Source organism: Carettochelys insculpta, chromosome 1 (assembly GCF_033958435.1).
Source record: "Carettochelys insculpta isolate YL-2023 chromosome 1, ASM3395843v1, whole genome shotgun sequence".
Lineage (NCBI taxonomy): Eukaryota > Metazoa > Chordata > Testudines > Carettochelyidae > Carettochelys > Carettochelys insculpta.
In genome coordinates, this window is record NC_134137.1 from 323,530,044 (window position 1) to 323,674,222 (window position 144,179).

Consider the following 144,179-nt stretch of genomic DNA (forward strand, 5'->3'; position numbering starts at 1 on the left):
CACCCTGCCAGTTAGGAACTTTTTCCTAATGTCCAACCTGAACCTCCCCTGCTGCAATTTAAGTCCATTGCCTCCTGTTCTATCCTCAGAGGCAAGGAAGAACAAGTTCCCTCCCTCTGCCTTATGACACCCTTTTAGATACCTGAAAACTGCTATCATGTCCCCCCTCAATCTTCTCTTTTCCAAACTAAACAAGCCCAATTCTTTCAGCCTTTCTTCATAGGTCATGTTCTCTAGACCTTTGATCATTCTCGTTGCTCTCCTCTGGACCCTCTCCAATTTCTCCACATCCTTCCTGAACTGTGGTGCCCAGAACTGGACACAATACTCCAGCTGAGGCCTAACCAACACAGAGTAGAGTGGGAGAATGACTTCTCGTGTCTTGTTCACAACATACCTGTTAATGCATCCTAGAATCATGTTTGCTTTTTTTGCAACAGCATCACACTGTTGACTCATATTTAGCTTGTGGTCCACTATAACCCCCAGATCCCTTTCTGCTGTACTCATTCCTAGGCAGTCCTTTCCCATTCTGTATGTGTGACACTGATTGTTCCTTCCTAAGTGGAGCACTTTGCATTTGTCCTTATTAAACTTCATCCTGTTTACCTCAGCCCATTTCTCCAGTTTAGCCAGATCCTTTTAAATTATGACCCTATCCTCCAAAGAAGTTGCAACCCCTCCCAGCTTGGTATCATCTGCAAACTTAATAAGTGTACTTTCTATGTCAATATCTAAATCATTAATGAAGATATTGAACAGAACTGGTCCTAACACAGACCCCTGTGGAACCCCACTAGTTATACTTTTCCAGCAGGATTGAAAACCATTAATAACTACTCCCTGGGTACGGCTATCCAGCCAGTTGTTCACCCACCTTATAGTAGCCCCATCTAAGTTGTATTTGCGTAGTTTATTGATAAGTATATTATGTGAGACCGCGTCAAATGCTTTACTGAAGTCTCAGTATACCACATCCACCGCTTCTCCCTTATCCACAAGGCTCATTATTCTATCAAAGAAAGCTATTAGATTGGTTTGACATGATCTGTTTTTAACAAAACCATGCTGGCTGTTCCCTGTCACCTTACCACCTTCCAAATGCTTGCAGATGATTTCTTTAATTACCTGCTCCATTATCTTTCCTGGCACAGAAGTTAAGCTGACTGGCCTGTAGTTTCCCAGGTTATTCTTGTTCCCCTTTTTATGAATGGGTACTATATTTGCCCTTTTCCAGTCTTCTGGGATCTCTCCCATCTCCCACGATTTTCCAAAAATGATTGCTAAAGGCTCAGATACCTCTTCTGTCAGCTCCTTGAAGATTCTAGGATGTATTTCATCAGACCCTGGTGATTTGCAGACATCTAATTTTTCTAAGTAAATTTTAATTTGTTCTTTTCTTATTTCAGCTTCTAAACCTACCCTTTTCACTAGCATTCTCTATGTCAGGCATTCCTTCAGATTTGTCAGTGAAGACTGGAACAAAGAAATCATTAAACATCTCTGCCATTTCCAAATTCCCTGTTACTGTTTCTCCCTCCTCACTGACCAATAGCCCTACCCTCTCCTTGGTCTTCCTCTTGTTACCAATGTATTTGTAAAAAGCCTTCTTGTTTCCCTTTATGCTTGTAGCTAGTTTGAGCTCATTTTTTGCCTTAGCCTTTCTAATCTTGCTCCTGCATGCTCGTGTTGTTTGCCTATATTCGTCCTTTGTAATTTGTCCTAGTTTCCATTTCTTATACGATTCCTTTTTTATTTTGAGATCATGCAAGATCTCCTGGTTAAGCCAAGGCAGTCTTTTGCCATGTTTTCTATCTTTCCTACGCAGCGGGATAGCTTGCTTTTGGGCCCTTAATAATGTCCCTTTGAAAAACTGCCAACTCTCCTCAGCTGTTTTTCCCCTCAGTTTAGCTTCCCATGGGACCTTACCTACCAGCTGTCTGAGTTTATCAAAATCTGCCTTCCTGAAATCCATTATCTCTATTGTACTGTTTTCCCTTCTACCCTTCCTTAGAATTGTGAACTCTATGATTTCATGATCACTTTCACCCAAGCATCCTTCCACTTTCAAATTCTCAATAATTTCCTCCCTATTTGTTAAAATTAAATCTAGAACAGCTTCCCCCCGGTAGCTTTTTCAACCTTTTGGAATAAAAAGTTGTCTGCAATGCAATCCAAGAATTTATTGGACAGTCTGTCCCCTGCTGTATTAGTTTCCCAACATATACCTGGATAGTTGAAGTCCCCCATCACCACCAAATTCTGGGCCCTGGATGATTTTGTTAGCTGTTTAAAGAAAGCCTCATCCACTTGTTCCACCTGGCTAGGGGACCTGTAGTAGACTCCTAGTAGGACCTCATCCTTGTTTTTTAACTCCTCTGAGTCTAATCCAGAGATTTTCAACCTGTCCATCTCCTACGTCCATCTCCACCTCTGTCCAAGTGTGTACATTTTTAATACACAAGGCAACACCTCCTCCCTTCTTTCCCTGTCTGTCCTTCCCAAGCAGGCTGTACCCTTCAATACCAACATTCCAATCATGAGTATTATCCCACCAAGTTTCTGTGATGCCAACGATATCATAGTTGTATTCATTAATTAGTACTTCCAATTCTTCTTGTTTATTTCCCATACTTCTTGCATTTGTATATAGGCATCTCAGACATTGATTTGGTCTTGCCTCCCAGTTTTGCCCTGGCCCTCTTTTTACTCTCCCAGTCATTACAGTCAGATGTGTGTCTGGGGGCAAGCTTTTCACAGGACACTGATGGTGAGTAACACCCATCCTGTATGTCATCAGCCAAACCACGAAGAGTGAATATTCTGGGTCAGGGAGGGAGAGAAACAGAGCAGCAGCAGGACACGTGAATGTGCAACAGCAGGGGGTATTTGGCTGGAGAGAGCTAATCTCTAGAGCAGACAGGAAGAGGCATCACAGGGGTGAGTAAACACAGCAACAGGTGTGAACTCGAGAATGTTCTTGTTCTGAAGCTGTGTGAAGCAATAGTAGAAAGATTTCCACCGGAAAATATAAAGTGCAAGCACTTCTCTACCTGGTATATCCCTAGAGGTTGAGAGTATTGTCCTTAGTCTGGATTACCTTTTTTTTTTTCTCTTACAACATTAACTTTTTGTGGGTTCACCCAGCAGCAGTCTGTGATTACCACCTAACTTCACATGGTTACTCACTTTTTGTTCACCCAGTAACTAGCATTCAATCAGCTCCTACTCTTTAATGGGATGCAAACCTGTTCTTTCAAGACTCCTTTAAACCTTTAACTATATGTTCTATGTGTCTCCAATCCATAAAGGTTGCATTCCTGGTCTAGCTATCAGCCCAGATACAAGGATAGATGAGTTCAGAACACTGATGGTGGGATTCGTTTTTATATTGTATAGCAACAAAACTTCATTGTGTTCATATCCTAAGACCACCCCAAAGTAGTGTCAGTATTTCACCTGAACCAATCGTCTTTTTTTTTTCTGAAACCACCAGCATCTGAAGAAAAGAGGAGACTTCATTCCTTCAGGGTGCAATGAGCCTACAAAGGACAAAACAGACTACAAAATGTCCCAGATTGCAGTATGGAAAGAGTTTGAGGTAAAATTATATTCTCTCTGAAGATCACTAAATTAATCTCTGCCTGTACGTTACTGTACTATAAGCTGTCTAATATTCTTCCACTTTGTGGGAGGAGGGCTAATTCTACAAGAGCACAATCATTGTCAATAGCATTGCTTCAAGAAGTACCTCTACTTGCCTTATGCAAAACAGCTACTTGGATTTACAACCATATATTTGGGAGACAATATGGCCATGTGTTAATACAGGACTCTTCTACTGATGCATCCATCCTTCAAATGGCCAGGCCATCTGCATTCTCACAAACCTCTTCCTACTTGGGTATTGCTTATCGCTCATAGGGATAAGCACTCGAAGAAGTGAAAGTCACTTATTCTGTAGTAACTAGAGGCAATTTGAGATGTCTGGTCCTGATCTGCATTCCATTAACCACCTTCCTTCCCCTCTGCTTTGGATTGTCGTGGGTTTGTGGTACAGAAGGGATCCACGAGGCAGTCAGTTCTCTATATGCTAAGCTGGAGGCACGAGGCACGTGAGGACGTATGCGTGGACAAACCAACACTGATTTTAAGAATTCTCTGGCTCTGTGCACAAGGGTTGAAGGTGTATTCCTAGTTTGTCCCAACAGAGACAGGGACCACACATCTCAAGGATCTCCAGTTTCTGTAAGATAAACAACTTTCTCGCACCAGTTGTAGATGTATTCAAGTAGTTTGTCTCAGTGAAACATCTGACACTAGTCAGAAACCCTGCTGAGGACAATTATGGAATAAGTTGCTGTAACATGTTAGCAATGTTTGTCTGATTCATCCTGAAGTGCTGCTGATGTGCTACATGAGTTTCACTGACTCATTGGTGCAGGATTCATTATCCTAACCAGCTATGGCAGAGGTGAAAGCTAATAATCAAAGCACAGGGTGCCAAAGTACGACCTGGATTAGACTTTTCTGAGGGAAGGAACCACAAGAGCTGCCAAGTCTTACGAGAAGGCCTAGACTAGCGTAAAACAATGATAAGAACTGGAAGCTTGAGAAGAGCTTGACTGGATTTTGTCTTGTTTGGATTTGCCTTTTTGCTTATAAACCTGACCCTATTATAGGTGAGCTCTTTAGCTTTATGGAATGTGTGTATTTGTTTGGAGTAGACCAGGGGCACCACACACCTACACCTGCCCTGAAGGAAAACTCCTTCTTACCCTTGTGAATCAATCATTACTTTATGCCCTGAAGAATGAGACCTTTGAATCAATAACCTGTTTCCAAAAAGCTATTGCCTCACTGCAGAATTGTCTGGACTAGACCCATCATTTGTTGACATAGCACATGGCTGAAGTGTTGTCTGTGACCACTTGAGTTACTCATCCCTGAATGCCAAAGAGGATTGGAATTACCACCTCTCAGATATTCTGGAGGCTGCAGACTCAGAGGCCTTGACAGTGAGTGCCCAACGACTGAAGGAGAATGAAACGATTACCAAATGAGCTGGAAGGGTGATTCGCTTTCTTTTAGAAATGGCCAGAGTTTTCTTCGGTGGAGAGAGTGAAACGCTCCTTTGTAGGGTTGCCAGGCACCTGATTTCTTACCAGAATGCCTGGTCAAAAAAGGACCCTGGTGGCTCCAGTGAGCACCACTAAGCAGGTCATTAAAAGTTTAGCTGGCAGTGCTGCTACTTCTGCAAGCTACTTCTACCTGTCCTGGCTCTGTGCTGGGCCCTAAATGCAGCCTGCAGGTCTGGATCCTGGGAATGTGGGGGGAAAGGGAGGCATGGAGGGCTCCATGCACTTGCCTGTGCCCTGAGCATTGGCTTCATGTGCCCATTGGCAGGGAACTGTGACCAATGGGAGCTGCAGGGCAGGGCCTAAGAGTGAAATCAGCATACAGAGCCTCCTGGACCCCCCTCTAGGAGCTGGGTCTACTGGCCGCTTCCAAGGTGCAACATAAGGAGAGGAAGGAAGCCTGTCTTAGGCCCACTGCACCTGTGACTGAGAACTGCTCCAGGGGATCCTGAGCCTCAACTCCATACTCCAACTACCTGCCCCAGCCCTGTGCTCCCTCCTGCATCCCCAGAGGGGAAGAGTTTGCGGTGCTAGCAGACAACAGAGTGCCCATATTCTGTGTGAACAGACAAGGAGAAGCCTGATGGATTCAATTGTGCCAAGAAGCAATACTACTTTGGGGTTTCTGTGTTGCCAGCTCTACCCACCTGACAGCTGCCTACCCTTCATCCAGATCTTGCCAGATCCATTTTCTCCACAAGCAGATCTGTTTCCAACAAGGGCCAACAAAAATGTCATCAGTTTTGTTCTGAAGCAGGTTGCAGTTCAGTTCCTTTGACAGATGCCCTCCTGCTACCCTGGATGAACAGCCTGCTATACACCTTCCTTCCAGTTCCATTCTATCCCAGAGCCCTGCACAAAATCAAACCAAGCCTATGCTCTCCTCATGCTTACAGTCCCAGTGTGACCCCTATAACACTGGCTTTTGGTTTTACTAGCTCTGCTAGGTGGACCTCCACTGTCACTCCTACTGGGCACTCAGATATAATCCCCTGGGACTAGAGGTGCCTCCTGCATCCCAGCCTGCAGGTCCTCCAGCTGATGGCCTGGTTGCTTCACAGTAGGGAGATGTACTAAGGAGCTACAGCTTTTAAATAGTAGACAGGCTCTGATCAGGAGTATTTACCTGGCCAAATAGAAAAGTTTCTCTATTGGGTCCCAACAGAAAGGAGTATTTCCCCCCAGGCTCCCATCCATCATGTACTGGACTATTTCCACTTCCTGAAACAAGTGTTGGCTTTAGGTCCATCAACATCCAACTAACAGCTGTCATGGGTTTGCACACTCCTGTTTTATAAGCTATCTCCCTTTTCCAATCCAAAGTCTATCACCTTTTTTTAAGTAGCTAGGCAAGATGCACCCAAAAGTAGAATAGTCTGTTCCCCAGTGAAATCTGAATACAGTACTTGGAAAGCTCATGGGTTCCCCCTTTGAGCTGCTAGTGATTTGTTAGCTGCTACACCTTTCAGTGCAAGAAGCCTTTTAGATTGCTATTACCTCTGTCAGGAGAATGGGTGACATGATCTCTAGCACCAGAAATTCCCTATAAGGTCTTCATAGAGATGAAGTTTACCTTTGCCCCCTGTGTTCCCTACTAAAGCCTTTACAAGTTTTCACATAAATCAAACAATTAGTTTACCAATGTTCTTCCCCAAACACAATATGATAAATATGAGGAAAAGGTTCACAGACTGGATATTAGAAGAGCTCTGGCTTTTACTTGGATCAGACCAAGTAATTTAGGTCATGGTCGCAGCTGTTCATTTTGCCTGCAAACAAAATGAAGGGCCTTTCAGTACCCTCTCCAAGAATCAATCCCTGGACATCTGCTTATATTAATTTATGCCAATAGTTGGCTAACATGATGCCCTTCAAACAGAATACCAGTTCTCAGGCAGCTTGTGAAGGCTTTCTGGCTCTTGGACATTTAGAAGGAATCAACTTGGTTGTCAGTCCATACTTTTGCCTCTCTCTATGCCATCTTTAGGGCCTTTCATTTTCTGTTTTTATTTTAATTTTTTCCAGGAATTCATCTGGGTTAATTACTACAACAACAAAAATAAGTGATAATTGGTAGAAAAAGAACTATTAATTTTTCTGGATAAATACGGGAATTTATTTTGGTGGTTGGAAGGACAGAGGGGAAAAGGATTTGGTAAATTACTGATCTGAAGAATGGAATTCAATGTGATTTGCTGCAGAACTAAAACAGAACGCAACACAGCGGCACTTCTGAGTACTTCCTTGTGTTCTGATACATATTTTTGTTTCCTTCCCTTATTAGTAGGTCAGATTTTCAAACACTTATCTGATAACGGCTTGAAATGTGTATCTTATGGGCATGAGAGTCATCAGCACTGTCAGATGTGCACACACTTCAGATCCTGCGTGAATACCTGTTTGTTGTGTGTAACCCTTTCCATATGCACACAGAGAAATATAATACATATGTCTTGTGTAATGTATTCGATTTTCCTAATAAAACAAGATATTTTTATACATATGTGATACAGAAGAAGGATGAAAATTGGAAAAAAAACTCTCTGAAGAAAGTAGGATTTTTTGATAAATATTGGTTTAAGCTGAAAATGAAACTGCATACTAGTCATCTCTCAACAATTCATACACAATGGTAGATTGCGGTAGGTGGCCCATCAGTAGACAGACTGAGCACCCTCCTCCACTTCACACTGTGTGTGACCACCAGGAGTGGAATGGACATGTGCAATCCCCTGAAGAGAAAGCACTGGTTACTAACTAGTTTTCCCTGTAAGCTGAGCACTTCAGCAGCCACCCAGGAGAGATTCAGGTGCCACCCAGCTGATTATCAGAGTGACTTCAGTGCCCACAGCCAGCATCATGTTCCCATTGGCTGTGCACATCTGCACATCTCTTGGTGCACACAGCAAATTTCATCTCACCCACAGATGGAAAAAAATAGAGGGAACTCTGTTACTAACCTGTTCCACAACTGCTGTTCTTTGAAATGTGTTACACATGACTATTACACGCCCCACCCGCCTCCTCTTTACTACCAAAGAGATCATAAGGTAAGAAGGATCTGAGCAGAGGCAATGACAGCTCTTGCATTCATACAGTTTGTGCAGTAGTGGGTGCATGTACCTGTGGGTACTGCCAACAAAAAATGTCTGACAACTGTCTGCTGGACATACATAACACCTGTGGTGGAATGGACATGTGCAACACCTGCCAAAGAACAAGAGTCTGCAAAAGATCAGTAACCATTTCTTTTCACAAATTCTGGAATAATTGTTGTCTAAACCCCAGTACTACCTGGTGGTCCAGTTCAGTGTTTTTATTACATCTTTTAAATCAAAACACAAACTTTTGACTCTACGTGAGTATTTAATGATAATTTATCAGCACTATACATTTATTAATTTAGCAACTCTAGGGCCTCCTCATGACCAGGGACCCACTATGAAACCAGAGGGGGAGGGAGAGTGTCATGGTCGCTACATCAGAGAACTCTAAGGTAGATATAGTTTGAGAAACCAAATTAAACTACGGATCTGCATAGAGGAGACTGGTTCCAGCCCTAGGGCAAAGAGCTCTGCAGTGCTGGAAAGAACTTCCTTGGGCCCCTGCTGGTTGCCCCCATTCTCCTTTCCACTGGCCTCTTCTTCTCAGCCCTCCAGCTCCTCTTGACTCACCCTGGACTCCAGACCAGGGCCTCCACAATTATTATAATGAAGAGTGGGCAACGTGGAGGTGTCCCCCAACAAGAGGCACATGCAGCTGTTCGTAACAGTGGCAGGTTTGTGGAGATGACCCGGACCACTGGGTGGCCTCCCATACTCTGTGATAGACCTGCCAGAGTGCTTTCACCTTCACCCAGCATTGTGTAGAGTCCTGGGAGTAACCTCTGGCAATCATCATCTGCAAGATCTTTTCACATATGCTCGCATTTCTCTTCGACACCTGAAGTCTGCTTGCCACTGATTTCTCTTCTTGAACTGCAAGAAGATCCATAATTTCCTGGTGGCTCCATGCTGGAGCTCTCTGGCAAGACTGAGAACTAGTAGGCAGCTCATTACCCTACATGCTCATGATTGCACAAGATGGCTACCGATGTGATGGCTACCAATGCAGTGCGATGCAATGGGTAAAAGAAATTTTTCATTATGGACGCCCTTTATATTTCCAGGCCTGGGTGCTGATGAATTCAAATTCAAATTCACAGGCTTCCTGTGACCTCCTTCCTTCACACCTGCAGAGCAGCGGAAAAGGAAGTGTCCATACCTGACGGGTAACTGCACAGCTTTGTGGGATACATATGGGACACTTCTGGAGGCTAATAAATTTGATTTGAAGACGCGGCGCTGCCACACAGCCTTTATTACAAATTTTAAATTTGAACTTGACACTACACCCAGCTGGTTCCGATGACATTATGATATTGATATTAGTGCTCCCTAATTCGAATTAATGGTATTTTCAGTGAAGACAGTGACATTTTCATATCAAGCTAACTGGCTTAAATTCAAATGTATCTCATATTTTACCAGTAGCCACGTTTCTGACTTCTTTCTCTTTCCCCAGTTCTTCTCCTAATACTTCACTCCCAGATTTGTCTAACTTCCAGCTTCTATTCAGGGACTCTAGGTTTCTAGATTCACCACTGGTTCCATTTTTTGGGAACTGGTCAGGGTGGACGACCCATGTTGCTGAAGCTCCCTCACTGGTCCTGCCTCCTTGCCTTTGACTCTTCCCCCTCCTTCAATGAGCATGCCAAAGGGAACACTAATCAGCCAGAGAAGAAGAAGCAGGCTAAGAAGCAGAAACAATAACACAAGCCAAAGGTAACAAAACAAAAAAGCAGTCAAGTAGCACTTTAAAGACTAACAAAATAATTTATTAGGTGAGCTTTCATGGGACAGCCCCACTTCTTCAGACCATAGCCATACCAGAACAGGCTCAATATTTAAGACACAGAGAACCAAAAACAGTAATCAAGGAGGACAAACCAGAAAAAAAAACCGATCAGTAACCATTTCTTTTCCCATTTCTTTTCTGATTTGTCCTCCTTGATTACATTTTCTTCTGGTTTGTCCTCCTTGATTACTGTTTTTGATTCTCTATGCCTTAAATATTGAGTCTGTTCTGGTATGGCTACGGTCTGAAGAAGTGGGTCTGTCCCACGAAAGCTCACCTAATAAATTATTTTGTAAGTCTTTAAAGTGCTACTTGACTGCTTTTTTGTTTTGATAGAAGATAGACTAACACAGCTCCCTCTCTGTTACAAGCCAAAAGTGGGCTCCATGACAGGACTTGGGCATTGCAATGCTGAGTGTTATGGTGTCTAACTTACAGGAATTAACAGGAACATTCTAGTTCACAAAGCCTGAGTTAGGTGCCTAGGTTCCTAGATAATGAATAAGGAGGAATAAATGCTTTAGATTAGGATCCACAAAGACAACACATTAAGCAGGGAGCTATCTAAGCAGCCAATGGATGATGCTGACAATCCAGGCTGCAAGTAGATGCCCATCTCTGCTTGCAATCCACAAACCAGGAGAAACAAACATTCCTCTGCCTAACTCAAATATAAGGCCACATGAGAAAGCACAGGAAGTCACAGGTTGAGATAGCCTCAAGCTGTGGGACTGTAGAACTGGAAGGATATGCTCGTAACTGGAATCACTAGAAACATGTTTTGACTTGACAACATTAATGGTATAAGATTGCTGCCTATTTAAGGACATTGCTTTCTGGAGGATCACTTCACAGCTTGCTTACATGGGTGGAGTGGAGGCAGGGGGTTTGAAGAGCAAAGCATCCAGACTGATCATAATAGGTCACTGAGCTACAACTATTATGGCTGAGTGCCTCCCACCCACACACACCAACCCACAACATTCTTGAACCCCACAGTCTACCATTCCCAGTGTTGCTCTTACAATTTCATTGAAAGTTTTATGTTTGGTATTATTTTTTCTTAAATACCAGCTCCTGGAATCATCTGATTATGTGGGAATCTATGCTTCTATTTAAATAAAAACAACAACAAAAAACCAACCCTGTTTTTAATTTATTGTTGCAGAGGAAAGCCTGTAACTGAGTGCACCCCAAAGACACAAAAACTGAAAGGCAGAGAAAAGGAAGTAAAAATGTATTTTTTTACAAAATGTCAACCTTTTAAAGCCACTATTATTTCTGGGAGCTTGTTTGAGTTTTGAATGCTTGAGGCTGGCAATATTGGATCACATGATTACGTTATGGCCTTTGCTGGACACTGGAAGCTGTCCTAACCAGACGCAACAAGAGGAAGGAAACCATATGACATTTTATTGAGCTTTCATGGGTAAGACCTACTTCTTCAGATGAACGAAACAGAAAAATAGACTAGTAAGGCCAGTTGATGACGCAAATTAAGTAGGATGTGTCCCATTCCTCCTAACTTAATTTCCTCACCTTTGATATTTGCAGGAATGGGACACATCCTACTTATTTTGCTTCTTCAACTGGTTCCAGTAGTGACAGGTAATTTTTTTCTCATTCTTCTTTCCCTCTCTCTCCTTCCCTGCTATATAAACCCTGGATTCTATTCCATTCATCTGAAATGTGTCCGACCCTCAAAAGCTCATAACCTAATAATTCGTTAGTCTCTACAGTGCTGCAGGACAGCTTGTTATTTGTGAAGCTACAGACTACCTCTCTGGGATAATTTTATTAGATTGTGTTGAAACCTATACACATTTCCAACATGTACCTGGTTGGCATTACTCACTCGATAGTAAGCCACTTCTCATTTCTTATCTTTACTTCTTTCCTCACTTCATATTTTTTGCCTTCTGCCAAATAAGAGTCTGTTTGAGCAAGCCACCTTTTGTAACACTTGACAAACTGAAAAGGCAGGATGAAAGTAATTCCTTAGAGAGAGCAGTGGTTCTCAATTGGGACACACACAAATGGGGGACACACCCTGAACACTCCTGTAGGGCCATCCTTAGGCATATGCAGCCTACACTGCTGCATATACCTAGGATTGGGATGGAAGCAGCCATGGGCTCCTATCCCCCAACCTGCCTATTCCTGTTGGCTCACTGCAAGGGCACCAGAAGACCCCCTACCCCCACCTTCTGTCTGTCCCCTGCCCCAGGACTGCACCCAGCTCCTGCTCACCAGGCAGCCGTGTGTGGCACCGATGTGAGCCAGAGGTTTCAGGAGGCCTTTGCAGGCCATGCAGCTGGCAACCAGAGTGGCCGTTTCCCCTTCAAAGCTCTGCTTCTCCCCAGCTAGCAGCCTGGCTGCTCTCTGCCCCTCCAGCCTGCCCTCTCACTCCCCCCCTGCTGCTCTGAGGCTGCAGCGAGACTTTCTCTCTGCCCTGCTCCAAGATCGTCAACTCTCTGGGGCCTGATAGCCAGGAGGCCATCGCGGCAAAGAGCATCCAGTCCTGGCGAGCTGGTAGCCCCTTGCCCTCCGCAGCTTCTGCCCCCAGGGGCGCATGTGCCAATGCCAGGCTTTACAGGGCACCAGCGCTGGCAGGAACGGCCCTAACCCTTGCGTCTGACTGCCCCCGCCACAGCTCCCTTTCTTCCAGGGCTCTCCTGGCAGAGGTGACTCATGGGTACAATGAGCAGGTGCACCGCCGCCCTACAGCCCCACCAACCTTTCAGTTGCGGAAGGAGGCGTCCCACACGCCTCCTGCGCGTCTCCCCGTGGTCACCCCTACAGCCCTGCGGTGCAGCTCCTCCTCAGGCACAGGCAGCACACGCGGCTGCGTATCCGTCAAGCAAGGGGTGCTGGAGCACCCCGCTTTCCAACCCCCACGCCTCGACCTGCCTGGCGCCACCCTGGGGCACCCCCGCCCCTTACACCCCCCCTCCCCCGTCCCTGGCTCCGCCCCGCCCCGCCCCCTCCGCGAAAGCCTGCCCCTGCCCCCGCCCCCTCGCGGGGGACGTGTCTGCTACCTCTCCGCAGCCTCAGCCACAGCCGGTCTGACCCCGCGCGGGGCTCGCGCCGCCGCCGGGGCAGGATGCGGCGCTACGTGCGCGTGGCGCTGCTGTGCCTGGGCTGCGGCTTGTGCTCGCTGCTGTACGGCTCCAGCCAGCTGGCCCTGCAGCAGGAGCCTGGCGGGGGGAAGCCGCAGGCCCGAGACCCCGCCGGCAGAAAGCGCGCCGGCGGCGCGAGGGCAGAGGCGGGAAGCGCAGGCCGCGCGGAGTCGGCGCCGCCGGACAGGTACGGATCGGCCTTTTCCCCGCCGCCGGGCAGGGGCTGGCGCTGCGCGGAGTTGGCCCGCTCGCTGCAGCGGTGTTAAAGAACCGGTCCGGGGCGCTGGGGGCTCCCGGAGCGGTGCGGCTGCGGCCCCAGCCCCGGCCCGGCGCGCTGCACGGGGAAGTTTTAAAGCACTTTTCAGGCCCGGCCCCCGGGAACGGGAGCTGCAACGATCCGGCCGCGTGGCGGCTCCTCTTGGCCCCTGCGCGCCGCGGGGCGGAGCAGGGGTTCGCCCAGCCTCTGGCGGGACTGGCCCCCGACCCCCCCGCCCCGGCATGGCGACGTTGTCTCCGTAGTGGCAGGTGCCCTGGCCCGCAGCCACTCGGAAGCGGGGGTTGCCCGGCTTTGCCCCCTCTCCTCTCCCAGCCCACTTACAGCCGCGCGGTGGGTTGGGACCCCAGAGTGTGTCCTGGCCCCGCTTCGGCGCGGTCACCCTGAGGTTAATTGCTGGGGCCCCGGGCCAAAGCTGGAACGCAGACCTAGGTCACGTCCCCCTTCCCCCGTGGCCCTGACACGCCCCTCTGCTCCGGGTAGTGGGGCTCAGGCTTTGGCTTGCGTCCCTTCCTCCAGTCGGAGTTGGTGGGGTAGAGGGTCAGGCTTTGACCCCTTCTCCTGCTGCCATGTAATACCTGGATTGCCCGAACAAGGTCAGGGGACAGTGGAGTTTGGGACCCCTTGAGTTACTGTAACCCAGGGCACCAGGGCCCTCTGGGGGACCGTGAGCAGGTTTCAGGTGGTCCTCCAAGCATGGCCGGCATTAGGCTGGTTGAGGCCCTCTGCAGAAAGCTGAAGTACAACTACATGGGGCTGAAGCCTTAGCTCTTGAGCCTTGCGGCCCAGACTGGAAGCTGAAGCAACTTAGCTTCTCAGGGACCTGTTTGGCGTGAGGGCCCAGCTGTGCTTGCTGTCACCTAATGCTGGCTCTGTCTTTTGTACAGAAGAACAGTTGTGGTTGATCTGATAAAGTGGGTCTGTCCCACGAAAGCTCATCACTAAATAAATCATGTTATTAGTCTTTAAAGTGCTACATCTCTCCTGCTTTGTTTAGTTGTGGTACAGGAGAGCTGTGGGCTTTTTAGTAGTATGTTAAGGGGACCTCAGGAAAAAAAATTGAGAACCCTTGTTACCAGGTATAGGGTGAAAGGGATAGAATTACTTTAGCTTGCTGAGGAAAATACATGTGCTTTATTACACAAGCTACAAGGCTGGAAAATAGTATGTCCATAAGATAGGAGGAAGGTGGTGTCTAGTAGAACGAGTTTGCAGATGTTTGTCATGTGGCTAATGAGATGAAAAGGAGGCTTCTGGGTTAAGGGTTCCAGATTGTAGAAGATTGTTTAAAAACTGGTTCTGCAGATGAGGAAAAATAGTTTTTTAGTGTGATGAATGTAGAGTGACCTCTTGCATATCAATGATAAAATACTGGTGGCCTTTGTGAGAAGGTAAAATGTCAGGTGCAGCTAGGTTTAGGCTCCATACATTTAAGATAATTTGAAAGAGTGGGACCCAGATGCCTCCTCCTTTTAGCCAAGGCCCAGAAAGGGGTCATAACCAAACAGACCAAAATTTGTTTTTTGGTTAAGCTAATAATGGTCAATATGACATCACTTGTTTTAGAATCTGATAATACCTCTAAAAAGTCTTACTCTTTTATATAGTTTTTGTTTGGTCATGCTGGAGCAAGGTAGGATGAGAGGATTATCCCTGGGACTGAGCCTTTTGTGAGCATTATGATCAATTGCTTATGAATGTTTGTTACTGTATGAATGTAGTAATCGCTTATTACAGGTATTTAGATATTTAGCGCTTCTCAAATTTCATTGTACTGTGGCCCTCTTCTGATGACAAAAAATACTACACAAACCCAGAAGTTGGGACTGAAGCCTGAGCTCCACTTTCCCAGGATAGGGTGGGGAGTGTAGGGGAACCCAAAGCTCAAGGGCTAACCTAGCTCTGTCACCCAGAGTTGAAGCCCTTGGTCTTCAGCCCTCAGTGGTGGGGGCTGGGCCTTGGCTCTGGCCTCAGCAATGCTAAGCCAGGCCTAGCAAACCCACAGTTTTGAGAACCACTGGGTCAGAGCAATTGTATAAATACTACTTGTCTTTTTGCTATTTTATAAAAGAATTTGTGAAAATTATTGTCTGGTACCCCATGTTAATAACATTAATAATAATTTTGACATGTTGGTGATCCCAGAGGGATAAAATGTTGACATTAGTTTGTTGCTCTAAACGCTGCACCCCCCCACTTCTTTCCCAAAAGAATACTGACCTATGTTCTGGTGCCGCTATAGAGTTCTCTCCTAGAGCAGTTCAGTAACGTAAGGCAAATAAGGATGTATTTTAGGTACCTTTTATAAAAAAAATTCTTGGCAAAACATGGTGCAAATGCATTGAATGCTGTAGGTAAATTGCTGACACAGCATTGTGAATGCCTGTTGAATGCCATTGATATTTTAAATAAATAAGATTGAAATGGTGTCATGGTAATATATATGAACAACATTAATTCTGTCATGTTAGAAGTAGGCAAACTATTTAGCTAGCTAAGTTGATCATGGGCTTGTCTACACTAGCTCCCTGCTTCAAAGGGAGCATGGTAAGTAGGGTGTTAGGAGTGTGCTGTGGTGTGTATGCAGCACTTAATTAAGCAAATTTTTCCCCCCCCCCCTCCCCGTTTTGAGGAGTAAAGGGACTTCGAAGTACCTTGGGCACGTCGAAGTACTGGTGGCTGAGCCGCAGCTAGATGCGAGCTGGCACTTTGAAGTTTAACACTTCGAAGTTGCCACAGGGGGGAATTTGCTTAATGAGGTGCTGCAGAAGCACTGCAGCACGCTCCCAACACCCTACTTACTATGCTCCCTTCGAAGTATGGAGCTAGTGTAGACAAGCCCCATGTTTCTTTAGTACTATATTATTGACAGGTTTGTTGTTATATGAATTTTTACTTAGAACTACATTTTAATGTTACACTTGAATACCGCTTAAATCACTGATGCCAGGGTACATTTTAAGTGTACAGTATTGAAATGTTCTGAAATATCTGATAATTGAACAGAGAGTAGTGTTTGTTTTCATACTTAAGTATAATCAGAATGTGTATTTATTCCAGTAAAGGAATTCATGTGACTGAGGCTATGTCTACACTACAAAATAAAGTCAAATTTCTAGAAGTTGACTTTTTACCTCTAGATTTTATAAAGTTGAAGATGAGTGTCCACAAATGTCCAGAGTGTCGACAGATGTGTCTCCATTCCCTTAGCTAGGTTCAACTGCGTAAGCAATGCATTGCAGGTACCCATCCCATAGTGCCTGCAGGCCTGTGGCATTCTGGGTTTTTGTGCAAGTGTGTTATGTGGAAAAATGCTCTGCAAGTTCTTAGGGGTGTCTGATATCATCATCCCTGAGTGCATGGCTACACTCCCCACCATTGGAAAACAAATGGCCCAAAGACACTCATGCCATTTTTCGGGCCTTTTCCCAAAGCGTACCCCTGGCTCACGCTGCTGCATGGTGCTGGTATAGGTCTTGAACAGCTCAGATCCATTGCACAGTGTGTTATGGCCGCTTTCTGAAGTGTCATGTGGTATTTTATTAGACAAAGCCAGTGGGAGGATGATGTGGATGCAGGTGATTTGGATGATGCTATTGAAGGACTGGAGACCAGGAATGAAGAGCTCCTGTCTGCTCTAGATGCAGTGTAGCACCTGTTCTGGAGACATGAAACCAGCACACACAGGTGGGACCACATCTTTTTGGAGGTCTGGGACGACCAGAAGTGGCTACAGAACTACTCCAAGCACAAGGCCACTTTTATGGAACTTTGTGATTTGCTGTCTCTTGCCCGGAAGCACTGCAGTACCAAAATGAGACCTACTTTGACAGTTCACAAGCAAGTGGCAGTTGCTCTGTGGAAGTTTGCACACCCGACAGCTACCAGTCAGTGGGAAATTAATTCTGGGTAGGCAGATCTGCATTGACAGCTGTAGTGATCCAGGTAGCCAAGGCAATCAGTGCCCGTCTGCTGTGGAAGACTGTGACTCTGCGAAATGAGCAGGGCGTAATAGGCAGCTCTGCTGCCATGGGGTTTCCTAACTGTGGCGGAGTGATAGGTGGAATGCACATCCCCATCCTGGCCCCAGACCACCTGGCCTCAAAGTACATAAACTGCAAGGGTTTCTTATCCATTGTGTTGCAGGCATTGGTTGGTCACAAAGGTTGTTTCACCGACATCTACATAGGATGGTCATGAGGGGTGCATGACGCATGCATCTTTAGAAATTCAGGTCTGTACAGAAAGCTCCAGGATGAGACTTTCTTTCCAGACCAGATAGTCAAGATTGTTGATGTGGAAATGCCCATAGTGATACTGGGTGACCCTGCTTACCCCGCTGCTCCCTTGGTTCATGAATCTACATGTAGGCACCCTGAACTGCAGCAAGGAACATTTCAGCTACAGGCTCAGCAAGTGCAGAATGGTGGTGGAATGTGCCTTTGGCCATTTAAAAGCCATATTCAGGTGCCTTTTGGCCTGTTTGGACCTCTGCAAAGCCATATTTCCCCCTCGCCCCCATGGTTGCAACATGCTGTATTCATACATTTGTGAATAAAAGGGGAAGACTTTCATGCCACCCTGGGTTGTAGGGGCAGATGCTCTGGGCAGTGCTTATGCACAGCTGGATACAAGGACAATCCAGCAATTCATATACAGAAGCAATGAAAATCAGGGAGTCTTTGAAAAATAGCTTTATGAATGAGCAGACAGCCACATGAATCTGCTGCATTTAACTATTGTGATCCCATTTCTACCCCCCACAGTGATGTGTACTTGACCTTTATGAAGGCACCTCCAACTGCACTTGTACTTCAAGTGAACCAATAAATGACACTGTGGTTTTCACAAAAACATTTTTTTTATTTAGGGAGGTGGAGTGAGGGTTAAGGGGGAGGAAAAAGGAGGGAATCTTGGCGTTGTGTGCTGGAATGTGAGCCTTTTACATTGTAGAGAAGTCCTGGGGTTGGACAGCGAGACTGGCTTTTCCCTCTCCTCCCCTCACCCCCGCATTTGAGGACCACGACAAATGGGGTGGTCGGACATCAAGGGGAGGTGAGGAAAGAGGGTGAGGAGGTCTCATAACTGTGAGTGACCACAGGATGTCGATTTGCTTAACAGCTGTCAGGAGCTCTGCCAAGTCCTTGTTTCTGCACTGGAGCATGCTTTGTCGCCACTGCTGGGTCCACTTCAGTCAGCAGCAGCTTGGGCTTATTCCCTCTTTTTAAGTTGCTGCAGGATGAGGTCCTGTTTGTGTCTTTTCCTGCAGTGCATCACAGAAACCTTGTCTCCCCCACACACTGCCTGTTGAAGACAGTCAAGGTCAAAATTTAGATACAATTTTTAAATGTGACACAATCCAGTGTCCCATAGGATGAATGGGTCTCTGGCAGTCACTGCAACTTTTGTTTTCCAATGCCACCTTTGGCTTTCTAAGGACGATAATGAATCAACCTCTGCAGAACAGAAGCTATTAGTTCTCCACAACATTTCATTGCAGACTTGGTAAGATACAGGGAATGAAACAAAGCCCTGTAAAAGTGAAGTGCAGGAAGAAAAAACTTTCCCAATGGCTCATCCGGGTCCTCACAGCCTGGCGGTGTGTGCTGGGGAGGTGGGGTTGAGCCTGCTGTCTGCGTGGCAGGCTGGTGTATGTATCAGGGGCTGGGGGGGGGTTAGTCCTGTAAAATATAAACCCTGAAAAATAAACTTTCTCAGCATTGCTTCCTAAATCCTTTGCAGCAGCATGGTTGCAGAGTGGGGGCTGGGGAATCCGGAGAGCACCCCAGCAGCATGGTGAGAGAGGAGAGGGCCAGGAAAGCACCGCCGCTGCACGGAAGAGAGGGGAGATGAAGAGCCTACCAGTCACACGGTGCAGTAGGGCAGTCCTGGGAAATTTAAATGGACAAGGAGCAGTGTGATAATGTTAAAGGGACACACTTTCATATTCTGTGGGCACAGGTCTGGAATATTTGCATGAATGCTATGTGACACCATAGCTACATCTACACGTGAAGCCTACATCGAAGTAGCTTATTTCGATGTAACGACATCGAAATAGGCTATTTCGATGAATAACGTCTACACGTCCTCCAGGGCTGGCAACGTCGACGTTCAACATCGACGGTGGGCAGCACCACATCGAAATAGGCGCTGCGAGGGAACGTCTACACGCCAAAGTAGCACACATCAAAATAAGGGTGCCAGGCACAACTGCAGACAGGGTCACAGGGCGGACTCAACAGCAAGCCGCTCCCTTAAAGGGCCCCTCCCAGACACAGTTGCACTAAACAACACAAGATCCACAGAGCCGACAACTGGTTGCAGACCCTGTGCATGCAGCATGGATCCCCAGCTGCAGCAGCAGCAGCCAGAAGCCCTGGGCTAAGGGCTGCTGCACACGGTGACCATAGAGCCCCGCAGGGGCTGGAGAAAGAGAGTCTCTCAACCCCTCAGCTGATGGCCACCATGGCGGACCCCGCTATTTCGATGTTGCGGGACGCGGATCGTCTACACATGCCCTACTTCGACGTTCAACTTCGAAGTAGGGCGCTATTCCCATCCCCTCATGGGGTTAGCGGCTTCAACGTCTCACCGCCTAACGTCGATGTTAACATCGAAATAGCGCCCAACACGTGTAGCCGTGACGGGTGCTATTTCGAAGTTAGTGCCGCTACTTCGAAGTAGCGTGCACGTGAAGACACGGCTCATGATGCCAGATTATTTACTCGTGGCGTGGCGTGGCAACGTGTATTATAATGGAAGCTGGAATAAATCAGGCCTTCCCAAAAACCTCATGAGAAAAATAAAAGTACCTGGCTGAGACCTTCATGGAAATCTCCAGAAAGGATAAGTGCTCCATCCCCAGAAATATTAAGAAGCTGTTCTAGGGTCCTGGGGCTGCAGATGCATGGATTTACTTTGCCCCACCTGCAAGCCATTGTGGCAGTTTAAAAAAAGTATACTCACTTGCATTGCTGGACTCTGGAGCATCCTGTGATGAGGCGACTGCCTCCAGGATGGTGAAGAGTTCCTGGCTGGTGGCATGATCAGCTTCTTTGGGCATCTGCTGACTTGCTTGCTGATTGGTGTCGTCTTCTGCATTGACTTCTGTCTCCTCACCCTTGCTGCTCTCACTGGAAAGCTGAGCAGTGTCTCCTGAGGAGACCATGCAATTCTTGGTGACCGTGGATGGGTCCTTCCCCAGAATCGCACTGAGCCACTCGTAAAAGCGTCATGTTTTGGGAGATGACTTAGATCACCCTTTGCCTTTTTCACCTTTGGATAAGTCTGCCTCAGCTTCTTGATTTTTCACCTGGCACTGCTGATCATCCCTGGTGTAACCTTACTCCAGTATGCCCTGGGAAATTTTCCCATAAATGTCCACATTTCTTTTGCTGGGTCACAGTTTAGTTAGCACAGGTTCATTCCCCCTACAGAGAGATGAGATCCTGCATCCCCTGATGGCTCCATGCTGGGGATCTTTTGCGAACCTAAGAGCTATAGCCCCAAGAACTCATGGCTAGATGCAGTCGCTCCTGAGGTCTGCTAGCCACGCTGGCTAGAAAGAAAATCAAATTCAAATTCCTGGGCTTTCTGTTATCTACTTCCTGCACACCTGGAGAGCAGTGGAAGTGAAAGTGGCCAGAAGGGGCACATTTGGGACACTGTGGGATACTCCTGGCAGCAAATGAAGTCGATTTTAAATAATGGTGTTTTCATACTACCATTAATTCAACCTTTTAAATTCAAACTTGTAATTACGCCACCTTAGAAGGGCGTGGCAAGAAGGTCGACCTTCATGCCCCTTAAAATCAACCTAATTGTATTTGTGGCGAAGACAGTCACGTTGTAAAATCAGCCTAAGTGCCTTAAAATGAACTTTATCTTATAATGTAGACAAAGCCTTAGTGTTGCCTTGACATCCTTGAACATTGCCTGTCGTGCCATTTTGCAACCACATTTTTAGGAGTTTGTAACAATAATCTGGGAGGATTGTCCATAACAAACTCCATGATTTGATGCTTCTGAGCCATACCTGTATCCATTCATTGGGTGAGGGTAGCACAGGAGTAGGTATCCAGGCCTGACTCCTGTAATAGTTTGTGTGATGTGTGATATGTGTATTGTGTTAAATCTGGACAGATTTGATCAGTGGGAGGGTTTCCATACCTCTGCCCATGTGTGAAGAACCCTTTGTGGGCCTCAAGCACCATTTATGCCACTTGTCCTGTCATACAGAACCAACACAAAGAATGTATAGGTTATAGCAGACAAATCCATGAAAACAGGACATTTTTGGGGGGTTTTACATACAGGCATCTTTCCTCTTTTAGCAAAGGCAGACACTGTTTTACAACCAGTATAGGCATCAGGGTGAATTGATTTAAATCACCCCCTTAAAAAAAATCATTGATTTAAATCAAGTTACCAAAAAAGCTAAGATTGACATGGCTTAGGGTGCACTTAATTTTGGAGTATGACCCATTTAACTCACTGGCATTTGTTTGTTTGTATGTTTTTTTTGAGAAAACAGATATAGAATGGTGTTCCCTTGGAAAAGTTGAATTATTCTGAAGTAAAACCAAGAATAGATTTATAGCATCATCATTATGGTCTGTGGCCACAATGTTCCAAAATAAGGGGCATGTATTTTGTAACATGAAATGAGAAAAGACAGTGGCATCTGGCAACTCTAGATTTCTCTTGCTGCTGGTTTCTGTTTTATATACTTGAGCGATAGTCTAAACCCAATTAACTAATTAAACAAGCCATAAGGATTAGCTAAACTAAACTTTTTTTGCTGCAACATCCAACACAGCAAACATCTGGGGAATTTACTTGTTAAATCATACTTCTACTAAAAGGCAAGGAGAGAGGTTTTGAAGAATGATGCATTGCACAGTGAATTATTTTAGTTACTAATCACTTGATCCACTCAGCCACTTCTTCATCCACATAACTTTTTCCCAGTAAGCAGTTTTCTTTATGATGTTTCATTCTCATAAGTAAGCCTTCATCTTCTTGCACTGTTTACACTTGACACATTTTCCTTTTTTTTTTTTTTTAAACTCGGGAATGAATTTCTTTAAAATATTCCCGGATAGGGGTCTCTCATACCTGAAGCCAGGGCAGCATTTCTGTGGCGAAAGTGTAGGGAAATAATAGGAAGCTGTGTGTGTGCGCTCTCGTACCTTTTTCTTTCTAGTTTATTCCGCTGCTCCTTTCTGTGCTGCCTTTATCCTTTCTCATATATTGTTTGTCTTTAAGACAGTGTCGTAACTAACTCTTCTGCTGTGCTTGGCCACGTGAGTGCAGAACAAAACCAGTTCTGTCTAGCTTGTGTCTTTCTTTTCAAGTTTGCAGAGAAACCAAAATTGAAAGCCCAGAACTTTCAAGAAGCAAGAGCTAGTAGTTAGGCTGGACAGACAAGAGTTGTTAATTATTGCTATTAGACTATAAGTTATGTAGCAGGTTTGTGATCAGACTTAATTGCAACTTATTTTTAAATGAGAAATACAGTGATTTATCTTTTTAAAAGAGACAAAATTTGATTTATATTGGATAAATCAAATAGTCTCTTTTGGATTTCTTTAAAACAAAAATAATTGATTTTTTTTATCTACCCTGATATGCATGAAAGACTGTTAAAGCCTTTGACTTGCTGGGACCAAGTGAAGAAGCCATGTCACAAGCAGAAACAGATTGTAAGTGCTGGCCAGTCCCAAGTTCAGTTCATAGGTCAAGCATTTGAAGCTTTTTCACATATATAATAGAAAAAAATCACTGTATTTGTCTCACAGAATCACACCAGTACCCCTTCTCATTCCTTTTGCAGATAGGAGTCCTGGTGGTACCCTATATTCATATGAGGAAGTGGGTTTTACCCATGAAAGGTTATGCCCAAATAAATCTCTTAGCGTTTTAGGTGGCAAAGGAATCCTTGTTATATTTGTCAGCTGTGCATATGAAAATTTTAGTACCTCTTTGGTATCTGTATCCTCATGGCTGCAAAGGGAAAATCTTGCCTACCACGTTCAGGGCTACACTGTACATCTTGACCATCTGTGGTGATTACCCCTTTGCATTCTTCTGCCAACTTTGCAAGGAAACAGACATACTCGTTTTTATTTTCATTGATGCTCATAGTTCCTGTTTTAGTGGTAGAGGCATGTAAGACTTGGTTGTCTTGATTCACTTTCCTCTCGTGCTTCTGGATTGGGCCTTGAGACTGGCAAAGTAAGCACTCCACGCTATATCCGCCCTTTTACCACATTGCAGCTGTCTCTTGAAATGTGAAATAAAGGCTTTCATAGCATAGTCATTAACATGTTTGTAAGAATTGCTCCATCTAAAATTATATCAAAGTTACATATCTTGTGATTGAATATAGCCCCCCAAACTAGTCGTCAGGTCATATTTCTTTTGCTGAGTTGCAGTTTTCCCACCTGAGACGACAAAGGGGAGCGTGCCCAATTCTCATGCATAAAGAAATATTGAGGTTGCTGTCATGTTTTTGGCAATGTATAGCAAGAGAGATCATTTACTTTTCAAGGAGGAGAGCTGTAATGTAGTCTCAGATCATATGATCATATCGCCCTTTGTTATTTCAGGTGGGGAAAGCTACCCCTCTGGAAAAAATCTGACCTGATGACTAGTTTGGGGGGTTATATTCAACCACAAGATATATCATTTTGCCACATTTTAGATGAAGCAATTCTTAAGAACATGTTGAAACCTGTCCCTAGCTTAGCTACATGCTTAATATGGTCTTAAGCACATCCCCTGCAAAGAGATCTCCTAACAAAGGGGGTTTATTTTACTTGGTAGGCTTGATTAATGGCTTGATTTTTGTCTTACAGTCTCTGTTATAAACATTGCATACTGCTGCTGTCCAATCTCCTCTGTAATAAGTTTAACTAAGCTTCAGCTCTCTTGGTGAAAAGGGATTACCCATGACCTCATCAGAGGCTTTGCTCAACATGTCATGCAAAAGAATCCTAGACACCTTTCCAGCCCATGGTGCTTTGTGTTTAGATCCTTTTCAGGTTCTTCCTTTCTGTGTTACAGCTTCAAATTCTATCAACCTGAGCACCTCTGGTTCTGCTAAAGGAACTTAGTGATAAAGCAACACTGCCTTTGATTACATTGTCATTTTGCTCTTGAGCTTGGTCAAGTGCAGTTGCAGAGAAAACATGCTGTATCTTGTAAACTTTTAGTAATTTTTTTAGCTGTCTGGATTCACTTTGTGAAGGCCTACCATGTCTCTGATGCGAACAGCCATTCAAGCACTTAAGTGGTGTGGTATTTACCAGAGGTGACTTTTGCCAGGTAAAATAATGGTTTTACCCTCCTGGGAAAAACTAGTTAAAAGATGGACTATTTTAAAAACTACTTCTTTAGCGGACACCACATTACTCTTAGTTTTAGTTACATATTTAAATTGTGATTACATAAAATGATAGATTTGTAGCTTAATTGAGGGTTATACAAATAAAAAGTAAAACTGCAATGGGTATAATACTCTTTGTAACGTAATTATTCATACTGAACATTGGAATATTTGTAGTTTATTTTTTCAAGGAAATTATGCATGTCATGAATCATATTTTTTAAATATTAAATAAACAAAAGTAAAAAAAATCAATTTTATGACAACAGCAGTAATAAAGAATTGTAGGCTTGAAGCATTAAGCAATCAGAAACATGCAGAGTTACAGACTACCAATCCAGGTTCCTTTGGCCACATAGCATTCTACAGCAGATGACCAACTTTCTAGTACCTAGACCAAGCCTATTCCTCAGTTTTAAATGGATGTATTCAAAATTTAGAAAAGACTAGTTCTGTACTTGCTCAATTTGCTGGACACTCAGGCAGTTATTCTCTCCCCACCCCCCATTTTCACATTTAAACTGGGTTTAAATTGGTATTTACCAGTGCCTTGTCCTAAAATATTTTTTTCCTGTGAACTTACTAGTCCAGACTCAATAAGCATAATTAGCATGATTTAAAGCAGAAAATCAGGGGCCTGTATTCCAAGGCATTCGCTATAGAGAACAAAATTTGCCTCTTCGATTGACAGGACATAAAGGGTCACTTTGGTATCTGTTGTTGCTAAATACTGTGGCAGTCATGTCATGAAGCAGCCTTCAAATGCTATGGAGGAGCTGTTTGGCTTTCTCTGCCTGCCTTGTGGGGGCTATCGTGGTCCTTCCCATGCCCCCCAGACCTCCTTTGCAGCATTTTGGGGACCTCAGTAATGAAGGCATTTCTCGAGCTTTGTTTTTGTGCACACTCTTTTTCTTCACATTGATGGTTGTTGCTGTTGTACTGCAACTCTTGTGCTAAATTAAAGGTAGCTGGATGAATGGAAATATATTCTGACTGAGCTCTAATGTTTTTGTACCATCTAATACCTTGGCCATCAGCACCAACCATAACTTGGCATAGTTATTTCTTAGCATCTTGGATCACGTCATCCAGTAAACTGTTGTAATTTTAATCAATGTATATTTGAATATTATTAGCTGTTTAGAACAGGTGAAGTATTTCATTGTCAGTGTTTCTCATGTGCTTTTTGGAGTACATGTCCAGTATTCTGTTTCAAGTCAAGGAATGAGTGACATTGTTGTTTGCCTTCTTGAAGATTTGAAATGTGAAAGACTATTTCAGTGCTGTGAATGTGCCAAGCCAGCGTCATCTCCAGCTCTTCTAGTTTAGCTATGTGGAGAGTCTTTTGAGGTCTGCTAATTTAAATATTGAAGCCATGTCTTTATTCTACTTTGTGTCTTCAGTGTATTGTGCACGGTTTGTTCAGCAAAGGCAAAACCATGCAACATCATCTCCGTTACATTCTGTTACTTTTTCTTCCTGACTTTAGAGAGAGTTACCAAACATAGAATTGTAGAATATTAGAACTGGATGGACCACAAGGCTGTACTGAGATTGCAGAGGACTGCCAAGTACCACCTAGATCATCCCTGACAGATGTGTATATAACCTGCTCTAAAACATCTCCAACAATGTTAAAGGAGGGCTTTAATATGTGAAAGGAGGGCTTTAAACTAGGTTTGCCGGGGACAGGGGAGCAAAGCCCGCAGGTAAGTGGAGAACATGGAAACCTGGTAGATGGGTCGGAAGTAGGAGGGAGCATGGGCAACAATGTCAGAGTAAAAAGAGGGCCAGGTAAAAACTGGGGGGAAAGTTCAAATCAATATCTAAGATGCCTATATACCAATGCAAGAAGTATGGGTAATAAGCAGGAAGAACTGGAAGTGCTAATAAAAAAATATAACTATGATATCATTGGCATCACAGAAACTTGGTGGGATAATACACATGATTGGAATGTTGGTATTGAAGGCAACAGCCTGGTTAGGAAAGATAGACAGGGAAAAAAGAGGGGAGGTGTTGCCTTATATATAAAAAATGTACACACTTGGACTGAGATGGAGATGGACATAGGAGATGGACGTGTTGAGAGTCTGTGGGTTAGTTTAAGAGGGGTAAAAAACAAGGGTGATGTCCTGTTAGGAGTCTACTACAGGCCACCTAACCAGGTGGAAGAGGTGGATGATGCTTTTTTTAAACAACGAACAAAATCATCCAGAGCCCAGGATTTGGTGGTGATGGGGGACTTTAACTATCCAGATATATGCTGGGACACTAATACAGCGGGGCACAGACTATCCAATAAATTCTTAGACTGCATTGGAGACAATTTTTTATTCCAAAAAGTTGAAAAAGCCACCAGGGGAGAAACTGTTCTGGATTTGATTTTAACAAATAAGGAGGACTTGGTTGAGAATATGAAGTGGGAGGCTGCTTGGGTGAAAGTGATCATGAAATCATAGAATTCACAATTCTAAGGACTGGTAGGAGGGAAAACAGCAAAATAGAGATGATGGATTTCAGGAAGGCAGATTTTGGTAAACTCAGAGAGCTGGTAGGTAAGATCCCATGGGAGGAAAAACTGAGGGGAAAAACAACTGAGGAGAGTTGGCAGTTTTTCAAAGAGACATTATTAAGGGCCCAAAAACAAGCTATTCCCCTATGTAGGAAAGATAGTAAATATGGGCAAAGACTGCCTTGGCTTAACAAGGAGATCCTGCATGATCTCAAACTAAAAAAGGAATCCTATAAAAAATGGAAACTAGGATAAATTACAAAGAATGAACATAGGCAAATAACACAGGAATGCAGGAGTAAAATTAGGAAGGCTAAGGCACAAAATGAGCTCCAACTAGCTACAGGCATAAAGGGTAACAAGAAGACCTTTTACAAATATATTAGAAACAAGAGGAAGACCAAGGACAGGGTGGGGCCATTGCTCAGTGAGGAGGGAGAAACAGTAACGGGGAACTTGGAAATGGCAGAGATGCTAAATGACTTCTTTGTTTCGGTCTTCACAGAGAAGTCTGAAGGAATGCCTGACATAGTGAATGCTGGTGGAAAAGGGGTAGAGTTAGTTTTTGAAATAAAAAAAGAACAAGTTAAAAACCATTTGGAAAAAGTAGATGTCTGCAAATCACCAGGGCCTGATGAAATGCATCCTAGAATCCTCAAGGAGCTGATAGAAGAAGTAGCTGAGCCGTTAGCTCTCATTTTTGGAAAGTCATGGGAGACGGGAGAGATTCCAGAAGACTGGAAGAGGGCAAATATAGTGCCCATCTACAAAAAGGGGAACAAGAACAACCCAGGAAATTACAGGTCAGTCAGCTTAACTTGTGTGCCAGGAAAGGTAATGGAGCAGGTAGTTAAGGAAGTCATCTGCAAGCACTTGGAAGGTAGTAAAGTGATAGGGAGCAGCCAGCACGGTTTTGTAAAAAAACAAATCATGTCAAACCAACCTGATAGATAAGGGAGAAGCAGTGGATGTGGTATACCTAGACTTTACTAAAGCATTTGATACGGTCTCGCATAATATTCTTATCGACAAATGAGGCAAGTCCAACTTAAATGGGGCTGCAATAAGGTGGGTGCATAACTGGCTGGCTAATCGTACCCAGAGAGTAGTTGTTAATAATGCTCAATCCTGCTGGAAAAGCATAACAAGTGGGGTTCCGCAGGGGTCTGTTTTGAGACCAGTTCTGTTCAATATCTTCATTAATGATTTGGATATTGGCATAGAAAGTACGCTTATTAAGTTTGCAGATGATACCAAGCAGGGAGGGGTTGCAACTACCTTGGAGGATAGAGTCATAATTCAGAATGATCTAGATAAATTGGAGAAATGGTCTGAAGTAAACAGGATGAAGTTTAATAAAGATAAATGTAAGGTGCTGCACTTAGGAAGGAATAATCTGTTTCACACATACAGAATGGGAAAAGACTGTCTAGGAAGGAGTACAGCAGAAAGGGATCTAGGGGTTCTAGTAGATCACAAGTTAAATATGAGTCAACAGTGTGATGCTGTTGCAAAAAAAGCAAACATGATTCTGGGATGCATTAGTAGGTGTGTTGTGAACAAGACACGAGAAATCATTCTTCCGCTCTACTCTGCGCTGGTTAGGCCTCAGCTGGAATATTGTGTCCAGTTCTGGGCACCCCAATTCAAGAAAGATGTGGAGAAATTAGAGAAGGTCCAGAGAAGAGCAACGAACATAAGAACATAAGAATGGCCATACTGGGTCAGACCAAAGGTCCATCGAGCCCAGCATCCCATCTGCCGACGGTGGCCAATGCCAGGTGCCCCAGAGAAGGAGAACAGAAGACAATGATCAAGTGATTTATCTCCTGCCATCCATCTCCTGCCCTTGTTATGAAGGCTAGGGCACCATACTTTATCCCTGGCTAATAGCCATTTATGGACCTAACCTGCAAAAATTTATCAAGCTCTTTTTTAAACCCTAATAGAGTCCTGGCCTTCACAGCCTCCTCGGGCAAGGAGTTCCACAGGTTGACTGTGCGCTGTGTGAAGAAAAATTTCCTTTTATTAGTTTTGAACCTACTACCCATCAATTTCATTTGGTGTCCCCTAGTTCTTGTATTATGGGAAAAGGTAAATAATTTTTCTATATTCACTTTCTCCACACCATTCATGATTTTATATACCTCTATCATATCGCCCCTCAATCGCCTCTTTTCCAAACTGAAAAGTCCCAGTCTCTCTAGCCTCTCCCCATATGGGACCCTTTCCAAGCCCCTAATCATCTTAGTCGCCCTTTTCTGAACCTTTTCTAATGCCAATATATCTTGTTTGAGGTGAGGAGACCACATCTGCACGCAGTACTCAAGATGTGGGCGTACCATAGTTTTATATAAGGGAAGTATGATATCTTTTGTCTTATTATCGATCCCTTTTTTAATAATTCCTAACATCCTATTTGCCTTACTAACTGCCGCTGCACACTGCATGGATGTCTTCAGAGAACTATCCACTATAACTCCAAGATCCCTTTCCTGATCTGTCGTAGCTAGAATGATAAACTAGAATGATAAAAGGTCTGGAGAACATGACTTATGAAGAAAGGCTGAAAGAATTGGGCTTGTTTAGCTTGGAAAAAAGAAGATTGAGGGGGGACATGATTGCGGTTTTCAGATATCTTAAAGGGTGTCATAAGGAGGAGGGAGAAAACTTGTTGTTCTTGGCCTCTGAGGAGAGAACAAGAGGCAATGGACTTAAGCTGCAGCAAGGGAAGTTTAGGTTGGACATTAGGAAAAAGTTCCTAACTGTCAGGGTGGTCAAGTACTAGAATAAGTTGCCAGGGGAGGTTGTGGAATCTCCTTCGCTGGAGATATTTAAGAACAGATTAGATAGATGTCTATCAGGGATGGTGTAGATAGTGGTCGGTCCTGCCGTTGGGGCAGGGGACTGGACTCGATGGCCTCTCGAGGCCCCTTCCGGTCCTAGTGTTCTGTGATTCTATGATTCTATATTATAAATATCTTTAACCTGTGTCGTATGGGCGAAACACACACTTGCCAGTCAGTAGACAGAATGGGTTTTCTTGGTGGTTGAAATTCGCTCTTGAACAAGCTTGTATTTTTCTTTTTAAAAATTTGGAGCTCTTATAATAACCATTAGTAATCTAATCTTTTGATATGATTAGCAATTGTTATTACTCAATCACCAAGCAGTTTTCACACAACCGAAGTAACATCTAAAAGAAAACAAGAGCAAGGTGATTAACTTCTATATAGACCACATTGTAATGAAAAGTAATACAAAACGTGTCCTTGCACCAATTATAAGGTCACAATGAAACAAAGCCAAGAATTCACTCCTTGTATGTCCAGTTCTGTAACAACATTGTTTGCAAGTTAGGACAGTTTTTTGTTAAAATGGTTGCCACAGTCAACATGGCATGAATTGGCAGTGGCACCATATCTGAAAAGCTTTTTTAGGTCATGCTCCATGACTTTTGCAAATGTCATGTTTTTATCATAAAACCAACATGTATATTTGTGGGTGGGTGGGTGGGGGGTTGGCAGACATTTCACTAGTAGTACAGAGCAGACTGCTGGGTAGTTGGGTGAAATCTTGGAAATTACTTGACTAAGGAACTGTTTGTTTTTAGGACTACAGAAACCAGAAGAGGATGAGTGGGAACTAGAAAGCATATGTCTTAAAACCTGATCTGAACAGTTTTAGGGATTACCTTCTTTAGGTTTTAGGTGGAGACTGAGATACTGAGGCACTAAATTGGGTCAGGTGTTCTTCTATCTACAGTTCAACCAGGTTCGTAGAGAAACGATGAACATTGACAGTTATTGTTTTATATAATAGATAAAGGAGTAATGTATTGCTAAAGTTTAAAAAAAAACTTGAATCCTTCTGATTCTAAAGAGGCAAAAGCTTTTTATGAACTAAGGTAATTTTACTCGCTTATAGGTTTACTGGGGGGAGGAAAGAAATAGTACTCTGAGAAGTCTTTGAAAGGTACGGGAAGTCTGAATGCTCATCAGTCAGAACTACTGAAACTATAAAATGGGGGGGGTGGGCGGAAAAACCCTACCTGGTTCCAAAGAACTGGAGGAAAGGCTTACTGTCAAATGGTCCAAAGTAGTTGAAACCAACAGCAGCAAGGACATCTTGGGTAGCATTTTCTTGAAAGTCAGCTATTGCTAACATTCTGTTGCTATTCAGCTCCTCTGAAGATACTAAATTGTATTGCCTTACAAATAAAGAAGAGACTGAATAAACCATTTGCCAAGTTCTACATGTTGAATAAAAGTAGGGCCAATCTTAACACTTCTTAAAAATCAGACATACACAGTGCTTTCCTAACCATGCTCTTTCACTGTTACTATCATGCAGGTCAAATGACACTGTGGGTTAAGGGGCATAAACAGTTTCAGGGTTTCTGAATGGGTTAGATAATGGAAATTGAGGTGGGTACTTTTTATAGGGTCTTCCTGTTTGGTTTTTCAAGAAATCATTCTTTTTGTTTCAGCACTGAGGACAGCCGTTGGAAAGTTAGATTCATTCCGACTAGCTCCAAAAAGTAAGGATGTGAGAACATGTCAACACAAAGGGTCACATCTCCCTCTCTGCATGAGCACTCACTTGTACAGAAAATAGGATGTTGTCCAATAGGGTATCCAGGATATGTAAAAGCTACTAGGACTCAGGAGGTGGCATTCAGCTGCAGAGGCACCCTTGCCAGGAAGAGCAGCTTCATACCATCTGCTACAAGCCCAGGCCTTTATCTGCTGGAATGGACAATGCCCTTTCCACCTCCAAATTATATCCTTGGACTCTGGCCAGTGGTGTTAAACCCAATCCCATGAGGAGACGGGCCTGATGCTGCTGGGCTCAATCCTCCACTGCCCCATTTTTGTACCGCATCAGCCCTGCATCCTGGGCAGCTGCTGTTCTCACTCCAACCTAGTTGTGGCCCTGGAAAAGTAGGACATAGGAGGTCACTTCAGAGTATATTTGCACTTTGGGATCTTTAAATTCATCATTTTTAAATGTGTGCTTAAGCAAAATTTGAAGATTGGTTTGCTCACATAGGCTACTTCTACACATGCCCCAAACTTCGAAATGGCCATGCAAATGACCATTTCGAAGTTTACTAATGAAGCGCTGAAATGCATATTCAGCGCTTCATTAGCATGCGGGCGGCCGCGGCACTTCGAAGTAGGCGGCGTCCTTTCAAAAAGGAGCCCCGTCTGGACGAGACGCGCGGCAGCGAGGCGCGTCAATTTCGAAGTCCCCTTATTCCCATGAGCTGAATGGGAATAAGGGGACTTTGAAGTAGGCAGTGTCCTTTCAAAAAGGAGCCCCATCTGGACGAGACGCACGGCGGCAAGGCGTGTCAATTTCGAAGTGCTGCGGCCGCCCGCATGCTAATGAAGCGCTGAATATGCATTTCAGCGCTTCGTTAGTAAACTTCGAAATGGCCATTTGCGCGTGGCCATTTCGAAGTTTGGGGCATGTGTAGACACGGCCATAGACATTTGAACATGCATTTAAAAAGCTTTTTCTAATCACTCTTTGGGTGTTTTACAAAAGTGGGTGGGACATCAGTAGAAATCTGCTATTTCCGTTGTCTAGTAGAGGTCAGATCATTATATTTGTCATTAATATGAAGGAGGAAATCTTGCCAAACACGGTTATGATACTGCACAAAGCAGTAAAGTTCTTCCATTTCATATCTTAGCGTTGTCCATAAACATAACTTTGTGCAAACTTGTTATATTATTGTATTCAAATGAAGGTTTTTGTGTGGATGGGGCTGACATTTAAAGACACAATATTTTTAAAAAGGTTACCTTTAAAAAGCTGTTCTAATGTTGGACTGATATAGGCCTGTCTAGAGGAGGAAGAAGCCTTGGTGGAAGAATTAGCATATGCTGTGATAAAATAGTGAAGGCCCCATCTACACTAGGGCTTACAAGCCTGTTAGTTTAAAACATTTTAATGACCAGGGTTTTTTGTATAGAAAGCATTTATTTTGCTAGATGAGGCAAAGTCTTAAAAGAAAAAAAAATCCTCACTATACTTAAATGGAAGTTCATATTGGTTGTTGTGGCGCATGGGAGCCAGTATTTTGTAAGGTACCTTTTGATTCTAAGAAAAATGTCCCTGTCATATATACAGATAGTGGTTTGCCACTTTCCCATGGCAAATTGAAACTTTCTGCTTTGGACTATAAAGGGACTTAACACCATCAATTTCTGCAACACTTTAAAATTTCAGTTAAAAAACTCTAGTCCTTGGGGTTGCAAAAACTTCTAAACCTGTGTGTCGTAGTCCTGATTTACCCATAGCAAGCAGGTCTGCTGCTTACAACTGGAGTAAACAGAATGAAATTAAACTTGACAGTTTCACTACTGCTACTGAAAACTGGGCAGCAGTGAAAATATCCAGTTTCATGTTTCTGTTGCTTTCTAAAGGACTAAGGAACAGTAGAAGCAAACACTGGAAAGAGTCACCGGGGAGAAAAATCCAGAAAATAGTATGTGCATGTGGAGAGGAGATACACAGTTTGCAGAAATTCTCAACCCTGCCGTTTATACTTCCTTCTCCTGTGAAAGCAAAAAGTCAGAAAGCTTCTCTTCCTCAGTCCTTAGATGTGAAGCATTTCAAAGGAATGACGCCCATTAACTAAAGGCTAATATCAAAGAGAAGCACAAGAAGAGTCTAGGGCAGAAGTATGATAAATATCCCAGTCTCCTTTCTTTCCCCTGCATCTGCTGGTAATATGGGAGTGGGGGGAAGGGAAAGCAAGCGTGGGAGACTGGGCATTGCTTATGATGCCCAGTATTCTTTTATAGATCTACCTCTAGCTCAGAGTTCCCCAGTCTGTGGGGAACATTCCCTGTTAGGGAGGCACCAGGGAATGTTTGGGGTATGTGTCCAGGACCTGGGCCATCTTCCATGGGGGAAGGTGCAGGGAAGGAGTGCCACTCTGCTCCACTCTTGGCGCTGGCCACTTTTCCTCCACCCCAGGGGACCCAGCTGCAGCCCTGAAGCTGGGGTTCTGCTTCTGGCCTCAGATGCTGGCCTGTGTCTGGGGTCCTGAATGCCAGCCCTGCACTGAGTCTCAGCTGCTGATCTCTAGCTGTGGCCCCAGCCATGTCCCTCTTATCCTGTCCATGCTTGGGCAGAGGTAAGCAGGGGTGAGATAAAGTTAGAGACGGCTGTTCCAACTAGTATGTTTAGTGTTTGGGGTAATAGGTATCAGGTTTATTATCTAAACCCTGATACAGTATAAACTAGTTATCTTTATGGAGCTACTATGCCACAGAATAACTGTTCTGATGTTTGGGGTGAAAATAATCCATTTCATTTTGGTATAAAATGAGTAATGTTCTTATAGGATTATTATTTCTGTCTTATCCTGTTAGGTGTAAGAATTTGTCTGTATCTTACTGGAATTCCTATTGGATGCTGCCCTCTGATGTTTGTGGAATGAACTGCTTTTGGGAAGCTGCTTTTAGGTAGGCTCTAATATTAAATAGAAACATATTACTCAGTTACAGACATGCAGCTAGTATCATTGCTTATGTGACAAACTGGAAAGTTAAAGACTTTAACATTACTTCGAATGCATACTTTTGTGCTGATAGTTCAATTGTCTTCATAAATGGGACGATGTGTTTCCCCTTTAATGACAGTGTGTTATCAAATATCATAAGAAATTAAATATGAAGGAGAAATACAGACCATGTTTAACAATTTTTCTATATTGTATTATTTCTTTTCTTTTTATTACTACTTATTTAGGAATTATTAATGAGCTTACAAATCCTTACCATGTAACTATTAAAACCAAAAGAATAATTGTTGTATCAGTGAGCTTCCATTTCAAGGAACATGTTGAAATATAGTCATTAGAACTCTATTTAACAAGGTGTTACTATATTATAGAGTTAGCCTCATTACAACATTGTCATGTCTAGTGATTTTGTTAAATTGAGTGAAATCTCTGTTTACTCATATTTAACAGACCAGGCATGTCTATCAGATGTTCATTTTCAACATCTTTTGTGCCTAAAACATTGACCTCAAGTGGGAAAAATTTTTCTAGAATAACAGCATGAAAAATAGTTTGTACGTCACCATTTTAACAAACTGATATTTGTTGCAGTGAGCTGTAAACCTGTGGATTAATCCAGTATAGCTAGAACAGCTATATATTTTGCAATTGCTCATTTCCACTGCTCAGATTTATTATTTGAGACAGGGAGTTCCTCATTAACATTTTGTCTGGGATTTCATGACTAGCTGAGATCACTAGCCAAACCATCAGACCTTCATCTGTTCTCTTTCAGCTGTCTTTGACTTAAGAGGGAGCTCCTAGCAGTGTGAGGTTTGATAGCATTTAAAATAATTTAGAGTAGTCTTTGGTACTTTAGATAGGCTAACTTATCTATTTCTTCCTATGTATTTTCTATGTAGTCCATTTGAATACTCCCTAGCTTAATGTTCACCATTAGGACTGAAGTGGTATAATGTGAGCTATGCCCAGCTCACTGGGCTTCAAGTGCTGCCTTTCCTGCTGAGAGGTTTATCCTGGTCTCTGACAGGCACTCTTTGTGCCCAGTGTTTAGGGGACATAAAAGTTCTTCAAAAGTGCTCTAACTGTACCCACCGAAAGGATAGAGACCTGTGTGTCAAACGTCTGTTAATGGAGAGATTTGTGTCTGGCATCCAGTCCCGATCCAAAGACCCAGTCTCGAAAATGGTCTCCGGTGACTTCGCTGGCTTCGCAGCAAAAGGGTTCATGCCTCCAAAGGGCAGTGAGGAAACCAGCTTTGCCTTCTCTCCAGGAGGCACCAAAAAAGCAGTCTTCATCTCATTTCTCATTGTCAGGATCAGCTGCGCTGTGGTTGACCACTTTTGAGGCACTGGGATCCTATGGGACCATGTATTGTGGAAACCAGCAATCCTATGTGTTCGGGCTTGGCATTCAGGAGCAAATAGAAATCATCCTCCTCTGTTATGGTACCGACAGAGCAACCTAAAGATCTGGCACTGAGAGGTTATGATGCCACCTCCTGTCCCAGTAGTGCAGAGTGTTCTGATGCTGACACTAACAGCCACCAACCTCTACAGTACGGAAACCATCAGCACCTTATATTTCCCTGCATCATGTGGACCTTCGTGTCTCAACAAAATCACGTCTCTTTGACATCAGTTTTTCTACAACATGCACAGCACTAAGTCAGTCCACTTCACCTCTGGCACCTCCCAATTTTTAGTGAGGAAGAAGAAATTGAAGGGGAAGGTGCATTCTCATCTTACCATTTCTCTCCCATTTAACCTACTGAAGCGTTCGGTCCATCTGTGCAGTTGTGACACTGAGACCTGGTGTAGCCTCCCGTGGGTGCCACCAGCTACACCATTCTCCATTGCGTCCCTACTGGGACCCTTGAGGAGCGCACAGGAGACAATACCCCAAAAGTCATATAGCAAAAGATATAGATTTCCCCCACTGTTCTCAGTTATTGCATCATGAGAGCCCTGTGGAAAGAACAGAAGGCAGCCCCAGAACAGTGTGTGACACCAACAGCAAACATTCTTCCTTGTCTCAGACAAAGTCATAATGCCACTGCCACCCATAGCAGCAGATGATTTTAAACATTTTCAGGCACTCTTTAGAAGTTTGCTCATCCCTGCTCTAGGGCATTAGCCAAACTTCTTAGGTCAAGCCCTCTTTTTCAGCCCTGCAGTTAGCTGCCCCCCAAACCTGTGGGAGGACCACAAGAAGGGATGGGGGGGGGGATTATAAAGGGGATGGGACACTTGGGAGCCTCCAGGGAGTGCCCTGAATGGTGAGGGATGCTGGGTGGGGAAGACTCTAGGGGGGTACCTCATCATGCTGGAAAGTTGCCAGCTGCCCCACCACTTTGTCTCAGGGCCTCTGTGCTCTCTGACCCCAGAGGGCGGGGGCTCATTGTCTTGGTGACGCAGCAGCAGAGGCCACGGAGGAGAAAGCAGGCATAATGGAAGCTGCCAGGGTGGGGTAGGGGAGCCGGTCATGCTGTGCCCCTCTTACAGAGTGACCATTCCAATTATTCTGAACTGGAAGAATTTATTGACATCATACTGGAAGACGAGAGACCAGGTTCACATCCATCAGTTTTGAGGGCTAACTCCTTTCTCGAACCACCTCACAGTCACCTTTAGATGCAGCTGGCTGAGCAGAAGTGTTATGGCCTTGTTGCTTGAGCCCCAGCTGGTGCAAGGTTGTCAATTTCACCCTTGCAGTTGCTCTGCAAAGAGGGGAAATTTGATGAAATTTCATGGCACACTTGGGCAGTTCTCACAGCACAGCAGTGTGTCCTGTGACTGGTCGAAAACCACTGAACTAGTAGCATCTATTACTGTCTGCCTCTTCCCTTCAGCACGACCTTCCTCTGGCAGGACCTCATTACAGCAATCCGCCTGGGGCACAGGACTTTGCTCATACCCTGATAACATAATGTCTAAGTGTTTCTAGAGCAACTCTAAATCCTCCTTCCTCAAAGCTTGCTGTCTTGAAGAGTGTAGAACTGGAACAAGGTTTTTATTTGTACATTAAGGTCTCAGAGTACGCAAATCCAGAGTACGCATTGACCCCTGATTCATACAGTAACTCTCTCTTTACGCGGCTTCACGATCACGCAACACAAAGCTGCTGGGCTCTCAGCCTGCCCAGCTTCCTGCAGGTGCAGGCAGTTATGCAGGCTAAGAGCCCCTTCCCCTACTTCCCAGAGCGGCTCTAGGCACCACTCTGGGAAGGCAGGGGGATGGCTTTTAGCTTGCCTAGCTGCCTGTCCCTGCGGACAGCCAGGAGGGCTAAAGCCCCTTTCCCCCTGCTTCCCAAAGCAGCACTGCTTGACAGCCACGCCGGTTCACCCCCGTTTAAACCCCTGCTGGCTCAGCCCTGCCCCCCCCCCCAGCTCCCCTTCCCCTGTGGCCCCACCTCATCTCCCCCAGCAGGGGGCTCCAGCCGCATGCCTAGAGCTCCCCTCCAACAGTTGCAGACTTGCCTCCAATCCCCATGTCACAACCTGCATGGACCCAGACCCAACCCTCCCAACCCCTGTGTGGCCCCAGATTACCCCCCACTGCACAGCAGGCTCAGCATGCACAGGGCTCCAACCTGCCCCCAACTCAAGCACCCTGCCCTAGTGCAACCCTGTTCAACCCTTCCCCAGCCTGGCTCAACTCCCCTGCAGCCCCAGCTGACCCCCCCCATGCATGGGCTCCAACTTCAGTCCATGCCTGCTGCTTCAGCTTCCAGTCCCTTGCAGGGCTCCAACCCCCTTCTACTCAACCACCCCATCCTGGTGCACCCCCTGTTCCACCCCCCTGCCCGGCTCAACTCCTCCCCCCCCGCGCTTGGGGCTCTGGCTGTCAGCCGCCACTGGCGTGCGCAGGGGCTCTATCCCCCCTGCCAGGTCAACCCACCCCCACTCTGGTTCACCCCGTTCTATCCCCCCTCCGCCTGGCTCAACCCGCCCCTGTCCCCAGCACGTGTGGGGCTCCAGCTGTCAGCTGCTGCAGCCACGTGAGGCTCTACCCCCCACCAGCTAACTCCCCCACCCTGGTTCATGCTGTTCAACCCCCTCCCCCAATCCCCCACAGCCCCAGCTCACACTCACTGGCATGCCGGGCTCCGGCTTCAACCTATGCCTGGGGCTCCCAACCCCTGGCATGCAGGGCTCCAGCTCCAACCCACCTACCCTACCCACCACCCCCACAGTCCTGGCTCCAATTGCCTGGTCGGGCTTAACCCCTCCCCCAACCCCTTGCAAGCCCCAGATCAACTGAACCCTCCCACCACCCCTTTGTCCCAAACCTCTCTGCCCCCTCCCATGGCCCCAACCCATCCCCCGCAAGCCCTCCCTGACTTATGCGAAATTCAGGGTACGTGAGGTCTGCATGGAACGCAGCCCTCACATACCTTGAGGGATTACTGTATTTGGTTGAAAAAATCCTCCCCTCACCACCACCACCACAAGCCAGGGAGAGCAGTTAGACCCAAAAGATAAGAGGGGGAGGGAAAGGAGAGGAAATGTGGGGTTAGGCGGGGGGAAAAAGAGGGAAGCATATCTTCTGTCTGTTGGGAATTAATCAAAGGTTTCTGAAAAGTTAAATCTTTACAAGCTTGTCTGTGGTTTCTTCTATGAAACATGACCTGTTCTTTAGCTGCTGAGTTAAGTGAGTTGCTGCGCCAGTCTTCTGTCACTGGAGGCAGTGTTCTCTTTCATCTCAGCAAACTGGTTATAAGCAGTGCTATAGACTAGAGCAGGGGTGAGCAAAGTGAGGATGGGCCCCTTGGAGCAAGTGAAATTTCATTACGTTCAGCTTCTGGGTCTTAGTCTCATCCATCTCACTAAAATTGTTGAAATATGTTACTGTTTTTATGTGCGTGCATTTTTATTAATCAGTATATAAATATGTTTTTACATTCTACCTATTTTCTTACATGTGCCAAGTGTGGGGTTTTTTTTGTTTAAAATATAAACATAACCAAAATTTTTGTCTATTTGGATTACATTAGACAGGATGTGGGAGACCCTGCTAATTGCCGGGACAAAAAATGGGCCAGGCTTTTTGGGATCTGGAGTGTTTCCAGGATTATATCCTAAAATGCAGGTCTGCAAAGTTATTTTTAATCCATCTACTTCTAGTCAAAAGGTTTGTCTTGGGATAGTCCCATAATTTGATTTGGTATAGCTTGTTCCAAGTTTTGTAGCTGATCAAATATACGTACATAGGCACTGGGCCACTCCAGTAGTCTCTTATTAAAAAACATAATAGTGAAACCATACTTTAATTGATCAGAACTTATAACCATAGATAGACTCCCTATCTCTGAATTGCAAATATTTTGCAAATATGTAAAACCTCCATACTGCTCAGATTCCTGATTTGTTTTCACATAGGCTGTGGCTACACTACAGCGCGATTTCAAAATGCTAACTTTCAAAAGGCAGCATTTTGAAAGCGTGTGTCCACACAGCAAAAAACAGAACAAGATCGTGAGCTGTGCTTTCAAAAGACTGGTCCCCATCTTTCAAAAGGGAGTGTCCACACTGCCCACGGCACCCTTTCAGAATAAAGGGCCTGGAAGTGATGCAGATGGGGTCGCATGGTGGTCAAGCCCTTCCTCGGGCTGCAGCCCACCGCTCCCTTAAAGGGCCCCTCCATGCCTCCGTATGCCTGCACATGCCAGGGTGTGGCTTGCCACCCAGAGCACTGCAGACCCCAAGCAAGTGGAGGAGGCACTTTGGGGCACACTGTGAATCCTGATCAGTGCCCTGATGACAAGCCTGCTCCAGGGGGCCACCCTGATGGCTGCCCCAGTACAGGTGGCCCTCAGGGGGTGATGCTGGCCCCCCTGCACCAGATCTTCTGGTGCCTGTGGGGCTAACCCGTCAGCAGCGAGGGGTGGGACCGGCTGGTGGTGGAGGATTGGGATGATGACCAGTGGCTCTGGAACTTCTGAATGAGCAAGAGGATGTTCCTGGAGCTGTGTCACTGGCTTGCCCCAGCCCTCCAGCACCACCGCTCACAGAAGTGGCCCACACTGCCCGTGGAAAAGAGAGTTGCCTTCGCAATATGGAAGTTGGCCACCCCCAGACAGCCACCGGTCAGTCAGCCACCAGTTCGAGGTAGGCATGGCCACAGAGAGGGGGGACCCATGGGTACCCGGGCGTAGGGGGAACCCTGGGGATGGGGCCCTGGGGACAAGGTGGCAGGGAAAAGGACGAGGTCCAATGTGTAGGGGAGAGGATGGGGTCCTGTGCAGCACCCCACCACACACTAAAGGACCCGTTGTCTTTCCACCCCATAGAAGTTGTCCGGGTGATCAACCACATCCTACTTTGCTGGGTCATCAGTGTGGGGGAGTCTGCCCTCGCAGGGTTCCAGGAACTGGGCTTCCCCAGCTGTTTGGGGGTCTGGATGGGCTCCATGTCACCATCTGGGCCCCAGACCACAGTGTAGGCACCTTCATAAACCACAAAGGGTACCATTCCGTGGTGCTATAGGCCCTCGTAGATGCCAAGGGACAGTTCTTGGACATGTGCAGGGGCTGGCCTGGGTGAGCTCATGACACCTGCCTCTTTTGGAACTCCTGGCTTGGCTGCAGTGTGCAGGAGGGGATGTACACCCCCTCCCCCCCACGAGAGCTCCAGATTGGGGCCACCACCATGTCCCCCTGCATCGTGGCTGCTGCTGCATACCCCCTGCACCTGTGGCTCATGCGGACCTACCCGGGACATGCCAAGCCCACCCAGGACATTTTAACAAGCACCTCAGCCGGTCTTGCAACACGGTCAAGTGGGAATTTGGCTGTCTCAGAGGGCATTTTTGCTACCTCCTCACGAGGCTGGAGGTTGTCTCTGCATGGGCTGGCGTTGGTGGGAGGGTGGTGCACCCTCTGCAATATTGTGAAGGCGAAGCATGAGCCCTGCATACAGGGCTAGACTGCTGAGGCTGGGCAGGACTTCAAGCAGCAGGCTACTGCCCCATGCACCCAGGCATAGCAGGATGGGGTGCGGGTTAAAGAGGCCCTGCAGGAGGCCTTCACCTGGGAGGCCCCTGTGACACCCTCCTCATGTACCCACAACTACATCCCTCCTTCTGCATACCTGCTACTCACTGCTCCTCTGCCACAAACCCCCTCCTGTACCCCCGTACCCTACTGCCCCCTCACCAGGGACACGGTAGTGGTGGCAAATAAACTATTTATTGAACTGTTCTCAAACAATTACAAATTGAGAGAGGATGGGTTTTGTAGCTATTTACAAGGAGGACTTGGGTGGGAGATTATATACAACAGGGTCCTGGCATAGTGGGTGGGGACAATGTAACTTGGAAGTGGTCCAGGGGGTGCGGAGTCATACTACTTCAGCAGGGTCGAGGGCTGGGACCTGCACCAGCAGCAGGAGCCCCTAGTGCCCCAGGTCCGGGTTCCTCTCAGGGCTGGGACAGGGCCAGGAGTAGGGGGAGATAAGGGTGCAGGATGGGTCCTGCGGGCTCAGACTTATGGGGAGCCATGGGGAGAGAGGGAGGGCTGGGAGGAGAAGCGGGGGCTGGCTCACCCTGAGTGGCACTGACTGTGAACAACTGGGCTAGTGCTAGCTGGGAGGCTGGGGTGAGATTGGCCAGAAGCAGGGCTGCAAAGCCTTGGACTGCAGGGGGGACTTCAGAGGGAACTGGAGGGAGGGAGGCTATGGGACTGGCTACTGAGGGACTAGGAGCCTGGGCAGTCAGGCGGTCACAGCCTGGGTGAGCGTGTCCAGGCTGGCTGCCACCTGATCCCAGGCCACATGCTCTATCACCACCACTCCTGTGTGACAGTGGTCATGTCCCATAAGGCAGCAGTGTGGACAGCATTGGCAGCATCCTCCCGCTCCTCACAGTAAGGTTGCTGTACTGCCCAGTGGTGGCCCACGTAGGTGGTGGCTGGGGTGTAGTTCCAGCCCCCTTGCCTCCTGGTGAGGGTTCCATGGCCTCAAACAGTGGAGCTAAGGAGACAGAGGGACAGGCTATAAGTACTATGCCCTGGCCCCAGGGGCTGAGCCCCCCTTTACCCCTCAACTCCACCTGTTGGTTGCCATGGGGGCCCTGTGGGATCCAGGGTACTAGGGGTCCTCATGGGCATGGGGCACACGCAGGCAGCAGTCGCCCCGCCTGCCCCCCAGGGTGCATGGCCTGTCCACAGGGGCAGGTGCTAAGTGCCGTGCATGGCCCCTGCTGGGGCCTGTGGAGTGCAGCTGTTTGGGGAGTGTCCCGACTAGAGCTGCTGTCCATGTGAATTGCCTGCTGCCAGCTGTGGAAGAGGTGGGTGCCCTCTCCCCACATACTATGGCGCCCAAAACACATGGAACCTACCCACATGTCCCTCTTGGAGCTCGGGGGAGGCCTGTATGGAGGGGGTCCGGCTGGATGGCTTGGAGGGGAGCATGATGATGAGGGTCCCATCACTTGAGAACCCATTGTCCTTCTGGGCCTCGGGTTTTGTGCCTGTCTGGTGGGGGTGGGCGCAGGGTCCTCTGCCTGCAGTGGTTCCTGGCACCTCCTGAGGCTCACTCTTGGGCTCCAGCTCTGGACCTGCAATATCCAGCAGGTGGGTAGGTGGGGCCGCCTCCTTGGGCCCACGAGGCGAAGGCGCTTTTGTTAGTGGGGCCAGGTGGTGGCCCCTGTCCCCGAGTAGCAGGATGCATCACAAGCCTAGCAGTAGGCCAGGGTCCTTTCAAAAAGGAGCCCCGTCTGGATAAGCCGCGGGGCGGTGAGCTGTGTCAATTTTGAATGTCCATTTTGAAGTTTTGGGCTAGTGTAGACACAGCCTAAATATATTTCAAAAGTAAGTGCTAGTGTAGACAGGGCCCTGGATCCTTATACTGTAAAGCACCTATAGGACGCTATTCCCTCTTATGGGAGAAGGTAGGATGCTGGAGAAAAGAATATGGACTTGGAGGAGCAATACAGTTTTTGATATGTGAAACACTGTTTGTAGAATGTATTTATTGATTAAAAGTGTATCCAAGTGCTTGCAGCCTTGTAGTTCGTTATTAAGAATGTTTGATGCATTAGGCACACTGTGTATTAATATATGTGGTGTGACTAATACATATTGATGTATACAGTATCCCAGCATATATTGGTCATCGTTGTTCGTGGAACAAAGTATTCATGCACCTTAAACAAATTTCTTATTCTGTAGTGCCAACACTGACTTCAACTTTGCGCAGAGTTGGGGGATGCCAGATATGGATGAGCAGAGTTGTGGAAAGAGCATATGTATTCAATGTACATGACTTCCTAACACCCCCATATATAATGTATACTAATGTGGTGAATACTATGCCTAACTTGTTTAATAAGATACCATGTTCTGAAAGGGTGAATTATTTTGTCAGGCTGAAGGTACAGGTATGTATTGGAATAAACCAGAAATTTAGAAAAAATGACGCAGACAAAGTTGGCAGCATTATCTAATGGGCCATCTCGGTATGTCTAGGAGAGGGCTGGGCAAAATACAACCCATCAAGCCACTGGATCTGGCCCTTGGATGCAGTGGGGAGCATCAGGCAGGCGACCTGCCTGCCCTGCCCCCACACACTGCTGAGAAAAGCAGCTTCAGAGGGCTGTTTGTCTTTGAACAGTTGGGAGCCCAGGAGAAGGGGAAAAAGGCTTCACTTGCTGCCCCCGCCCCCAGCAGTCTCATTGGCTGCTTTCTGGCCCGTAGGTGCTGCCTTTTTTTTTTGACACAGGCAGCATACACCTGACCCTTCCTTCTCCTCTCAGGCTTGGAGCTATTCAGAGGCTCATGGCCAGGCCGGGAGCCTGACTGAGAAATCATCTGGGCTGCTAGCTCGGTGACTCCCAGCCAGCAAAGTCTCCTGACCAGAGCCTGCCTTTGGCACCTGAGTCCCTCCCTGCCTGCAACCTTCTACCCCCCAGTCTGCATCTCAGATCTGGCACCTCCTTTATTAATATCATGTGAGAGTGTGGCCTTTGATCACTTTCCAAATTCTTGGAGTGGCCACTTCATCAAAAATTAATGCCCGCCCTTGGTCTAGGACATACACTACACCCATTATTTTGTGAAAATGCCTGCTAGCCATCTTGTTACTGCAGTGGACACCCTCCATATTATGACACATCTATGGAGCTAGTTACAATGGGTAATGTCTAGTGGAGAGAAATAGTTTAAAATACTTGATTCAAAAATAAAGTTTGGAACATCCTTACGATAACTATTGTCTGAACAAAACAGGTTTCCTTATATGTTGGATAGGACATTCCTTTTAAAAAAAGAAAACTCCAGAAACAAATTGGTGTGAAACCAATGCACTTAAAACTTAATGCTTGTGTTTGCAAGCTTAAATGACATATGGGATAAATTTGTCTGGATTTTCACAAGTTCATTAAAGCCTATATAAACTTTGTTAATTTTGTCCCATTGAAAAGTGAACACTTTGAGGAAGTCTCTCAAATTTATTTTCAGGAGAGCTTAGGACTTTATGGCTGTGTCTACACTACCCCCCTACTTCGAAGGGAGGATGGTAAGTAGGGTGTTGGGAGTTTATTAATGAAGTGCTGCGGTGCATATGCAGCACTTCATTAAGCAAATTTCCCCCTGTGGCAGCTTTGAAGAGCTGGCTCACGTCTAGCCACAGCTCACCCGCCGGTACTTCAAAGTGCTTGGTCAACTTCACAGGCCCTTTACTCTCCCCTCCCATCTTGTACTACCCTGCCACGTTCAGCTTTCAAACTTATGTGAATTCTTAATGGTTGAGTGTTGTATAGGATCATGATGAAGAGCAAGGATTTGGATTGAGGGAACAACATTGAGGCTCATGGATTTAATTTGGAGGCAAGGTGGGGAGAGGAGTGGAAGTGGGTAAGTGAGTGGGCTACAGAAGCAATTCAGTAAAATGTGGAGTGCCAGGTGGCAGTGGGGAGAGCTAAAGATGGAATAGGTCTGGTTGAAAAGATCTGTGCGCTGAACTGCTTGCGGTCATTCAGTCTCTCTGATTCCCTCACTTCTCTCCTGCAAGATTACTTGAGTTCACATACCTTCCCCCCTGTTAGTCTGCTTCCCTTGCATTTCAGCTCACTCTGCTCTGTCGGTTCACTTTCAAGCTATAAAATCTTTAGCAACGCAAATGCCCTTTTCTTTCTTATAAAAATACTATCTTTAGACATTTTCTAAATCAAGGTTACCAAGTTAGGAAATGCCAATGTTAATTCTATCCACTTGTATATATGCATTATGTTATAGTTTATTCTGTGTGTGTTTTTCCGTTAGACACTTGTTTAATGCAGCAAACTGAATGAGGCAGTTGTGCAACATTTAATTGAAAGTAATGTACTAGAGCAGAAAAAAATGTGTACCCAGTATAATTACTTATATCATCCAGCAATTTTCCTTTGTGGAACATGAATGTTTTTAAACATTTATAAACATTTGCCCTCATTCAGTCTTTGGAACCCTGCCTCATTTACTGCATGTTATCCAGCCTCTGCATTGAATTAGGCAGGATCCAGTGAGAGAGGATTATAATGAGCCTATAACTAAGAGCATTATTGTAGAACAAATGCACAAGATTAAGATTATGCTCTTAAGGTTAATTGTGGCATTTTTGACTTCATGATACTTGCAATTCTGTAATTGTATTCTCTTCATGTAACTATTTTGATGGAATCCTTCAGTAGGTGAATTTACAGTGGGATAATGCATTTGAGTGTAAAGTTTCCAATAATGTGGATATTTCCTTTTGTGTGTGTTGCTAACATTTTGTATCTGCATGACTGTGAAAGTTTGTGAATATCAAGCTAGATCAAGCTAAGCTATAATCTAAACAAAACCATAACTCAGTCAATACTATTTTCTTTCCTGTTTTAAGTTACCTTTTGTTAAACAAAATCCCATTTTTACTTCAGTTTAGAGGAAGGCTCTTTTGTTCATGACATTATCCACATAAAATGGCATAATTTTTTTATACTTGTTCTTGGAAAATGACTGGGTGTGTTTTTACTATTTTCCATTAGATATGGTTTTATGAAAACTCATCTTGCCGAGAAGATGCATCTAGCAGTGGTTGCCTGTGGGGAAAGGGTAGAGGAGACTGTTACAATGTTGAAATCAGCCATTATTTTCAGCATCCGACCTTTACAATTTCATATTTTTGCAGAGGAACAACTGCACAACAGCTTCGCAGCCATAGTAAGTATCCAAGTCATGCACTGAATCAATTTGTAGCTTAGTGAAGGTATGTGTGACTTTCTCTTAGATATCTACTTCTTGGTGTTGTACTGTTCGTTTGAGGATGGGTGGTATGTGCAACACTTCAGGCCCCACTTCACTGCTTCATTATTGAGTACACTTAGTTACTTTTCCCTTTTTTCAGCTGCAAAGTGCGTCTCCTGCCCACTTCACGGTGGGTGGGAAAGTCAGCATGGGTGGCGTTCCAGAGCCTGATATTCTTGGATGTGGGATTTAGGGAATCCTCCTTGCCAAGCAGTAATTCATCCAGATGTGTCTTTAGCACTGGGGAAGGAAATTCTGTAAAACTGTCCTGCTTTGTTGTTGTCTGACAGACATCTTTTTTTTAGTGTTTCTCAGCAACTTTGCACAGAAACAGTAAAACTTCTTTTGGGGTTTGTCTACACTAGCACCCCCCTTCAAAGGGGGCATGTCAATGAGCCAGATCGGAGAATAGCAATGGGGTGCTGTGCTGCATATGCAGGACCTCACTAGCATAATTCTCACTGCCCGAACTTCAAAGTTGCGAACTTTGAAGTGGCGGCAAGCAGTGTAGCCACAAGTGCTTCGAAGTACCTGTGTGCCATTTTAGCAGTAAGGGAACATTTTGGGAGTAAGGGAACTTTGAAGTTGCGCGGGTACTTCGAAGCCCCTGCGGCTATGCTGCACTTCAAAGTTCGCACAGCGCGAATTATGCTAATGAGGTGCTGCATATGTAGCTCAGCACCTCATTGCTATTCTCCAGTCGGGCTGATTTGCATGCTCCCTTCGAAGGAGGGGGCTCATGGAGATGAGCCCTTCCTGTGTCTATTCCCTCTTCCTTTTGTAGGGCTACTGAAGGATGGCCATCAAAGATTATGTAAAAGTGAGTAGAATGAGTAAGAAGTGTCCTCACAGTGGGACAGGATTCACAACTGCATTGTGGCAGGCTGTTTCTTTGCAACAGTGCTTCATCTTCTACCTCAGGCCAAGGGTTACGCTCTTTGTTTTGTTCGGGTTGCTTAACTCTTCTGTAATCCCTATCATTATTGTGGTTCCCAGATCAAGTTTAATTCACCTTTGAACTATTGGTTTCTTGTTCAGTCTTTGGTTCCCTCTCCCTCAGAGAAATTTTCAACTGTTTTGGACTCAAAGTCCAGTTCCCCTCTGGGACCCACACTTTTTCCCCATATGGAGGCATTTCTGCAGGTCTTCTATCAGGTGTGTTTGTTCTTTTAACTTAATCTGTTTTCATAGCAATCCAGACCCTCTTTTTAAGATGTCTGTGCTACAGAATTACTGATCGTTCTTGGACACCTATTCCCCAATTCCTTCCAAGTTTATTTCCCTTAAATCCTCCATGTCCGCAGCTGCCAGATCTTTTTTTTTTTTTTTTTTTGCCTTTTGACAGTGTTGACATATCTTTAGAGCCACATCAACTTCTGCATCCTGGTTACAGAGATTCTCGGGGGAGAAGAAAGCTACAAAAAGGTAGAGAGGTCTAACTCTCATAACAGAGCCCCTTCGAATAGAAACTGGTCACTTCAGAGACAGGCCGTTCTAGAGAATTCCATTCCTGGGGGAGTCCTTGTGAGGTGCCAAGCTTCTCTATTTGCAGTATTTTAAGACTTTTGTTCTTAAAAACATGCCACAGTGTCAGAGAGACCTTGGTGCTGAAAGTGACCAAGGTATTACCTGAGTAGGATTGCTCTAGTAGAGACCCCAAACAGTGGCCTTCAGAAAGGTCAGTGCTACATACTGATTCTTGAGTGTTTGGTAACCAGACTGATGTACCAGAAGTGGGTGTCCCCAATACCAGTGTCATCCAAGAGATGTATGCCACTGAAGCAGTCAGCGTCTTCTAAAATGAGATCACTGAAGCAGTGAGGTCTCTCATTACCATTGTCGATCACAGCAGAGTTTCAGTTCACGTACACCTGATACCACAGGAATTCAGCTTCTCTAGGGATTCTTTAACACAATCCAGTGTCTACTTTATTAATGAGTATGAAATTATGATCAACATCAAAATATCTTGGGTCAGCAAAGCCTTATCTTTCTCTTACATTTCCTAGGTTTCTGGAACTGATCAGGTTGGGCAGACAGCTGTTTTCACCTTCTCTGTCCACCTTGCCACTAGACTGTGTTCAAAGATGATTCTTCAGTTTTCACATCTTTGTGCAGGGATCTTCTTTTTGCTATGAATGGGACATCTCCCCAGCCACCTTCCTTCAGAAAGAAGTTCCAAGGAAAAACTATTTTGTTCCCTTGTACTGACATAACCAGTGCTCGATGTGCTCCCTGTATAGCCCACATCAATCACCCATGAGTCCCAAGCTCAAGGCCTCCTAGCTCTTCCTCAGGAGAGCATGAATGGGACATTCACCTGCTCCTTTGCTGCCTCTTCAACAGCCCAAAACTTAGGAGGAGTCTGTGGAGGAGAGAGAAGCTGCAGTGGATAAACCAATATTATACCACAAACTAGTATTTCATTATCATCATATGATGTTGTAATGCCTCCTTCTGATAATTTTCAGAGTTTCTGGAACAGATTAAATGAATTGCTGATTCATTACAGATTCTGTTAGAGGAGGTCCAGAAGTTGCAAGATAAACTTGCAGACATATTACAGCCTCTGAGTAGCTCTACCAATTAATAAAACCTTACTGGATTCTTCCACCAAATTGCTTACATGCAAATTGCCTAATAAGAAGTACCTCCTGTTGAAAAAACCTGAGTTATTTTTCTGCCACCCATCACCAAATTCTTTAGTTGTGAGGCTATCAAAGAATGTGAAAGACATCATTTGAAGTCTACATTCTACAATTAAGACCAAGCTGTTATTTCACAACCCTGCATTTTTAGAAAGTAAATTATTAAGACCTAAGGGCAAAATACAACTACATCAGTGAAGATACATTTCATAATTTTACTGAACACATTCCCAAAGAATATCATAAACAGTCCACGGCAGTCATAATGGAGCTATGCTCTTAACGAGGACCCTCACTGCAAGCCTCCTTAGATGCAGTCAAACCATTCCATCTCTACTTCTGTTTGTCATGCATTGAACCTAATTACAGCTCTCTAGTTTACCTAGGGAGAACCAAAATGCTGTTAAAGACCTCCTTTTTGATGACTTAAACTTTTCATCACATTCATGCTTGAATTTCTCTTATTTTGAAAGATTCCAGGGCCACGGTCAAGTCCCTTGACAGATACATACCTGAAAATATTGATCTGTTGAAAGTTTTTAAGTCAGTCTTTCTATGTGTTCCATTTGGATTTGCTTGGCAGTCATCACAGCCTTTTATTCACCTGTAGAGGTATTCTGAATGTTTACCCGCTCTACAACAGCAAGGTTCATCAAGGGGTCGATGAATCTTTTTCCACAGATTTGACAGCCCAGACGTCTGCTAAGTTAAATCTCATCTTGTGTCCACCTTTTTGAACATCTGTGTGTTCTCTACTTCACCTGTCTGTGAATATGGCTTTCTTGGAGGCTATCATCTCTGTGTGAAGTGTCAGATAAATGGGGGCTTCAGTAGCAGATCTTACTTTTGTTATTTTTTTAGGGAAAAATGGATTTCAACTACCATAAATTCTGCGTCAAGTATCTTCTCAATTCACATGGTTATTCATATTCTCTCTCTCTCTTTTTCCCTCCCAAAGCCACACCAGAACAGGGAGAAGGTTGCATTACGTACCTTAGATATCTGGAGAGTGCTGTCCTCTCTGTACAGAACCAAACTATTAGTCTCCCATGCTTTTTTATTTGAATACAGGTTGAAAGGATAAATCGTCTACATTTGAAGACTCTCTGTAGGTGGATCTCTGAGTGTATTGTCTCTTCTTTATAAGGTTGCCAACGTTCAAAGTCCTTCTAGCATACCACCCCATTATACAAAGTTCCAATCTGCTTAGGGGTGGTATTAGTGAAAAATATTTCCAGTTGTTGGAATTTGCAAAGCTGCATTCTTGGTCCTCAGTACATATTTCTTCAAACGGTATGGCCATGTCTACACTAGCCAAAAACTTCAAAATGGCTATAAGCAGATAGGAATAAGGAGACTTCGAAGTTGCCGGGGTCCTTTCGAAAAGGAGCCCCGTCTGGACGAGCTGCGCAGTGGCAAGCCATGTCAATTTCGAAGTGCCTCAGCTGCCAGCATTCTAATGAGGCACTGAATATGTATTTCAGTGCTTCATTAGTAAAATTCGAAATGGCCATTTGCATGGCCATTTCAAAGTTTTTGGCTAGTGTAGACGTAGCCCATGTGTTGGTTCACACTTCCTAATCAGATGATGAAGTTGAAAATACCATTCTGTCTTCAGTATTTAATTGTATTCTGAAGATCCCTCCTTCCTCTGGATATGCTGTTTGGAAATCATCTGAAGTGAAGCACCCATAGCAGCTCTACTTAAAGAAGAGGTTATGCACTCTGTGCATAACTGGAGTTTTTCAAGATGTATTCACCTTTGGGTGCTCCACTACCTCGCTTCCTGCTACTCTGCTTTGAGTTCCGTCTCATGGAAGTTTGGGTAGAGAAAGGAGCCCATGCAGTCCTTTATATCCTCAGTACAGAGCATGATGGTGTCTGGAGCTCACGCACAGGCCAAATGGGTACTGATACCATAAATCTTCAATTGTAGCTCTATGTGCATATGCAGTGGCACACCCATGGGGGAGGGGTCACATGTCTCTTCCCATTTCTGCACACAGTGGCTACGTCTACACTAGCCCCAAACTTCGAAATGGCCACTTTGAAGTTTACTAATGAAGCACTGACATGCATATTCAGTGCTTCATTAGCATATTCAGCGCTTGATTAGCATGCGGGCGGCCGCGGCGCTTCGAAATTGACGTGGTTCGTCCCTACGGGGCTCCTTTTCGAAAGGACCCCGCCTACTTCGAAGTCCCCTTATTCCCATGAGCAGATGGGAATAAGGAGACTTCGAAGTAGGCGAGGTCCTTTCAAAAAGGAGCCCCGTCAATTTCAAAGCGCTGCGGCCGCCCGCATGCGAATGAAGCGCTGAATGTGCATTTCAGCACTTCCTTCGTAAACTTCGAAATGGCCATTTGCGTGGCCATTTCGAAGTTTGGGGCGAGTGTAGGCACGGCCAGTGAGTAACCACCTCTTCACTGTATAAACTGTAGCGATCCTGTTCTGCCAGCATGAGTTTATTTTAAATCAAAACAAGCTTTCTTCTCAGTTTACCATCCAGCTGTGTGCTTTCAAAACAGCTAAGGAACAGCTTGTCTTCAGCAGAAAATCTGAAGCAGTTCTTTTTGACCTGGCACTCCCATCAGCTCTCAGCATGGCATTGTCTTTGCAGATTGGAATAATGGCAGTGGTGAAAATAATCAGTTGAATTATGTCCCTTCTTGGCAAGTGCCAGCTGCTGAATAGAAAATAGAAACATACCGATAATCCGAGGAAGGAATTGTGTTAATTGATGCACAGTTATGGTGGGTTTGGTTATTTTTGCATTAAAAGTGGTTACTTTAAATTACATAAGATTGTTTGATGGTAAACCATTGTGACTCTGTTTATGTACCAGTTTTGATTTTAGTGGTTCCCCTGTAAAATCAGCAGTTTGCTTAACACGTTGGCTGTCTACTTTTGTATTATTCCATCTTTGATTTGCTCTCATTTTAAAGAATTTTGGTGACATTAAACACATACGAACAATATTATACCTTTTTGTTTATAGTTTAAAATACAATTTGGGAGGGGAAGGAGAAAATTAGTGAAATCAGTTTTAGATCAATACATATTTCTGCAATATCTTCAATGACAATATTAGTCCAAATGGTCAGTTCTTCCTATAATGCATTATTCTCTTATAAAATTAAGCTTAAACAGTTTTGTGTCCTTTCTTTATCTAGCTCAATGCTTTGCCATATCAAAGAAAATTTAATTATACCATATACCCAATAACATTTCCGACTGAGAGTGCAGCAGAATGGAAGAAACTGTTTAAACCTTGTGCTTCACAAAGACTATTCTTGCCAGTAAGTTAATTTAATAATAGTACCTTTTTTAACAGGTTTTTTTCATGATTTCTTCATGGTTTGTCTTTGTATTTACCTAAACTTTTGGCTGAACTGTTTCAGCCAAAAGTCATTTTTGTCACATTTTACAAACCAATCACATATTTTCCTTAACAGCAATCTTTAAAAAAAATTTCAGTTGCAAACTGTTCTGAATCAAGTTTCAACTTCTTTTTGTTCTTATTATAGATGAGAATTTGCGCATTTGTAAACTGTCTTAAGTGAATTCATTGGCTCATAAAAAATAAACTAAATTACTCAAAGGCAGGGGGTGAGCGATAGTGAATATTTTCCAAATAACTTACTACCTTTTTTTGGCACAGTAAGCTTAAATAAGCAAAATAACTTAATGGATCACCTGCAGTGTGGTTTTAACTTCTTTCTTTCACAGTTAATCCTCAAAGACGTGGATTCATTACTATATGTTGATACTGACATCCTGTTTTTGAGACCTGTTGACGATATTTGGTCTTTTCTGAAAAAATTTAATTCCACACAAATTGCTGCAATGGCACCAGAACACGAGGAACCTCGTATTGGCTGGTATAATCGCTTTGCTAGACACCCATATTATGGAGTAACTGGAATAAATTCTGGAGTAATGCTAATGAATATGACACGGATAAGAAGAAAGTATTTCAAGGTACGTATGCTGCTTTGGTTGATTTGTCAGCATTCATCTTTTTCGTTCAAATTGTTCTGAGAAATAGTTTCAGACAGTGAACATCAATTTTGAAAAGTAATGCTCTTTTCCAGTGTACTTCTCCCTGTTTCTTGGATTAAAATATTGTATGCAAATAAATTTTGTTTAAGAAGTTGATGTGTTCATATTTAGTTGCCAGGGCCATTTTTAAAATTTATTGAATTTGTGAGTTTTACCTAAAAACATGTTTGCTCGGTTTCCTGACTTCTGGAAAAATGTTTACGTGTTAGTAATTCCCGTGCTTGTCAAAAAGATGCATTTGTCAGCAGACATTTTTTTAACTGTATTTCTCAATATATTTGTCTTGTTGAGTAAATGCATATGAGTTGTACAGTTTTTGTTGTATTTGGCAAAATTAACGGCAAGTGGAATATTTTGAGCCTTTCGGTGAGTATACATGATACTATGACCAGGAGGTGGTGCTACGAGATTACTTACTAAAGCATGGTGACAAAGAGATAGCCGTGTTAGTCTGTATTCTGTCAAAACAAAAAAGTAGTCACATAGCACTTTAAAGGCTAACGGAACAATTTATTTGGTGATGAATTTTTGTGGGACAGACCTGCTTCTTCAGATCTGTCCCATGAAAGCTCATCACCTAATAAATTATTTTGTTAGTCTTTAAAGTGCTGCATGACTGCTTTTTTCTTTAACAAAGCATTGTGACTCCTTTAGTGACACATGCTACATTGTTCTTTCATTTTCATCTTTATTTTCAAAAGATAACTTGGTAAATTAAGTAACACTTCATTTGTTTCAACAACATCTAAATAATTAAAATGACTTATTTGTTTTTTCAGCTTGGCTTTTGTATTGTAGCCGGTTGTACCAGTACAGAAATTGACAGTTACAGTTGTGGAGCGCATTTGCACTGAAAACAACTGCTTTCAAAAATTAAGACTTCAGCCCAATTGTTAGTTTCTTGTGGACATTGTTTGTGCCAGAATTTTGTTTCTCCTGTTTTTAAAAGAGGGTTGATGGGTTAATGGATGAGTCCATTTTGCTAGCACAGTGGAAGTAGTGGGAATTTAATTTTTTTTAATGTTTTCCAAGGTATTTTATTGCCCATGGAATAGAACTTGGGGCTGGGTGTCAGGAAGATCAAGTTATGTCATTAAAGTGCAGTGTTACCACGGATTAGTCGCTTTACCTTTCTGTCCCTAAACTACCCACCTTGTCTGATGGTAATCACAAAGAGAGGATTCTGATCCACCTTTACAAAAATCTTTAAATCCTTCAGATTAAAAGTGCTATATCAAGTGCCACAAATAAAAGAATATTCTATTTTCAGTGTTCTCCTTGTTAAGTAGGAACAGAAAGCCAAATCTTGTCTCCTTATTGAGTCAAAAACTCTCATTGACTTGAACATTTGACTTAATGTACACATAAATCATCTGTATTAAACATCTACATTTCTTGAGCACTGATATTTTGTATACTCATCCCTCGTTTAATGAGTACTTATGAGTACTTGCTAAAATGAGGGACACATATACTTACCATTGTTCCTTATGCGCGTGAACTTCCCCCGCTTATACAAGGGGAGACCTGCAGCCCTGTGGCTGTCTCAGCTCCAGCCGTGGGGTCCCTGGCCAGGGAGCAGGGAGACCTGCAGCCCTGTGGCTGGAGCTGAGCTGGCTGCAGGGCCCCTGGCCAGGGGGCAAGGACACCCACAGCCCCATGGCTGACTCAGCTGCTGCCACGGGGTCCCTGGCCAGGGGGTCGGAGAGACCCACAGGGTCTGCTCCCAACACTCCCCCTGTGGCAACTCTCTGCACACCCCACCTGCCCAGTCCCAACATTCCCCATGCCCACAGCTCCCCGCCCAACCCCCCCAGCCCTCTCCCAACACCCACCCCATCCCGTTCCAAACCCTCCAGCTCCCCCACACCTGCCCATGTACCTCTGCTGCAGCCAGGAGGACCAAGCCACCACCTCCTCCACCTGAGCCACCTGCAGGTTTTAACCCTCCCTCCTGCTCATGGCCCCAAACTGCCCCCAGCCTCTAACCCCCTCCCAACCCTAGGTTCACTTATCTTTCAAAAGCAGCACCACCTGCTGCCACTCCAAGCACTTGGAACAAATCAGAGGCTTTTACATGTATTTTAATGGGAATTTAGTGTCCCTGTTACAAGTTTTCATCTACGAGCAAAAAGTTAGGAACCAATTGTGCTTGTACAGCAAGGGATGAGTGTACCTTTGTCTATGAAGGACAGCTAAATGCATTAAAATACTCAAACTCTGACCTTTCTTCGGTAGTTACCAAAAAGTTAGTCAGTCTATTTTACTGGAGTTCAGGGACTGTTTTAAACTGCAATCTTAAAGTTGATTTGCATATTCACTGTTGGCCATTTGTCACATCTTTCTATAAAACATCTACCTGTTTAATTAAGGGAAATACTGAGGGTATATCTTCTATTAAATGACCATAGTACATTTGTAAAGCTATCAGATACAATGTATGGGGCAAAGGAAAGACGTAGCAGTTGGAATACTAACTGTGAGGAGGAGTGAAGACTCCTGAGAGGAAAAAAAAGATGGAGGAGAGTATGAGGAGGCTATTTCTGGTTAGCTGGTATTAGCCAAGTTGATGGCCAAGACAAATATTGTCAAAATAATCAATGAGAATTCTGTTACTGTAAGACTTCAGGATCTAGAAGTATAGTTATCCTTATACAATATTACATTACAAATCTAAGTGTCATGGGCTGTCATGATCCTCACTCAAGGTTTGGTCAAGGCTGCAATGTGAGATTGTCAGGGGTCCTCCCACTCCCCTGGGCTCCAATCTAGGGCCCTTTGCACTACCAATAATCTGGCAACCAAGGCTCTTCCTGAGTCACTTCCTTTTGTTTCTTCCTCCTGCCAGACCTCCACCCTGGGTCAGCTTAGTCCAAAGTTTTCCCCTGGTGGGAGAAGTCCAAATCAAATAAGTAAGAGTGGGTTAATGAAGTCCAGGGTCCACAGGTGCTGGAGAAGGAGAAAATTCCCTCTGTTCTCTTTGAGCAACTGTGTCAAAGATTTTAGGTTTCCCTCTGCTCTGCATTTCTGGAATTGTGGACTTCAGGTCTGCTCACTTCCAGCTCTGCCACCCATATGAGCTGTTTCTTTCTTTTTAATTCTTCCACTAGGTGGAGTGTTTGCTTGCAGGTGTGGCAGGGTGGGATTAGCGGGGACCCCAAATCCCTTAACCTCTTGTTCCCTGATGTCAGGTTTGTATGTCTCATCACACGTGGGGGGAGGGAATGATAAGTTATGGTAATTAGGGAGGAAATAGTAATGAATTGACCTTGGAGGACACAATAACATTTGGAGGCTTAGCTAAGTTTTAGTCGCTCCATATAGTCAATGCAATAAACTGCTCTGAAAGAGAGTTTGCATAGAGCAGCATTAGGTGGGTAATGACAAAGTTAAGGGTGCCACCCCAACTTTGCCTGTGTTTGCTTGCTTTCTTTTCTGCAAGTTTCCAGCTAATTTGCGCAAACAGTGTCTAGAGCTCAGTGAAGGAGGCAGTATTTACTTACCTTCATCATTCATTGTGTGGTCCCATGCCCCAAATTGTATACCAATCAAACCTGCACTCTCTAAGAAAGAGGCTCTGCAGGAAAAAAATAGGATATGACTATGTAATTGGAAGCTGAGTGGCAGGGTGGATAGATTTAAATTAAGGCAATTTAAACCACCAAAAATCAATAAATAATTAATTTAAATCAGGGTATCAAAAAAGATAGGTCTGACTGTACTTTTGGAGCAAGTCCTTTTGAACTCACTGACACTTCTGTTCTTTGAGAAAACAACAAGGCTATGTTTACCCTACAGCAGTCTTTCAAAAGTTCTTCTGGAAGATCTCTTCCAAAAAATTATTTCGAAAGGGCATGTCCACACACAAAAAAACAGATCAAAAGATTGATCCTCTTTCACTAGAGGGCATTCACATAACCCCTGCTCTTTCAAAAGTATGGGGCAGAGATCAAGAAAGTTGGCGCCATGAGGTCTGCTCTTTTGAAAAAGTGCCCGTGAAGTGTCTACACACGCTTTTTTTTAATCCCCAAAAGAAGCTTTCAAAAGGAGGTGCTCTTCCTGATCTGGGAGCAGAAGAGGGCTTCTGGAAGAAGAGCCACATTCTTTCAGTTTTAGATCAAAGGAGTGCATTTTGTGTGTAGACGATCCACATGTTCTTTCAAAAAAGGGCTGAGTTTTCCAAAGATCTTGCTAGCGTAGACACAAGTTTGTGGGTTCCATTGGGGAAGGTGAGCCATGATAAGGTAAAATAGGGAATAGACTTATGCCATCACTGTTATGGTCTGTGGCCATGATGTTCGTAATAATGGAAATGTGTTATGTACTATAAAACAAGAAAATACCACTCGATGGCAACTGGCAGCTCTAGATTTCTCTTATTGCAATTTTTTTATTGTATACGTGAGTGATAGATTCTAAATCTCGTTAGCTAATTAAACAAGTCATAAGTATTAGCTAAGCTAAATTTATTTTTACTAGCATATCTGTGTACTGAAACCACCAATGCAGCATGAAAAAACTAAAAGTTGTGTGTCCCTTTTTTGCTTTCCTGGGTGGAGGTGAGCCAATTTTTAGTACGACCCTATTTGTTCTGAAACACTTTAACAATACAACAACTTGGTTAAATCCAACAAAATTTACAACCATTGCCCACCTTCCGGAACCAAGCTTTCTACGTTGGTAAAACAGCCTGTTTTATTTACTGGTAAGTGAAGACCAACTATATAGCCATTAGTGTCTCCCAAATAACTCTCTTGGTAGTCACTCATTAACGAGTAAGACATCTTCATGTCACCTTCCTATTTGTGCATCTGTTGGTGGCTGATTAGCTCTGTTCTGGAGCCATGGGTCTTAGAAGAGAAGAGGCAGCTGTTGGTAGCTGTTGGAGTGGCGCAGGGCAGCTTTTGCTGTTCTTTTTTCTCCACCTCTCCTCGTTTGCATTGCAGTGGGACCTGTCAAATTGTGCCACTCCCACAGATTATCACTGCCCACTGGGGACAGTCCTGGGCAAGGTTCTCACCAGTGTTGACACAGATGCTGCATTTCTTCATGTGTGACTTCAGCATGTCCTTATATCGCTTCCGCTGGCCCCCAACGCTCCTCTGTCCTTCCTTCAACTCAGAAAAGAGAATTTGTTTTGGGAGACGCTAATCAGACATCTGAACCAGGTGACCTGTCCAATGAAGTTGTTGGTAAATGATAATAGCTTCTGTGCTGATCATGTTTGACTCTTCCAGGATGCTAGTGTTTGTGCAGCTGTGCTCCCAAGAGATATTTTGAATTCTTCTGAGGCAGCATTGATGATATTGGTGGAGTGCCTTCAAATGATGCTTGTATATTGTCCAGGTTTCCCATGTGTGCACTAGCTTTGGAATAACCACTGTACAGTATACAAGGAGCTTTTTCTTGGCACAGATGACCCTTTGTCTCAGGCAGGCACAGATCAGACAGTGCTGGATTGCCAACTTCAGTTAAAAGATAACTTCCAAGATATGGGAAATGCTCCACATTTTCCAGCAGCTCTCCACTGACTTCAGTAGATGGTGCATGAGATCGCCTTGTTGGCGAGGGTTGGTGGAGCACCTTCATCTTTTTGACGTTCAGTGTGAGGGCAAGATATCTCGTATGCTTTTAAGATGGTCTGAAGGGGGTCAGGAGAGAGAATAGCAACCATGTTGTCATCTGTGTATTGCAGCTCCGTAATGGAGGTCTTGCTTTTAGCTTTCAGTCTCCTGAGTTTGAAAAGCTTCCCATTCTTTCTGTGGACAATCTTCATGCCAACTGGAAGCTTGCAATCAATATGGACAAAGAAAAACTAGAACTTGTGTGTCGTTTTACCTATCTAGGGAATGAGATGTGCAATGATGGCAATACCATGTTGTATGGCAATAACAAAAGCAGCAACTAACTTTGTAAAGGTTTGGAAAAGGATCATAATTGTACTTTAATCTCAGTGCCACTTTTTTTAAACTAATATATTATGTATGCCCTCTTCTGTGGAGCAGTTTCATGGAAATTTGCATCAGCAATTGCCTCAGAGACAGGAAGCAGTATTTTCTTATAGGTCCCACAACTAGGAGTAAAATTTGTGCCCTGAAACTAACAACTTCCATTTTTAAAAAAATCCCAATGGTCATAATTTGAACTCGGGGGGTCTGTATTTGCTCTGCAAGGCCCGTCATCCTGTTAGATGACACTTAGGCTGATAGCTGCTATGGGCTCCATTCCATGAGTGTATAGTCTGACAAATCTCCATTTGGGTGGGTCTACACTACAGGTTGGTGCGAGCTACCTTGTGTTGATTTAGCTGTGGAATTGTCTTCAGAAATTGAAAGCCCAGAACATCCAAGAAGAAAGAGTTAGTAATTAGACTGGACAGACTAGAGCCATTAATTCATTTGTATTAGTCTATAAGTGTATGTGTAGCATGTTTGTGATGAGGTTTAATTGTAATATTTTGATTTTTTTTTTTTTTAATCTGATTTAAATTTAAAAAATCAGATTTTTTTTTTAAAGTATCAATTTTTATCCATCATGGTTCCCACCCATTCCTCTGGTATACAAGGTACTCCTCCAGGTTTGGAGGGAATGGATTTCAGTGATATTAATAATTGCAGCCTGGTCCTGCCAACGCTGGTATGCATTGCTTCTGGAAATATTTATGGAGTCTCCAGTCACCATGAAGCTCTTCCTTTACCTGTCAGTTCAGGATAATGGCCACTTCCAGCACCCATACCTCAAATCACTGTACCTCACATCATAGAAGCTTAATGATTTGATCTGATGGAGCTTTCCTGCTCAAGCCAAGTGGGGCAAGTCTTCCATGGCAGTAGGAGACCCTTCACCAGAGCTGCTACTTTACCAAGAGAGATCTTTTCTATTCTGGTTGGCACAACATCATTCCTCCATGATGCTCACCACTATTCTGTTTATATAGAACTATCTTCTCCCAGCTCGAGCAGGAGGAGCTGCCCACATCATCGGTAATGGTTTGCTGGGCTGACATTTTTGCCCTCCATGCAGGCACAGAGGACCTCTTGATCTTTGCTAATTCTTTGCTCAGCCATTTTCTGAAAGGTTTCAAGTTCAATAACCTCAGGTAAGAGCATGTCTGAGCTCAAAGCCCTAACATTGGGGCCCCCTTTTAAGCAGTTCAGTAAGGAAAAGGTACAGCGTGGGCTGCATGCAGCTTTTTTTCCCAAAGTTTGTCTCCCAGTTCCACATCAGCTAGGACATCTTCCTTGCTGTATTCTGTCTGAAGTCGTACTCAAGCTGTTGTACGCGAATGCAAACATAATTCTTAATTTATTGTCCACTGTCATCCAAGGGTATTTTCTCAATGTAGTGTTTGCTGTGTTTCTCCCTTTTTGAGTATGTTTGAAATTACTTTTCTGGATAGAATCTTAATTTTTCCTGCCCTTGTGTCTCTAGGTAGCTTTCCATTTCTCTGTCTTATGGATGTTGGCAAGATCTTTCAATTAGTAAAATTTGGGTAAACATGCTGTCTGTTTGCCTTTTTATTGACAATTTAAAAGTTAAGTTCCTATAGATCCCTTTCCACCCTATTTCTCTGTGCAGATTGGTACAGGTTAAACCTCTCATGTGGAATTCTCTTGACTGGCAACATCTGTCCTCTGGCATGATTTTTAGCTAGTCAGACGACCATTTATTATGGGTGTGGCCACGTTTCCTGTAGTCCTATAAAGTTTGTTTTCAGCTACCAGTCCTGGCTCTGTTTTTTTGTTTTTTTTTTTCTGTTATTTTGCTGTAATGTACTCCCAAATGTCTTCTAAGAGCCCAGTAAGCAGCGGAAGTGTTGATAATGCTGCTAAACAATATTGACCTACCATAGTCTGACAAATTCTCTCATTCAGCACTGGTCAGGTCCCAAGCGTCCTGGATTAGAGAGGTTGAACCCATATACAGTAAACTCTTTCCATATCTGGCAGCCCCTGGACCAGGAGATTGCTGGATATTCAGATATTCTGGAAATAGAGAAGTATACCTAGCAATGCATAACACTAAGGAAAAACAAGATTAGATATTAAGAAACAAACAAAAATGTATGCAGAGTACTTTATTTACCAACAACAGTAGTATATTGTACACTGTAAACTTACAGGCTGTCTTTTCCTGTGCCACTTCTTCTGGAAGTGGCATGGTAGTGAGTGGTCTGGAATATGCTAATGAGGCATGGATGTAAATTTCCCATGCTTCATTAGCATATGTGCACATGAGCCAGAGATTGGAAGAAGCTCTTCTGGACTCCAAAATACACTTGCAGACGCACAGCCTGCAGGGATCTTCCAGAAGGAAACCCTTATTTTGAGGACGAAGGGGCTTCCAGATGACTCATTACCATTCCCCTTTTTCCGGAAGAAGCGGCACATGAAGATGCAGACATTTTGTATTTGCTGTATTTATTTGTATTTACTTTCACTATACTGTACTTATGGAAAACGTAACTAAAATGTACTTATAGTTAAAATGCTGGTTATTTGAGTTCAGATAATAGAATGCTGGATATGAAAGAGTTTACTTTATTTTTGTTCTTTGTATAGAATGCTATCTGTTTTTATAGTGCTCATGCCCAAAATAGCTTAATCTCCTGACAGCTAGTTCTCCTCCTTTTTTTTGGTTAAATTTCTTTTCCTTTATTAATCCTCCCAGTTCCTCTGACCTCTCAATGTTTATCCCCATATACCATTTTCACAGACTGAAACAACTGAAACTACACTAAAAATATACAATCTGTAATAATTTTGCATTGGTGAGAGGGTGAATTAGAGACTGAAAAAAATCTCTTTACATTCTGAATGTCTTATGGGTTTTTTTCCTACCACTTCTTGTGTATACATTCTTTTTTGCCTTTTTGAGACCTGGTGTCATAATATGTCCATCATTCAGTCAACTATCTGTCCAGAAATGGTCTGTTCCACCTTTTTCGGTCTCAGCTATTTAAGAAAAGGATATGTTCCTGCACAAACATAGGGTTTTCTCATGTACCAACTTTTTACACCATACCTTTAGATAGCCTGTCTGCAACTTTTTGTTTTTTAATTGTTTAAGAATGTAGTAGGTTTTGAGTTTGTTTTTAAGTTTGTTTCACAGTTTTTTAAACATAGGTCCCTGAACATTTTTTGCTGAGCTGGGATGCCTGTTTTACCAGTATGATCAAAGATCCAAGGTCTTGGAGTTTTGCAGGAATGCTCAATGTCATATTTAGAGAACAAGAACCCTCTACTATAGGCAAAAAGGTTGTAGATAGGTATATCTTAAGTTGGAGGCTGGGCCATTGTGTGCCTGGGGAAAGGGATAGGACTAATACTCATTGCAAGTGTGCTCATAAGGATGCAGCTTACTCCTTGAAAGTCACCAGCTTTGTTCTTGCTCTGGTTCGGTACTGTGTGAGCATCTTAAAAGTACTCAGACTCAGTGTGCAGGCAATCTGTATTCAAAGTTTCTCTTCTCTTCTCTGCACCCATGTCCATCAACTCATATGGGGGGCAGCATCAGTGAGCGAGCTACCCTCAGCATCATACAATGTTCTGATGAGTAGGGCTTCAGGTTAGAGTAACAGAGCTGCTGAGAGTGAGCGGGGAAGGAAAAAAATCAGCAAAATAAATGGAAGCGCTCCAGAAACAATGGGAGTTGAGGGAAATAAAAATACATGGGGAAAAATAAACAGACCCAATGGAAGACTAAGAGTAAATGAACAGTAAAGGAAAAAAAAGGACTGTGATAACTGCATGAGGACATGGTGTTATCTATCCCCAATGAGTGGCTGAAACAGAAAAATTTGGAAACTCCTGCAGTAGCTAATTACTGAGTACGTTTGGTACTGTCCATCATTTGATTGAATATTCGTATGCGTGATATTACATTTGGTAGTCATATTCTTATGCTGAAATTTAACTGGCAGGAATTTGACTATATCTTTCTCCCCATTTAAATTCAGTTCTTGGTGTGTAATCAAAGATTACTTCAAACTTGAAATCAGTGTGTCATTAGAAAGGCTGTTGTAACTGAGCCATATACAGTAAACTCTTTCATATCTGGCAGCCTCAGGACTGGTTCAAAACCTGGTTTCTGATCTATGTCTGCTGCATTTATGTCAAAGAAGGCTGCAGCCTCAATTTAATACTAAGTTTTGAGGAGAGCCTTGTGCAGAATTTCTTGCTAGAATACATTTCATATGAGAGTCCACTAATCCATAGCAAAGAATATTTTTTGTTTCTTGGCATTGTTAGTGTGTAAGGCACTTTCTAGGGGAAATAATTCATGGTCACAAATAGAAAAAAATATTATTTCATGTGGTAATTCTGAAAAGCCGATGAACAAATTTTCAGTTGAACAACGATATTTTCAACAGAAATAAGACAATCTAAGAAATGTCAAGTGTGAATATAATTTGATTTTACTGGGATTCTTTGATTTCTCTTTTTATATTTTTCTGTTTTTCTTAATTTTTTTTTAAAAATAGAATGACATGACAACTGCTCAGCTACAATGGGGAGAAATTCTTATGCCACTGCTTAAAAAATATAAATTAAACATAACATGGGGTGATCAAGATCTATTGAATATTATGTTTTTTCATAACCCAGGTATGTCTCTCTTCTCCTTAACTTTGATACTGCTTTGCACTACTACTGTAAATCTTAATCTTGTGTTGAGATTCTAAATCCAGAAAATTTATTCTTTTCAGAATTTTCACGGGATATGTGCCAGATAACATTTTGTTTATTGCTTTTAAAAATGTTCTTTGTGTTGGTTTTGAGAGACTGTTTGGTACAAAATAGTTTTCAGTTGTATTGATGTCACCTAATTATTGCAAATATAATTTTATATAAATACTTGAACACTGTCTCTGAAAGATGTTATTTTACCACTAAAACTACGGATAAATTCTTCTCTCCCAAAGAGTTTTGCTGTGAACTATGTACTGTGTATTTTTCTGAACAGAGAGTCTTTTTGTGTTTCCCTGCCAATGGAATTACCGACCTGACCACTGCATTTATGGAAGCAATTGTAAGGAAGCTGAAGAAGAAGGAATATTTATTCTTCATGGAAACAGAGGTGTTTACCATGATGATAAACAACCAACTTTTAGGGCTATATATGAATCAATAAAGAGAGTAAGTAACAGTATATACTATAGTCATCCGTATGTTGTGTACAATAATTTGTAAAATGTTTCATCTGTTAACACTTAAAGATGATTAGGACATTGGCACTTTTCTTTTTATTATTATGATGTCTCACCTTTATCAATACCACGTAATTAACGCAGTAACACCCTTTAAACAGTTTGCATTTCATCTGGACTTCAGATTTCGTTTTATGACAAAATATAAACAGAATTGTTCATTCTATTTTGAAGCTAACATTTTAGGTTTTATTCTGAAACTGCGGTATGCCTTTTAAAGGATCTCGTCATGGGTCTTGAAACAGTTAAGCACAATATGGAAAAAATATTATTTTATCATACTGTGATCTGTTTTGTATGTTCAGTACATTCATATGGTTCTTTGAGTACTTGCTCATGTCCATCCCAGTTTATGCTCACATATCATGTGCACCATCCCTGGAAAACTTTCTCTTAGTGGTATCCATCGATTCAGCTCTGGTGCCCCTTGGAGTGTAGCACCTGTGTGGGACAGCATATAGGCACCTGTTCACCGGCCCCCTACTCAGCATCTTTTTTCTGTCCCTGGTTATGGTTGGAATACTTCTATCCCTTACTTAGCAAGTCGTTTCCAGAATAGTGTTCTTCCTGTAAATAGATTTTAGATTAGTGTAAATAGTTTCTTAGCATAGGTACAGTGATAATAGATAAAAGTTGGTAAACACCCATCCTGTGAGGCTCTCCCACTCCGGTCGTGGGGCGTGCCTCAGTTCCAGGCTTTCAGACAGTGGGTGGCATGCTGCAAGCTCATGTCGGTTAGGTACACTTGTGAGAACTGTTTAAAGTGCTTTGAAGAGGCTCAGATTCAAGGTAAGTACCAAATCTGTAGGAACTTCAGACCAGGGACAAAAAGAGAGAGAGCTAATTGACTGAAGTTCCCAGTTACGAAGGTAGCATTCCATCCTTCTGCAGAGCAGCAACTAGACCTAGTATCAAGCATCTCCTCTACTGGGAGTGTGCCAGTATCTATTCAGAACACACAGCATGGCTTGGGTTTCCCAGCATGATTCTCCAATGCCCAAGAAGGTGGCTCTGACTACCTGGCACTGTCAGAGAAGTCTGATCAGGGACATTCCCTCTTGAGAGAGACTATTGAGAGAGTATCGGAGGGGTAGCCATGTTAGTCTGGGTCTGTAACAGCAACAAAGGGTCCTGTGGCACCTTATGGACTAACAGAAAAGTTTTGAGCATGAGCTTTCATGAGCACAGACTCACTTCATCAGATGAGTGAGTCTGTGCTCATGAAAGCTCATGCTCAAAACTTTTCTGTTAGTCTATAAGGTGCCACAGGACCCTTTGTTGCTATTGAAAGAGTGTGATCTGTGGTGGACCATTCTTAATCAAAGACAAATCAACTGGCATGGTTGACTCTGGCCTGCCAGGGGATGGTTGAGTCTACCACTAAGAGTCTTCTCACTTAGGATGCAAGCTAAGAAGGGGACGTGATTCTGGCAGCACCAATGATACCACGGTCGTTGAGCCAAGCCCTGTAGGGATTAAACCAGGCATGGCAGGTTCTGGCCTCAAGAGGGCAGGCCTGCAATGATGGTAAAGACCGAACTCCATCTTGTGAATCACTGGGAGACTCAGCACCCATAGCACACTCACCACAGTGACATGCAGCCTGCATCCATGCAGGTCTTTCTTCAGGATCCAGTCCCAGTTTCCTTGCCATTCCCTGCCATGGCATCACTCCTGATCTCAGCACTGCTGTCCATCACAGCAATGCTCCCCATGGGAGCACTGTTATTTGCTGCAGCGCTGCTCTCCTTAGAGACACCATTGCCCATGAAGACAAGGCCGCTCGGCATCACAGGGCATAGTGCTGTGCTAGAAGCATAGAAATGCCTCCCCTGGCTTGGAATCACAGGTGGAGTCATGTGCGCCCCAAGGAGCCCGATCCAGCGTAGATCATAGACATTCCATGAATGAGACCAGGAGCTTGTTCCGTAAAGGCGGAGTTCTGGCTAATGGCAGGGAGCCTCCTCAGTGGCCACTGAGGACCTGACAGCTGCAAGTGGTAAAGGGCTTCCATGGGGAGACTCTCTTTTGACACCCTTGGGAGATGAGCATGTCCCCTTCAGAAAGAGGCTGAATTTGTGGGGCAGAGGTCACAGACTGTCACACCACACCGGTAGAGGGACCCTGGAAGTCTGGAGGAAGTCAAGGCAGCAGCAAGGGTCCAGGCCATTTCATCATCCTCCCCAGACGAAGCAGTGGTGGGTATGGCTGTAGCCACAACAGGGGATGACTACGGAGCCCACCAAGAGCTCCCATGTTGGGTGGCTCAGAACCGTAATCTCTAGAAAGAAATTTCAGAGTCAATCCCAGCATTGGTGGACATTCTGATTGATTTGGAGAAAGCAAGAACTGCTTTGCCCCTGAATGAGGCCATTCAATAGCACATAAAAGCAGTGTGTCAGACCCGGCCTCTCTTCAGGACACTGCCATGCAGGCAGAGAGGAATTATTTAGTTCCCCCAAAAGGATACAAATTCCTTCATAGTCATTCTCCATCAGGTTTCTTAATTGTTGCAGTGGCCAGTAAGAATAACGGTAAGAACAGCAGGTTCCATCATGCAAGGACAGAGCGGCAAAAAAGCTGGACATCATGGGGAAGAAAGTCTACTGTATAGGGAACCCTCAGCTTAGAATTTCTAATTACTAGACTCTGTTTAGCTATTGTGACTTTAATTTTTAGTCAGCAGTCCAGAATTTCAAATACCTCCTGCCATCTGACTGAAGCACACAACTGAGGGCAAGGAATTTGGCTAAAGAGGGCAGAACAATAGCCAGTATCTCTCTCCAGGTGATAGTGGACGTGATGTCCCAAACAATGGCCACAGGAATGGTAATGAGGAGGACCTGCTGGTTGCAGTCATTTGAATTATCATCTCGTCTAGCCAGGGTGATGTGGCATGCTAGCAGGTGTAGTAAGTTGAGGGTGAATCCACCGTGCAGTGTTGGATCTATGTAGTGCAACATGCATGTCTTGATCTCTACCCTATGGAGCTGAAAGCGGTGTCAGTGTACATATCAGGGCATTTTTCACAAGAGAGAGTGGTTACTTTTCCCCAAGTGATAATTCAGTGCCCTTTAGTGATGCCTGTATCAAGATATGATGGCATTTCCTTTACAAGGTCCTTAAGATAGGTGGAGCTGGTCATGAATGTCTTTGGTGCAGTGGTCTTCCAGTTCTTGTCACACAGGAATTCTGCCACCACCACCTGAGTGTTTTCTTAGGGGTCACATATATTGGAATAGACATGACCAATACCTTTAAGTGAGAAAAAAACCTTTCTGTAACTGTTTTTCTTTGAGATCCGTTGCTCATATCTACACCACACCACATTATCCTACCTCTGTCAGAGTTGACAGCAGGAAAGAACTTAGGAGGGTTTGGTTTGGAAGGTGACTATATACTGTCCCATACGCTGCTCCAGAGCTGACCTGACAAGTACCAGTAAGGGCAGAAGTCTTCTGGTGACTGCATGCAACACATGCACACCTATATTGAAATGGCCATGAGCCACACACCTCTAACACTTACGGAAAGGTTAGTAACTGTTTTCATCACTTTAAATACATACAAGTGTTTTCTTCTAAGTACAATGGATTCTTTTTATTTTGCAGTGAGGCTTCCAATAAAGTGTTCATCACTATATCAGTATATTCACTGAAGAATTGTAAAAAGTAGCATTGATACACATTTTAATGTAGCAGACTATCTTTCATATGACCGTCAAAAATAGTAGTATATTTTAATGGTACTTTATTAGAGGTTGTCATATGGATATAAAAATGAAGAAAAGTACTTTTGGGGATCACTACAAAGAAAGCAAATGTGTTCCTATAAAAGTAAGATTCTTTGTGTCCTTTGAGTAGTGTTAAAAAAATATTTCCTCCTTTTAATTTATGATCCCATTTGGTTTATGAATATTCTGCAAAAAGTATATAAAACAATACTGATCTGAGGGGTTCAAGGTTAGCAAAATTATTCTACCTAGAAATGTTGATTTTGCAAATAGTTTGTTTCAGATCTTTTATAAAAATATAACACTGAATTAATTCTTGTGTTTTTTCTTACTGTCATGTTTAACACAATATATGCTTGACTTTTATTCAATTTAATGAAGTTGTTCCATCTTTATTGGTACCATAGATTACCCATTGCACCATTGATTCACTGTAACTCAATAAGGATTGTAATGTTTTTTTCTAAAGAAGTGCATTTAGACTGGGATGATTACACATTTTTCAAGCCTCAGCTCAGATGCAATGTGCTATAGTGTGAACAACTCACAAATTACGTTGGATCTTAAAAGCTTGTTCTTAATTTGCTTGTATGGCTTGGTATTTTGATTTTCTACTTTGGCTAAGCAATATTTGAGGGATTACTTTTCCATGTGGTCATCAAAAGAAGCTGAGAAGTTTTTACTAGTCTTAGTACATGAAATAACCGTATTTATGGAGTTATTTTTGTGTTTCATAATAATGATAGAAGAGACTTTCAGAAAACTTTTTGCTGCTTTGAAAAAGGGAATATTGCTCTTATACGTGATCTTCATACCATTTTTCATTTTCTTCCCCTCTAGTATTCCTTTGGCGATGACTTAGTTAATTTCCTGTTACAGCCCCTAGAACTGGAACTACAGAAGACAACGCATACATATTGTGGAAGAATATACAAAGTGTTCATAAAGCAGCTAACAAAAAGCATAAGATATATTTATGATACAAGATCAAAGGGAAGTTGATTTTTACTACAAACTCACAAAACTATTGAATTCAAATGAAGACAGAATATATAAAATGTATGAAGGAAGTTCATCTAAGAATAATAATATTCTTGTATCAGCTATTCATAGTGTGCCCAGGTAAATGTTTGCCAGTGTAGATAAAATGAAGAAGCTGTTTGTCTTATGAAGAATACAAATACTTTCCTGTAAAGATATTTTCAGCCTTTGATCACTGGTAAATTTCTTTCCGGTACTAGTGAGTACTAGAGTTACTGGCTGTTCTAGTCAGTTTTTTATTCTACTTACTTCAGTTGTCCATCATACTGAAATGAGAAAAACACAAATGAAGATTGATCTATTGATAGAGTGTACCTCATACATTATCTATAATTCTGCTAAACTGTGAATGTAGCAATAATGAGTCAGCACTAACCTCACTTTAGAAGTGTGAGAATAAAATTGTTTACAAGAGCAGAAGCTATTCTGTTTTCAGAGAAATGTGATGCAACCGTTGACAATCAGTGTGTGCCTTTATATATGTTCATCTCCTACATGTCAAAATATTGTTTTGACAATCGTTTTCTATTTTAGATGTGAGTTGCACATAATAATCAAGGTTTTCAAAGCAATTAATGATTAGCGTAAAGAGGAATTAGTTTTCCCTGTCTGTAGTTACTGTTATTTTGTTGAGATACAAACCTCATCACAGATGTGGTATTCAGCCATCTTGCCGAAACACTCCAGTTGTATTTTTTATGAAGAGACAATATGAGCTTTTTACTTTTTATCATGTTTAATGACTTTTGCAACTTCACTGAGCTTTCTGAAAGCAGAAATACATAATGGAGTGTTGCCTCTCCTATTTAATTAGTAAGAATGATTACGTGATACAGTAGAACTAAAAAGCAGTCATACAGCACTTTAAAGACAAACAGAATAATATATTAGGCAATGAGCTTTCATGGGACAGACCAACTTCTTCAGATCTGTAGCCTGACCAGAACAGATGCAATATAAGTAATCTGGTCAGGCTATAGATCTGAAGAAGTGGGTCTGTCCCATGAAAACTCATCACTTAATAAATTATTTTGTTAGTCTTTAATGTGCTACATGACTGCTTTTTTGTTTTGATAGCTGTGTGTAGTGTGCATTCTATCTCTCTGTCACTATGATACAGTAGAAAACTGTGGGTGAGGCTCTTAATGGTTCACCAAAGTGCACATAGGACATGTTTCCTGTGAAAACTATTAATCATGAGGATATATTACATACTACCTGACCTCCCACCCCAAAAATGTTGCATATGTGTTTACACGGTTCCATTGATTCCAGTGGAGCTACACGGATTACAAGTACAGTAAACCCTTGAGATACATGCAATCAGGTTGCATGTGTCTTGGGTTAACAAAACTGCTGCCCTGACAAGAAACCACTCTTATCAAGAGCATCAGCCGCAAATCAGACTGCTGCTCATGGCAGGAGCGGATTTCCAGTCTCTGGAGTGGTGGGGAGCTGAGAGCTAGGCAGCAGCCTAGCTACCAGCTCATCTCTGCTTGCACTGCTGGGTAACTGAGCAGGGCAACAGTCCTGCTGCCCCTGGTTCCTGGCTTCTGTCCACTGGCTGGAGCCAGGAAACTGAACGAGGCTGCTGCCCTACTCAGTTGCTCCTCCCTGCAAGTGGAGGGGAGCTGGGCGCTAGGGTGCTGCCTGATTTCCAGCTCCCTACCACTTGCAGGACCCAGGAACCTGACCAGCTGGTCAGTTTCCCAGGTCTCACAAGAGGCAAGCAGTGGGGAGACAGGAACCAGGCTGCCCACTGGTTCCTGTCTCTCTGCCGCTCAGGGAGCCAGGAGACTGACCAGTCCTGCTGGGCTGTTCAGTTTCCCAGCTCCTGCAAGCCCGGGGTCCGCCCTCAATTTACATGAAAATTTGAGTTATGCAGTGGGTTGCAGAAATGCAGCTCCCATGTAACTCGAGGGTTTACTGTATTAGGTCCTTATATGTTTTTGTTAATAGGAAACCTGTTCTGTTGCTTTCAGGAGATAAACTATTTCCTTTTGGGGGAAAAAAAAGCAAGAAAAAAATCGATTGGTTACAATATTTTATTGCTATTAGACCTTAATAGCATGAAATGCTGTTAAGTAATACTTGAGCTGAATTTAGAAAATACTTCTAATTGAGCTGAAGTAGTTATATGATGACTTTTTCTGGGAGCTCCTCTTTCTTGTCATCCCTACCTTTCAAGAGGCCCCATATAATCTCATCTTTTTGTCTGGGGATGACTGGATCTAACAAGTTGCCTAGCAATACAAAAGCATACTCTATTGTTTCACTTCCAGCCCCTGCTGGCCCAGGGAGCAAGAGAGGGGCTAGGAAGGAGAAACCAAAATCTCTTGCACATAGGGCAGTGCACAACCACTAGTCTTATTAGGCAAATGTGGAGCTGTTTTTAATTAGGAGCTTTGATTATATTAATTAATTACATTCAGATGCCAGAAGCTAAACCACCCTGGGTTTATTCACAGAGCATCTTTTATACATACATGTGTTGCATATGAAAGAAAAGTGTTACTGAGCCAGACAAATCATGTTAATTCTGCTTAACCATCTATTGTAAGATCAACAAATGGTTACCATACCATATATTTTTATTTTTAGAATAATGTGGAAATAAAATAAAATAATTCTTTATGCATTTACTTATATTTTGCATAGTAAAATACCATAAAAATTCTCTCTACAATTGAAATTAGTTCATACACATGGTATCCATGTTCTATGACATAAAAAGATGGTTTTTTCTTATGAACACTTTCTAAATTTTAAATCTATATGACAGAGAATACAATTGTAAAGTTGAGCAACTTGAAGCGTGCAATGCATTATTTTTTTACATAAACTTTGTTTTGCATCAGTCTCTGTCTTCAGTTTTTATTTCAGCTCATCATACTGTGTGATTATCTTTACAAACACTTTCATTTGTAACATTTTGCTTTTGCACATTCATAACTTGTTGAAATATTTACTCTTGTGACCTTTGTTTCCATGCTTAATCTCTATACAAATGTTAGACGTTTTGTTTTTTTGAGAGTTTGGGTGAATCCTTTGAGCCATTTTTAAACAAATTGATGAAGAGTGCAGAAAGCACAAGTAACTTTATCATTTAAAAAATTCCTTTCATTCTTTCTGAACAGAATGGAAACAAAGATGTCTGAATTTGGAAGTTAAAGCTTGTCATAGAATAGACAGCCTCAAGAGCATTGTTTTAATTAAAAGGATTTTGCTTTAACATTTTTGAAAATTGCATTCTGTGCGATAGTCTTTAACAGTGTATGAAGTGAAGACTACCTGAATGAACCCCTGGGCTTCGTGTAAAATGTGACTTTTTCAAAAGTAGCTAAAAGGGAGCATGTGCTGCTTGTGAACCCTCCTATTTCCTCCAAAAAAAAAAAAAAAAAAAAAAAATTGGAGGGGGGGCAGCAGAAATGTAGCACTTTAAAGACTAACAAAATGCTTTATTTGGTGATGAGCTTTCGTGGGACTCCTACTTCCTGATTACCTTCCTGTATACTTGTTTGTCTCCTACATTGTTTGGGACTTTTTCAGTTTCAGCTCTAAGGTCTATGAATTATAAAAGGTTCTGCTTGCAAAACCAAACCATAACATAACCAAAACATGCATTGTGGGGATACTAAGAATGAACGGCTATTCATGTGAGGTGAGGATCTTATGCTTCCTTAAGAATTTCTCAGACTGCATGTTGGTAAGGTTGCATGCATAGGAGTATAGCAATAAGTATTTAATCTGCGACTTGACTTGTGCCTTCCAATTTAAGAAGTGTGTTGTTTACTGATGATATTAACAGGTGCTGTTTGGCTGATTGCCTGTAGGAAATAAATATAGATTTCCCTTTTATTCTATTTAAAAAGAAGTCTAAGAAATTAAATGAAACAGATCTCTAAGTGATTATCATAGAATCATAGAATACTAGGACTGGAAGGGACCTTGCGAGATCGAGTCCAGCCGCCTACCCCCATGGCAGGACCAAGTGCTGTCTAGACCATCCCTGATAGACATTTATCTAACCTGTTCTTAAATATCTCCAGAGATGGAGATTCCGCAACCTCCCTAGGCAATTTATTCCAGTGTTTGACACCATGACAGATAGGAACTCTTTCCTAACGTCCAGCCTAAATCGCCCTTGCTGCAGTTTAAGCCCATTTCTTCTTGCTCTATCCTCAGAGGCCAAGGAGAACAAGTTTTCTCCCTCCTCCTTATGACACCCTTCTAAATACCTGAAAACCGCTATCATGTCCTCTCTCAATCTTCTTCTTTTTTCCAAACTAAACAAGCCCAATTCTCTCAGCCTTTCTTCATAGGTCATGTTCTCTAGACCTTTGATCATTCTTGTTGCTCTTTTTTGGACCCTTTCCAATTTCTCCACAACTCTCTTGAAATGTGGTGCCCAGAACTGGACACAATACTCCAACTGAGGCCTAACCGGCACCAGGTAGAGCAGAAGAATGACTTCTCATGTCTCATTCACAGCACACCTGCTAATGCGTCCCAGAATCATGTTTGCTTTTTTTGCAGCAGCATAACAGTGTTGACTCATACTTAACTAGTGGTCCACTATAACCCCTAGATCCGTTTCTGCCATACTCCTTCCTTGACAGTCGCTTTGGGTGTTGGAACAAATTCTGGACACCACATGTGAAGCAAGCAGGAGTTTATTACACACAGTGCTGGTGGAGTGCCACTTCACCCTTCAGGACTCAATGAAGCACTGCCAGACAATAGATTACAATTGATTATATAAATTATTGATTGGTGGGGGGAAACTATGACATAAGTGTCACCCACGCCTGGATAAGTCCTAGCAGAAAGATAAAATGAGCACAATAAGCCAATAATCTAAAATGTTTATATAGTATCCCCACCCATAACTTATAGAACATCTTATCTCTAGTACAGGTGGTTTCCTCTACATGTTAAACAAAACAGGTATACAATGACCAGTTCATGTCAAGATAGGATAGAGGATGTAGTGATACCTCCAACACGGGTGCATCTGGGGGTGTTTTATCTAAAAGATTTAAAGCAAAAGACGTTAATAGCATACAGCACTAACTGGTTTCCACATGCAGGACCGCTTCTTGGAATGTAGTTCATAAGGCACCTATTCCTCCCTTCAGACTCCAAGGCCCTTTCTGCCGAACTGGGATGTCGTTCTCTGGGTCTTATGAGAGAGGTAAGGGAGACAGGGCACAGCAAGATATCCTTCCATTCATGCTAACTGAGTTTCTATATTATAGGCCTACTCCATACTTTAAGAATTGAATAGGGTGTCTTAGAACAAACCATGGCCTGCCTCAAGAATTTTTACCCTACAATGTGTGTTCTACTGCAGTGGGCCTGGAGATGGGTGGAGGAATGGTGCAGGCTGCTGGGTTGCTCCAGCTTCCACTGCCATGGTGAGTGTGAGGGGCATGATCCCTGCTGCCACTCAGTGCCAGGTTCCCTTCCTGGTAATCCTCCACAACACCTGGGGCCCTGCAGCTACCAGCTGGATGATTCTACTAAAAGAGAATTCTCTATTTCCTTTAGCAGGTCAGGCTCTGACTCAGCAGGAATCTTTGTTCGCTGCAGTCCCCTCCGCCAGCACAGAGAAATCTAGGCAGCCTCACCTCTTTCTACTCACCTTTCCAGTTGTCAGTCTCCTAGTTGCAGGCCTACCTTTCTTCAGGGACACCTGCTCCATGCAGGTCAACTCAGCTCCCTTTGTGCTGTAGAGTAAGTTCTCCAGAAAGTGTACGGATGCCACACACCCTGAAAACACTTTTTTAATCTTTCGTTTTTTCTGTGATGGTCCTGCTGGGATAGAAACAAAGTCCAGGATGAGGCAGTCACAGGCTGCAGCTACACAACAGTAGGAAGTTTTTTTTTTGGTTTGGTTTTTTTTTTTTTTACTGCATTTCCATAAATACTTCTTTTCATAGTAAAGATTCAGCTTGAAATGTCTCGGCTAATAAGTAAGATACTATGGGACACCAGCAGAAGAAGGCAGAGTGAGAGATCACATTGTCATGGCTGCTACTGTGCCTATTTAACTGCACATGACTCCTCCACCAGCACTGAATCGGGGAAGTACTGGATGTGCCTAGAAATGGTTCATACAGAGATTTCAAACATGTTATGAAAGTCAAAAGGGCAAATGAGCTCAATGGTGAGCAAAAGATTGCTCTGCTCTAACAGTGGTATGCATAGAAGCCCTTGATACACAGAAATGCATTCCATACACATAGTGATGGGGAAAATGAGTAATAGGAATAAAGAAATAATGAAAAGGTTTGAGGATTGCTACACGTCCAGAAAAAAAAAAAGTTATATGAGCGAGGGCCAGGATGACAGCACCGAATGAAGGGAAACAATAGAGGTGTTAGTCGCATACTTAAAACTAGTAAGTCACTCCTGTCATGGCATATAAAAGACTTAAGGACCAGAAAGTAAGAAGGCATGTGAATGCAAGAGAAAAGTTAATTAAAACTAAATTAGCCAGGGATAGAAAATGGAAAGCAGGAAACAATGTCAGTGATGTGGCAACTAGCATGAATATAGGGAATTAAAATAGGAAGAAACTTCATTAGGCCCAAACATTATGCTAAAATGTGCAAAGAACAGGAAAGTGCATGTATTGAGTGCAAAAATCAATTTTTGAATGACAAGGAATTCTTGAGCACAATAATGAAGTTTAAGAACTCAAAGGATTGGCTAATTAAAATATGCATAAATTACACACAGTGAGGCACCAGTAAATGTAATAGATAAGTAAAGAAAAGAAATGAGTATGTGAAAGTGAATGACTCAAAAGTGTCTGTGAAAGGCTATAATATAAGAAGAATTCTAGTATTGGGACAGTGCACACTACCAAAGAGAAAATTATTTTAAAGAAGTGTTTGTGGTAGTACTTGTAATCAAGCAACCAATTTTCGGCTTATACATGTGAGAAGTGTTTGGTCTTATTAAGAGGATGTTTGCCACAGAGAGAAAGAAAGACGACATAGACTCAAAAGTGAAAGTATTAATAGCCTCAAATGAAGATATATTCACAGGCGATGAGTGCCTCCCAGTAACACAGAATATGCAGAATTTCTGGTATGTGCTACATGAGAAGTTCCATAAGTCTAAAGAAAGACAGCAAATGGTGTCATTTGGAGAATGGAAGAACTAACTGGTTCTTCTCCGAGTGGTCCCTGTGGGTGCTCCACCGTAGGTGTCGGGCTCGCCCCGGCACCGCAGATCAGAAACTTCTAGCAGTGTCCATCGGGTCGCGCATGCACCGATGTGCGCCGCTCCTCCGCGCATGCTCGGCCACGTGCGCGATCCGGTCCCCGCCAGTTCCTTCTCGATCGCCAGCGGCTGCAGATGGAATTTGCTCCGGCTCCAACGCCTGAGACCAAAAAAAAAAAAAGGAGAAACTGTGGTTATTGTTTTTGATAGTTATTAGTTGTTAGTAGTTAGTCATGTTCTCACTGTTCAAACCGTTGTGCTAAAAAAAAAAAAGAAGAAGAAGAAGAAGGGAGGAACAAAGGGGAGAAGAGCGGACGCAGGCGGCTGCCTTTGGCGGTCCGCTACCCCTGGAGGCCGTGAACGTTATTTGGGTAAAGACTTCATTAGCCGATAAGTACTCTATTAACATTTAAAGACTTACAGGCCGCGGCAGAGATGTTTTCGCAGGGCTTTAAGAGGTGTGCATCATGCCGTGAGACCATGCCTGCCTCAGACGGGCATAGCGAGTGCATTCATTGTCTTGGAGAGGCTCACGTTACTCAGAAGTGCTCTCATTGCACTAGGCTTACAGCCAGGGCCAGGAAAGACAGGGAAATGAGACTAAAAATTATCCTGCTTAATAAGGCCCTCCAGCCTGAACCACCGGAGAAGCCCCAGAAAGAGGGGCCCTCGGGAGTGCACAAGAGGAAGGCAGCCTCCCTAACCTCCTCGGTGCAAAAGAAAAAGAAGCTGTCTCCAGCTCGATCCTTGCCGGTAACACCAGCGAGCAGGATGAGTGAAACACAGGGCCCTGACCCCCTGGCTGCTCATAGCGGGGGTACAGCAGCGCATAGGAGCGTGCTTGGGCCTCCGACTGATCAGCAGTCAGCACCGAGGACACCACAGGCGCCAACGCAGCAAGCACCGGAGCCAGCGGCGCAGACTCACGTGGCACCGCCCCTTGCGGCACCGATGGCACGGGAGGAGGGGCACGCGGAACGGGGCCAAAGAGTGACGGAGGAACCTATCCGCGTGGCACCACATGCAGCAGCACCAAGCGCGGCACCGACAGCGGCGCCGAGGTCCCTGGCACCAGAGGGAGCGTCGCCTGCTCCGCGGAGGGGGGGGGAAGGCAAAGACAAAAACCCGGCACAGCCGTCCGGCTCCGGACGTCATTGCGCTGCCGTTATCGCCCAGCACTGCCCCCCCACCCCAAGGTACACACGCCGCGCCAGGCAGCCACTACAATGGCCTGTTTCAGACCTCCCTACCTGTTCCTTCAGCCACCATCACCATGGCTCAGACAGCCGTCACCATTTTCCAGCGTGGGCCCCTACAAATACTATCACAGATCATCTCCTCCATTTTCAATGTCGTCACGGAAATCACGCTCTTCCAGACACCATATGTACACATCCCGATTGTGGTCCAGATCTCCGTCTCTGGGCCCTTGCCCATGTTGCCATGGCTGCCCTTATCATACTGAACACCGGCATCAGGGGTCCAGGTCCAGGGGCAGATCCCCACCCACACCCCGCCGACACCCCCTCATACAGTCCCACTCCGTGGGAGGAACACAGCTTCCCCAGACAGACACTGGTCCAGAGTCCAGGGACCTTCCTTCACAACCCGCAAAAGAGCGGGTATACCAACAAACTCAAGGGTCAGAAGAATTAGAGGAGGTATACCGCAGCGGCGCCTCCTCGTCCTCTCCAGATGAGGCGGGTGTCCCCAGGGACATCTCTTCTTTGGACGACCTTAAGCAATTTCAGGAGCTGTTCAAGAGAGTAGCATTCACACAGGACATTCGAATAGCGGAGGTGCAGGAGAAATATCATAAACTCCTGAAAAATCTGAGACCCCCGGCTCCATTCAAAATAGCCATTCTGCTAGACGAAGCCATTATGGAATCAGCCACCAACATATGGCAGATCCCAGCCTCCATCCCGCCTACAAATAAAAGGGTGGATAAGAAATACTTTGTTCCAGCCAAAGGAATGGAATTCCTGTTTAGTCACCCACAACCAAATTCTTTGGTGGTCGAATCATCACAGCATAAGTCTAAGACACCCCAATATAAATCAGGAGGATTGGACAAGGATGCGAGGAGATTAGACCTGTTTGGCAAAAAGGTCTACTCCTCCTCTACCTTATTACTAAGAACGGCGAACTATGCGGCGCACCTGTCCAACCACAATTTCGACAGTTACTCCAGACTGACCCCTCTTATGGACTTCCTCCCAAAGGATAAGAAACCAGTGCTGAAGGCAATTGTTCAGGAGGGCTATGCAGCCTCGTGAGCAGGAGTTCAAATCGCCCTGGACGTGGTGGACACAGCGGCATGCTCAACGGCCACAGCAGTAGTCATGTGCAGGGAATCCTGGCTCCAGACGTCCAGCATTCCCAGTGATCTACAAACAAAAATTGTGGACCTTCCATTTGATAAGCAAAAACTATTTGCAGAATCAACCAATTCGGTCCTACACTCCAGCAGGGACTCGAGGGCCACACTTAGGACCATGGGTATATATACCTCCCCATACAGGAGGAAAAAGTTCTATGCCCAGCAAAGGCGCTACACCTATCAACCACAGCGTGCACAATATCAACGAAGCTACAACCATGGGCGCCACCATCAGCAGCAGCAGTATAGGGCCCCCAGGCGACGTCCTCAACAAAGTCGCACAACCTTGGGGCAAGCCCCAAGACAGCAAGTTTGACAGCTATGTCGAGGACTGCAATATCAAGACCATCTCCCAATGCCACTCTCAACACATGTTCCATCATCGCCTCAAACCATTTTATTCCCAATGGCAAAACATCACGACAGACAAATGGGTACTGGAAATCATAGCCACGGGTTATGCGATCTCCTTCCAATCACTCCCGCCACTGAAACCTCCCACCCAGTCCTCTCTCATGAACCTTTCCCACGAGACCAGGCTAAAACAGGAGGTGAATCATCTCATGTTCATAGGGGCGGTAGAGAGAGCACCGGAACAATTCCAAGGGAAGGGATTCTACTCATGATACTTCCTAACAGAGAAGAAAACAGGAAGCTGGAGGCCAATTTTGGACTTACGGGCCCTCAACCGGTATTTGCGCAAACAGCGCTTTCGGATGACTACAATTGCCTCCATAGTTACAGCACTGGACGATGGAGATTGGTTTGCAGCCCTCGACTTACAGGACGCCTATTTTCATATAACGATCCACCTGGCACACAGACGTTTCCTTCGTTTCAAGGTTGGCGAAGAGCATTTTCAATACAGAGTCCTTCCGTTCGGTCTTTCTTCAGCGCCCAGAGTTTTTACCAAAACCCTGGCAGTGGTATCAGCGTACCTGCACAGGCAGGGTGTGTTCATTTTTCCATATCTGGATGACTGCCTACTAAAAGGGGTCTCGAAAGCAGAGGTCCTACGCATGATACACGTCACCGCGAGCACATTCACCTCGTTGGGCCTGGTTATCAACCTCGGAAAATGAAAGACCGAGCCCACGGAAGATATAGAATTCATAGGGGCACGCATAGATTCTATTACAGCAAGAGTATACCTACCCGATGCCCGTTTCCACACGATCCAGTCCCTGGTACAAGTTATGATGTACAGCCCCACGGTGCCAATCCTAACATGTCTGCAACTGTTGGGGCACATGGCGGCAGCCATGTTCATGGTACAGAATGCCAGGCTACACATGCGAAGCCTGCAGCACTGGTTGGCGAGCGTTTACAGTCCGTTAGTCCATACCACACACAGGGTAGTATGGCCCCTGATGGAGGTGCGAAAATCGCTGGCATGGTGGGCAGATCCCAAGAACATGCTAGTAGGGATGCCCTTCTACCAGCCACAAATCACAATTTTTCTTACAACAGACGCCTTCCACATAGGACGGGGAGCACACATTGGCAGCAAAGTAACCCAAGGGCTGTGGTCTCCCATGGAACAGACACTGCACATCAACGTACTAGTACTCAGAGCAGTGTTCAATGCGTGCAGACGCTTTCAGAAGTACCTGCACGGCAAAGTAGTCGGGATCAATACTGACAACACCTCCACCATGTTTTACATCAGTCCACAAGGAGGGGCCCGATCCCGAGCACTATGCGCAGAAGCAGTCCGGTTGTGGAACTGGTGCATTGCCAACAAGATAACGCTAAAAGCTTCATACTTACCCGGTGTCCACAATGTGAAGGAGGACCAACTAAGCAGGCACTTTACGTTCACGCACGAGTGGCAGATCTGCTCCAACCTGCTCCAGCACGTATTCCACAAATGGGGGTTTCCCCAAGTCAATTTGTTTGCCACCCAACACAACAAGAAATGCCCTCAGTACTGCTCCAGAGCAGGCATAGGACGGGGGTCCTTGGGGCACGCCTTCATGATCTTATGGAAGGGCCCTCTACTCTATGCATTCCCTCCCATGACTCTCATCCACAAGGTTCTAGAGAAAGCCAGAAGGGAGAGAGCACGCATGATACTCATAGTCCCAACCTGGGACCGACAACAATGGTTTCCCCTGCTTCTGCGCATGTCATGCTGCCCACCACTCCCCCTGCCGATAGTGCCGGACCTACTCACGCAGGCTCAAGGGGCCATAGTGCAACCATATCCTCAGGGGCTCCGCCTACAGGCATGGCTAGTCCATGGCTAAGCGCCTTAGAGAGCACATGTTCAGAGGGAGTGAAACAAGTCTTGGAATGCAGTAGAAGGACCTCCACCAGAAAGACTTACGAGCAGAAGTGGATGCGATTTATCGCCTGGTGCTCTTCCAAACAGCTAGCTCCTCTGGACGTCCCTATAACTGTGATTCTAGACTACCTGCTGGAGCTGAAACGAGACGGACTGTCCTTATCCTCGCGAAAGGTCCATCTCGCAGCTATATCAGTGTTCCGACACACAGAGGAAGGGCCTACCATATTCGCCCATTCTGTCGTCACGAGATTCCTAAAGGGGCTGGTAAATTTGTACCCCCCACGGAAACCGTTACCACCGTCATGGAGTTTGGACTTGGTACTCCACACGCTATTGGGACCGCCCTTCGAACCATTGGCTACAGTACCCCTCTAACTGCTTACCATGAAAACAACCTTCCTCCTCGCGATTATGTCAGCCCGCAGGGTGAGCGAACTCACAGCAGTAATGGCAACGCCACCCTGCACAGTATTCTCAAAGGAAGCGGTGAGCTTACGGTTACACCCAGCCTTCGTTCCAAAAGTTTCCTCGGAGTTCCACATTAACGAATCAATAGTATTACTCTCATTTTATCCGAAGCCTCACAGCTCCAGCAAGGAGGCGCGACTGCACCTGCTAGACGTGAGGAGGGTGTTGGCCTTTTACATAGACAGAACTAAGTCCTTCCGGAAAACGGACAGGCTCCTGGTGCCTGTCGCACCCAAGTTGAAAGGGGAAGGCCTATCGTCCCAGAGGATTTCGAATCACATTGTAGCCTGCATAAGACTGTGTTACACACTCCGTAAGACCCTTCTGCTAGCTCTGCCCAAGGCTCACTCCGCCAGAGCGATGGCGGTGTCGACGGCCTTCTTCAGAGGAATCCCTTTGAAAGATATTTGCAGAGTGGCGACTTGGTCCTCTTACAACACCTTCGCCAAGCATTATGCCATGCACCGGGTGTTCAAGGAGGATACATGTCTGTCAACAGCAGCCCTCTCAAGGGGGAGCTGCACATGACTCAATTACCCACCTCCTTACTTGGGGTCACTGCTGGGTAGTCACGGTGGAGCACCCACGGGGACCACTCGAAGAAGAAAGAGAAGTTACTCACTTGTGTAGTAACGATGGTTCTTCGAGATGTGTCCCTGTGGGTGCTCCACTACCTGCCCATCCTCCCCGCTTCGGATCTCTGTCTGTTGTTTTTCAGGAGCATCCGGGGCGGTTGGTCAAGGAACTGGCGGGCACCGGATCGCGCACGTGGCCGAGAGCGCGTGGGGGAGCGGCGTGCATCGGTGCATGTGCGACCCAACGGACACTGCTAGAAGTTTCCGATCTGCGGCGCCGGGGCGAGCCCGACACCTATGGTGGAGCACCCACAGGGACACATCTTGAAGAACCATCATTAGTACACAAGTGAGTAACTTCTCTTTTTAACTGCAAAGAAAAAGGGAGTGGGGACTAGAGCTGAGCCTAAGGAGCAGAACAAATACATAAAAAGACAACACTGTTCCCTAAGAAGCCAGTTATTTCATAGGGCAGGACTCGCATTCTTCAAGGAAATTAGATTAATCAGCAGTATTTTGGCAGACCCCCTTGAACACAGAGCCCCCGAAATCTACCAGTTGGTAGATACTGTTCCCTAAGAGTATGAATATGTGCAGCTTCAGAAGTATTTTGCCATACCATGGGCCAGATGCATTTCGTGATATACGGTTGCACTGCCATTGAGCATCAGGAATGACCAAGGAGTTCCAGTTCCTAATCTTGAGGCCATTCTGCTTGTCAGAAGCATAGCCCTCCCAGGCTCCTCTGAGGGAAAGCTAATACCTGATCTTTTCAGGTCAGGCCCTATTGGATTCAGCCCTTTTGACTGCCTCCTCCATGCGTGACGCATCTGACAAGGGTAACAGCAAGGGACTGTTTGAGCCCACAGGCACTTATTAATGCTCTCTTGTCTAATATTAGAGATTGGTGCACCTGGTCGTTGTGGGTTTTTTTAAAAATAAATAAATAAATAAAGTGGGTGTTAGGCAGCAAGAAACCTGTAGCAATGACTTCCTTTTTCAGGAAGCCTTTCTTTATAATGGTACTGGCGTCATTCCTCGTAGGCAAGAGGGAGCATAGGCTCCTGCTACATGTCAGAAAGTCTGGGAACATGACTTGTTCCCTGCCTGGAAATATCACCCTGACTTCTCTGATACCTCAGCAGAAAGTAACTTGGAGTCATAAATGCTGGCGATTACTGTAATGCCTTGTCTAGGGTCTGAAAATGAATGTGATCTCAGTCCTCTTCAGCTTGATGCTGGTTTAGCTGTTAAATCCTATCTCATGCTTTGACTGCAGTGTGGTTGGTTCTAGGAACTTAATCTGCTTTTATCACCTTCTGTTAGACATTGGACCCACCAGAGGTACTGTTTTAACACACACTTTTTCAAAATGAATCTTACAATATTTTCTGTCACATTTTGAATCTCCCTAATATGCCTTGTAGTGTTCCCTCTCCTTGTTAGGATTTACCATGTTTCAATTTAGCATTCTCTGCAGCTTCCCCTATCTGCTGTTAATGCCCTCTTTTAGAAGATACTTAAGTACTTGATGGGAGTTGAAATTCAGTGCCAGTGGAATGGGAAAAGCATGGCCCACTCCGTCACTGTGTTTTAAGTGGAGCAGTGACACACATGTAAATGGTACACACACAACTCTGAAAAATACTAGTCTGGGTCCCAGATATAGTGCTACTAGTCAAATATCAGAGAGGTAGCTGTGTTAGTCTGTACCTTCAAAAACAAGTCCTGTGGCACCTTATGGACTACCAGATTTTTGGAGCATAAGCTTTAATAAACAAAGACCCACTTTGTCTCATTTTTACTAGTCAAATGTTTTACAATTTTGTGTTCCATACTTAACGTGCACTGTTTGAATCCCAAATAATGCATTGGCAATCTTCTTTAAAATATTAGCTGCCTGACAAATGTTTTGTAATGCTACTAGAATCATAGGGTTGGAAGAGACCTTTGGAGGTCAGTTGAGTCCATCGCACTGCTGAAACCTGGACCAAACCCAACTAAATTATCCCAGCCAGGCCCTTGTAAAGCTGGGACTTGAAGACCTCTAGGGAAGGAGATTCTACCACCTTTCTAGGTGACCCACTCCAGAGTTTCACCACTTGCCTGGTGAAATGGTTTTTTCTAATATCCAACCTAAACCCTCCCATACTGCAACTTTAGACCATTGCTCTGTGTTCTGTCATCTGTCACCACTGAGAATAGCCTCTCTTCATCCTCTCTGGAACCCACCTTCAGGTAGTTGGAGGCTATCTAATTACTGATATACAATATTTACTTACCTTTTAAAGGAAGAATTGATTTGCAGAATTAATAATTTAGAGGTGTTTACTTCAGAAAGCCAAGAGAAATCCGATTTTAAAACAAATTTTGAAAATTTTTCTTGAAACTGCTTACTTGGAGCTACATAAAAACAACTTGTCCTCTAAGATGATGATAAAAGTTAAATTTCATAGTACTCTGATGCTGTCTAAAGTTTACATGAGCCTATAAAATGTTCAAGGTTCTTGAAGGGTATTCAATATCAGCAGTTTTCTTAGAGGAATTTGCAAAGTCGTGTATCTTCAGTTTTACTGACAGTTTATACACCACAGCACTAGCTCCATTGGAGAATTACTATCAAAAGCTATTTTGACGTGCAGCCTCCAGACTTGTACATGTCTTTCCCTCTGTTTTTTAAGCAAATTGTACACTTAATATTCCAGATCATCTCCTGCAGAAACCTCTAAAGAAAAATCTGTGAAAGATCCTCGCTGATTTCTTCTGCTTGCAGACACACCTTCCCTACCACACCCTCCCAAAAAATTGTTCTTTCAGGTATGGTTAAGGTTTGCCCTTCTGTGGGAAAGGCAGAACAGCATGTCACTACCTCGGGAGATACCATGGGATGAATAGGAAACCAACTCCTTGAGACTGCCTCTAATGGTGAGTCCCCAGCAGAGTTCCCTAGTTCCTTGGAAAATTTACGCCAGTTAACTGAAGTACCAACATCTATAGATGCATGGGCTACACAGAATATCCAAAATTAGTTGTCTTGGGGTAGGGCTGGAATCATGGTCATCTCTTCAAACCCTTCAGCTGTCACAGGGCCCAGATTATGTGCACAAATCTGCATGTGGATCACAGGGGTGGAGACGATAGATGCTGAATTTGTGTCTGAGACATTATTCTGTGCAGAAAGGACAACATTCCTGTTCTGAGGGCCTTCTCTGTTTGCTGACCTAAGGACCATCCTGTCTTACTATGTTTAAGTAAAATCACTTTCATCATTATATTAAATGGAAGAAAAATACTTGAAGAAGTGGGGAGAGTTTTTGCCATGTTTTGAGGTTTTTGTGGTTTTGGTTTCTTTTCTTTTTTGTTTCAGATCCATACCAAGGATCATCAAGTCTTCAGAAATGTTTTGTAATGAAGAAGCTCCATTTTGTTTTTTAGCTCAGTACAGGACTTTTAATTTCTTAACAAAACTTCAAACTTGGGGTCATTCCAAAAATATTTTTGAACAGCATTTTTACATCCTTTATCATCAAGGTTGGTTTAGACCCTCATTCCTTCCTCCTCAGGCTTAAAGTCTCAAATTAGGAACAGTGATATATTCCAGTTTCTTCACACTAGGTTCTTTCTCCCAGGTGCCTTAACTAACAGACAACCCCAGAGGCATCTATAGCTTTATAATTTGTAAGTATAGGAAATCAAGCTTCAACTTGTAAGGATAAACTGTTATTATCTGAAGGCTTTTCGATCATCCTGAAAGCCAGGAAAAGAAACAGAGAAGGGAATCAAATCTATATATACATGTTTTAGGGAGTGCATCTGTCTGTCTGTGAGGCCATCCATCTGTTTAATATCTAAGTCCATTTGTTCAAGAACTCTTCCTAAATTGTAAGAGCTAGGACCACCAAATCTGGTATGAAGCTTACTCCTTTCCTAACTTAAAGCAAGGTCACAGTTTGGTTATGCCAGGAGAATGGGATATGCATGGAATGGGATTGTTTTCCAAACATAGAAAGTGTGGGGGCTAATAGGAGGGACAGTTATACTGTGAAGTGACCACTGGAGTCAGCAAGCACAAGGGAGAGCTATATTGTACAGCTCTCCATTTGTCAAAGTGGTCCCAGCCCTGGACAGGTACTAGGAGGACTTCGGTAAATTGACTGGCTAGTCAGTTGGTCTGGTCCAGCATGTACCGGTTCTTTGCATCTCACAAGCACAGGTGAGGCAGGCAGTCTGTCTCTGTTCAGTTGCCCCTCTGAAGACCTATACTGAAAAGGGGACTAAGTTTACAGGAACCTAGATAGCTACTGTGAGTGAATGTCCACATGGATACCACTCTTAGTGCACATATGACAGAGACTGTTTGTTAGGGCCAGGTCTGAGCCCATTCTGAGACATGAATCAGTACACCAGTTTTGCTTATTCTTAAAAGCCTTTTTTCTTCTTCGAGTGGTCCCCGTGGGTGCTCCACAATAGGTGTCGGGCTCGCCCAGCACCGCAGATCAGAAATCTTCTAGCAGTTTCTCCTGGCTCGCGCATGCGCTGGCGTGCACCGCCCCCCTGCACGCCTCCGGCCGCGTGCACGATCCAGTCCCCGCCAGTTCCTTCTCAACCGCCATCGGCTGCAGACAGAATCCACTCAGGCTAAGGCCAGAGTCAGATTACTTAGTGGTTTTTTTCCACGTGTGATTTGTTGTTTTTCGGTTATTTAAAAAAAAAAAAAAGGAGAGAAAGCAAAGACAAAGAGAATACCAGCAAAAAAAAAAAACAACCCACCTTCTCCGTTCCTCCAACCAATGTCACCATGGCTTGGGCCACCTTCACCATTTTCTGGGATTGGATCCCCGGAGTGCTATCACAAGCCAGTTTCACCTCTATCGGTGTCGTCGCGGAGGTCTCGCTCTCCCAGACATTGGGGGTACACACCCCGTGAGTGGTCCACGTCTCCATTCCCAGACCCTTGCCCATGCTGCTATGGTCGTCCTATCATGCTGGACGCAGACAAACCACAGGCCTGCACCCAGGGGCAGGTCCCCCACCCCGGCCGCTCAATACCCCCGTGGGCGCTCCCGATCGGGGACGGAAACACAGTTGTCTCAAGGGGAGTTAATTTTAGAACCCCAAGACTTTCCTTCACAATCCTCCAGCGAGCAAGTGTGTCATCGCCCACGGGAACCCGAGGGTTCGAGGGAGGTTTACCTTAGGGGTTCCTCCTCATCCTCCCCAGACGAGGCCATGGCCCCTGGGGATGTCTCTCCCCTGCATGACCTTAAACAGTTTCAGGAGCTGTTTTAAAGGGTGGCTTTCACACATGACATTCAAACAGCAGAGGTGCAGGAGAAACATCACAAACTCCTGAAAAATTTGAGACCCCCGGCTTCATCCAAAATTGCTATTCCGCTGGACGAAGCCATTCTGGAGTCAGCCATTACTATATGGCAGACTCCGGCCTCTGTTCCACCTACAAACGAGAGAGCGGATAAGAAATACTTCGTCCTGGCAAAGGGCATGGAGTTCCTGTTCAGTCACCCACAACCAAATTCTTTGGTGGTCGGGTCGTCCCAGCAGAGGTCAAAGGCTTCTCAGTACAAATCGGGGGATCGGACAAGGATGCTAAGAAACTAGAGCTGTTTGGCAGGAAGGTATACTCCTCTCCTATCCTACGATTGAGAGTGGCAAATTATGGGCACACGTAGCAAACCATAATTTTGATAATTACTCCGGGCTTACTCCCCTCATGGATTTACTTCTGGAAGACAAAAAGCCGGTGTTAAAGGCGATTGCTCAAGAGGGCTATGCAGCATCGTGGACGGGAGCCCAGATTGCCCTGGACGTGGCGGACACGGCGGCACATTCAATGGCTACAGCAGTGGTCATGCGTAGAGAATCCTGGCCCCAGACGTCGGGTATCTCGAGGGACCTACAGGCAAAGATCGTGGACCTTCCCTTTGATACACAAAAGCTGTTCGCAGACTCAACGGACTCGGTCCCTCACTCCAGTAAGGACTCGAGAGCTACACTTAGAACCTCGGACATTTATACTCTCCCATACAGGAGGGGAAAAATTTTATCCTCAGCAAAGACACTACGCTTACAACTACAGCGTGCTCAATATCAACGGGGCTACAGCCAAGGGCACTATCAATAGCGGCAACAGTACAGAACTCCTAGGTGACGTTCTTAACAAAGCCGTACGCCCTCAGGTCAGGCCTCAAAGGCAACAAGTTTGATGGGTGTGTTGGGGGCTGCACTATCAATACCCTCACTCAATGCCACTCTCATCTCATGTTCCATCATCGCCTCAGACCGTTCCACTCCCAATGGCAAAAGATCACCACAGACATATGGGTGCTGGAGATCATAGCCACGGGTTACGCGATCCCCTCCCAGTCGCTTCCACCGACGAAGCCTCCCACCAGGCCTCACCTCAGGGACGCTGCCACGAGGCAAGGCTCAAGCAGAAGGTGACTCGCCTTCTGTTCATAAGGGTGGTGGAAAGAGTGCCGGAATAATTCCAGGGGAAGGTTTTTATTCACGCTACTTCCTACCAGAGAAGAAAACAGGACACTGGAGGCCCATCTTAGATCTTCGGGGCCTCAACAGTTACTTGCGCAAGCAACGGTTATGGATGATCACAGTTGCTTTGATACTCGCGGTACTGGACGATGGAGACTGGGTTGCAGCACTCGATTTACGAGATGCTTACTTTCATATAACAATCCACCCGGCACACAGATGCTTCCTCCGCTTCACGGTCGGCCAGGAGTGCTTCCAGCACAGGGTTCTTCTGTTTGGCCTCTCCTCGGCCCCCAGAGTCTTCACCAAAACCCTGGCAGTGGTGTCAGCCTACCTGCACAGACAGGGGGTGTTTATTTTTCCCAGATCTGGGCGACTGCCTGCTGAAAGGGGACCTCGAAGGCAGAGGTCTCACGCATGATACGCGTCACAGCGGACACGTTTCTTCGCTGGGTCTAGTCATCAACCTCGCAAAGTCAAAGTCCGAACCCACACAACATATAGAGTTTATAGGGGCACGCAGAAACTCTATCACAGCAGGGGTGTACCTACCCAACGCTCGCTTCCACGCAATCAGTTTGCTGGTGAAAGTCATTACATACAGCCCCACGGTGCCGGTCTTAACGTGCCTACAGCTGCTGGGCCATATGGCGGCAGCGATGTTTGCGGTACAGAATGCCAGGTTGCACGTGTCAAGCCTGTAGCATTGGCTGGTGAGCGTTTACAAACCGGCATCCCACACTGTTCATAGGGTGGTGTCACCCACAACAGGGGTGCGCAGATCCCTGGCGTGGTGGGAAAACCCCGAGAATCTGCTAGTGGGGGTGCCTTTTCACCAACCACAAATTTCTATTTTTCTTACCACCGACGCCTCCCACATGGGATGGGGAGCGCACATCGGCGACAAGGTAACGCAAGGGCTATGGTCCCCTGCGAAACAGGCACTGCACATATCCATACTGGAGCTCAGAGCAGCGTTCAACGCCTGCAAACATTTTCAAGATTACCTACCTGGCAAAGTAGTCGGGATTCAATACCGACAATACCTCCATTATGTTCTACATCAATAGACAAGGAGGAGCACGATCCCGTGCCCTATGTGTGGAAGCACTCCGGTCGTGGAATCGGTGCATCGCCAACAACATAACATTGAAAGCCTCGCACTTGCCGGGCACTCACAACGTGAATGCAGATCAGCCGAGCAGGCGCTGCGCAATCACGCACAAATGGCAGATCTGCTCTGATCTGCTACAGCACATTTTCGTACATGGGGGTTTTCCCCAGATCGATTTGTTTGCCACCCAGTACAAAAAAAAAAAAAAAAGTGCCCCCAGTACTGCTCCAGGCCAGGAGTGGGGCGGGGGTCCCTGGGGGACTCATTCATGTTTTGATGGAAGGGCTCCCTACTTTACATGTTTCCCCCGCAGCGCTTATCCGCAAGGTCTTGCACATAGCCAGAAGGGAGAGAGCTCGCATGATACTCATAGTCCCGCTTGGGATTGGCAGCAATGTTTTCCCTTGCTTCTGCGCATGTCGGACTGCCCACCGCTCCCTCTACCGGTGGCGCCGGACTTACTCACGCGGGCTCAAGGGTCCATAGTGCACCCCCACCCTCAGGGTCTGCACCTACAAGCATGGCTACTCCATGGCTCAGCTCCTTAAAGAGCACATGTACGGAGGGAGCACAAGTAGTCCTGGAATGTAGCCGAAGGACCTCCACCAGGAGGACTTGCAAGCAGAAATGGACTTGATTCACAGCCTGGTGTTCCGGCAAGCAGTTAGCTCCCCTTGACGTTCCTATATCTGTAATACTAGAATACTTATTGGACCTCAAGAGAGGCGGGTTTTTTCTCTATCCTCGCTAAAGGTCCACCTCGCCGCTATATCAACCTTTCGGTGTACAGAGGGAGGGCCCACGGTATTTGCCCATCCTATCATTACCAGGTCCTTGAAGGGGCTAGTAAACCTGCACCCCCACTCGGAAACCACTTCCACCATTGTGGAATTTGGACTTGGTGGTCAGCACGCTATCGGGTCCACCTTTTGCACCATTAGCCACAGTTCCCCTACGTCTCCTTACGATAAAAACAACCTTCCTCCTTGCAACTACGTCAGCCCGCAAGGTGAGTGAGCTCGCGGCAGTGATGACAACGCCGCACTGCACAGTATTCTCAAAGGAGGGGGTAACCTTAAGGCTGCACCCAGCCTTTGTTCCAAAAGTCTCTTCGGAGTCCAATCTTAACGAGCCAATAGTTTTACCCTCGTTTTACCCGAAGCCTCACAGCTCCGGCAAGGAGGCACGCTTGCATCTCCTAAATATGAGGAGGGCGTTGGCCTTCTACACAGACAGAACTAAGTCCTTCCGGAAAACGGACAGGCTTCTAGTCTCTCTCGCTCCTGGGTCAAAGGGAGAAGGTCTCTCTTCATGGAGAATCTCAAAGCACATTGTGTCCTGTATAAAAATGTGCTTCGAACTTCGAAAGACTCCTTTGCTGGCCCCGCCCAGGGCTCTCTCCACCAGGGCGGTGGCGGCATCAACAGCCTTCTTCAAGGGCATCGCGTTAACAGACATCTGTAGAGCGGCGACCTGGTCATCCTATGACACCTTCGCCAAGCATTATGCCCTGCCTCGGGTATTCCAAGAGGATACCCGTCTGTCGACAGCAGTCCTCTCGGGGGCAAGCTGCACATAAACCGATTACCCACCTCCTTACTTGGGTTACTGCTGGGTAGTCACTTATTGTGGAGCACCCACGGGGACCACTCGAAGAAGAAAGAGAAGTTACTCACCTGTAGTAACGATGGTTCTTCGAGACGTGTCCCCGTGGGTGCTCCACCACCTGCCCATCCTCCCCGCTTCGGATCTCTGTCTAGTGTTTTTCAGGAGCATCCGAGGCGGTTGGTCAAGGAACTGGTGGGGACCGCATCGTGCACGCGGCCGGAGGCACGCAGGGGGGCAGCGCGCACCGGTGCATGTGTGATCCAGGAGAAACTGCTAGAAGATTTCCGATCTGTGGCGCCGGGTGAGCCCGACACCTATTGTGGAGCACCCATGGGGACACATCTCGAAGAACCATCGTTACTACAGGTGAGTAACTTTTCTTTAGTTAGCTATGTATTAATAAAATTACTAAACCAGCTGAGATGAACAATTCATTAGGATGGCCTAACACATTTTTTCACTGCCCTCATATTCTATTAGATCAATTTGTTTCACACTCTTCCTTTCGGTCATTTAACATCATATCCTCACTCACGTAATCACAGACTGGAAACAATAGATTCATTTTTTTTCTTTTATGTTCTATTCTTAAGAATCGTAATGTTCAGCCAGTCATTTATATACACATTTTATCAGTTCAATTAACATTAAATCAGTTTAAAAATATAAAATGTGGATGTCGATTTTTTTTTTCCTAAATTACAAAACCATATGGTTGAATTCACAGATATTTATGAAATATTTAAGATTTCAAAAATGGAAGTCTTCTGATCAGTTTTTATTTTTCATTTGGGAATGTAGGAAATTTTAATTAAGGTGGATGTTTTAGCATTGTAATGCTAACCTATTGTGTCTCACTGAACACCTGGTGCCTTGAGATTCTCTACTTGTCTGTTGTAGATATTTCAAAAGCATTATCTAGTGTAGATTCTGGTTCTCTGCCTTCACATTTCTTTTGCATTTTTTAATAATATGCTCCCTCTGCACTTTTTTCCCTTTTCATTCCAAGGTTAACATTATACTGGAAGAGCTATGATTACAGATCTGAAAATCAAGAAGTTAAAATAGCTGTGTTCATATTGATCACAGAATTTGGTATATGTTTATGGACATTTCAGTGTCAGAAAGTGGTTCTTATTTACTAAACTAAAAGATCATGAAGTAGTGATAATTTGCAACACATCACATTAAAAAAAGATGGTGTAATATCTGTTTCCTTTCTTCCACCTGCATTGCTCATGTGTGATCTTTGTGGCCTATTCATGACTACTTTCTTTTTCCACTACTCCCCAGTTATGAGTTTTTGCTAACCCTATCACCCATCCTTTCCATCAAGCATTATGTCACTCTATGTGCATTATGTGACTACTCCTGTATGATTTCCTCTCCATCTGATCCTGCTAGTTGGTAAACATACCAGATAACTCCCCTTGGCTGCTCCTTACCAGACGGCAGTTTGAAGATCAGATCTGTGGTGGCATTAGGGGAACTTTGTGCCACTGCAATCCATAGCAACCCCAAAACTTGGGGCAATCAGTCACAAGAGAATGCACTATGCATAGGCAGATTCTCAATAGCACCATAAAAGCTTCCGATCCACCTCCTACTTTTTGTTAGTGCAAGGCACATGGGCTTTCCTAGAACCCAGGTGATTGTTATCAGGAAGTCTACAGCTGACCCATAGCTATCCCAAAGCTGTGCAAGGTTGAAGTTCTAGTGATAAGATCTATTGTTTTCTCTGTATGCAGGAGCTATATTCTTTTAAAATCAGCTGATGCAAGATCAAAATAAAAATAAATCACTGATGGGTAAATCTGGTTGGGTCATATATCAAGGAAGTAGCTGGGTTAGTGGACCATTTAACAGGGATTTCCTGAACCATTCTGTTTGCTTAAGGCAGAGCTGGGTTCACAGAGTCTGGGAGCCCATTAGCTAAGCAGAGATCCTTACAAGCACTCCAAAAAGCATCATGGACTAAGGGTGACTCCATTAACCAAGCTACCTGAAATACAATGGAGTGCTTGGTTGCTGTGGCTTCACTGGTGTGCAGGGGCTTATGGGAGGAAACAACCTGCATTCTTTTCCTCTTCCCAATACCTTGGCACGTACATCAGGGAATTCAGAATTTCAGTTCTGTCTATAAAAAGCATGATTTTAATGGATTGTAGAACAGACAGAAGGGAGTGTGCTGGGCATATAAAAATAGCTCTTGCTGAAAGCATCACAAGAGGCCTGCTGTGCTGCATACAGCTCTCAGGAGTACATGAGTTCTTTTCTATTCAATGAAAACAGTAAAGTTGAGAAGGATGCATAATGGCAAGATATTACTAAAATGTGGATCAATATCTTGCCTCAGTGATATTGTATTGCTCTACTTTGCTTTTTCCGTGGGCAGATAAACAAGATCTAATTGTGGGATGTTTCTTGAAGTTTTACTGTGGATCACAATGTTTTTTGTAGCTTTATTGGTCCAAAAATAGAATAAATGTCTAATGTGTATGGCTGCTCTATGTTAGTATTCATGTATCCTGGGATGCATTGAGAAGAACCTGCATTGAAATGCTGTGATAGTCTTTCATTACTAAAATGAGAAACTGCTGAATTATAATAGTTTGCAAACCACATACAATTCCTGATACTGATAGTAGCATATTCTAAAGCATATCAACACAGTTTTACCAGTAAGTAATATAAAACAAAAATACCCTGGAAAATACCCTAGAGAGTGAATAGAATGGGGTTGCAATCAGATAGGATTTTGATGGGATTGCAGATATCTGAAGTTATTTTTCTTTAAAATATGGCGTTGGATAGGAGCCTTTATTTTCTCCAACTATATTCAACAGGGGCCCTGGTTAGGGGCGGTCTAGATCATGGGCGTCCAACCTTTTGGCTTGCCTGGGCTGCATTGAGTGAAGAGGAATTGTCTTGGGCTGCATATAAAATATATAATATAGTTAATGTATATAAATCACATAATAATGTTAAAAGTTTACTATCTTGTGGGGCCACATTACTAGCTGTCCAGGGCCACATGTGGCCTGCGGGCCGCCGATTGCACATGCCTGGTCTAGATGATCCTTAGTCCTGCCAAGAGGGGATTGGATCTGATGATCTCTAGAGGTTCTTTCCAGTTCTGTGATTCTTCCCGTACTCAGACATGCACAATCCAAGGTATTTGTAGACAGTATTCCTGCATCAGTCTCAACACTGCATATACAGAGGTAAACATCACTTTCAGGCTCCTATTCACTACTCACCTTTTTTATGTATTCAAGGATCACATTAGCCATTTTCCCCCTCAACGCTGAAGTGGGAGCTCTTGTTGAGTTCTTTGTCCACTGTGACCCCTAAATCCTTGTCAGAGTAAACGTTTTCCAGCCTACAGTTTCCCAGTCAGTAGCTATGGCTGGTGTTCCTTGTACCTTGACTATATTAAAAACAGATTTTGTTTAAATGAGCCCACCTTATTACATAATCCAGATGGCTCTGTGTGGTTACCCTGTTTTCGTCATTTACCACTCCATTAGTCTTTGCATCATCCACAAATTTATTAGCAGGTTTTTTTTAACTTCCTGATCATTGATGAAGAAGTTGAACAACATTGGACCTAAAACCAATCCCTGTGGAACCCCATTAAAAATATCTACTTATAGCAACGTTTCCCCGCTGACAGATGCTTGTGAGATTTGTCACTTAGTTAGTTCTTAATCCATTTACTATATGCTTTATCAATATTGTATAGTGCTAATTTTTAATCAGGATATAATGAAATATAAAGTAAAATGCCTCCAAAATTCTATTTATTAATGGTTACATTTACTCAACCGTGTATCTTAAAAATGAAATCAGGTTGTTGATAAAACGTTTACCACAAAGCCATGTTGACTGACATAAATTTATACTCATATCCTTTACTTCTTTTTAAAACTGAATCCTGTTACAACTTTACCACTACTTTGCCTATGATTTCTGTCATGCTGACCCTTCCCCAGCTAGCTGTTGCCCTTTTTGAACATTAGCACTCTTCCAATCTTATGGAATTTTTTGCAAATTCCAAGATTTATTAAAAGTGAACATCAGGCCAGAGATCTTCTCAGCCAACTCTTTGAGTTCCTAGTTTCCATTGCATATGAAGGCCTGCAAAACTCCCATTGACTTCATTGGGGCCAGGATTTCCGTCATCTATATTCTCTTAAAATAGTGTGAAAATGAGTTCTGGTTGTGTTTTTCTTCTAAATCTGTATGGAGTAAATATTACAGAAAGAACTAGATAAGCTATTTTCAATTACTGAAGGAATCACAGCTAAACTAGCTATAATGGTTTTAATTTTACTTATGGATTGATTTAGTGGGATTTATTAATAGAATTTATGTTCTCTAAGGGCTATGGGGGTTATAAATAATACCCCCAAATCTTTCTACTATCCCAGAGCATCCGAGGAAACAATGGGCCTACAAGTGCGTATTGAAGGTCCAACGATACAGATTATCTTGGCCTAAGGAGCAGAATACAGAGGGCTTGCATTCTCAGTCCTGGAAGCCTCCCCTGGAATGAAGCTAGGCATATAATTCTTCCATCAGATGCAGTCATGTGCAATGCTGCACTCGTTCAGATGTATGCTGTAAATGAGACTCCACATAGGCATGAGAAGCTGCCCACACTGGTCTGTTTTGAGGATTGGGACTTACACATTACTTGTTTTACTACAACTACCGATGAGCGTGTGTTTACTTGTGATTTGACAGACATTTAAGTTTGTTTTAAAAACCTGATTGGAAATCTTAGATTACTAATGAAAATACAAACAACCGATCATAGCTAAGAAGTTTCTTTAAAAAAAAAAAAGACTTTTAGCTTAATTTTAAATGTATGATTCCATATTGCAAATTCCTCAGATTTTCCAGGATTTTTGCTGGGCACCATCTAGTGGTTAAACAGGGGGCAATGGAGATGATGGTCTATAGTAGTTAGATATTTATAGCCATATTCTGCATGAAAAGAAAACAAACCGTCCTGCTAGATTTTTGTTCTCTCAAGTATGAATTGAATATTCATTGCTAATTTTAATTGATGCTGCAATTAATCTGACCGTTGTATTTTTAATCGTAAAACAGGTCTTTTGTATTCAAGTTTGTGCCTCTTGCTGCTCTGAAGCACAGTAACTTCTATGAATAAAACTATGCCTGGCTCCTGATTGACACAAAGGAGAGGAAAAACTGACGTAACGTGGCTAGTATAAGCCAGTTTAGGGGGCCTTCTGGGTGGGGATAGATGTGACTTGAGTGTGCTGTGCTCTGAAGGTCTTCAAACAGTACATCTCCTCCCAGGAGACTGTTACAAACCAGTATAAGTTCACAGAAGCCTTAAAGCTACTACATCTTATGTGGAGGTGGAGCCAGCCCTTGTCAGGTCACACGACTGTGAGAATACAAAGATTGCCTTTGGCTATGTCCACACTAGAGCGCTTTTGAAGTAGTTTATTTCTAAGTAGCAACATAGAAATGTTACTTTGGTGCATAGCGTCTACACGCCCGCCGGGCCCGGCGCTGTCGATGTTCAGCGTCAAAGCAGCAATGTGGTACATCAAAAGGGGCCAAACCAGACACGTAAAGCTTGGTTGCTTTCCTAGGTATCCTGTACAAAATACAATTCGTTAGAACTTGCAGATGTCAGCCAAATATTCTCAGGCTGATTCTCCATCGCCTTGAACTTTGTGCACCCAGGAGTTTTAAATAATTCAGTAATGTTTCTGTAAGGTTTGTCCATGGTATTATAGGACATTGTCAGTCTGTCACAGTGTCAGCTAGCTTACATCCAAGCCTTTGGGTGCCATGACCATGGGCCTGGCTGCAGTAACTAACTTTACTCCAGAGATACTGGGTCCGGGAAAGTCTGGAGGTGAATGCGGGGTGGAAGTGCTGCCTGAACATCTACAAACAGTCTAACAGCCAAAACACAAATATGGGGGTGTGGGGAGGGGGAATAGTGAGTTGAGAAGCAAATATCTTTAACACTGTTGCCTCTTTACACAAGACATGGACAGCAGAAACCAAATGCAAGAAGCGAATACAACATAAAGCAGCTCTTGGAACATCTGCAGTAAGTACTAATTTTTCAGAGTACAAATAAGTACAATAAACCCTCAATTTACAGACCCCAATTTAGCAGACTTCGAGAACAATAGACTCAGTTGGTCCTGAAATCTTCTTAATCATGGCTGTAGGAGTCCGGAGCTAGGGCAGTGCCTGTAGCTCCGGAGGGGACCGCAGCCACGCCGGCGGTCCTGGGAGGCCCAGCCCTTGGCTCAGGGCAGCACAGCAACAAAAAGGGTTGCAACACAGGCCCAGCCCTTCCTTCAGGGCGGCACAGCAACAAAAAGGGTTACAAGACAGGCCCAGCCCTTCCTTCAGGGCGGGCAGCAGTTCACAGTTTAGAGTACAAGCCCAGCCCAGCCCTCAGTTTGGGGGGGGAGGGGGGGGCAGCGGAGCACAAGGGTTTGGAGCACAAGCCCAGCAAGAGCTTACCCTGTGAAGGAGGGGGGTAGGGGGTTGCAGGCCCTCCCACTCCACTGCGACCCGGCCTGGGGCCCTGTGGGTCGCTTACACGCGACCACGGCGGTGGGGATCCAGGGCGCAACACACCGCCATGGGTTCGTTCTGGTGCAGTGTTCCCCAGGCCACTTCCTACCTCCACCTCCGTTGAGGAAAGGTCCCAGTCCATGCGGTCAGGGGGTCCTGGGGGGTCGGCTTCCTCCAAATCGTCTACCTCTGAGGGCTCCGGCCAGTCGGTCATGTCCACATCATTGGGGTAGTCCAGCGGCAGTAGCATGGTGGGCCCAAGGCGATCCTGGGCCTGGGGGCTGCAGGGGCCTGCCGGAGCTCCGAGGCAGGCCACTCCTGGGGCCTCGTGGTCGCTAGCCCTCATCGGACTGGAAGGGCCCGGGGTTTCCTCCAAGGCAGGGGGTCTCCACCGGCACGAGGTTCCTGGCAGGTCTGGGAAGTCTGGGTAGTCCCCCTGGTGCATCTGCATCCGTGGTTGCTCTGGGCCGCTGGGGGCTTGCTCCTCCGGACCGGCCAGGCGGCAGCGGGCCCTCTGTCCTTGGCACTGGGGAGCTCACACAGGCGCTCCCTCCCTGCCTGGAGGCCCAGGCTTTAATGGGTCCCAAGCCCCGCCCCTGGCCCTTCTGGCTCTAGGCCCTGCCCTCTGAGGGGCCGGCCAGTGGTGTTCTGGCTCCAGGCCCGCCCACCAGGGCTTCTGCGCAGCCTCCTCTGCCTCTGAGTCAGCGGAAGGCCACAGTGGCTCACTACAATGGCCCATAAAATCCTAAATCACCTCCCCCCACAAAAGTATGTCAGAGATTTACCGCTTCCAGTCCCTGTGGCCTGGAGGAGCTGCCGCCCATTCTACCGGAGCAACAATGCTTTCCTCCCACCACAGAAGTGTTGCATACACAGGCAGGCAGCACTCGCGTTTGCTCCCCACCCATGGTGGGAGGAGCACGTGGCGGCTCTTGTGGCAGCGGTGGCTCTTCCAGGCCGTGGCAGGGCTCCTTCTGCTGTGTGTGGACAAGGCCCCCGGCTGTGGCGGAGTCTCCAAACGCTGCAGGGCCCCCAGCTGCTTCGGCAGTTCCTGGCGGCTCCTCCAGCAGCCATGTTTCCAGCGGTGAGTATCAGGAATATTTTTGTGGAGAAGGTGGGATGGGGGTTTAGGGGAGCCTGGCAGGGGTAGGTGGGCAGTGTAAACCCTCCAATTTAACAGACACCCCTCCCTACCGTTAGTCTGTTAAATCAAGGATTTACTGTACAAGCACTTCAAACTCTCCTGGAAACTCAATTACCCTTCCGCTTCTTTCAGAAAACTGCTTAGTTCAGCGGTTTTCAACCTGCGGGCTGCAGACTGCTCAGGGTCTTCAGATTACGCCTATGATTTCCAATCAGCACTGCATGTCCATGGGAAATTTTAGTGGGGGAGGGGTCCATAAATTAAAAAAGTTGAAAACTATTAGCTCACTTTAGGTGGCTGTATTAATATTTTCGTAAGGGGAGACTTCTGCTACTCCTGCCTACTGCCTGCTTTGGAGCAGAGTTTGCTTCTTTCAGCTTATTTTCCACTTAAAGTTAACAGTCCAATTGTGTTATCATAGCTAGTTACTGTGGAATAACTGATATACAGCATGATGTCATGGGGAGTAAACAGATGTTAACTCTGAATAAACACAGATTGTGTTTGTGAAAATATTCCTAGTGCAGGCACAGGCACAGGCACAGGCACAGTTTTTTCTAAAGCAGCAATTGTCAAAGTTTTGTGCGTGAAACATTTACTAATGAACAGCAGAGAGCTGGCTGGTCAAATGGTATTTGCTTCTCCTTTCTAGCTGTGAATTTGCTAGAAAATAAGAGTAAATACTTTACTATTCCTGTTGCAGAAACATTTCCTACTCATATATATATAGTAGCATATTTATCCAGTGTTAAGTACTTAAGAAGGGGCTTGGCAGAGGACAGGATGCTGGAGGCTGGCGGGAGGTGCTGGAGTCAGGGTGCAATAGTGGGTGTGGGGAGGCTCGGGGCAGGAGGTGGTGAGTGCTAGAGACAGGGTAGGGGTTGGATGTGGGGGTGCTAAGGGCAAGGGGTGCTAGAGTCAGGCAGGAGGTTGGGGTGGTCAGGGGAGGTGCAGGAGAGAAGACACCCATCAGGAACTGTGTGGAAAGGTGGCAGGGAAGGAGGAAGGAAGGTGTAGGCCTTTGGCAAGAGATGTGCACAGTGGGAGGGGCGGTGGGTAGGCCCAGGCCTCTGGCGGGAGTTGTGCATGAGTGGGAAGTGGAGATGAGGAGTGGGGAAGACTGGGCCCAGTGGATTTAGCTAAACCAAAATGTAGGACGTTTTAATTCTGATTAACACAGTCAGTGGAGATTTAATCAGGTTTATCTAATCAACTTCAAATTCACACCTTTAGGTAATTTGGATTCATTTTCTTGGGTGTCCCTGTATAGAAGAATACTAAAGGCTTGGAATGAGGGTTTGAAATTGTATTTGCAGCAAAATCCAATTTTTTCTGTTACTCGTTCAAAATTTACAATGTTTTGAAGACCTTTCCTGCTGATAACCTTGTTTCTGGAATCTATGTACAAAGGAAATCTAATGGGGTCTAAACACCATCATTTAAAAATTTAACTGAATAATGGGAGATAATGTTAGCAGCAGTATTTTGTGTGCTGTATTGGAACAGAGGCAAGCCAGGAGCTGAGACACAGAATAAAAGTAGCATAATCAATCTTTTCTCACTGGTCAGTCTCTCATGTAGGTAATACGTAACCACTACTGGAGTTTCATACACACGCAACTTTTAGAATCTGAATAGGGCCCTTTGTCTGTAATTTCAGTAAGGAATGGGTTTCAGTCTGACACATTTGATTAAGGCTATTCCACTGAATAGTTACTAGACAAGTTGCTTTTAGACTCCTCTCTGTGTGATCATTAAAAGGCTTTCTGCCAGGTTTTTCATTTAGAGCCTTTTCAGAATGCCGGAAACTAGCTGTGCACCACCTGCCTGTCTATCGATCTAAGGCACCTGTCGTTTTGACATCTAAGCCCAGAATGGAAACCCATATCAAAAGGGTTGAGAGAGACATTTTTTGTCCTTTTCTTTCTTCTTCTTTTTTTTTTTTTCTCCAAGTGGTAAGAGACAGGCAACATCAAGGCAACATAATAGGTTTATTGAGTGAGTCATAGGCACAAATTAAAAAAAACAACTCAGTTAGCAACTTCAAGACATCCCTGTCCTGAAAAATCCCTGCTGATACAAAGATCAATAAAAATGACCCCAGCTTGCTCATTCGTCACACGCTTCTGTTTAATGAGTAATTCAAAGTTAAAGAATGGCTTCTGATGACAGGAACAGAGACATAAAAAGAATTATCAAAGTTCAGTTGAAATCCCACATAGGTCACGCATCCTGCTGTGTAGAAATTAAAGAAGTACCCCAGATAGCAGGGTAGCAAGTTGCTTCTCTGGAGATGGCATGTTCCTTGAGAACAAGAACATGCATAGTTTGGCCTGTGTACTTTCCTTGCTGTGCATGGGCATGTGGGAGGAATGGCTCGTGCCACTAAGATCAGCAGAACTGTTTCACACAGGGCTCCTCCTATTCCATGGTTGGAGGCCAATTCTGCGAATGTTAAAGGGGGATGCATGGCAATCTGATCAGATAGAGATCTCTGAAGACAATGCCTTCCTCCTAGATGCTGGATTCTGATACTTGCAGAGAGATATGCTGTCTAGTAAATGAATACTGGCAGAATACCAGACAAAGCTGACACAAACTAAACAAATAGTAGATATGTGTCCCAGGCAAGTAAAATGTAGTAACGGAAGGTGTATGTGAATGATCAATATTATGACAAAATTGCTTTTTGAACAGTATATTTTTGGCACAACAATTTAATTATCCTCTTAGAATAATTTAAATATAGAAGGATAAATGATTCTTGCTCAGTTTGATTCTTTTGTTATATAGAAGGTTGCTAATTAAATGCACAGAGTACTGAAGTTTTAAAATCTCTGTTCTCAAAGCTGTAATTCTGTTATCAAAAAAGTAGCCGTAGTCAAATAATGAATCTGACTGAAATATTGAATAATTTGAGTATGTGATAGCTTCCAACTACACTATACAAAATGAAAGTATAGGATAAGTTCAGTCCATCCCATCTTAAGAAAAAAATGAACCCCTACTCCCTGAATGTGGCAAAGGATTATAGATAGATCCGAAACAAACATCTGGATCTGAGCACCCATGAACACTGAGACTGTGAATTCTGAACTCACATCTGGAACTGAATTTTGCAAACAGTTCTTCTTTTTAGGAATATTCAAAATCCAGGTGTGAGGTTTTCTACTTTGGAGCACTTCTTTCCCACAAATACCTTGAAATCACCCTGCTGCCTTTTGTGCATGCACCATCCCTTGGAAGAGCACTATCAAGGAAAATGAAGAAAAGGTCATTATGTTTCCATTTGTATCTGCAAGTATGCCTCCCACATCTGGGGTACTTTAGCTAATTCAGAAGGGAAGTTAACAGGTATTTTTAGTTTCTTACAATGGACTGAAAGCCTGGTTCCTGTTTAGATGCCTATGAATTGCATTATTTCAACAATTGAGCTCTTTTAATGTAGCATGTCTATACTAGCTCTCTACTTCTAAGGGAGCATGGTAAGTATGGTGTCAGGAGATTATTAATGAAGTGCTGCAGAGGAGTAAAAGGACTTTGAAGTTGCCCAGGCACTTTGAGGTATTGGTGGTGAGACACGGCTATACGCAAGCTGACACTTTGAAATTTAACACTTTGAAGTTGCCGCGGGGGAAAATTAGCTTAATGAAGTGCTGCATATGCAGGCAGCCCTTCATTAATAATCTCCCGACTCCCTACTTACTATGCTCCCTTCAAAGTAGGAGCTAGCATAGACACAGACTATGTTATGTTAAGATGGTTTGTGTAATAACAATTTGATCGCCTATTGAACTTATTTTATAATGGGTTGATATGATCCGTGGAAGTTTAAACAGGGGAATATCAAGTTTGTTACCTCCTGTGTTTGGCTCTGGTGTGATTCCTCCAGAAATATTGTGTACAGTTCAAAACATGCCTCAAAGAAAGAAATTTAAGAAGCATAATCTATTTATTTTAACAAAGGTAAAGGAATGATGTATTTACAGTTTATAAGTACATACACGGGGAACAAAAGTTCTTCATCGAGTGTCCCCGTGGGTGCTCCACAATAGGTGTTGGGCTCGCCCGGCGCCGCAGATCGGAAATTTTCCAGCAGTTTCTCCTGGATCGCGCATGCGCCGGCGCACGCCGCTCCCTTGCGCGTCCCCAGCCACATGCGCGATCCGGTCCCCGCCAGTTCCTTCTCAGCCGCCATCGGCTGCAGACAGAATCCGCTCAGGCTATGGCCAGAGTCAGCTTAGTTAGAGTTTTTTCGTGTAAATTGTTGGGTTTTTTCTTGCAAAAAAAAAAAAAAGAAGAAAGGACAAAAAAAAATATATAGTAAAAAGAGAGAGAGGAGCGGAGAAGACGCAGGGACATGAAGGCCAGTAGGCCTGCTGCCGTGGCGGGCTGGGGTCCGCGAAGGGGGAACAGGCATGAATCTAGTGCTAAGTACCCTATTAACAGCTCAAAAGACTCACCGCGTTGTCCTCTTCAGGATTCAAAAAGTGTGAGTCCTGCCGCGAATGTCCGATGGACATAGTCAATGCATTAGGTGCCTGGGGGAATCACACGTTACCCAGAAGTGTTCCCATTGTGCTAAGCTCACAGCCAGGGCCAGGAAAGACAGAGAAATGCAGCTGAAAATGCTGTTGTTTGATAAGGCTCTCCAGCTCGACGTGCCGGAGAGGCCTCAACCAGAGGGACCCCCTGGGCTCTATAAAAGGAAGGCGGCTTCCCTCACCCCCTCGGTGCAGAAACGGAGGAAGCTGTCTCCAGCCCGATCCCTGCCGGCGGTCACAGCAAGCAGGATGGGCGTAGCACACAGCCCCCAGCCGCATACCCAAACAAGCGGCAGCGCAGCAGCGCACGTGGCAGAGGCTGAGCCTCCGATTACTAAACAGCCGGCACGCACAGCACTCAGAGCGGCGGCCAGGCAAGCACCGGAACCGGCGGCACCGCCACAGAAGGCACCGACCCCTGCGGCGCCAGCGGTGCAGGGCCAACAGGCACGCAGCCTGCAGGCACCGGAGGACGTTATCTGTGCGGCACCACAGCAGAGCGTGCCAAGCACGGCGCCGACAGCGGGGCCGAGTTCCCTGGCACGGGAGGGGGCAGTGCCAGCCCCGCAGGGGAGGGGAAAGGCGAGAGCAAAAACCCGGCACCGCAGCCCCTCTCCAGACAGGGCTGCAATGCTACTGTCAACAAGCCCTCCCCTGATGCTGCGCATGCCACCCAGAAGATCAGGGTCTCTTCCAGCCTATCCAGAGCCTCCTTCTCTGTTCCTCCAACCAGCGTCACCATGGCTTGGGCCACCTTCGCCCTTTCTGGGATTGGATCCCTTGGAGTACTATCACAAACCAGTTTCACCACTGTCTGAATCATCGCGGAGATCTCGCTCTTCCAGACATCGGGGGTACGCACCCCAAGAGTGGTCCAGGTCTCCATCCCCGGACCTGTGCCCGTGCTGCCATGGTCGCTCTTACCATGCTGCACACAGACACCACAGGCATACACCTAGGGGCAGGTCCCCCCCGGCCGTCCAATACCCCCGTGGACACTCCCGGCTGGGGACGGAAACACAGCTGTCTCAAGGGGAGTTAATTTTGGAACCCCGAGACTTTCCTTCGCAAGCCTCTAGTGAGCGGGTGTACCATCGACCGCAGGAACCTGAGAGTTTGAGGGAGGCTTACCCTAGTGGTTCTTCCTTGTCCTCCCCCGACGAGGCTACGGCCCCCGGGGACGTTGCTCCCCTGGACGACCTCAAACAGTTTCAGGAGCTGTTTAAAAGGGTGGCTTTCACGCAAGGCATCCAAACAGCAGAGGTACAGGAGAAGCATCACAAACTCCTGAAAAATCTGAGACCCCCGGCTTCATCCAAAATCGCTATCCCGCTCGACGAAGCCATCATGGAGTCAGCCACCACCATATGGCAGACCCCGGCTTCCACTCCACCTATAAACAAGAGAGCGGATAAGAAATACTTTGTCCCGGCGAAGGGCATGGAGTTCCTCTTTAGTCACCCACAACCAAATTCATTGGTGGTAGAATCGTCTCAGCAGAGATCAAAGACTTCTCAGTACAAATCGGGGGATTCAGACAAAGATGCCAAGAAGCTAGAGCTGTTTGGCAGAAAGGTATATTCCTCCTCCACCCTGCTGTTGAGAATGGCAAATTATGCAGCACATCTAGCGAACCATAATTTTGACAATTACTCCAGGCTTACTTCTCTCATGGATTCGCTTCCGGAAGATAAGAAGCCGGTGTTGAAGGCGATTGTGCAAGAGGGCTACGCGGCTTCGAGGACAGGAGTCCAGATTGCCCTGGACGTGGCGGACATGGTGGCACGCTCAACAGCTACAGCAGTGGTCATGCGCAGAGAATCCTGGCTTCAGACATTGGGTATCCCGAGGGATCTGCAGGCGAAGATTGTTGATCTCCCCTTTGACACGCAGAAATTGTTTGCAGATTCAACCGATTCGGTCCTTCACTCCAGTAAGGACTCCAGAGCTACACTTAGAACCCTGGGCATTTATACCCCTCCATATAGGAAGAAAAAGTATTACCCTCAGCAAAGACGATACCCGTACCAACCACAGCGTGCTCAGTACCAATGGGGCTACGACCAAGGGCAACATCAACAGCAGCAACAGTATAGAACTCCCAGGCAATGTTCACAACAAAGCCGTGCATCCTCGGGGCAGGCCCAAAGGCAACAAGTTTGATGGGCAGGTCGAGGGCTGCACTATCACTACCATCGCTCAATGCCATCCCCAGCTAATGTTCCATTATCGCCTCCGACTGTTTCACCCCCAATGGCAAAAGATCACCGCAGACAAATGGGTACTGGAGATCATAGCCACAGGTTACGCGATCCCCTTCCAGTCGCTCCCACCGCTGAAACCTCCGCCCAGGCCCCACCTTAGGGATGCTTCCCACGAGGCGAGACTCAAACAGGAGGTGGACCATCTTATGTTCATAGGGACGCTGGAAAGAGTGCCGGAGTGATTCCAGGGGAAAGGTTTTTATTCATGCTACTTCCTTACAGAGAAGAAAACAGGAGGCTGGAGGCCCATCTTAGATCTTCGGGGCCTCAACCGGTACTTGCACAAACAGCGTTTTCGGATGATCACAGTCGCCTCTATACTCACAGCACTGGACGATGGAGATTGGTTTGCAGCCCTCGACTTACAAGATGCGTATTTTCATATAACGATCCACCCGGCACACAGACACTTCCTCCGTTTTATGGTCAGCAAGGAGCATTTCCAGTACAAGGTTCTTCTGTTCGGCCTCTCCTTGGCCCCCAGAGTCTTTACCAAGACCCTGGCTGTGGTGTCAGCCTACCTGCACAGACAGGGGGCCTATTGAAAGGGGCCTCGAAGGCAGAGGCACTACGCATGATATGCGTAACAGCAGACACGTTTTCTTTGCTGGGCCTGGTCATCAACCTCGCGAAGTCAAAGACCGACCCCACACAAGACATAGAGTTTATAGGGGCAAGTATAAACTCTATTACAGCAAGGGTCTATCTACCCGACACCCGCTTTCGCACCATCAGTTCGCTGGCGCAAGTCATTACATACAGCCCCACGGTGCCGGTCTTAACGTGCTTGCAGCTGCTATGCCACATGGCGGCGGCAAAGTTTGTGGTGCAGAACCCCAGATTGCATATGCACAGCCTACAACATTGGCTGGCTAGCGTCTACAAGCCGGCATCCCACACAGTCCGCAGGGTGGTGTCGCCCACGACAGAGGTGCACAGATCCCTGCAGTGGTGGGTAAACCCCAAGAACATGCTAACAGGGGTACCCCTTCACCACCCACAAATCTCTATTTTTCTTACTACCGATGCTTCCCACATAGGATGGGGAGCACACATCGGCGACAAGGTGACGCAAGGACTATGGTCCCCTATGGAACAGTCACTGCACATAAATATACTGGAGCTCAGAGCAGTGTTCAATGCCTGCAAACACTTTCGAGACCACATACAAGGCAAAGTAGTCGGGATCAATACAGACAATACCTCCACCATGTTTTATATAAATCGACAAGGAGGAGCTCGATCCCATGCCCTATGTGTGGAAGCAGTCCAGCTGTGGAACTGGTGCATCACCAACAATATAACGTAGAAAGCCTCGTATTTGCCGGGCGCTCACAATGTGAAAGCAGACCAGCTGAGCAGGCGCTTTGCACTCACGCATGAATGGCAGATCCGCTCCAATCTGCTATGGCCGATTTTTCACACTTGTGGGTTTCCTCAGATAGATCTGTTTGCCACTCAGCACAACAAGAAATGCCCCCAGTACTGCTCCAGGGCAGGATTGGGGCGGGGGTCCCTGGGGGACGCATTCGCGATTTCATGGACGGGTCCCCTACTTTACACGTTTCCCCCCACAGTGCTCATCCACAAGGTCTTGCAGAAAGCCAGAAGGGAGAGAGCCCACATGATTCTAGTAGTCCCAACGTGGGATCGACAGCAATGGTTCCCCTTGCTTCTGCGCATGTCGGACCGCCCACCGCTCCCCCTTCCGGTGGCACCGGACCTACTCACGCAGGCCCAGGGGTCCATAGTGCACCCACACCCTCAAGGCCTGCGCCTACAAGCATGGCTAATCCATGGCTCAGCTCCCTAGAAAGCACATGTACGGAGGGAGTACAACAAGTCCTGGAGAGTAGCCGAAGGATCTCTACCAGGAAGACCTACAAGCAGAAATGGACTCGATTCACTGCATGGTGTTCTGCCAAGCAGCTAGCTCCCCTTGACGTTCCTATACCTGTAATACTAGAATACTTATTGGACCTCAAGAGGGGCGGGCTTTCCCTATCCTCGCTAAAGGTCCACCTCGCTGCTATATCTGCTTTTTGACATGAAGAAGAGGGGCCCACGGTATTTGCCCATCCTATTGTTACCAGGTTCCTGAAGGGGCTGGTAAACCTGTACCCACCTCGGAAACCTCTTCCACCATCGTGGAACTTGGACCTGGTGCTCAGCGTGCTAACGGGCCAACCATTTGAACCCTTAGCCACAGTTCCCCTACGTCTCCTTACAATAAAAACAACCTTCCTCCTTGCAATTACATCAGCTCGCAGGGTGAGTGAGCTCGCAGCAGTTATGGCAATGCCGCCCTGCACAGTATTCTCAAAGGAGGCGGTAACTTTACGGCTGCACCCAGCCTTTGTTCTGACAGTTTCTTCAGAGTTCCACCTTTACGAACCCATAGTTTTACCCTCGTTTTACCCAAAGCCTCACAGCTCCAGCAAGGAGGCATGCCTACATCTCCTGGACGTGAGGAGGGCGTTGGCCTTCTACATAGACAGAACTAAGTCCTTCCGGAAAACGGACAGACTTCCAGTCTCTCTCGCTCCCAGGTCAAAAGGAGAGGGTATATCTTCACAGAGAATCTCGAAGCACATTGTGTCCTGTATAAAAATGTGCTATGAACTTGAAAAGACTCCTTTGCTGGCCCCGCCTAGGGCTCACTCCACCAGGGCGGTGGCGGCATCAACAGCCTTTTTCAAGGGCATCGCGTTAAAAGACATCTGTAGAGCGGTGATCTGGTCATCCTATGACACCTTCACCAAGCATTATGCCCTACATCGGGTATTCCAAGAGGATACCCGCCTCTCGACAGCGGTCCTTTCGGGGGCAAGCTGCACATAAACCGATTACCCACCTCCTTACTTGGGTTACTGCTGGGTAGTCACTTATTGTGGAGCACCCACAGGGACACTCAATGAAGAAAGAGAAGTTACTCACTGTAGTAACGATGGTTCTTTGAGATGTGTCCCCGTGGGTGCTCCACCACCCGCCCATCCTCCCCGCTTCGGATCTTTGTCTAGTGTTTTTCAGGAGCATCCGAGGTGCTTGGTCAAGGAACTGGTGGGGACCGGATTGCGCACGTGGCTGGGGATGCGAAAGGGAGCAGCGCGCGCCGGCTCACGCGCGATCCAGGAGAAACTGCTGGAAAGTTTCCAATCTGCGGCACCGGGCGAGCCCGACACCTATTGTGGAGCACCCACAGGGACACATCTCGAAGAACCATCGTTACTACAGTGAGTAACTTCTCTTTTAGCTATATATGCTCTTTAATCTATCAGACAAAGGTATAACAAGATCCAATGGCTAGAAGTCAAAGCTAGACAAATTCAGACTAGCAGTAAGTCAGAAATTTTCAGTGGTTACAAAAATTCACTACTGGTACATCTTACCAAGGGTTGTGCTAGATTCTCCATCATTGATTATTTTAAAAGCAAGACCAGATCTTTTAGAAAAACATCTGTTCTAGTTCAAACAGGAATTAAGCCAGGGAGATCCTACAACCTATCTGTCAGACTAGATGATCAGTGATGCCTTCTGGTTTCATAATCTGTGAATCTCTGTGGGTTCCTATCACTGCTGTGCCCTTCTAGAAAAGTGTTTAGTGTGGTACATGACAAAAGATGTAAGGTGGCTCTTTAGCTGAATGAAACTTGATGCTTGCTCTCTTGGTTTGTCTTGTGACCATCTGGTTCCCTCTGGATTCTCAAGGGTGTAGTTTGAGACTCAATGATAATGGTAAATCTACATAGGAAGCAACCTGGTCCCTTCTCTGACTGGGGAAAACTCATGCCCAAAATGTGTGACTTTTTGGCCTTTATTTTCTCAAAGTATCCATCTTTTCTTTTTTTTTTTTTTTTTTCCCAACATTACTTACCTAACTGCTTAGTCCACCTCTGTGATATAATTTATCAATATGACGGCACATTATCGGATGTTTTCAGCATCAGAAGCGGTGTCAAACAAGGATGCGTCCTTGCTCCAATATTGTTCGGGGTCTTCTTCACACTCCTCCTGAAGCACACCTTTGGATCTTGAACAGAGGGCGTCTTTTTGCACACAAGATCTGATGGGAAACTGTTTAATCTTTCAAGGCTGAAAGCTAAATCTAAGGTGTGGGAAGTCCTTATCAGAGATATGCTGTTTGCAGATGATACTGCTCTAGTGTCACACAGAAGACCAGCTTCAGAAACTGCTGGATCAGTTCTCCAAAGCATGCAAGGATTTCGGGCTTTCCATCAGCCTAAAGAAGACAAACATACTTGGTCAGGACATTGCTGAACCTCCATCAATCAGCACTGACAACTATATGTTAGAGGTCATCCACAAGTTCATTTACCTCGGGTCCACCATGACTGACACGCCATCCTTGGAGACTGAGCTAAATAGGAGGATTGGAAAAGCAGCCACAACTCTGTCCAGACTCAGCAAGAGAGTGTGGAATAACGTCAAGTTGTACACTCACACCAAAATGCAAGTCTACAGAGCCTGCATCCTCAGCACCCTCCTTTACGGCAGCGAGTCTTGGACCATGTACGCCCTCCAGGAAAAGAGGCTGAACGTCTTCCACTTGTGCTGCCTCAGCCGCATCCTTGGAATATCATGGAAGGACAGAATGTCCAACACTGTTGTCTTTGAGCAGGCTGGAATCCCAACCATGCACACCCTCCTCAGGCAGCAGCGGCTCCACTGGCTTGGCCACATCCACAGGATGAATGATGGAAGGATCCCAAAAGACATCCTGTATGGCGAGCTAGCCTCTGGCAAAAGACCTCCCGGATGCCTCCAGTTGCACTACAAAGATGTTTGCAGGAGGGACCTCAGGGAGGTAGACATTGAGCTGGACAACTGGGAGGAGCTGACAGACGATCGCAGCAGATGGAGGCAGGAACTACACAAGGCCCTTCAGAAGGGTGAGATGAGGATCAGACAGCTAGCAGAGGAGAAGCGAGCCCACAGTAAGGACATGCCAGACACCCATTACACATGCAACAGATGCAGCAAGGACTGTCACTCTCGTATGGGCCTTCACAGTCACAGTCGACACTGCAAATGATGATCCCAAATGGAACTATGAAGGGCGCGATCCATAGTCTACATAGACTGAAGGATGCCTACTACTACTACTACTCATGATTCTCTCTTGGCCCACACTATTATCAGTGTTTATACTCTCTCACATGCCAATTCCTTGCAGTCTTCTTGCAATCTTTCCCAACTAACCCCTGGAACATCTGGAATACCTCCACTCCTGTTGTGTCACAAAGTAACACCAGTCTTCATTTGTCTCCACCACTTATCCCCAAAAGAACAATGTTGTCTTATCTGGCAACAGGGAGGGTGTGGATGTGGTATGTCCTCCATGCAATGGGCCAACAATAGGCAAATTCATTATTTTAGATGCACTGAAGCCCTCTGCTTGAGGATGGATTTCCTGAAAAAGACATTCTTGCTCCACAGTGGTATTCTTTTGAAGGGCAGCTGAAATCTAAGTGTTTTCATGACATAATAGGATGCCTAAATTATGAGTGTAAACAAAGCTACATTAACTACAAGCTGATAATGGATCCCTGTAGAAAAGGATGACTCAGCAACCCAGTCTATTTCAGCTGCTGCTTCATTTTTTCCCCTCACTGTGATTCTGGAGCTGTATGGTGTCATTGTTGCAGCCCTGAGCTGGGTGGAATAATGCTGCAGCATCCCAGGAGGAGTCATTTCTGGAGCTCTCAGATGCACTGGAGTGGCACAGTTGCTCTGCCACTTAATACAAGGGCATACGGTCTGTCTCCCTTCTTGTCAGCCCTGCTGCCTACAATGGAGTGGGAGATAGTCAAGCCTAGGAGGGGCTGGCACATCTCGTGGCACTAGCTTGCTATTCCTGGTGCTTGGGGAGGACGGTCATTGCTAGGGATGCCAACTCTGTCATCACACAAAACCACACGCCTTTGACAGGCCCTGCCACACCCCTTCTCTGAGGCCCCACCTCTACTCACTCCATTCCCCACCCCCCTCACCACTTACTCTCCCAACCCCTCACTTACATGCAATTTTCACTCAGCTAAAGCAATGGGTTGGGATGCAGGAGTGGATAAAGGCTCCAGCTGTGGGTGGGGGCTTGAGTCAGGCCAGAAATGTGGGATTTTGGGTTGGGTCAGGCTCTGGGGTGCAGGAAGTGGGTGCAGGGTGAGGTCTCCAGCTGGGGGGTGCAAGCTCTGGGTTGGGGCCAGGGATGATGGGTTTGGGGATCAGGAGAGTACTGCAGGCTGGGAACAAGGAGTTCAGATTGCAGGAGGTGGTTCCGAGGTAGGGTTGGGGGGCAGGAGGAGGTTTGATGTGTGGGGTCCATGGAAGCATTTGAGTGCAAGAGGGGGATCAGGGCTGGGCAAGAGGGGTGGGGTTCAGGCAGCACTTACCTCAGATGTCTCCTCAGAAGTGGTGACATGCCCCTTAGCTCTTAGGTGCGGGGGAAGCCAGGCAGCTCTCTGCTCAGGTACTGTCCCTGCAGCTCCCATTGGCTGCTGTTCCTGGCTAGTGGGAGCTGTGCTTTTCATAGGCTGATCAGATGTCCAGTTTCTAAAGGGATAGTCCCATATTTAAGTCCTCCTGCAGATGTCCTGACATTTTTTAAAAAATGGGCAATTGTCCTGTATTTACTACTTTTCCTCTTCCAACAGTATTGGTGTGTCCTGTTGGGGACCAGCTCCTTTATCACCAGCTGCCCACCCACAAGTAGGATGTGGCTAATGGGGTTGGAAGTGCAAGGCTGGTGGTTTGGAACAGCTGCAGCATACAGGGCAGCCTGCTCCCCCTGCTTGTCCATCAGTGCAGTTCCTCCTGCAGTGCCTCCTCTTGGCCAGCAGGTTCCCTTCACCCCATCCCATTTCCAGCCAACAGTGGCTGCTTGCTGCAGGGGTTGGTGAGTGGGTGCTGGTGGTGCCACCTCTGAAGTGGGGATGCACCCTCAGCTTTCATGTAAAAAGTGTTCCAAGGTCCCAGGTTTGGAGAGGACAGGCTGAAAACATGACCTGAGTGTGTCCTTAAGGCTCTGAGAGCAAAGACGAGTAAAAAGAACCAAAATGAATTGTTTCTCTTTCATCTCATTATTTTAAGTGAGTCTCATGTTCTTTATTTGGCTCCTCAGCTTGGTCCGCTGGAGGTTGGCCGTGCTCCCAGGACCAAGAATTTTGCATTGACATAGCATCTCTTGCAGCATAACCTTAAATTTTGCTATTTCAGGGAATTAAGGAGGAGGGAGTAGGAGGCAGGAGACAGTGAACGGTTGTATAAATTTTGACTGAAACAAGTAGAGCGTGGACACACTATTTTTGTTGTTGGGTAAGCAACTGGTTTCTTTGTACAAAGTAGCATGCCACTTAATACAAGGTGTGCTGACGTTTGACAGGCACACTATGCATCTTGGCTCCACCACCACTAGCAGCAGTGCAGAAAGAAATGTGGCAATGATATACCATGCCACCCTTCCTTCTGCACTGCTGCTGGCGGCAGGGTTGACTTCCGAGCTGGGTGTTCTTCCATTAAGTGCCACTCTCCATTCTGTAAATGTGGAAAGCAGCCCTACCCCCAGAAGTGGCACAGAAGAGTAGCAGTAGCAGACCATGCTGCCTTCCTTCTGCACAGCTGCTGATGGTGGGGTTATCATCTTGGCTGGGTGCCTGACCAGTTGTCAATGATTCCCAACTATCCCTCTTAGAAACCCAATGCTGTCATTAGCAGTGACAAGAAGGACAGGCGGCAATACCACATCAGGCCACTCTTCCTTCTGTAACCCCTTTCGCTCCTCCTTGGATTACTTGGGAGCAGACAGCACTCAGTTGTGTGTCAGTGCGCCTGATAGGTTCAATATTAAAGGGGATCCTGAGTGTCCCAGTGGTGATATTGGATAGTTGGAATTCCGCTTTCCACCCCTCATTTCTAAAGCTCTGTAAAATGGTGGTGCCTTCACCTGGTTGGCCCCTGGACGCACTTAGAATCATAGGGCTAGAAGGTCATCTAGTCCAGCCCCCTGCTTCAAGCAAGATCAACCCCAACCAAATCTTCCCAGCCAGGACCCTATTAAGCTGGGACTCACAAACTTCTAGGGACGGAGATTCCACCACTTCTGTAGACAATGCATTCCAATGCTTCAGCACCACCCTCCTGGTGAAGCAGCTTTTCCTGATATCCAGCCTTCTCCTCTCCTTCTGTAACTTCAGACTATTACTCCTTGTTCTGCCATCTCTCACCACTAAGAACAGTTTCTCTCCATCCTCTTTGGAACACCCCTTCAGGAAGTTAAAGGCTGCTATTAAATCACCCCTCAGTCTTCTCTTCTGTAAACTAAATAAGCCAAAATCCCTCAGCCTATCCTCATAAGTCTTGTTCTCCAGTCCCTTAATCATTTTTGTTGCCCTTTGCTGAACCTGCTCTAGCACATCCACATCCCTTTTATACTGGGGGGCCCAAAACTGGACACAACATTCCAGATGTGGCCTCACCAGTGCCAAAGAGAAGGGAACAACCACTTCTCTAGATCTGCTTGCAGTGCTCCTCCCAAGGCACCCTAATATGCCGTTAGCCTTCTTGGCTACAAGGGCACACTGTTTACTCATATCCAGCCTTTCATCCACCGTAACCCCTAGATCCCTTTCCACTGTACTGCTGCTTAGCCAGTCATTCCCTAGCCTATAACCATGTTTGGGATTCATCTGTCCCAAGTCCAGGACTCTACACTTCTCCTTGTTGAACCACATCAGATTTATTTTGGCCCAATCCTCCCATTTATCCAGGTCACTCTGGAGCCTACCTCTACCTTTGAACTCATCTGCCTCTCCCCCTAACTTAGTGTCATCTGCAAACTTGCTGAGGCTGCAATCCAGTCCCTCATCCAGGTCATGAATAAAGATGGTGAACAACACCCAGAACTGAGCCTTGGGGCATTCCACTTGAAACCAACTACCATCCAGATATTGAGCCATTGACTGCTACACGTTGGGCCTGACTGTCAAGCCAGCTTTCTATCCATTTTATAGTCCATGGATCCAATACGTACTTCCTCAACTTATGGGTAAGAATGTTGTGGGAGAATGTATCAAAAGCTTTGCTGAAGTCAAGGTATGTCACATCCACTGACTTCCCCATGTCCACAGAGCCTGTTACCTTGCTATAGAAGTTAATCAGATTGGTCAGTCATGACTTGCCTTGGTGAATCCATGTTGACTACTCTTGATCACTTTCTCCTCTTCCAAGTGCTCCAGAATGGATTCCTTGAGGCTCCCCCTCCATTATTTTTCCCAGGGATTGAGGTAAGGCTGACTGGTCTTTAGTTCCTTGGATTGTCCTTCTTTCCTTTTTAAAGATGGATGCTACATTTGCCTTTTTCCAGTCATCCGGGATCTCTCCCAATCTCCAAGAGTCTTCAAAGATAATGGCCAAAAGCTCAGCAATGACATCTGCCAATTGCCTCAGTACCCTTGAGTGCATTAAATCCAGACCCATGGATTTGTGTACATCTAGTTTTTCTAGGTAGCTCTTAACTTGTTCCTTCCCCACCGATGGCTGCACTCCACCTTCCCATACTGCATTGTGTAGCACTGTGGTGTAGGAGCTGTCCTTGTCCATGAAGACTGAGGCAAAAAAGCATTGAGTACTTCAGCTTTTCTTATATCATCTATCACGAGGTTACCTCTCTCATCCAGTAACAGCCCCACACCTTCTCTGATGACCCCCTTGTTGTTAACATGCCTGTAAAAACCCTTCTTGTTACCCTTCACATCTCTTGCCAGCTGCAGTTCCAATTGTGCTTTCGCTTTCCTGATTACTGTCCAGCATTCTCCAGACATATATTTATATTCCTCCTTAGTCAACTGTCCACATTTCCATTTCTTATACACATCCTTTTTTAGCTTAAGCTGACCAAGGATTTCCCTGTTAAGTCAAGCTTGTTGCCTACCATATCTGCATTTCTTACTATGCAGTAGGATGGTTTGTTCCTGTGCCTTCAGTAAGACTTCTTTAAAATACTTCATTCAAAAAAAAATCTGCCCAGAGGAAGATTTGAGAACCAAAAAAGGTCATGGCTGGGAATACTTGGACAGATAGTGACCCTGCTCACAACCCTTCTACTCTATCCATTTGGCTTGGGAGCCCAAGCTGAAGAAAGACTGCACTTCAGGGTTCCCCAATTACCCTAAGGTCCTACATAGAAAAATGTTTCTCCCAAAGGTTTCTGGCAGACTGTTTCCCACAACTTCCACTGAATAGGTCATAGAAAGGGCCCTACAAAATTCATCATGCAGTCTTACCAATTTCAGAGCCAGAAGTTTTCCAAGTTGGCCAGTTTCTCAATTTCAGGTGTTTATATTTGAAATTCCATGGAGTTGTAACCAGGCAGGTCCAGATCCAAATTCCGATTGTGTGGTGGTGGTAGCGGTGGTGATGGTGAGTTTGCAAAGTTACTATGGGACAGGGGGGTCCCAGGAATGCCACCTATCATTTTGTGCTGCCTTCCACCCTCTTTTCTGCACAGCCTCTCAAGGTGGCCACATAGCAGAAGGACAACTCTTGCCCCTCTTCATCCTGGTCAGACAAGCAGCTGGGTGCCCCAGGCTCCTAGCAGCATGGGGAGATCAGATTTCACTATTCAGGGCAGATTTCATAGTCCATGACACATTTTTCATGTCTGTGAAACTGATAGGGCCCTAGTCAGATTGTCACGGACCTTTTCCCCTGCACTGTATGGTAGACTCCATTGGAGTGTTCTGGCAATGCTATGAACACAAAGGGGAGGTCTTCAATTCATTGTATTTTCTGTTTCTTTTCTTTCCAGCATCATGGATTAAGAACACTGGTAGCCTGCACTCAGGTTCTGATGGAAAAAGGCAGGATGAGGAGACCCTCTTGGTCTTTTTAAGTCTTCAGTAAGTTCGTGTGCTACAGCCTCTGTCTTGCTTGTATTCCCTCTATGGGGAAGTTTATCATCAACTGCCCTTGCCCTGTGAATAACTGCCACTTGGCCAGCAGTTTTCATTCAAGGTTGGCAGCAACAACAAACCTTGTCCTGGTTTAAATTTTCACATTTGGGCCCATTGTTGTCCCCCGTTGCTGGTTCTGAGATTTCAGCAAATTCTCCTACAACAAAACTGCCGGGGCTTCAACTTTTCCCTCTGACAGAACACAGATTGTACCGTGTTGATTTTCCCAGGGCCTGGCTCTTCCCATGCCAGGTGGAGAAGATCGAGGATTGTGGCGGGGGGTGGGGGCAGCCTCCCCTATAGCAGCTCCAGTGGGGATAAGGAGAGGCATGGGATCAAACAGGCTGGGTGACAGGGATCTGAGACCTTAGCACTCTGGCTGGTTCACCGTTTGAGTTCCAATTGACAGAATGCAACAAAATGTACAGTCCAACATCCCCACAGAAGAAAGGGCATCATGTCTCTGCCCTTTCCAGTAGAGGAAAAAGGGATCTGGGTTCCCTCCATGAAAGGGGTCTCCACTGCATGGTAGACTTCATTGGAGTGTTCTGGAAATGCTATGAACAAGGAGGGGAAGGCTTCAATTCATTGTATTTTCCTTTGCTTTTATTCAAGCATTTTGGATTAAGGATGCTGGTAGCCCAAGCTCAGGTTCTGTTGGAAAATGGCATGATGAGGAGGCCCTCTTGGCAGAAAGGCTGGTACTGGTAGAATCTCTTCTGCTGCACCTTATTCAGCATCCCTCCAGTCAGTCTCTTGTTCTCTGTTGTCTCTCTCCCTTTGGAGCTGTCTGGCTGGAGGAGGTGGTATGTCAGTTTGGAGGTGCATCCTCTGGACAAAGCTGGGGAGGATGTGGCTATTGCTTGCTCAGCTCAGTGGGACTGTCAATTCCACTCCTTGTATGTACTTGGGAAATTCACTCTGTGCTCATGCCCATCAGGGGTTTGGTCTTTTGGCCTCTTAGCCCCTGGCCAGGGGCTGTTCCTGGCTGGTGTCCAGCAGTCTGCTGACCTGAGTTCCTTTCTCCTGCCTGCACACTCCTCTTCAGCAGGTCTGCTTCTGAGCCCTCCAATCTTCCCAGCTGCCATTACCCTGCCAGTCAACTGTGGCTGGCAGTGCCTGGATTAACCTTTTGGTTTTTCAGCTAGTGTGTGGGCACATACACCCCATGACAGGCTCCCTTTGAAACTCTTCCTCCAGCTGGAGAAGGTTCTACAGGTCCGATAGGGTGGGATCCCAGCAGACCAGGCTTGATTTCCAACCCCTCCTGGTCCAGTGTGGAGCTCTACATCTCATCGGATGTGCAGGCCATACGGAGCCTAGGGCACCTGGTCACAGCATCAAATGGAGTGGAGCTGCTGCATTACCATGGCCATGATGTCATCCTCTCTGAAGAGAACAAAGGCATGTCAGAGACTTAGATGCCCCGAGGAATCAGGGAGGAGTAATGGCAACTGGTTCCCTGGGATGGACTCTCCTTTCCCTCTAATGGCCTCCACTACCAGCTCCCCATCCACAACCCCACTGTAGGAGCTCCTGCCTCCGTTCCCTCTGTCTACCTGTGCTAGATGCCCCTTAGCAGCTTCTCATTGTCAGATTGCTCTGTGCAGCTTTGGTGTGGGTATTCTTTCATTCCCATTGGGATGCATCTCTGGTCCCACAGAATAGCAGGCCCTACAGGGAGTGGATTATGCTTTGTGCCTGGTTGATCCTGACTGGAGTAGGGGAGAAGGAGAGAGAGACTCATCCTCCAGTTAGGGCCAATCTCAGAGGATCTGGTGGGTTTCAGCAGGGGTCCTTTTATCCCAAGTGGGGCAGTCTTAGCTGGTAGGTGGCTCATTTCTTCAGGGCTCCTTGCCTGGCTTCTGTCAGTGTCACTTTTCTATTGGGTTCCATTTCCCAGCTGAGTTTTCTTACCTCTCGCTCAGCAGCAGTTTATAGAGATGGTAAACCCCCTTCCCAGCCAGCTGGCCACTGTTCTTGGGTTAGTCACTGATGGACAGTTGCAGCTAAGCCACCAAGTTCCCTCATTTGGGGAACTGAGATGGGTCCTAATGCAAAGGAGGGAGAGGGGGATCCATCAGCATCTTCCTGTCAGCTCCCAGTCTCCCATGGGACAGGCGTCTGTCTCCCAAGTCTCGCTTCTGGAGACACTGAGGGACATGTGGTAGAACTAGGCCCTGAGCTCCTTTTGCCCCCAAGGAATCCTGAAGGTAAGGGATAGGGCTGGGCACTCCATGAGGATTTGTACTCCCAGCTGCTCCAGAAGGAGAAGAAGGGACCCAAGGGTAGACATGAACGTGGCTCCAGCAGGGATTGGAACATAGTCCTCTTAAAGTCCCAGGATCTCCATTGAACCAGGAGAAGGTGAACTTGACTCAAGTTTATTTTGTTCCCTGCTCTGACTCTGCCTTCCCAAGGGGAACGCTCCCCCGACACAGCCCAGACAATGGTGAATCAGAATGGGGCTCTGCTGCTCCTTACAGTCTTTGCTTTCTGCTAGGCCTCTCTGGATCTGACACGTAAGTTGACACACTGTGGGGGAAGGAGGCAAATCAGGATCAATAGACTGATGTGCATGTGCTCTGGTGGAATATCTGATTACTTGGTCATGGCACTTGAGAAGGGGTTGTCACAGTTTGTCTTTGTCTCTCTGGACTGGGACAATGTTCAGTATCTGTGGATGTGCTATACCTTGACTTCAGCAAGGCTTTTGATACAGTCTCCCACAACATTCTTGCCCATAAGTTAAGGAAATATGGATTGGATCCTTGGACTATAAGATGGATAGAAAGCTGGCTTGATGGTCGGGCCCAACGGGTAGTGGTCAGTGGCTCAATATCTGGATGGCGGTCTGTTTCAAGCAGAGTGCTGCAAGGCTCGGTTCTAGGGCCGGGGTTATTCAACATCTTTATTAGTGACCTGGATGAGGGACTGGGTTGCACCCTCAGCAAGTTTGTGGATGACACAAAACTAGGGGGAGAGGTAGATACATTGAAGGGTAGAGAGAGAATCCAGAGTAACTTGGATAAATTGGAGGACTGGGCCAAAAGAAATCTGATGTGGTTCAATAAGGAGAAGAGTAGAGTCCTGCACCTGGGGCGGAAGAATCCCAAATATTGTTACAGGCTGGGGACCGGCTGGCTCAGCAGCAGTACGATGGAAAGGGACCTAGGTGTTATGGTGGATGAAAGGCTGGATATGAGTAAACAGTGTGCCTTTGTAGCCAAGAAAGCTAACAGCATACTGGGGTGCATTAGGAGGAGCATTTTGAGCAGATCTAGAGAAGTAGTTATTCCTCTTTGATCGGCACTGGTGAGGCCACATCTGGAATATTGTGTTCAGTTTTGGGCCCACCCAGTATAAAAAGGATGTGGATTTGCTGGAGCAGGTTCAGCGAAGGGCAACAAAAATGATTAAGGGGCTGGAGCACAAGACCTATGAGGATAGGCTGAGGGATGGGCTTGTTTAGTTTACAGAAGAGAAGACTTCGGGGTGATTTAATAGCAGCCTTCAACTTCCTGAAGGGGAGCTCTAAAAAGGAGGGTGAGAAACTGTTCTTAGTGGTGTCAGATGGCAGAACAAGGACTAATGGTCAGAAGTTGAAGAGGGAAAGATGTCAGTTAGATATTAGGAAAAACTACTTCACCAGGTGGGTGGTGAAGCATTGGAATACGTTGCCTGGAGAGGTGGTGGATTCTCCACCCCTTGCGGTTTTTAAGTCCCGGCTGGACAAGGTCCTGCCTTGGATGACTTAGTAGGGGTTGATCCTGCTTGAAGCAGGGGGCTGGACTAGATGACCTCCAGAGGTCCCTTCCAGTCCTGTGATTCTGTGATTTGGCTGGTCCCATCCTTTCTGAACTCCTGATTCATGAACAGCTCCTCAGGATGGAGACGGACTCCATGCCTCTTGCTGGCTCAGAAGCCATTGGTCAGAGAAAGGGAATTACTGTGAAGACAATTTCCACACACATCCCAGTGCCGGGAGGAGAGAGGAGCTGATTTCCTTCAGGCCCACCTGCTTCACTGGGAGGGAGTCTGTGACTCTTAAGTGAGAAACCTCTTCTGGCTCTGATGGCAGGGGCAGGCGAGGTTGGACAGGGGATCTGAGGAGCTCACAGCCAGCCAGGACCCTGACTTGAAGTTCCATCTCCTTCCCCTGAAGGAGGAAGGGCCCAAAATAGTGTAATTGCCCACAGGCAGACTCAGACCTGGGACCTGGACCTTGGCTTCTGGGCCTCCACAGTTTGAGCTAAAAGCCAGCTGGCTCTCAGCTAAGGCCATGGATGAGATTCATTCATTCTTTCTCTGTGTAACTAGTCTAGGTGCCACTACATGGGACAGTGAACCACACCCAGTAAGGGTGTGGTTTCCAATAGCAGTGCCCTAACCAAGTATGGCCCATGGGGGTGCAGGCTACGATGAAGGACAGGAAAATGGATTTCCAGGCTCTCCTTTCCAGTTCTCCCCAGTGATAAAATAAATCCATCCCCTACCCCTCCTAATCAGGCTCACCTCCAAGGTAGGTTTTCCCCAGCTTGGTATGCCTGAGATCAGACCAGTCCTTGTGCAGATCCTGCAAAGGAAGGGTCAGTCAAGGGTCGCAGGTGAGAAATTTGGAAAATTTCTCCTTGTCAATTGCCCCCCTGCTGAGCCAATCACCACTGAGACTCTGGGACGTGGGACCTGAGAGGTCTCAGCAGGTCTCCCAAAAGATGGTGCAGGTCACCACCAGAGGGGATCAATCTCAAAGCAATTCCAGCCCCACCTCTTTGGGACGGCCTCCCACAAAGCCACAATGGGGGGTTTTCTGAGGTTGCCCCTGCCTTGCACCTCTGTCCTGCCCTGCAATGTCAGGGTCTCTGTGAGGTCACCACCACTCACCCACCATCGGCCAATAGGCTGAGATCCTGCAACAGGCCTTTGTGATATTATTGCACACCCACCCCTACCTTCAAGGTTGAAGTCCTATACGTAGCCAGCCACTTGGGAGACACTGACTGATCACAATAAAGTTCTCTCACATGAGTTTCAGATCAATGATTGTTCATTGTTATTGAGCAAGCATTAGAGAAGAACTGAAATATCAGAAAAAATCAGGATCTTCACAGACATGATAATTGCAGAGAAGCAGCACCATCAATGAAATGCATGATTGATGGTGACCTATTTAGTCTCCAAAATGAACAAAGGACCCGAGTCTTCCCAGGCAATTGCCACCTCCTTGGACATTCAGCACAGAGACTCTGAGAGCCAAGGAGCAGAGGGTTCTCAGCAGAAGTCTAAAAGGATGGCTCAGGTCACCACCAGAGGGGTCAGTGTCTGAGCACTTCTCCCACCCAATCTCTTTCAGAGTGCCCTCACAATGACAACAAACCCCTGACACACAAGTCTCTCCCTGTTGGAGGCAGGGAGGAATGGAAAAGGGGAGAAAGAAGGAAGAGAAGAAGAGAAAGAGGGAGTGAAGGAGGAAAAGGGAAACCTAAAAGGATAAACTTCCAGTGCCCCCAGGAGTTCATCAAAGTCCTTGGTAGGAAATCAAATCACCCTAACCTAATACTTTCTGTGCCTAGAATTCAGTTGGGACCAAATGGATCAGACTGTTCAGGTTCTAAACTTCTCTGAGGCTCTCAGAAACCACAAAATCAGTAGTTAGAGAATAGGAAAACTCCAGCAAGGTTCCTCATCATGCTCATGTACGTTAATCCTAATTCTCTCTCAGTCCCCAAGGAGAGACCCCGAGAAAGAGTCTTGCTGCTGCAAAGCCACAGGAGTCTCAGAGGTTGTCCCTACCTTTCCCCTCTGTCTTACCTGGCTGATGTCAGGGTCTCTTTGTGAGGTCACCGCCTCCCCACCACTGTCTTCAATAGTCTGAGGTCCTGCAACAGGCCTTTGTGATGTCACTGCCACACTCACCCCTCCCTTGTAAGGCTGATGTCCTGACCCTGGCCAGCCTCTTTGGAGGTTTGAGTGGCTTCCCCTGGATCATCCCTTTTAATGACAGCTGAATGTGGGGATCAAGTTGTTTGCACAGTAAAGTTCCAGAGGATGCTCCGTAGGCCACATTCAATTTTTCATTAAGTAGTAGAGTTTAAGGTTGGAAGGGATCATTAGAGCATTCAATCTCACCCCGAATATCTCAGCCCTCCAGTATATCACAGTAATTGTTTTGATTCAAGCACACACCAGAAAGGCATCTAGTCTTCATTAGAAGACATCAAGAAATGGAGAATCTTTCACTCGCTGTGCTAGTTTGTTCCAATGGTCAATCATCCTCACTGTGGGATTTCTCCTTTTTCACCTTCTTGCCGCTGGGCTTGTTCTACCTTTCTCTGCAACATTCAACAGCCCTTTCAGTGCCTGACCTGTTCTCTCCAGGAAGGCACTTAGACACTTCAACGAAGTCACCTCTCAGCTTTCTTTTGTAGAAGCTAAACAGATTGGGCTCCTTTCAGTAACTCACATGAAGGCATTTTTCTTGAGCCCTCAAAACATTGGACTCTCTTCAACATCATTTTAAAATGTGTCCCCCGAAACAGGCTGCAGTATACGATCTCAGTCTCCTTGATGCTGTGTCACCTTCCTGCCCTACTTTCTCCCCTGCTCATGTGTCAAATGATGAAGAGCACTGGGATGGTCTGGGTCATGTCAGTAAGTCACCCCCAACCTTGTATGAGAGAGGTGTAGGGGAGTGTGTTTGTGGCACCTCTCCCTGCGCAAACCTTAAAGATAAGTAGGTAAATAAAAGACTCCAGCTGTGCAGTATTCCTTTTTAACTTCATAGCTCTGATTGATTGCCACTGAACTCGGCTGAGTACGAGTAGTGTTACCAGGTGTCCTGTATTCAGCACAGGGAAATATGGTCATCCTAGCTTTTCAAGATCTTTCCTCTACAGCTTTCATGCCAAACCACAGCTCTTAACCATGGACCAGATCCTGTGAGGTTGTGGGTGCCTTCTGCTTCCACTGACTTCAATAGGAGTCAGGATGGCTAGCAACATCTGGCACTATGCTGTTTATTTACCTTGTCCACCCTATGATTAAAGAGGCCCTGTTACAGCTCACAAACCTGCACAGTCTGTGCCCTTTCCACTTCCATCAAGAGATGTATGGTAAACTACTGTGCATTGTCTTACACAACACAGCACTTACATTCTGATTACCTTACGGGAAAACATTACCAGAAATGCTGAGTTGGATTCTTTTCTCAGGGTCTATTATGTATGAGCAGAATTTCCTTTATAATGGTTTCTGGCTCAGTGTCTTGCAGCTTTGAGTAAAAGGATTTATCTAGTCTGTGTTTGTCAATAAAGAAGTAGTTGAAAGTCACCTTTAGTACTTCCCTTAAAAGTAACTAATCTTTTGATACCCCAGGGCCTTGAATCAATGTTTCCAAGTCAATATTTTCTATATACAGTTATTGTTTCTTTTCACCCAACACTCTACAGACTAAAAATCAATGGGGGTACATTTGTGAATTTTACAGAACATTGGATAGGCTGAGAATTAAACATTACACTCTTTAGGAAATGCACAGAGGAAATGAGGTGGCACTGCTGAGAGCAAGCAGTGAAGTAGTTACTCAAGGCTATCAGACTGTATTGTTTTTAAACAGCTTTATCATTCTGTCTGGAAAGAAAGAGTCCCCTTTACTTTCTAGTAATGAAGGGCAAATGCTGGAACATCAATTAAAATATGAAACATCAGGACAGTACAGGAAGGGTTTACCAACTGCTCTCCCATTCTTGCACACTGGACTTCATTTTAAGAGATTCTTATTATTTAGCAGTCTAAAAGACGCCCAGATTCAGCAGGATCACAGGGGAAATAGACAGCGTGTGCATGTTGTCTTTGTCAGTTTAGCAGAAACAGCTGTGTTTGGCTTGTTGTTGTTTTTAAATCCCACATAATAGTTATAAGTAGCTCTAAAAGCAATAGTGATTGGATTCCATGAGAGGTTTTTAAAAGAAGTCTGAGCTGAAACTGATTTCCAGAAAGTACTTGTCAGCAGTTTTGCAGGGGGTTAGCTATACTGTGTGTGTCATGAAATAAACACATTTCTGTGGTTTGAGGCAAAACATGGCACTTTTTTGAAGCCCAAAGCACTGTTTGCCAGATGGAAATTGTAGACTCTGCCTTAGTGACCTGAAAACGAAGCCACAGGAGACCTCTGAGCTTCCAGGGCTTCAGCAAGCAACACCTTTGCCAAAACAATAATTAAAATGCTTAGGTTTGTCACAATGATACCCTGATGCCATATAAGAAAGCCTGCTGGCTCATAATGATCAGAGTGCTGCGAACACTGGCAAATCCTTTGCCATTTAATTTCAGACAATTTAGTGTCTTTAAAACTCTTTTTTCCCATAACAGACATAAATGTGAAAAGCCACTTTTGGCAGAATATTTTTTGCCTCTAATGCTTGAAGCAGAAGCTAAAAAGGTCTTGCTTTGGGTTTTTTAAATGGAAATTCTGCAAAATTAAATTAACGAAATATGCAGATCAGGCTACATGGATAGAATCCATCATCACACAATGCTGCTGAACCCAGAGCCAGAGGAGCAAATCCAAGATGGGGGAAAGAGAAGAACTGTCCAGCCTAGATGCATCTGTCACTTCCATCAACATTATGAGAACATCAAAATGCCCATGGTAGGTCAGACCAATGGTTTCGCTAGCCCAGTATCCTGTCTTCCAACAGTGGCCAATGCCAGATGCATCAAAGGGAAGAACAAAGCAGCTAATTATCAACTGATCCTTCACCCATTACCCACTCCCAGCTTCTGGCAAACAGAGCCCAGGGATACTATGGAGCTTGGTTTTGCTTCTCTGCCCGCATTAGCTCACAGCCATTGCTGGCCCTATCTTCCATGAACTTATCTAGTTCTTTTTTGAACCCTGTCATAGACTTGGCTGTCACAACACCCTGTCCCAAGGAGTTCCACAGAGGTGACTTGCACGGTATGAAGTAGCAGCTCCCTTGGCTTGAATTAAACCTGCTTAATGTCATTTGGTGACCCTTAGTTCTTGCGTTATAAGAAGTATTACACCCCTCTTTATTTACTTTTTTCACACAGATCATGATTTTACAGACCTCTATCCTACCCTCTCTTAGTAATCTCCTTTCCTAGCTGAGGAGTCGAAATCATATTACTTTCTCCTCATATGGCAGCTAGTCCATACTCCTAATTTTTGTTGTCCGTTTCTGTACCGGTAGAACAGATTACACGTAACTGTGCAGAAGTGAATCAGGAAGGAATGTTTTGAGTTGGTTCCATACACTGAAAGGAAACTTTTCAGTATTTCCAAACAAAATGTTTCGAAATGTTTCATTTGCTTTTATCCTGAACTGGGATGAAAAAAATCAAAATGACATTTTCTGTGTGATGGGCATTCTAATTTCCGTTCCACTTGACTGAATTTGCAGTCTTCTGTATAAGCCCTGCTTTATAGCTGGCCACGAGAAAGGTCTTTGATAGCATGTGACCACCCATTCCATTGGTTGTTACAAGGCTGGGCTGTAGCCCTAGCTCTTTTTGTTTTTCTGTTCATGAAAATCCCTTGTTATTGTAACTGCACCCTTAACCTCAAAACTAACTCTGCCCACAACTGCCTCTTGGCTGCTGCCTATTCCCTATACTGGCCCTACAAAAGCTGAGCTGGGCCAAGTGGGCCCAGTTAGGCTGAAATCTGGGAGAATTAGGCCTGGGAGGAAAGCCCTCTCCAGGGAAGCTCATCTGTGTGGAAACAGGAAAGACATGTAAAGACAGCTAATCAGAAGCAGAACAGGCTGTAAGGCAGGTAGTCTACAATCACTTCTTGGGAGAAGGAAGATGTGTTTGAGGGCAATAAAGACAAGTAGCCCACAGTTACTCCCTGGGAAGGGGCTGAGAGTCTGTCAAACCTAGAGGAGAAGGCAGGCCATGCAGTAAGGGACCGGCAGCAGGAAACCACATGTTGGCTGCTGTTTAGAGGTTCTGAGAGCTGGACCCCAGGGTAGAGGGTGTCTACCTACAGCCTGCTGATAAAATACCTTTCTTAGAGAAATGCCTTTAAAAAAAATCATGGGATCTGCTGAAGTGTCGAACCTTCTTTCTTCTGTGAGAAATTCTTGCAATGCCAAAAGAGAAGACCACTTTCACAGGGAGCACCGTTTCCCTTTAAACGTCAGAACTAATGAAAGGTATGACATTTATTTAGAATCCCAAATACCGGAAAAGAAACCAATTTGCAGGCTGTTGAAATGAGGAGAATCAAATACGCCAGTAGTTTAGAGGAGTGCTGGCTTCAGTGAACCAAGGCACGGCTGCAGAGAAATGACCTGTTTTTAACTGAGCAGGAGATTTAATTTCAGTAAGTTAAGGCCATCCCATTTAGGCATGAGGTTTTGGATACTAAACCATTTCAGGTTAATTATATGTTGTGTAAATAGTATTTCCCCTTTTATCAGTTTTAAATTCACTGTTGTGTTCAGCTAACATGACTTATATGACTGAGGATCTCAAATATTAGAAAAAATAACAGAACCAGTAGTTATCTCCTAACTGGTTTACAGGTGAATAGTTTGCATTTGTTTCTATCTGATCCTGAGCCTGAAATGGCTTGTCAGGCTGGTCAACACTGTATGCTGTCCAGTGGGCTGAACCTAGTACCCATGGAAATTTGTAAGTCTTTCCATTGACTTAGGTGGGGATTGGTCAGTCCCTCTGGCAGAAATGTTGAAGCCAATGGAACTACATGCATGATAAGGTAAGCAGAATTTCGCTCTATGGTTTCCAACTAAGTTACTAAAGTCAGCTAAATTGAAAGTTTCAGAAAAATGAAGCATGATAGGGTGACCTGTGAACTATGCCATGTTAACTGGTTCTCATTTGTATGGGAATTAGATGATAAGGCACAGAACATTTGGTGCAGACTGCAAGACTGTTCCAGCTTTTGGACTGCACAGTGTTTGTGGCTTTGGGAAGTCAATCAATGTAGTGGCTTCGATTGTGATGTAGTGACGACAGGGCGTGGAGCAGAGCCTTTGCACTGAGACCAAGTAACACTCCAGCAGTCATAGTCTTCCAAGAGCAACGAAGGGTCCTGTGGCACCTTATAGACTAACAGAAAAGTTTAGAGCATGAGCTTTCGTGAGTAAACTCACTTCTTCAGATGCTGGACCAGCATCTGAAGAAGTGAGTTTACTCACGAAAGCTCATGCTCTAAACTTTTCTGTTAGTCTGTAAGGTGCCACAGGACCCTTCGTTGCTCTACAGATCCAGACTAACACGGCTACCCCTCTGATACTAGTCTTCCAAGAGAAATCAGAGGCTTGAGGAAGACACATAGTGCCAATGCTTAAGTTAGAATCATAGGATCATAGAACACTAGAACTGGAAGGGACCTCACAAGTCCAGTTCCCTGCCCTCATGGCAGGACCAAGTGTTGTCTAGACCATCCCTGATAGAGGTCTACCTAACCTGCTGTTAAATATCTCCAGCGATGGAGATTCCACAACCTAACTAGGCAATTATTCCAATGTTTAACCATCCTGACTGTTAGGGAGTTTTTCTTAATGTCCAATCTAAACCTTCCTTGCTGCAGTTTAAGCCCATTGCTTCTTGTCCTATCCTCAACGGACAAGGAAAACAATTTTTTTCCCTCCTCCTTGTAACACTCTTTTAGGTACTTGTAAACTGCTATCATGTCCCCTCAGTCTTCTCTTTTCTAAACTAAACAAGCCCCGTTCTTTCAGTCTTCCCTCATAGCTCATGTTCTCCAGACTTATAATCATTCTTGTTGCCTTTTCTGAACCTTCTCCAACTTCTCCACATCTTTCTTGAAATGCGGTGCCCAGAACTGGACACAATACTCCAACTGAGGCCTAATCAGCTCCGAGTAGAGCGGAAGAATGACTTCTTGTGTCTTGCTCACGACACCCCTGTTAATGCATCTTAGAATCTTGTTTGCTTTTTTTGGCAACAGAGTCCCACTGTTGATTCATATTTAGCTTGTAGTCCACTATGACACCTAAATCCCTTTCTGTAGTTCTTCTTAGACAGTCACTTCCCATTCTGTATGTGGGAAACTGATTATTCCTTCCTAAGTGGAGTACTTTGCCTTTGTCCGTATTAAACTTCATCCTATTTATGTCAGACCATTTCTCCAGTTTATCCAGATCATTTTGAATTCCAACCCTATCCTTCAAAGCAGTTGCAACCCCTCCCAGCTTGGTATCACCTGCAAACTTAATAAATGTACTCACTATGCCAATATCTAAATTGTTGATGAAGAGATTGAACAGAACTGGTCCCAAAACAGACACCTGTGGAACCCCACTTGTTATGCCCTTACAGCATGACTGAGAAACATTAATAAATACTTCCTGAGAATAGTTATTCAGTCAGTTATGCACTCACCTTATAGTAGCCCCATCTAAGTTGTATTTGCCCAGTTTATTGAAGAGAAGATCATGCGAGACCATATCAAATGCCTTGCTAAAGTCTAGGTATACCACATCCACCACTTCTAGCTTATCCACAAAGTTGTTATCCTATCAAAGAAAGCTACCAGACTGATTTGGCATGAATTGCTCTTTACACATCCATGCTGGCTTTTATCTATCACCTTATTTTCTTCCAGATGTTTGCAGATGAATTACTTAATTAATTGCTCCATTATCTTTCCTGGCACAGAAGTTAGTGATCAAACTCTACTAATAGCTCAAGTACTAACAGATGTAAAGGCTAGTTTACACATGCCACAAATGTTCTGGGACACACGGTAGTAGTTTAGCTCGGGACTCAATCAATTAACTCACTCAGACTGGCCCACTAATTTTTGCATAGGCAAACCCAAACTACACAGGTCCTTTGCAAGCCTTGACACACAGCTGCCAATGTCAGACCTGAGGTAAATCACCAGTACTGTCTTGACTTCATCTTCACCTTTTGTGCCAAGCTAGGGGAGGATTGTCAAGGAGCCCAAATTGTAACATGGATGAAGTGCCTAAGCACATTGCCAGTTGGGATTTTACTCTGTTTTCAAGTGGTAAAAGTCTAAGGATAAAAATCTAGGCTCCTTCAAAGTCAATGGAAACTTTTGCTGTTGACTTCAGTGAGGTCAGGATTTCACTGTATACTGGGATCTTGCAGCTTCATTTAGATAAAAACGCAAAATGATGAAGCAGCTGAGAAGTAGGCTGAACATTCCGGAGCTTATTCTCTTCCCACTACAGTAATTTACAGTGGTGTAGTTGCTGATTTACACTGGTGTAAGCCACTGTTGAATCCAGCCCCGATACGTAAAGCTTGTAATACCTGTAGAAAAGTTAGTTAACAAATTGCAATCAATTGGAGACCTGTCCCCTGCACATTAACCATTATGACGCTCTGTGCATTCCCGGTAACTGACATGGAAAAGCCATGCATTTCTTTTTAAACCTGAAAACTGTCAAAAATTATATGTGATCTGCCATGGGGCTGGGCCTTGCATTAGAAATAAGTGAATGCAACATTTTGAAGTTTTCTGACACGTACATTTTAAGGTATTGTTTTGGCTCCTATTTTCTGCAGGAATTTGAGTGTTTGGAAAGAGAGATACATACCCTGTTGTGGGGACTCAGAGCAATGACAGGAAATTCTCACCTTCCAGTTCTTGAAAGACCAAAGCCTTTTTGTTTGCATGAGTTTTTGGGAGGTGAAAAATGGAAAATAGTTTCCATGGGCAAAGGCCTCTCATTTTGCACCAGAAAAACTAGTGAATGTTTTCCATATAACAAGGAAAAAAATCACAGAAATCTCAAACTTTCCTCCTCCAGCTGCATTTCTGCTTCGCCCCGACCCCCAAAGAACACAGAATGCAGTGGCTGAAATGGTGACGTTGCAGTCTGAGGCACATTTATTGGCACATGACTGAATATTAGTTACTGCACATTACTGCTTGTGATATAAAAACTGGCATTGCTCTAGTTCTCTTTGGTAGACTTTGTTGGGAGCCCCAAAGGCCTGACCACCTTCAGCCTGACAACTCTGCAGAACCTACAGTTTTCTTAATTCCCCACTGTAGTGAAGATTGGGTTCTGGCCTATGCAAGAGTGCCAGGAGCAGGGGCCAACAATAGCTGTGATGATCGCCTCAGCAAAGGTACTCCCCAAGGCTCATGTCCTCACCTCCCGAGTGCTACCAAGTGTCATCAACGTGCCCACAACAGAAAGGGCAGAAGGTTGTTGGAGTACAGCCCTGCAAAGGGTGCACATGTCACTCACCCTGAGGGTGCATTTGTATAGCAAGAATTTCCAAGTATTTTTCTGCAGTTATACAGCTACTCCTGTGCTACCAATGGCTTGAGCTGTCAGGTGGACAGTACTCTGGCACACTTTACCTCTCTGTTGTGTGATCTTGAGAGCTATGTTAGATGACACAGCAGAAAAATAACATCCTGCTCGCATTACCGCTTCCAGTGCTGGAGGGTTAGGAGTAGAGGCATCAATGCAGTGAAAGGTTCTGTGGTTCCTCGGTGTCTCCCACATCTCCTGTTGCAGAGCAGTGATCTTTAGCAGCATCCTCAACATGGAATTGTCCCATCAAGGATCAGTTGCATTCTGCACCTTTGGAGACCATTTTAGTGTTGGTCCTTGCGGCTATCATGTTGCTACTATTTTCTACAGGCAGCCATGGGTATCTTCCTTGCTCCATGTGCAGCCTGCCTGCTGGCTGTGAATCCCTGTTGTCAGTCTGATTATAGCATCTGGCTGCTTCTATCTAGTGCTATGTAATGAAGCCATTATGTGAGTCTTTCTGAATATTGTGTCAGCCTAAAACTAGCACACTGTTCACACTGTGCATGCTCTGAAACATACCTACATTTGCACAGTAGATGGTGCTGCATTTCCCTGTCTTCCTTCACTGACCGTGGTATCTCATTAGCAAAGCCCTGAAAAGCTGGGCTGCAAACGATTCATAATTTGTACTGAGTTGGCTGATCAATTGATGTTGCATATTTGGAGAGACAGTTTGCTCAGTTGTGCACCTGTTTTGCTTTAGGGAACATGAAGACTTAAAGACTATATGTGGTAACTTACAACACTAAACTAAATTCTTCCTACACTGAGGAGAATATTGACCCTTAAATCTTTTTTTTTTTTTTTTTTTGGGTGTGGGGAAGAGGGGACGGAGAGGGCCTTTAATATATGTGGATACCAGGCTTGTTTTGGATTGGTAATTCTTTACCACAAAATAACTAATACACAAATTACAAATAACAATGCAGAGTGGTGTATTTAAATAAGCCTGCGGCAGTTAATTTATTAGGAAGCCTTAAGAAATGTAATTGACTAGAACCACTAAGCATAGGAAACAACATCCATTTGAACACCATGTAGCAAGAATCTGCTTGAGTCCAGTGGAATTCAGTGAAATGAAAAGTATCGTTTATTTCCTCAGGTATCTATGCTTCAGGATTCCATAGCAACAGACCTAAAACAGCAAGGGTAAATGCTGTGCTACAGCACCTAGTCTAGGCCCTAAGTGTGTTAAACTAGGCAGAATGTGCAGCAAAGTGATCTCTGTTCATGGGGCTAGGGTAAACACAGCAGTTAAGGCTGAAATATTGCAGCTGGATATCTGTAGCCATTTTCACCAGCATTAAAAGACAAATCCTTAAACTGGCTTAAATCCTGTCAGGCAGTAGCAGGGCCAATCAGAAGGGGGACAAAGAGGGCCATTTGGCCTTGGTCTCAAACTCAAAGGAGGCCTCAAATTTGGACACTTGTTAGTTTTTTTGCATTTAATAAGTTTCACAACTTGCATTTAGGCACAGCCCTCAATAATTAGTGCACATTCACAAAAAAAAGCTAGAAAACATTTGTTAAATTAAAAAAACCCTCAAAACATGTCTCACTCTATTATGGTTAGGGGTCTGAAAAGCTGGAAGTGGCCCAGCTCTCTCTAGACCTCTGTGAGGGCCTGGGCAGTAGAACTTAAAATCACAAATCTTGGGTTTAGTAGGGACCCTCAAAAGTCATGTAGATGTTCCTTTATGAGGAGGCAGGAGCACATATTCCTCGACTATCTGACATGTATATTGCCTAACCAGCTCTTAAAAGTAGCTAAGGAAGGGTGTTCCATGATCTCCCTTGGAAACCTACTGTAGCATTTAACTACCCTTGTAGGATTAGATTTACTCATATCTAACCTAATCTCCCTTGCATCAGGTTAAGCCCATTAATTTTTGATTTACCTTCAGGGGACTCGAAGAAGTGATCACTGTCTTTTTTTATAGCAGCTCTTAACATATTTGAAGACTTATAGGTCCCACTTAGTCTTTTCTCAAGAATGCTCAATAATAATTACCATAATGCAATTACATTTAAGACCCTTTTAAGGGAGAAAATACCAGAGAAACCCACCACCAATATCCCATTTAATTTCAGAAAGGGGAATATATAAAGTTGAGGAGACCAATCAAATGAAAATTAAAAAGCACAGTTACAAGGGTGAAGTGCCTGCAAACTGCATTGAGACAAAAAACCAAACAAACCAGTGGTTCAAAATAAATTTATATCAGCCGTCCCTCAAAGGGTAAGAGGGAGGAAAAACTGCCACCATGGGTAAACTGCAGCGTAAAACAGACATTTATAGGCAAAAAGACCTCCTTTAAAAATTGGAAGACAACTACTAACAAGGAAGATGGATGGTGCATAACCTCTGGCAAGGCAAGTGTAGAAGTCTAATAAGGCAGGCTATCTTCTCTCCTGCAGATGGCCTCCTGGCCTTGTGGGCAGGTTCTCATCTACAACTGCGGTCGGTGCCACCGGGGCACCAGTCCTGGAGCTTTTCGTTGCGGTGAAGCCCATTGCCAACTTTGTCCACATGTCTATTCTTGGGATATCATCACTGGACCTGACCCGGTTGTTTGCAGAGTTGTGGGCACATTCTCATGTTCCTCAACTGACATCATGTATGCCATCATGTGCCAACAATGACCAGATGCTTTGTGTGTTGGACAGACTTCAAACTCTCTTAGACAAAGAATTAATGGGCATAAGGCAGACATGGAAACACTCCTGATCCACTGGCTGGTCAGCCACCACTTTAACGGAGTGGACCATTCTGTTAATGACCTGAAAATCTGTGTATTACTGAAGAGGAATTTTCACAGCACTTTGGAGGGAGGGCTTGCTGAACTCTCTTTTTTTATTCAAAGTTGACACATTAGCAAGCCGTTTGAACTGGGATGGGAATTTTTTGGGTCATTGTAGGGGCTCTTTTGCATGCTTGGCTTGATCTAGTTCTTGACTCCCCCTGCCCTTCTGCCCCTCTGCTCTCTGATTTGCTCACCTTGATAATGCTTTTCTGATTTGTCAACCTTGATTGCTGTTTTTGGTTCTCTGTGCCTTGAATGTTGGGTCTGTTCTGGTATGGCTGTGGTCTGGGGAGGTGGGTCTGTCCCGCAGAGGCTCATCACCTAATAAATTATCTTGTTAGTCTTTAAAGTGCTACTGGACTGTTTTTTTTGTTTTTTAAGGCAGGCTAAGAGTGAATTTTAATAGTAGTTATTTAAGGACATGAACAGCAATTTTTTAAAGTACATTGAAAGAAAGAAGTCCTGGAGCCACTTGACAACTGAGGTACAAACAGAGCATTCAAGGAAGACAAAGTAGTTGTGGAGAAGCTGAACAAAAACAGTCGTACTGAGTCAGACCAAAGTATCCTAACTCCTAATCATGGGCCAATGCCTTATCCCAGAGGGAATGAACACAGCAGGTAATCATCAAGTGATTCATCCCTGTCATTTCTCCCCAGGTTCTGGCAAACAGAAGCTAGGACCAACATTCCTGCCTAACAACCATTGATGGACCATCCTCCATGAATTTATTGAGTTCTTTTTTGAACCCCCTGTTACAGTCTTGACCTTCACAATATCCTCTGGCAAGGAGTTCCATAGGTTGACTGTGTTTTTTGAAAAAAATACTCCCTTTTGTTTGTATAAAACCTTCAGCCCATTAATCTCATTTGGCAACTCCCTAGTTCTTGTATTAAAGGGAGGAGTAAATTACTTTTCCTATTTACTTTCTCCACACCAGTCTTGATTTTATAGGTCTCAGTCTTTCCCATTTTAGTTGTTTCTTTTCCAACCCGTAAAGTCCAAGTTTTATTAATCTCTCCTCACACGGAAGTTGTTCCATACCCCTAATCATTTATTGCCCTTTTATTACCCTATATGCCCTTTATGAAATGGGGCAACCACCCTTGTGTGCAGTATTCAAGAGACAGGTGTACCATGGATTTATACACAGGTTTGCCTCTCTCCCCCTTTCTTAATGACTCACAACTTTCTGTTAACTTTTGGGACTGCCACTGCTCATTGAGTGGGTATTTTCAGAGAAGGATTCACAATGACTCCAAGGTCTTTCTTGAGTGGTAGCAGCTAATTTAAAGCCATAATTTTATTTGTGTAGTTGGGATTATGTTTTCCAATGTGCGTTATTTAATATTGAATTTCATCTGCCATTTTGTTGCCTATTTTTTTTTTCCAGGCATGGGGGTTGTGAGACATCTTGAATGAATTCATTACATCAATCTTCATTGTAAAGATGCGAGAAAGCACCCTACTCCTCACATTCCTTTGAGGTGACACAGCTGAAGAACCACCCCAGATTCAGGAGTCAAAGGAGATTTTTGGCACAAACTGAAATTAAATAACTAGTTATCAGGATAACCCGTATTCATCTGAGAGTTCTGGAGGAACTCATGACACTGCTTCACTCTTAACTACAGTGACAGACAACTCACACTGGGATGCCTCCTCCTAGCCACAGCTGGGGATTAGGTCTACTCTTATTCTGCTCGCACAGCTGCTACTACTACTATTCTTTCTCTCTCTCCCTCTCCCTCTGATGGCATGCTGCTCAATTTGCTCTGTCTTCTGGGGCTTGGCCCTCCAGCCAGGAAACTTTGGCTGCATCTACCCTGGGCCTGTGTCTACACTAGCCTCCTCCTTTCGGAGGGGGCATGTTAATGAAGGATTTCAGCAGACGCTAATGAGGCACTGCCATGAATATGCAGCGCCTCTTTAGAATAATGGTGGCTGTGTGCAATTCGAAAGTGCTGTTTTTGAAACACACCACCGGCGTGTATCAGGACCTTTTGAAAGGACCCCCTGACTTTGAAAGCCCCTTATTACAAAAGCCAACTGGGAAGAAGTGGCTTTCGAAATCAGGGGGTCCTTTTGAAAGGCCCCTGTCTACACAAGAGGCATGCGTTTTGAAAGCGGCACTTTTGAATCACACACAGCCATTCATATGATAATGAGGCACTGCATATTCATTGGAGTGCCTCGTTAGCATCTGCTGAAACCCCTTGTTAACATGCCCCCTCCAAAAGGAGGGGGCTAGTGTACACACAGCCTAGCAAGTTCTTTAAAAAAAATCAGGCCTCTTCTGAGAGAACCTGTGGAGGGTCTACACACAAAATGTGCTCTTACAATCTAAAATTGAAAGAACATAGCACTTTTCTCAGCTGCCCTCTTCCTTTCCCAGAGGAGGAAGAGCACCTTTTTCCAAAAGATTCTTTCAGGAAAAAAAATGTGTGTAGACACCCAGGGTCTCATGGTGCTGAGCAGAACTCATGGTGCTGGATTTTTCAGTGTCTGGTCTGTTCTTTTGAAAGAGCAGGGGCTGTGTGGATGCTATCAATCAAAAGAGCAGATCAATTTTTTTTCGATCCACATTTTTCTGTGTGGACGCACTCTTTCAAAAGAAGATTTTTTGGAAGAGATCTTCTGGAAGAACTTCTTTCAAAAGATTGCTGTAGTGTAGACATAGCCTTTATGTTTCCTCTTTTCAGGAGCATCAACGTATGGCTGGATCAGCAGTCCACTTGCCATTCTAGTTAACCCTTCTGGTCCAAGGCTAGGTCCAGTTTTGATTTTTCCCAGAAGCTGGTACAGGAACCCAGGCCTGCCCATTACTCTAGGTTCTAGTCCAGGGACCCTGCCAACTATGACTACCCTGACAACTATGATCTGCAATCCCTTAGCCTCTGTTGCTCTTTCCCTGGATTCCTTCCTTCTACTTCTGACTGTCCCCTTTCTGGGTGTACCAGCTCAAGTTCCCTCCTCTCAGGGAGTAACTGCAGACCATTAAACTCCATAACTTCAAAGAATTCTTCCTACTCTGCAGGAGTGACTGCAACCTACTTCCCCTAAAGCCCTTATTGTGCCCAGTTCTCTGACTTTATACTGGCTCCCACATCTTCCTTCACTGTGCTCAATCTTCAACAAGTTCTTCAGTTCTTGACTCTTTCCCAGTTCCAGTTTATCCGGTTAATTAACCTAATTTAATTTGTGAAGCCTTGTGTGGGGTGAACCAAAGGTATGTGATCTTTTGCTTAAATTAATCTCTGCTAAATCATTGGTGGACAGCTAATTTAACATCTGTGTGTTTTTTTTTAAAGGATGCAGAGATTCTGACAATGGAAGTATGGTGAGCCTAACTTCAGTAAAAAGCAAAATGATTGAAATTATAACAAAGAACAACATTATCAGCCACACATAGCTAAACACTATATATTTGGGAAGAGTCAGCATTTAAAAAGAAAAATTATGCCTCACCAGTTTATTCGAATTCATTTAGGGAATCAATAAGCATAGACGTGTGATTCTTTTGATATACCACACTTGGACTTTCAGAAAGTCATTGACAAGCTTTCTCGCTAAAGGCTTTTAACCGTAAGAGGGAAGGCCTTCTCATGGATCAGTAACTAGTTTAAAAGATAGGAAACAAAGGGGAGGAATAAATAATTTTCACAATGGGAAGAAGTAAATAGCAGAGTTCTCTTACAAATCTCCATGGTGACCAGTGCTGTTTAACATGTCCATAAATGATCTGGGAAAGGGGGTGAACAGAGAGGTGGTACAACTGGCAGATGATAAAAATGACTCAAGGTTTTTAAGTCCAATGCTGACTATAAAAAGTTACCAAAGAATCTCACTCAATTTTGTTGCTTCGTGACAAAATGGCAAATGAAATTCAATGCTGAAAAGTGAAAAGTAATGTGTTAGAATAAGTTAACCTAAATATGTATACAAAATGATGAGCTCTAAATTAGCTATTACCAAGAAATAGTTCTTGGAGTCATTGTGGAAAGTTCTCTGAAAATATCTGCTCAATGTAGAGCAACAGTGAAAGCAAACAAAGTGGGTCATTTGCCCTGAAAGGCCGTGTCTACACTAGCCCCAAACTTTGAAATGGCCACGCGAATGGCCATTTAGAAGTTTACTAATGAAGCGCTGAATATGCATTTCAGTGCTTCATTAGTAAACTTCGAAATGGCCATTCGCGTGGCCATTTAGAAGTTTGGGGCTAGTGTAGACATAGCCAAAATTATGCTCCAATAAATCTGTTAGTCTATAAGATGCCACAGGACTATTTGTTATTTTTACGGATACAGACTAACACGGCTACCCCTCTGATACCAAGACTGTTAGGAACCATTAGGAAAGGGGTAGATAAGAAGACAAAAAATATCATACTGCCACTATACAAATCTATGGTATGGCCATATCTTGAATACTGTGTGTAGTGCTGGTTGCCCCATCCCTTCCAAAATAAGAATTGGAGAAGTTACAGAAAAATACAATAACTATTATTAGGGACATGGAACAGCTTCCTTATAAGGAACAATTAAAAAGATAAGGACTGTTCATCTTAGAAGAGAGACAAGGGGCATGGGATAGGATATAATAGAGGTCTATAAAATCATGAATGATGGAGAAGGTGAATAAGAAAACATTATATAACCCCTTCGCATAAGACAAGAACTAGGGCTCATTTGATGTAGGTTTAACATATGAGAAAGATCAGAGGGGTAGCTGTGTTTGTCTGTAACCACACAAACAATAAGAAGTCCTGTGGCACCTGATAGACTAACAGGTATATTGGAGCATAAGCTTTTCATGGGCAAAGACCCATCTGACAAAGCGGGTCTTTGCCCACAAGAGCTTATGCTCCAATACATCTGTTAGTCTACAAGGTGCCACAAGACTTCTTGTTGTCTTCACATATAAAAAAGAGGACACCCCTGAGAGGGAGTGTATCTGATGGGTATCTACCAACCCACTTTGTGTTAGGGTGTTATAGTATATATAGTACATTAATACAAAGTGAGTTTCTTGATACTGATACAGATACACTCCCTCTCAGCGGTGTCCTCTTTTTTGAAAGGTCAAATATGGTAACTCTACTTGATGACCTCAATAGGCAGCAGGTTTAAAACAAACATAAGGAAGTACTTGTTCACACAACGCACAGTCAATCTGTGGAATTTGGTGCCATGAGAGGTCATGAGGACCAAAATTATACCTGGACTTGAAGCAGAATTGTTTAAGTTCATAGAAGATTGGCCCATCTGTGATTATTAGCCAAAGTAGTCAGGCGTGCAACCCCATGCTCCAGCTGCCCCTAAACCTCCAACTGTGAGAAGGTGGGGCTAGAAAATAGTCATGTCTCGCATGATGATTGCTGTGGTCTACTCATTCCCTCTGAAGTGTCTGGCACCAGCCATTGCCAGAGACAATATAAATTAGGCTAAATGACCCATTGGTCTGATGCCTGAGTGTGAAACATACCACGCCATGGTTCCCAAACTTTTCAGCATCATTCCCCTCTTTTGATTTCTGAGAAACCTTCATGCCCCCCCACCTCTTCTCTTCCATCATCCAACCCCCCTTTAACAAAAAATTCAATCTGTAATTTGAAATAAACACAAAAACTTGATATAAAATATTGTTTAAAATTAAAAATAAGCACAAATATTTTTTCTTGGCCCCTTGTGGTTGCCTGGTGCAGCCCCAGCTGGCCAGCTGCCTGATCCCTGTGCCAGCCTCCAGTGCTGCCTGCGCCAGCTGCCCACCCGCCAGAGACCTGCACTTCCAGAGCCGCCTGCCTGAGCCCCACACACCCAGCCACATGCTCACCCACCGGCCACCCGAGCCGTGCGCTGCTGGGACCAACCACCCACCCCAGCTGTGGGCCAGCCATCTGCCCAAGCCCCATGCTGCTAGGCCAGCTGCCCCCCTGCCATCCTGAGCTGCTGGAGCCCTGAGCTGCTGGGGCCAGCCACTCGAGCCCCATGAGTCCCGCAGGCCCTGTGAGCCACCCACTTGAGCCCCTCCTGTGCCCTTCCACAAAGTCAGGCACCCCCAGCCCCCTAGCTAACCCCATCCTCCTTCTCCGCACCCCCAACCCACACTCACTCTCATTTGCAGAAGGCAGCCAGCTCCACATGGATGTTTGCCCACTGCCTGCTTCTTATAGCAGCTGCACTGGGTCACCCGCATAAAATGGCAAGGACTGAGAGCCAGAAGCAAAGGCTGGATCTTTTTTCAGGTGGTGGGAATGATGGGGGGTGCTGGGTTGCCTTGCGCCTCCCCTGGAATTTCTTCACACCCCCAAGGGGCGCATGTCCCCCAGTTTGGGAAACCAAGATATAAGGGATTAGAGGCCTCAGTTGGCTGCCCGGCTGATGAGCCTGCTGCACCAGAGAGGAGAACAGGCCCTGGCACTAGCCTGTTGTGTGACCCTGGGTAAAGCACTTCATCCCTCTGTACCTCTGCTCCCGACCTCATCTATTTAAATTATAAGATCTACAAGGCAAGGACTGTCTCCTTTATGCCTAGCGCAATGGCACCTTGATCCTAGGGACTAGAGGCAAAATTGAATCCTATAAAAGATGAAAAAAACTGAGTGAGGGTATTGCACTCTCATCCACAGAAGAAATTCTGTGAATACTATAGCGGAAATCCTGGCTCCATTTGAAGTCAGACAAAATTCCCATTGACTTCAATAAAACCAAGATTTAATCCTGAGAACATTGATAATCTGGCCACCTCTGCCTGGAGGGCTTGAAAAGTTAATTTTTCTGCTTCCATGCAATTCTTGCTTGGAGTTTGGTAAGATAAAAATAATGAAAGAAAATTACACTTTCTTGACAGTATTTTCAAATTAATGTTAGCAGAATTTGCCCAGTATTAGTGAAATCCCTGTCATTAGGAAATAATATTTGTAAGAGAGTTGATAATAGGATACAAAGATCCTAATATGAGTAGATTGGGAGTTGGTAATGGGAATTTTTTTGAATAGCCAGGACTTATTTTACACTAGCAAAGCTTATCTCTTCAATACGCTATGATAATGTAATAAAAACTGGGCATTGTGTCAAAAATGGAACTTATGCTGCAAAGTCAATAACTTTGCAAATCTAGGAAGCTTAGACCTTAAAATAATGTTTGGAAAAAAATGTTCTGTAAGGCAGACCCTGTGGGTCTTCAACTACACTATTTGATGTCTGTCTATGCCTTATGATCCTGGAATTTGTTCCATGAAGATAGGCACTTGCTCTTTTAGGCTGTGGCCACACTAGCCCCCTCCTTTTGGAAGGGGCGTGGTAATGAGGGGCTGCCACGAATATGCAGTGCCTTATTAGCATAATGCAGCCACGTGCGATTTGAAAGTGCCACTTTTGAAACGCACACTGCCTGTGTAGATGGGGGCCTTTGGAAAGGACCCCCTGATTTCAAAAGCCCCTTCCTCCCAAAACTAAATAGGAAGAAGGGGCTTTCAAAATCACGGGGTCCTTTCCAAAGGCCCCCGTCTACACAGGTGGCGTGCGTTTGGAAAGCCGCTCTTTCGAATCACACATGGCTGCCATTATTAACACCTTCCAAAATCCCTCATTACCATGCCCCTTCTGAAAGGAGGGGGCTAATGTGGCCACAGCCTTACGGTATATCTACACAGCAGCCTTATTTCAAAATAAGCTATTCTAAAAGTAGTGGTGCGACACAAAAAACACATTTTAAAATAGCACTGAGCTATTTTAAAATATAGCAGCTACACACATAGAGCCTATTTTGAAACAGAGCCACTGGATACACTATAGCTTATTTTGAAATAGGTTCTATTCCCTGCCTTAACAGCCCCTATTTCAAAACAGGCACTGCTCTTTGCGCAATGAAGTTTACCAATTTTGAAAAATTATTTTGAAATAGCAGTTGCATTGTGTAGACACTCAGATAGTTATTCCAAAATCGTTTTGCTGTGTAGACATGCCCTTAGAGAATCCCACTGAAACCTTTCTGTCTCTAAAATTTTTTTGGTCCTGTTTTGTTATTTTGGGAATAAAACATTTCAATTTTCAATTGGAAATATCCAAGAAAACAAAACATAGATGAAACACTCTGAAATTATGGAAATGATGCATTCCAATCTACCAGAATCACTATTTAACTGGGCTGTTTTCTTTGTGAATTTTTTTTTTTACATTTTGACTTCCCATCCCAATCCTAGGTGTCGTGTTTGAAAAATTTTGTCAGTTCTGATGGAATAAGACAGCCACTTTTTCGCTCACCTCCGGTTATTTCAGGCCTATAATATGTCTGCATTCCAGTCCTTTCAACTTTCTTACTCCTATTTCAGTAATATCAAATCAAGAAATTCCTCAAAAAAGACCTTTTATTTTTTTGATTGGCTCAATTTCCCTGTGCATTTATGTCCTATTAGTGGAGCTAAAAGCATGATACTGTGTTGACATACGGGGGTTTTGTCAAAGTCTTGAATTACCAGTTCTGCTCTGCCAGAGAATTATTGACAGATTCAAAAAATAATAAAGGAGGTACTTTACCTCAATAAATCTACACACCTCTCAGAAGTAAAGCTGCTGCATCAGCTTTCACCAGTGGAAGTTGGGAGCACTTAGCACAAGGGTGGGCAGTAAGCAGAGGGGGGCGCTGGACATGGTTCACCAGAGGTATCCCGTGGCATATCCCTGGAGCTTTGCTTGCCTGTGCACTGGCTGGTATGGCTGCTCAAAGCTCCCATTCTCAGCTGCTGAGAGTGATCCAGAGCCAATGGAAGCTTATCGCAACGCAAGCACCCATCTCTGTGGATGTACAGGTAAGTAAAGCACCAGTGGCCCTGGTGAACAGAATCCAGCCCATGAGCCGCCTGTTTCCTACCCCTGGCTTGTCAGCTTACAGGAAGGACTCCTTTTCAAAATAGGCTGGAAAGGAGGAGAGATTGTTTCAGCTGAATGGCTGGAACTCTGGAGCCTTGGCCAATCTGAGTTTAAAGAAAACGTAGCACCGCTCAATGAATGAATGTCAAAGCTGTGATTGCAAAAGGAAAAACTACTATGTATGAAATTGTAATAGGGCAGCTGCTCTCAAACCTCAGCAAGCCAAGGACCCCCATTTTGTTTTAAAATTTTTGAGGACTCCCCAAGCCTCATCCCCTCAGCCTTGCACTGCCTGCTTTCCCTGAGGCCATGTACTTGCCCTCCCTCGCCCCTTCTATGAGGCCCTGACCCCTGCTCACTCCATCCACTCTCCCTCCATTGCTTACTTTCTCCACCCCCGTTCACATTCACTAGGCAGGGGGTTGGGATGTAGATGGGCTGCTGGGTGCAGCTTCTGAGAGGGATTTGGGGTGCAGATAGATTTGTGGGCTTTGTGCTGGGGCAGGGGTGGGCTGTGGGCTGTGTATGAGAATGTGGGGTGCGGTCTCTGGCCAGGTGGTGCTAACTTGGATGGCTCTCAGAAGTGACCTGCACGTCCTCCGGCAGCAGCTTCTATGGCAGGGTAGCCAGGGGTCTCCATGCATTGCTCCTGCCCACAGGCACCTCACCTT

General features: G+C 45.0%; 1 protein-coding gene across 3 annotated transcripts; it reads left to right on the top strand.

The window, feature by feature from the left end:
* The first annotated feature begins 13,062 nt into the window (after positions 1–13,062).
* GXYLT1 (glucoside xylosyltransferase 1) lies at positions 13,063–70,732 on the top strand. 3 transcript variants are annotated; one of them, XM_074984075.1, is made up of 9 exons: positions 13,063–13,340; positions 31,824–31,874; positions 34,726–34,818; positions 46,880–47,054; positions 52,960–53,085; positions 53,516–53,767; positions 64,332–64,455; positions 64,814–64,986; positions 69,631–70,732. In XM_074984075.1, the coding sequence occupies exons 1-9, from the start codon at positions 13,138–13,140 to the stop codon at positions 69,790–69,792; spliced, it is 1,359 nt and encodes a 452-aa protein (XP_074840176.1). In that variant the 5' UTR covers positions 13,063–13,137; the 3' UTR covers positions 69,793–70,732. The 3 variants fall into 3 exon arrangements, with proteins under 3 accessions (XP_074840176.1, XP_074840177.1, XP_074840178.1); XM_074984076.1 differs by lacking the exon at positions 31,824–31,874; XM_074984077.1 differs by lacking the exons at positions 31,824–31,874; positions 34,726–34,818.
* Positions 70,733–144,179: the final 73,447 nt, after the last annotated feature.

Bases quoted from the DNA above. Each gene is read 5' to 3' on its own strand.
- GXYLT1 (XM_074984075.1), top strand. From the start codon at position 13,138: ATGCGGCGCTACGTGCGCGTGGCGCTGCTGTGCCTGGGCTGCGGCTTG. The intron at 34,819-46,879 runs GTAGGCTCTAAT...ATTTTCCATTAG, and splicing joins TTTTGGGAAGCTGCTTTTAG to ATATGGTTTTATGAAAACTC. The intron at 53,086-53,515 runs GTAAGTTAATTT...TTTCTTTCACAG, and splicing joins CACAAAGACTATTCTTGCCA to TTAATCCTCAAAGACGTGGA.